The sequence below is a fragment of the Callionymus lyra genome, chromosome 16 (assembly GCF_982586985.1).
Source record: "Callionymus lyra chromosome 16, fCalLyr1.hap1.1, whole genome shotgun sequence".
In the NCBI taxonomy this organism is placed as follows: Eukaryota; Metazoa; Chordata; class Actinopteri; order Syngnathiformes; family Callionymidae; genus Callionymus; species Callionymus lyra.
In genome coordinates, this window is record NC_141833.1 from 5,225,150 (window position 1) to 5,347,045 (window position 121,896).

A 121,896-nucleotide genomic window follows, 5' to 3' on the forward strand; every position below is an offset into this window, starting at 1 on the left:
ACGACCGCGGAGGAACACCCGACCGGCACGGTGTCCCAGGAGCCATTGGTGCAGAGCAACACAACACAGAGTCTGATTGGCCGAGATCCGGGACCCTGTGCTGTACTGCCCACCTACGATGAGTGCCAGCACCTGCCCACGTACGAGGAGACGATGAGAGGACACGGACCCCCAGGGTCATCTAGGACAATACTTCCACGGGACCAGGACGCCTCATAGATGGAGCAGAAGCAACGCAACCGCATGGAAATCAAACTTTCACTTATATTTTGTAGTTGATATTGAAGAAAATAAATGGAAAGAAAGCTTATGTTGTTGCCAGTATTTTTCTGACGTTCAACCTATTGCAAACAATTAAGTGTCATGTGTTAAACTTGGCACACCCAAAGCATAGACAAATAAGCTGAGATCATGAGGGGGGAAAAAAAGCTTTATAGATTTTTTTTGAATCGGACAAAAAGCCATAGACAGATGACAAATCTTTAAGTGTAACACAGGACGTACAGGAAACAAGCCACTTAAACAGGATTTTCATTTAAATATTTTTCCAATAATTGTCATTTTATTGTTTTACTGTTGTCGCTCTGATAAAGTGAACAGTATCTTTGATATTTTCCCTCATCGGCCTGGGGTCTGATGGCATTCTGACCATGTCAACAATATGTTCGAAGGCCTCCTCCACCCCGGATCCGACGGAAGCTGAACACGGCAGGACGATCCACTGCCGACCCGAACACATCTTCTTCATGTCGAATATCTCCTTGATTTCCGTCGCCGGCAGAGCCTTGCCGACGTCCTGTTTGTTGGCAATAAGAATGAGCGGGCAACCACGCAGCTTGTCACTCTTTAGTGTCTTCTCCAGTTCTTTTCGAGCTTTCTCAAAATGCCGACGATCAGAACTGTCCAAAACAAACACCAAGGCAGCGGTGTCCGCGTAATAATCCTCCCAGTGAGCACGCATCGTCTCTTGGCCGCCAACGTCCCACAAGGTGATGGTGATGGGCTTCCCTTTCTTCTTCCCCTCAACCATTTCCACGTTAAAGCCAATAGTTGGAACAGTCCCAACGGATTGTTTGCGCTTTAGTTTGTAGAGGAAGCTTGTTTTTCCAGCATTATCCAGGCCCAGGACCAGCACTCGGACTTCTGGCTGTCGAGATCCTCCGAGACCCATGGTGATGTGAAGAGAGCTGAACAGGTTTGTTTGCTAGATGCGTTTCCTCGGTGTCTAATGGATCACTTATTTAATGTCGCAGCACACTGATAAGGAAACGTATGAAACAAAGCAACCCTTGATAAGACTGTTTTTGACCAGAGAATATGAGCCTCGATTCTTCACGTGATCTGGTGGATTTTGAATATCTAAGACTTGAAAAGGATTAAATGATTCTCATCCCTTTTTGGTGAACAAAAGTCACGTTTTTCTAATTTCTGGATGACTAGAAACATTTACAGTCCTCATAATTCTCATATACTAGAGTGATAAAATCTCCTTATCGCTTGTTTTGCTGTGGTCTCCTCCCAGTGATTACTTAAAGACAGTAAACCTGGTATAAAGTCGGAAGAGTTTATCAGGTATGTGAAATCTAAAAAATAACAGTACAGGGACAACCAAATAAACCATAAAAGTCAAAAACATTCATTTTTACGTTTTTGCTTATTATGCCCCAGTTATTTAATGTAAATGTCAAACTATCATTTAATTATTATATTTCCTTTCATTGATTTGTCATGGAAACTTAAACCCTGTACTTAGACTGAACATGTTTTACAAGTCAATGTTTAATTTAAGTTCATTGTGTGACACTTCTAACCACTCATTGAAATAAAAACGTAATTTATTATTAAAGGACTTTAACCTTGAGGTTTGCTTTGTTTACATTTCAGTAAGAAAATGTTCCACAAATATTTTTCTCGTTTGGCTAAACAGCAACCAGTTTAAAGGGTTGACATTTAATCCAGATTCTTCAACGTAAACAAACAATTAAAGTGGCTATTAAATATTAAAAAAAACAAAAAAAACAACAACCTGGCAGTAGAATTGACTTAAAGAGTGACTGAATCGTTCACCAGCTGCTGACCAATCAAATGCTTCTAAAACACAACAACGCTTTCGTCAGAATCTTTCCTATTGGTCAGCTCTTCTTAGTCCCGCCCCAACTCACCACCTGACCGCTGCATTCAAGTGCAGTGAGAAACGAGACTGATGGACAATACATTCAAAAAAAAGTTTCCGGAAAGACATAGAAAAGTAACGCAAATAATACGATGTAAAAATTTTTTTTTAATAACAAAATGACGGATAGTTTTAAAGTCCCTCCATGGCACATTTATCATTTCTCAAAAATGGGTACTTCCAGGAAAAGACGTTATTTCATCCCAGGTAATGTTGCTAACACAGCTATCTGAGCTAGTGAATTAAGCTAGCAGATATTTAGCATATAAATATCTAGCTACTTTAATAAAAGTACTATTGCTAGCTTCTGGTTAATGTTATTCATTCAGCTAAACCTGCATGAAAATGTGTCTGTCTAGTAGCAACTGTGAAATAAAGTTGAATATATGAATGACTAGTTGGTCTAAAGTGGTGATATAAATGTTTTGTTTAATGTTACTTTGATGATTTGTAATCATTAGTTTTAATCACTAATAAATACAACAATAAATAGTATTTGTGTGTGTTCCCATGATTGACAGAAAAAAAAGAATTGAAAGAGTTGAAAATGAATATTTTGTTTTATTCCATGTTTATTTGTACCTCATGTATCAAAATTAGATTGCATTATAAAGTCATCTTCTTGGTTAACAGCTAAGTGACACAAGTTTTAGCAAATAAATAAATAAATAAAAATCATGAATAAGTTACTAGAGGTCAAATTTATACGAGGAATTATACATAGTCATGGAAGAACAACAGTGATTGTTTTCTCCTCTACATGCTCAATAAATAAGACATTATAGAGTGAAGAAATCCCAAAACACTTTAAGACATTGATAACACTTTTAAAAGTGCAAATATAAATATTTGTGGATGATTCCCCTGCAAACACTTCCATCAGACTCATTCTTCCACAGTCTCTGTTTAACATTCGTCACCTTTTCTTTACCAAAACATTAAATGCGTCTCTCACATCTGCCATAATTCCACAAAATTAGGGGTTACATTTTTCACATAGTTAAAAAAAAAGAAGTATCAATTACAGTCAGTTAATTATAATACAAACACATGGCAACATCTAGAGCCAAAATTAGAATGACCAGTGACTTGGAAACAAGTCCTTGTTTCCCAAAGAAATCTGTCTCTGGTGTATGATTCTTCTCTTTCCTTCTCTGTCCAGGGTAGCAACCATCGGTCTGGCCGACTCTTCCTCATGGGCAAGACAACAAGAATCCACTTGTTGCAGAGGATTCTGCTGGTAAAAACCCCAAACCTGATATAAGGAAGAAGCTTGAGGACAAGGGTGAGTCGCATCAAATGATACTTGTGACTTCATCCCACTGAAGTCCTTCATTCCAATCTCCAAAAAATGTCGTTCATGGGGATCAGGATCTTGTCCATTGCTCTCTCGGCTTCATCCAAACGCCACCAGTTGGGTTGTCCATCACATACACAAGTCCACTGCTGTCCCTGCGACTCTGCAGCCAAGAATGAGGCATTGTCCTCTCCAGCTTTCGGTCGGATGAGTGATAGCTGGACATCTGATTGCTCATTTTCCTCTGGATGTGAACAGAAGGTGCCGGAGTCCCACACGGCGAGTCCCATTTCTGAAACAAGTCTTCTGTCCCACAGCTCTGGAACAGGACCCGAGCTTCTGCAGAGGATTTGGATGCTTGTTGTCCCATAGCTTGTCTTCAGTGTGTGAGAGTTAATGCTTGCTTAACTTCTCCGCTGCGTGAGTAAAGTGTGCACCACTGCGAGCTTCACTCACTTATGAAGCACATGAAATGGTTCCTGTAAATCAGTAACGTGACGCGCTGGAGCCGTGCGGGATTTTAGAATCTGAGGACCGGCAGTCGTCTGGCCTAAATAAAGCACGCCCACCTGGTGCTGACTGTCACTAAACTCGGCATTGCAGAAGCTCCGGAGCTGTCAACACTTCGACCCAATGCTGTGGGCAGTTTGAAATTCACCCCCCCTTCTGGTTATTTATGGTGTTGTAGACAGAGGCATTCCAGAAGCAGCCACAGCGACGGCCTTTGATGACGGTGATGTTCGTTTGAGTATTTACCACAAACATGTCTGCTGTGATGACTCAATGCCAGGATTACTGAAGCTGGGAAAAATCCAGGAAGGGAGCCAGGACATTCTGTCTACTGGTCCTTAAAAGACGCCAAACTTAATCACGCTCACAAATAAGTATTTGGATCTTTTTAAGTAGCTCAAGTCTCAAATGTCTCTCCCAATTGTTCCACGGTGTTGCAATTACTATGGAATTAGTTGTCTATTTTGAAGTGGTGACGATTGCAACTTCCTTTAAGCTAGAGTTTCAAACTATCTAATTGATGTTTAACTATGTAGACACCGTTTGTGTGCAGCCTTTAGCATGAAAAACATCTATCAAAGTGTCCATGCAAAAGACAAAAATCATAATGCAATGTCTAAATTGAACGGATGAAATAATTTATCCTGGCAACAACAACACGTGATGGATTTATTTCAGAACCTTGGCCAGTCATCTTCTTGGTCAGAATCCAACTCGGCATGTGACCGATGGTATCTAATTACCCGCAAGAGGAGGTCAAAGAATCTGGCATCAAAGTTTAATTCAATATGGAAAACATAATAGTAGATCTATTCAACTGGATGACTTCAGACTTAGCCAATGTGATTGGCATGTCACAGAAGTCCAGGACCAAATCAGGAAGCGATTTGGACTTGTCATTGTCAGGATGCCAGTTGTAGGATCTGTTCCGGTCCAAGTGTGTGACGTCTGTGGTCTTGAGACTCATATCTTTGTCATTTTATAATTAGATTCAGACAAATGTGAGACTGTTTCCGTCTCACTATGAAGGTTTTTGAGATAAATAAATGCAGTTTAATGCGTTTTCCTGTTGTGAAACTAAAAGTAACGCATAAATATGGACTGACACATTTGAATATTTGTAAGATGTAAGCTTTTTTATTTTTTTTATTTGTCATATTATTGCATTATACTTGGTCAAATTGGACTAATTTATCTGATATTAAAAGGTTTTTCAATATTTATTATGTAACAGTTTTAAACTTTTCACCCACAAAAGATGCATCCGTTTGTATTTATTTATATAATGTATTTATTCTTCTCATACATTATATATGCTTTAATAATAATAACAACCACAAAAGTAGACATGTTTTATTCTGTTTTAGAATTCTAGCACTTTGAGATTTGTTAAACAAATGTTGAGTGAAATACAAATAAAATATATTATTATTTTATCTAAATAAATAAAACAACCTTTATCAACAAGTATGACTGTTTACTGCTGTATTTACTGCTAGTACAGTATTTAAATGTTCTATTCTATGTCTTCTTCAAAATTGGGTTGCATTAGAAAAATGTCTTTAAAATTAAACTAATACTAATAATTAAATATTAATTATAAATTCATGTTGTTACAATGTATAGTATGTTTTCAATGACAAATAGAAGGTTGATATTTAATATTTGATTTGATTTTCTTGATGTCCTCAATATTTTAGGATGGACTCATAGCAGTTGTTAATAAAACATAAATGTTAACACAAAAGACACAATGAAATCCAGATGAAATATAGTTTATTGAAATTATTACCTATAGTTTGTGAACAGAAACATTTTACAGTAGTTCTTTTGAGCAACAATAGCGTTCTGCCCCTTTATTTAAAGAGACAGGGTTGTTTTTTTCCATAACTTCTCAATAACAGAAGGACAAAATATATGATTATACAGGCGGCCACAGCCCCCAAAAACATAATAATAAATAAGGCATTCGGTTAAGTTATGACACCGAGTTGTAACAAGTTGTATCAATTAAAAACAAGAATCGTGATTGAGAGGCTGCAGCTGTGGTCAATGATGTTTGGACCTGTTGTATTGCTACAGGAGCAGATCACGTTACGCTGCAGCAGCAGCATCGCAGTAGTCGGTAATCAGGATCACATAGAAAATACTTGAATGTGCTTCCTGGGTCAAAGGTCAGTTAATATACTGTAATGTTGATGGATGTGTATCAGCTAAAGCTCATGCCTACATACAGCCTACTCGCAAGAAACTTCTTGTAACTGCTAAAAGTGCTGAAAAAGTGTGAACCCGAGATTGGTTCTGAATAAATGAAAGTATCTTCAACTTTGTGAGCAACTATTGTGTTTTTAAAATGCAGTGGTTATGCTACAACTGAAGGTTTCATTGTAGTGCATTTGGAAATATTAAACCACAAAAAAGTCATCCTGATATGCTGTTTTTTCATTGCACAGTCATCGTTAGTTAGGCACTAGTTAGTAGCCGCCACAGGCTTCCAGAGGAGTGCATGTACGGTCGGTCGTCAGTCACAGTTGAAGAGCTGGTTCAGAGGTGAAGTCTGTATTATCAACGTAAGTCAAGTTTGATATGACAAAAAAACATTTCATTGCAACATGCCACTGCACCTGTTCAACCTCCATCGCCTGACCTGCTAGTTTTTCAATTTGTTTGCATCTATGAGTGTTAGGGAATCCCGGCCATAGACGCCAAAGGAAATGCACAGAAGGAGGATAAACTCCTGTTTTAAATCTGGTGTGTTTTTCTTTGTTTTTTTAATTTCCTGATTAGTAGACTTCCAATTTTAGGTGTTTGTTGCCCAATTGTTGACTTTCTTTTTGGATTTTTAGAAGCAATCATAAAGCCACATTTACCAATAGCATAGGCTGACCAATTATGGGAATTATTTGTTATCAAATTTAACATTTTTAACCAATCAGAAGATTAAATTGTGTGGGTTTAATAGGCACAAAGTTATTAAATTACAATCTTGTTCCACAATTGGCAAGAGCACATTTTTTAAAAAAGTCCCTCCAACAACAAAGAATCATCCTGACATTTGCGTTCCTAAATAAAAAAAGACAACTGAAAATGGATAAGTAAATGGGAAAGAAGGGCCATGTATAGGTTCCAAAAATCCTAATTCCTTTGGAGTAGTGATGGTCTGATGAAGCTTTATGAAGCACTGTCATTATTTTCAGAGTCCACTAGATGGCGGTCTCTACACTATTTACCTTTGGACAACCAATCAGGCTCATCATGTTTCATCCTAACTTAAGAAGCATCTTACCATTAGGACGGTACTATTATCACCTTTGAAGGCTTTTTAAGTAGTTTTTGAAGAAAAATTGTGTTTTTTGATATGTCTGAAAATAAATGAAAGGTATATTCATGTTGTTACAATGTATAGTATGTTTTCTGACAAATACATATTCGACAACCGATTAAATGATTAATAAATACATGAGGATTGACTGGGACATTCCTGAACCCGTAGCTCCATTAAGAAATAATTCATTAGAGCATTGACTTTGTCACAATCGTCCTCCGCCTACTCGGCTGCCTTGCTATTACCTCCCGCTCCACTTTTGAACTTCACCACCATGACAGTGATGTTGTCCGGGCAACCGCGGTAGAAGGACTGGAGTACGATGCTCTTGGCGCCGAAGTGAGGTTCGTCCAGGCGCTCGCGGACGAACCGGACCGCCTCCTCGTTGCTGAAGGCGTCCCAGAGGCCGTCTGACGCCAGGATCATGAACTCGGGCTGCAGTTTGTCCAGGTCAAAGGTCGTGATATCGGGGTCAGGAATGACGACGTTGAGGTTTTTTAAGGGGTAGTCGCCGAGCGATCGAGACATGGCAAGGATCCCCTGAACTCTCCAAGAACCGTTGAAACTGATGAATCCTCCTGCAAGGGGTGACCATTATTAGAGCTGAAAAAATGTTTATGACGCAAACAGTTGTTTAAATTAAGTTCTTCTTTATCCAGATTTCCCATCAGTGGACGCTATAGAATCAATTTCCTCCACCTTAAGCTATTATGTATCTTCCAGAATCACTCCCAAGTCTATATTTACTTATTTTTCTCTTCTAGTTTGATCTTTGTCCAAAAATGTTATTCATTTATGTCTCACCTCCATTAGTTTGTCTCCAAAACTCTCCATGTTAAATTTGTAGTTACTTCAATTGTAAACCTTGATATAACTCTTCTGACATTATTAATTTAGTGTGAGAGCCATTATTTCTACACCATTAACCCTCTTCTGTCACAGATCAGCCCTCTCCTTGTCGTCTCCGCCCTTTCTACTCTGCCTTCATTCTCTCCTTCACCTTCCTAGAACTATAAATTACTCTAAATAATTAACGTTAAATACTTATTTAATTATCTTTTTTTCTGTGCAACTTCTGTAACATTCCCACAAAGCCCATAATTAGAATTTTACCCCAACTGTTTCTGCATATAGTTTTAATGGATGTAATTGAAGTGATTTCTTAAATGTACAGTTATAAATATTAAAAAGAAGAAAATATCCAAGTAAGAATAATAAAATAATAAATAAAGAATATATTTTTGAAACTTTAAATGTATTTGAAATGTATTTGAGTACCTGCCCTCTTGATCCTCTTGCGCTCCTTCAGTTGATATGGTTTATGGTCATGTGACAGTGCAACCGCGTTCCCATCTTTGTCACACAACACGCCACGAGAGTCGCCAACATTGGCCACAGTGAGCTCCCTGTCCGACAGAAGCGCCACTAGACACGTTGTTCCTGTATCAAACAAAAAAAGTGAAAGTGTAGGTTGATTTTTATACAGATATTTTGTTTAGATGAAATGGAATTTCACATGAGATCAACAAAACTATTTTCCAGCGAGTGACATTAACTCATTCACAGCTGGAAACCTCTTTGTCTCTGACCTGCTTCATCGTGGTTAGCGGAGAGTTTGTCCAGCATCTCTCGGTCGACGTTTAAGATTTTCTGTTCGAGGATGCTGGCGTACGAAAGAGTGCTTTCTTTCTTGTCCTTTTCAAACGCCTGCAGCTGCTGCCTTAGAGACTCTGGCAGATGAGCCTTCACGTAGTCAGCTGCGGCCTGAGGAGGGCGAGGACACGGAATAAAAATAGTTTTTACGTCAGTCCAGCATCACATAATTGGTCATGAGAAAAAACTTCGTTATGCATGATTTCAATAAATAAATGTAATATTATAATAAGATATCTAATTAAAAGTAAAAACTTCCGCAATTAAAAAAAACATGTTTAAAAATATTAATATAATTTAACCAAAAAATGCCACATAGAATAAAGAAATGTATGTTTTAAGCTGCTCAAAACTTAATGAATATTTACATACCAATTTTAACTTAAATGGAAATTTATATTAAAAAAGATATGAATACATCATTTTTTTATTTAATCTATATATCAATATATACTTCATGAAAAGTTGGAAAATGTTTAAAGAAAAAATAAACAACATATTTATGTTATAATTAGAGTAAACCTAGAAAAAAAAAGAATAGTATTTTTCCTTATTTACAAACATACATGACAATAAGGAAAAATTAACAACATCATGACTAGCAACTAATTGTAAATAGCTAAGTAGTGTATTAGCAAGACAATGTCAAGTGTATTTTTCTCAATATGAGTAGTATCAGGCAAATTTCAGTGAAATTCAATTGTCAGTTCGGTTGTCAGTTCAGAAATTGCATGAAATAAATGGTGAAACACACAAGTTACCAGAATCACAATTACTTATAATAATCATGATAAACAATGTTAATATAGATTAGTATTTCAACAAATTATCAATTGTTAAAAGCTATGGCAAATACTTGTTTTGAAATGTGTTGTAGTGGTAGTATTTTGTGATGTTTGCGTATGACATCCAAGTTTTACCATTCAAGAAGCGTATTAGAATAAAATGTGTTATTAACGTACAGTTTCTGTAATGTTTGCATTGATTATGGCTGTAATGCAATACACAACCCGACTTCAAATGAATTATTAAACAGATCTTTATCTTCCTCTACGTCCAGGCCAGTGTTTCCATTATGCTTATACTGCTGAATCAAAATGAGACGGTTCTACATCATCTCTGTCACACTTTTGTCCAGTACCAATGTAAAAACATTTAGTCATTTGAATATAAAATTTAATTTGTTGCTTTAAATTGGCAATCAAGTGTATACATAGATAAATGAGGACCATGTTTGTAGGATATAGATAATTCATAGTCTTGCGATGGACATATGTAAACAATAGTAGGGAGTTAAGGGTCAACAGTAGTCACGTGACAGATGGCAAATGTCTGAGAGCATCCATGAGAGACAGCTGACCTTTAACATGAGGGGAGCAGCTTAAAGAAACACAACCCCTCTACACATATGTGCTTTGTGTCGAGTCCTTGATTGACAGGAGTGGAGGAGGTAGAAAGACAAAGGAGAGCAATGATGGGAGGGTGATGGCTCCTGAATGATGGAGCCTCAATCTGGTCCTACTTGTATTCCACATCTTGTTCAGACATGTCATGTGAAGAGACTAAAACCTTGAACCAGGTCTGCTGCTATTTTTAGTTTTGAGGTGAGACCTACCTCTCCACCGTGACCGTCAAAAATCCCAAATATCGACGGGTGGCTCTTGTTGGCGATGTCGGTCAGAACCTCGTATCGATCCTCCATGTGGTCTCGCCTCCCCTGGATGGAATAGACGGCGACGTTGTTGTTCTTGAACTCCCAGGTCTTGGAGAACTCCGCGTCCAGCACGCTCAGGCCCCCCAGCCGGTCGTTCTGCATCATCTCCGCCACTTTCCCCTTCACCATCTTCACCGCGTCCCGGCTGGACTTGACGATGGTCTTCACCTCGTCGGTGTGGAAGAAGTAGCTCCACAGCGCCAGGCTGATGCACAGCAGGAACAACGTCTCCGGTCTCAGGAGAAAGTAGCGCATGATCCGACCCAGAAGAGACAGGAGCGTCATTGTGTCTCCTATCATCACACGCCACAGGACTGCAGTCTTGACTCCCGAAGTCCCTCGCACGAACCAGTCACTCCATCTGAGCCGCTACGAAAAAACACACTGCGGACAAAACGGGTCTGGATCAAGAGGCCCGGGTGAGTGGACCTGCTCGCATGGGGCGCACCGGAACCAGGAGGAGCGCACGCGGACACGCACCAAGACGCTGATGCCTTTCCTTCTATATCTCCGTCCCTCGTAACAGGACCCCTTGTCTGATCCCTCTCAGTCCATTGTAAGACAAGTGGGGGAAACACCCACCGAGGAGGGAGACGACCCGAGCACGATTGTCAAATATTTCTTCATGGGGGTTCGTCTTCCTTTTTTACAGCCGGTCTGACCCCGTTTTTGCTGCGATGCGTCTACATCTACAAATGCAATAAATCAGCGAAACATGTTTCAATCACACGCTCCTCTCCATCTAGAAATGTTTGCGTCAAACAGGAAACTGGGCGTGTTTCCCAGCGTAAAGCAGCCGTTCATAAAATGCGGGCGTATAGTTCCGTGTTACGCCGCCTTTATTGTGAAACTCCCAACGGAAATGGCGCTGGGTAATCACGACTAGCGTGACGAGTGAAGTTGTCAGGCCCGAAGCGCACATGCGCAAATCTAAGCGACAGCAATGACGTTATTCAACAAGGATTTGGAACATTATGTAAATTCATATTCAAATACAATAATTAATTAATTTTATGTGACGTTTAGTAAATTATTTTTGTCGCAAAAGGCTGGAGCATATACCATAATAAAATGTATCTAATGTAATAATTACTAAAATCTATTTCTTTTATTATAGCAGAAGGTAAATCTCACTTTGGTTATCTAGGACTCTTAAGACTACTTAATAAAAAACACTAAAGACAACAGCAAATCTGTTTGATAACAATGTGCATTGTGCATGTACTATGGGTGTAAGAAAAACTATGTACACTTAAATATTGCATTTTGTTTTTCCACAATATTCAATTGATATTCATTAGCACTTAATCTATAATTATTTGGCTTTCAAATAACATTTTATGAGACAGATTTATGGTTTATATTTTAATAAAGTGTGTATACAATAAAAACAATTCGATTTTTTTATTTGCAATTAACTGGGTTTCAAAACGTCAAGACTCGTGCAGCCTGTAAACTCTGTACCGCCAGATTTAAGTACTGGGGCAATACTACAAATATATCCTTGTTCCTACAGTAGCGAAATACATTGAAATGTATCATATCGTCCTGCCTGTATCATGATGCATACCCCAAGATTCTTGACGAAACATAACATGTAGGTCAATAAAATCAAGAACACAATCTTCACCAAGAAAAAATAAACCTTTTAGTTTGCCCTTTAACATTTATTTGACTTACTGTATATACTAACATTGGTATTATGCCTCTAATTATTATTTAAGTTTTTATTTTGTGAATAGTATTCATTTGTTTAAAATCCTAATGATTTAATGCAACTATAGATAGCCTAATAGTAATAAGAGAATATTTTAATTCAAAAGATCTTCTATGAAGACCCTGGTATCTAAAATAAAAAAGGACAAACAGAACTGTTTACCATGAGGCTCCACACATCAGAATTGATCATCTGCCAGAAGGGAATAGTTCAATCAGACGGTGATTAAGATTCACAAGCTGACCTCAAGGTTGTCGAGAGTTGAGGGGCAGCATCATGTATTGACTCCATAAATAATGTGGCTCAGTGTGTCATTCTCGATTCATTACATTATTTCCAATGAAAATGTTAAGTTTAGGGATATGTTTAGACAAAATAAGCAATGAACACAGCAGATTTTGTAATGGAATAGTAGCCCGACGCTAGTTGAAAAGCTATGTGAAGCTCAGTTCATTGGTGTCTGGTTTCTATGTAGCATTTGTTAGCTGTTTTGGGGGGTTTCTAATGTCCAGGTCTCTACTTTGAGGTACTGCCAAATGGCGTGGCCACCACAGGGTCTTGTCCTTTGTGACTCCCATAGATGTTATTCACTACCTTTTCTCGCGATGATGATGTGTACACGCGTGTCTTCTGTCGGTGTCGAAGCCTTATTTTATTTCCTTGTTCGCGCTGAATGTACGTATTTATATCAACAACACCCTCGCGGTGTGAGGACTCCTGGGTAATGGAATCATATCCCATATCACACAGAATAAAGTCTGGCCTTGTGTACAACCTGATTTCTTTTCAATCCCTTAGGAGACACTGAATCTGTTCGTGCAGCCCACCTACCTTTTTCATCCCCAAGAGTTCATGTCTTAGTTCTGCTGCTGATGTAGGAGTTTGGCTGATATAAGGAGGCTGAACAGCCACTGTGGTCTTCAGCGAGCGGCGATGGAGTGACGAGTCAACAGTTCTCGGATCATAAGGTAAGACAGAAGTCATAGTAAGTAGTAATTAAGTGTTTAAAACTGTGTAATTCACTTTAGCGTGAAGCCTCAGCATGGTGTTTCCTCGACTGGTCCTCTCGGCGGCTGCCCTTCTGGTCCTAATGGTCGCACTGGCCTCTGGTGCCCGAGCAACTCGTTGGCCTAAGCCTCAAGGAAGCAAGAAGCCTCCAAGATTAGGCGGAGGTCTGACCACCACCACCACAACACCGACTCCTCCGAGTGGCCCGCACACCGATGAGACGAGCGAGACCATGATGGACCCCTACTCTATGTCCCCCACAGACACCACCACCTTCGCCGTCGACACTTTCCCGACCGAGTTCCACACCGACACAGTAGCACTCCCCGGGAATTTCTCACTAGACTTTAATGAATGTTTCTATAACGTTTGCGAGTGCTGTCCCCCAGAGAAGGGCCCTGTGGGGCCGATGGGAGAGATGGGGCCACCGGGGCCTCCTGGAGAGAGTGGGACATCAGGTAAGCTGGAAACACCATAAAAAATATTTTTCATTTTGAATTTCGGAACGATGTACCTTTGACATTTTTGAATTATGAACTATTAACTGAACTAGTTCATTTTAATTTGTAATATGAACTATGAACTGGTTCACATAGAATGTAAACTTTCCCACCACTGCTTGTATATGCTCTTAAACAATACTAGTAAATCATCGACTGCACTAAAAAGTCCTTATTAAAATGAACACAAATATACAAAACTGTCACTCACTATTTTGTATGAAACATAAAACGTTCCCTTTGTCTTGAAGTGTTAAGTCGGGAACTTTTTGGCAAAATATATCTTCTTCACCCACCATTTGTTTGGGATAAATATGCATTAAATAAATGTACATTTAGCTTTTAACAAAAAGAACCGTTAATAAAAAAGCGCGATAACACTGCCATCTACTGGTCAAAATAAACACCCAACGCCTATATTACTTTTTTTGAAGGTAACTGACAGACATGTTTATCCAAAATAAAAGTAACGTGTTCAATTTTTTATCAGCAATTAACAATAACAAACACATATACATTCATTATAATTAGATTCTTTTTGTTTAGTCAGGCATGCATTTTCCAAGTTAAGCTAATGTTTTTTGGTCAAGGTTTGCCAGGAGAAAAGGGAGAACCGGGGCCACCAGGACCATCAGGGCCAGAGGGTCTTCCAGGAGCAAATGGACTCAATGGAGACCTAGGTACAGCAGGCCTTAACAGGGGGATCATTTTTGACTGCCTCTCCATATCTCTTTCCTTCTGCCTTTTTCCTACACTGCAACCCCCCTTTTTCCCAAACTACATAAAGGATGTCATCTTGTACACTCTATTTTTCAAAAACGCTGCAGGTGAGAAGGGTGACCAAGGACCTGTGGGGCTTCCCGGTGCTCCTGGAATACCGGGAAAACCAGGAGAGAAAGGTCAGTAGTGGAGATTTCTTTCATCATAAGCTACTTATTTTTGACATTTTAGCCAAAGATTAGATTTGCGTAAGTTATATATTTCTTAATTAATTCCAGAGGCAATTTAAAATGATCAACACAATTCACTCTAGTATCAGAATCAGAAAACATTTTTTGCTATTATGGTTAACACAGCACTGAAATTTGTTGTGGTAGCATTACCGAATATAAAAATGAAATAATACGAATTAAATTAAAATGGAGTAATCAAATAAAACACAAATAATTAAAATAAAAAAGAGTATATGTATTGATATAAAATATATAAACGTGTTAAAACATATACTGTATATATATATAATTTGTATTTTCCATTTATTGAGATTTAAAAAACCCCGTAGAAATCTATCTCAGAATTATTATGGAATAATAATAATTATTTTGTATCCATACTTGATATGGTGTCATCTTTTAATATATGAAAACATTCAAAATAATATTTAATACTGCAGGTGAAACGGGTTCTAAAGGGGAAATGGGTGAGCGTGGACTAACTGGACTGAAAGGAGACCCGGGAGAAGGAGGAGAGCCCGGTCTAAATGGGACCAATGGCAGCCCCGGACAAAATGGCACCATCGGCCCACCAGGGGTCGCTGGTACAAAGGGTCAAGCAGGCGAACAGGGACCTCCTGGGGACTGTTTATCGGGGGAGAAGGGACAAAAGGGAGAGGCGGGTGTGACAGGGCCTCCTGGAGAGAGAGGTGAAATGGGTCCTCAAGGATTAAATGGAACTGATGGAGTGAAAGGCAACCCCGGACCCCTGGGGGGGAAGGGAGAAAATGGCAACAGGGGCCCTCCTGGACCTCAGGGACTGAGAGGCATGCCAGGCGCCAGAGGTGAAAGGGGCGCTAAAGGTGGTCGAGGGCCTCGAGGTCCAAAAGGTGCTCCTGGTGAGAGCCCAGAGCCCACTCGTGCTGCCTTCAGTGTGGGATTGTTCCCCAGCAGGTCCTTCCCTCCACCAGGTCTACCTGTTAAGTTCGACAAGGTCTTCTACAATGGCGAGGGTCACTGGGACCCATCGACCAACAAGTTCAACATCACCTACCCGGGCCTCTACCTGTTCACCTACCACATCACCGTGCGTAACCGACCCTTGCGAGCCGCCCTGGTGGTCAACGGCGCGAGGAGGTTACGGACCAGGGACTCCCTGTACGGCCAGGACATTGATCAGGCCTCCAACCTGGTCCTCCTGCAGCTGAAAGAGGGCGACCAGATCTGGCTGGAGACCCTGAGAGACTGGAACGGTGTTTACTCCAGCACTGAAGACGACAGCACCTTCACAGGCTTCCTGCTCTACCCCGACACGAAGAACAACCCCAGCATGGAGAACCTGTGACCACACAGATCCTGAATGAGCTCCGAAGACCTGCACTCACTTTCTGATCTTGAGATTTCACCTGTTGCTTCCAGGCCTTTAAAAACTCAACGCTGTAGTTCCTCCACTGCTTCTATAGCCTGATCAGTTCCTCACACTATATTAAAGATTCTACATTGCATTCAAAACGACTCACTTTTATTTATGGAAGAAGTAATCGCTTGTATTGTATTTTATTTCTGCTCGTGTAAAGAGAGACGTCAATGAAAAACCGTCACTTACATCAGTCAACCACTAGATGGCCATATCCGCATTGTGTGGTATGAAAACATTATTAGCTACGTTTAACATCTTTGTGAAACACTAAATCATACACGTTCCTGAATTACTAAAAAAAAGGAAAGTAAGTATTAATTAAATTTCTTTGTATTAAATAGTCATGTTTTAAATGATATAATAAATTAATTTAATGTTTTAATTGCATTAAAGGAACGACTTCAATATGAGTCTATACATAAAATAAGATTTCGGATTTTATTTTTTATCTGATATTTCTAATTTAATTGATTCAATTTGATGGACATGTGTTGAAGAAAAAAGACACAGCAAAACCAAGATCCCTTTCCAAATAGATTTTTTTGTTTATGCTAATGTGTGTGTTATGCAACATTGATCGGACAGGTTCTTTTTTGCTACCGATATTCTCCTGTTTTGTCAAGAGATTTTGTTCACAGATAATAGAAAATCACATTTGGATAAAAATGTTGTCATTTTTGAAGATGACTGTATGGAAATAAAAAAAAAAGATAAAATAAACATTTTATATCACAAATTACAAAATATATTAAAACATGTGTTTTGTTTTTCCCAGTTTGAAACAACTAGTTTACAGCAATGTGTGTGTGTATTTGTGTGTATTTATTATTAGTAAAACACAACTGCATTTGAATCTGATAATATCTAAGATTCTATCCATTATTTGTCTTTCTATTTATTTACCTATGTATTTGCTGTTTTAATTATACTCCTCTATTGTGTTTTTTTGTTTTAACTATCCCTTATATCTGATTATATGTTTGTATTGTTTCTGTTTGTACAGAACTGCGTGGGCTCTGATACTTCAGACTGGAAAGCAGAGGTGTGTTTGTACTGCACAGGAGGCAGTTTGAGATGTGGAAGGAAAATAATAAATAACCAAAAACAAGAGGTATGTAACGGAACAGAATTAATCATATAAACATGTCTGTCAACATTTTTTTAGTTGTTGCTTTTTTTGAGCCATATATAGCATTTATGAATTATTTGTTCTTCCTTACCGACATTGCCAAATATTCAAAAGTACATTATAGTATCCATTGATAATGAGACATTTTCCCACTCCAAACACTCTGTTTTTAACCTGATTGAATCCTGCTGTGACTCATGAACTTCTCACTCACTGAACTCCGCTCCAGATTGTTGTGCAAACACGCTAACGTCCAATGGTTCATCCCCGATTCCCGCCTTGTTCGACTCTTCTGCAATTGAAACCAGTCTGCATCCGTGCATATTCTGATTATTTGTAACTTTTCCTTTACTCTACTGCGTCTCCTTAACCGTCTGTCCTCTTCTACCTTCAATTGTTTCTCATCACCTATGGATTCCCGAATATTTTATTTCAATATTTTCTCTATACATCACCTTCAATGGTGACTTTTTCTTGCTCGCTACTTGATGGTGAAATTGAATGAATGAAAATGGAAGAATAATGGTTGTATTTCCTCACTTTGAAGCCATGAGTTTGGTTCCTGCTTTTTCTTCTGTATTTTTTTTTATTTGAGGACTTAATGATTCAGAGATTTAACCCCTTTATGTTTTAAAGTTTTATGAATAATAATACATGTTTCAACGCAATTTAATTTTCTGTAATGACTGGTTTAATTTTGAACAGTGAGCACAGTAGAACTCTCTCGCTGTTATCTAAACATTTTTCTTCACTATCTTATGTTGTCTGGACGACCCGCCCAGAGAGTCTGTGAGTGTCATGTGACCACAAATGTACATGCAATTGGGAACATAGGTTCCACGACATTGCAGTTACACTATTTAGACACTGGGGGAGCGAGAAACAGTATTTCAATCTTGGGGATTACTGCTTTAATTATAAAAATCAATCATTTTAAACATCTTTTTAAAAGAATACATTTTTTAATTATGCCATTTACACACTGTATAAAATTATACCACTAGTTAACATGTATGATTTGGCCTTTTTTGATCTGTTAAGTCTAATTTTTCCACCATGTAACACGTGATAAAAATGGCACGTAATAATAATATTGTTAATATACATAACCTATATATACTGACATTTTAATTTTGAAAATCAAACTTGGTAGTGTAGCTCATCGATAAGAGTGCTAGCTAGCTGCAGTAATTGTGGGATTAAATTTACCGTAACACTTTAAATAAGTATCCCAACACTATAAATCACAAATTTAATTTTAAAAGATAACATAATAAATAGTGCAATGTGCAGTAAAAAGTATGTCACAAATAAATGTAGCTTGTCTAAGGAAGATAAATAATGATTCTCGGCTAAGATGGGAAAATGTTTTTGCAGGTTATTTTACACAATGTGAAGGTCTTAAAAATATTATTGTTTTTATGTATTGGTTTAATAAAGGGTTGACAAATTTTGAAATGTCAGTGTTGTCTAAGTAGCTTCACAAGAGGGATTCTGATATTATCAATGAAAACACTGTCAATCAATCTCAGAAACAAATAGACTAATTCAATAATCCCAGGAATTCAGCAATTGAAATAGTTTGAGAAAGCAAAAATAAAATTGCTAAATGACAGGATGAGAAGTAATTTATATTCAGCACTTTAAAAAAAAAAAGAAGAAGAATGAAGGGAAACTAATCCCTGGATATGTACAAAAAGTGCTTAGAGGGTGCGTGGTGGAGATGAAAGCAACAAAATGAACTGTTGAAGGAATGTGCCGGCCTGCTTTTTATGTGACATGAAACAGGAAACCGCTTCGCTTATTCTACAACTCCTACTCAGAATACTTTCCATCGTATATACCTCTTAGATTCGTTCTAATTTGCCTAAAAGAAAGCATCTATTTTGACACGATTTATTAAAAAGTAATCTTCCTGATTTAGAGTTCTGTCCTGCTAACCTTAAGTATTAAGCTGCTGGTGTGTGCACGTGTTGCAATGCTGCTCTGCTGGCTTGTTCACAGGCCTATCTGTGGGTTTTACGCCGTGTTGATGTGTGTACGTGTGTGTGTGTGTGTGTGTGCATTTATGTATTTTTCTACCACTCAGTGTGAAAATATAAATAACTACCTTGGCAGTGTGTGCAGTGTAATCTGCTCCCAGCAGGCTGGATTCCCACTGAGAGAAAGACAGTATATTGTTCCTGCAGCACGGCTGATAACAACTCATTAGCATACTGAATCATTTGGCTGCGAGAGCCACTCTGCCACCCATCTGCAGTGAGCTGATAAACACACACACACACACACCAGCTCACACGCTGCTCTCTGCATAACACACACACACACACATGAGCCCAAGCCTCTTGTTCTCTCACACCCAGTCCCTCTTTTTTTTTGTGTGTCTTTCTGGAGAGCGAGGCAGGTATATGTTTGGCAGCCGGAGAGCGTCAGGAGAGGTCTACCCGCATCTGCTCGTCTCCACCGCTCTTTTGGAACCAATAGTTTTAAAGTAATCCGGCCAAGTCTGTTGTTCAAACTTTAAAAACAAACCTTTTTTTTTCCAACTGGCCGTAGGTTAATAAACAGAAGTTTTTCGCTCGCACAGGCACGATCAGAAAGACTTTGGTATATGCAGACACAACAGAGTGAGGCTTTAGAGAGCACTTTCACAATGGCAGGATATCCTGCAGGTCACGCAGCTATGTTGACCTCTGCAGGAAGTTGTCACTTGTAGGAGGAAGTGAGGATTCCAGGCATTCAGGAGGGAGGATTCATCTGGGGTTTTTTTTTTTTTTCACTCCTCACTTGACGGTTGAAATTCCATTGTTAGCCTCTTCAGTCTCTTATTGTGTCGCAGGTATGAAGTGCTTTATGAAGTGTGACAAATCTTTTTTTTAAATTTAGCACAAAGATATTTAAAGTACAGTATTTTAAACCTATTTCTTAAAATAATATTATTGTTGTAAAGAATCTTGTCTAGGTGCATCAGAATAAAGAGATTTCTCATTAAAAAAAAAAAGACTTGACCCTTGAGTTGTCTCTGGGTCAAGGTGAACGACCTCCATCATTGCATATAAATCTAATAATAATACACATGTTTTCTTCTCTAGAAGAAGCGCTATAGAACTCAGAAGTATTTCTAGAACCCAAGGAGGTCGTTCACCTTTACCCAGAGCCGAACAAGGTATACCACAAACTCATTTGTCTTCGGGCCACCGGGTCATCGTGACCCTGAGATAACACAAAGTTCAGAGCAGGAGTGTCAAACTCAATGATTATGAAGGAGCCAACATCTTTTAGTAAACAAGGTCGTGCGCCAAAGTATTTATCAAACTGTCTACAACCAGAAGCATGATTGTGAGATTGTCTTTTCCGTCTTGGTGGCTCAATCCATCTTAATCGTCAAATTCCTTTCAGTCAGTTTCACTCTCATTGGAGGGTCTCTGTACAGTTGTTGACACGAGTAATTTATGTTCCTTATCTTGTCCTATACACTGACATCTTTATAGGTCACCGTACAAACATGAATCTACTTTGATTCGGGCCAAACAACCAGCGGGCCACATGAAATGATATGTTTGGCCGGATTTCAGTTTGTAGTTTAGATGATAAATGGATGCATTTCTATATTTAAATAAATGTTGGCAGTTTTTAATGGGAAGATGAGACACCATTAACTCAAATCAAAAATAAAATTAGATTTTGTTTATTTCATTTCATCATTAATGTACACATAATTCAACCTTCAATCTAGTTTTAATCGACACAATTTGTACATTTTGTTTGTTGTATGAAGTGTTTGTAAGCAAAAATACACATGTTCAACTGCGCTTAATGGTAAAAATGTGAATAAAAATGTAATTAATATTTAACAAAACTAAGCTGTGAATCCTCAAATAATATAAGAAATGTATGACTAATACATAATAATAATAAAAAAGGGGATTTGAAATGCTTTATATATCTGATTTTAGAGATTGACATTTACTTAAAAGCTTTTTGTTCTATTTCAGCAAAAAACATCATGCACTGCGACCTTGAGGGGGTCGACTTGAAGTGAAGGTGAAGATCTTGCTCGTGAGGATGTGACGGCTTGAAATGTAACCATTAAGAGGTAAGGAACATATTTAAGTGATGGTGTCTAAGTAGTTTTGCCTGAGGTGAACACATTGCATGATGAACAAGAAGGAAAATATATGATGCCTTTCACAGTAATACATGATGGTCTGACCTTTAAGGGTGCAATGTGTTCTTGTAAGTATTTAGTGAAGAGCTGGTTTCCACCATTTAACCTCATTCACAATCCACTGTTAAAGAGCAGCTTCTTCTCTCTTTGTCTCGTCTTTGGATGTCATGTGGAGCAGCTTTAAATTAAATTATTTGATTCCACTTCTAGAAAACAAAGGAACAAGATGCAAATGTTTTTTCCTCAAGTGGTTACAAAAGTTTGACAAAAGTAAATCCATACATTCAGTCATTTTATTATTCATTTAAAGGAGACGAGGGGAATGTTTCACCTTTGACAGTAAAGTCATAAAAAACAATTGCATCCCAAGTTTGCTTCAGAGAACATTGCTCTGTGCAGACTCGAACCAGGCCTCGTATTTATCTGTGCAACTGCTTCATTTCTCCATATTTATAAGAGTTGTGATTGACAAGTATATATTTTGTCTGTGAGTGTGTGTGAACATGTTCTTGAGCCAATACTTTCAGAGGCACCTATCCCAGGACATGTCTTGTTTATTTAATGGTTAACAGTAAATCTTAATAAAATAAAAAGCAAATAACATTGTTTTATATTGGGTTTTTAATTTTTTTTGGGGGGAAAAGGATTAAGACCTCAAAGGGCAACTAGTTAAAAAACCCAACTCTACTGACTCACTCACATGTTTTAAACATTGAATTCTTCATCTTCAAGATGCAGTAAGTCCCTCATCATGACCATGTTTTGAAATTATTAGTTTATAAAGTCCCCCTCCCCCGTCTGAAATCTCAGCGAATGATCCATTATGATGTAATAATGGGTTCACTCCTCCTCCAGTCAGCTGTTATCATGCCCCGCTTTGTTTATACAACGAGTCTCTTGGAGGTGGAGACTTCCGTGAATTGATGCCACGTGGGGATGAATGATGATTGACCAATCACAGCAGTTTTGATGTGGTTATATATAAACAAGATTTAATTTCCAGAAAAACGAAGTGTTTTTAGTTGGCGGGGCTTAATAACATTCACGTGAATATTTCAAAAGAGAGTTTTGTACAAACAGACACATACTGATGAGTACAATTAAGGTCCAAGATCAATTAAAAAGACACAACACACAAGTATTAAATTGTGTTTCAGTGCCATGTGTCAGTTAATGAAGGACTGCTACTCTGATGTTTTGACCTAACACACATTTTATTTTAGAATAAACTAGAAGTAAAGCTAGTGTTTTAATAGGAGCATCCCATTGATAAAATATATATGTGTTTGTTGATTCAATGTCATTTGAATTCATCCACATACATCTCCTTTCTATGCCTTTTCTCACCCAAGACTGAATGCCATAACAACCTGCTGCTATTAAATCCCTAACTAATGATGGGACAACGAAGGCTTTTTTGTTAAGAGCAATTTCTAAATTTCTAAAATATGTTAATTACAACGGTCCAAAACAAGCAGGGCCTCACGAAGAAGGCCTCGAAGGCCAAAGCAGTTATTTCTGACAGCCTCTAATGTGGTAGTTATCATGTCTTTGCTAACAATTCACAAGATATTTTCAATATTGACTATAGCACTATTGCTTAACAATAGAACTCATAGATTAATAAGGGATTTTTCAATACAAAAGAAAGAACAGAAATAAACTTTTATTTATTTTTTCTTCCAGTCATGGCCTTGTTTTGTACTATTGATGTAGCTTAAGTTTAAAAATGTCTTTGTGTTTTTATTTTTTAATTTTACAAAATATTTTTAGAAGCAAAAACAAATCAGCTTTGATGAGATATGATTCTTGTTTATATATATTCAGTGATTGAATGAGTTCACATACAAGGCTGTTCATATGCGTTGTTTATTCATGTTTTTCATTATAAAAATCATCAATTTAACATTGGATATATTTATAGATACCGCTATCATACAACAAATAATCCATTACCAAACGTACAATGTCCCTTTAAAATACCGTAGTTACCAAAGGTACCAATATCGGCTACTACATCCTGCTGAAAACGGCAGAACAACCATCAAACAGTGATTAAATACTGAACTGTCCGCGTCAGAAAACTGCTGGTGTCGTTATGATAATAACACTGTGCGTGATTTGTGTGCCGCTGAGTGTGTACGCATAAAATGTGGCATGGAGGGATTTATTCGTGTACCTTGCTAATCTACAACTGCAGTACAGTCATTTAAAGAAAAACACTAAAACAGACATTCATATTAAAAGGACCACATGAGTCAATGTCATCGCGTCACCGACTCATAATTTGTACACTTTATGAATTGCTGTACGTTCTTTTTTTTGTACCAATTATTAGATTCATCTTCTGGCTGATGCTGTTTTTTTTTTGGCGTCATTCTCATATCACCAGCAGCAGCAGATGGTACCACATTCGATGTACTGTGTTACACCTCTTCTTATCCTCTGAGTTTCTTCTGTCGTTTCAAAACCCAAAACAAGCACTACTGTACATCTTAAACCACATTTACTTGAACATGTGTGAAAGCATTTTAGAGCTAAATGTAGCGTTACCAAAGTCTATGGCATTCACTTGAAGGAAAATATAACCAGTCTGCGTCTTATTTTAAATGTATTTATTAAATACGATAAGTATCCTAATCATGAGGAAACCTAACCAAGTTAAATTTGGCTGTCAAATTTTGCTTTTCGCGTTGGCATTCTCAGATTTCTCCTGTCATTTTAGATGTTAAATTACAAATTAGCTTTTAAGATGCATATTTGCAATGCAATATTTTACATTAAATTACTTATTTACGCTTGGATTGGATCCATTGGATTTAGCAAAAAACTATATAATTTGAAGTTTTTAAATCGATCTAAATTTTTTCTCAAGTGAATGCAACACACCTCTGTTAGTAAGAGTATTTACAAAACACAACAGTATATGGCCTCAGATACATTGGTCTCGCCTCTAGCTGAGGCAAGTTAAGCTTTAAGCCATTTTAGAAATATAAACGGTCCAATTATTTTGGGGGGCAGAAATCTCCAATCTGCTGTGTCGACTCATTTTCCTGGTTTCGTTACTTGTGTATCTACTTTAGGTCTTTGGGTTTGTCAAAAAATAAGTGATCCTCAGGTTGATCAATTACATGCAGAATTTACAAGTCCTTTTAAATGCATCTCCAATTGATCAAACTTGAAAGTGTCGTCTCACTTTTGTGAGGGACTGGAAGTGATCCATGAGGGCGAACAGGATCCTGAGCGTGTTATCCATCGAAGTCCCTCTCATAGTTCTGTCATCTATGGTCTCGCTGGTTTTTCGGGCGACATCATCGGCAGCTGCCGCCATCTAACGGCCGTCCGTTCCGTCTCAGATCCCGAGTGGCTAAATGAGTCCCTCTTGAGGCTGGTAAGGTCCTTGGAGCTGGAGGTGAATCCTGATCCTCCACGAAGCTTTCCGGACTGCCCTCGGCATCTCCGTCAGGCAGGCTCCCACAGCTGGAGCTGGGCGACATCGTCTCCAGAAGATCGTCCCGGGCCAAGCCGACCACCGTGTCCTGATTCGGCGCCCCCTGAGGGCCGTCGTCATGGGCCCCGACCAGCAAACTGGTGTCCCCGTCTGTGGTGGCTCCAACGTTCCTCCCGCCGTCCTGGTCCTCCAGGAGATTGGAGAGGAAGCTGATGTACTTCATGGCGAGCCGCAGGATCTCGTTCTTGCTCAGCTTCTTGTCGGGAGGGTGAGTGGGGATGAGCTTGCGAAGCTCGGCAAAGGCTCCGTTTACATTCTGCTGTCGCCAACGTTCGCGGCTGTTGGTGAAGATTCGCCGGACGATCTTTGGCTGACCGGCTGAGGATCGTGGGAGGAAACAAAGGAAAAACATCAGAGCAGTCAAAGGAGTAGAGAAGAGACAGAATCAAGCAGTTCTGATTGGACATAGATGATGGTGGTGGTGGTTTGGTTAAGTTAAAAACCAAAAAATGAGCATTTGCAGGTGTCTTCCTTTAACCCTTGTTTTATCTTGTTTTATCTCTGGGTCAAAGTGACCCATTGGCCGAGAACAAATGTGCTTGTGGTGTTTCCTCTGGGTCAAGGTGAACGACCTGCCTGGCTTCCAGAAATACATATGCAGTAGGCATGTTCCGTTCTTTTAGATAAACCGTTTTTACCATTCCGATCATATTAGTTATAATCCTTCAACTTTGTCTCGAAACTTCTACCACCTTTTACCACTTCTAGACTTCCTTGGCACCCAGGCCCAGTTATGTGTCTGTTCTACCGTCCTTGAATTCTCTTCTTTGTCTCTGTAAAACTACATTTATAAAAAAATATGTATCGCGACATCCTTCGTGATACATTGACTTGGTCAGGTAATCCGTGTCACTTTCCCTGGTACTATAAAACTCAGAGGAGGCGCCCCGCAAAGAATCTAAATGTCCAGACTTCTTTATATATACGTTACTCCACTTTTTTCACATCCGTTCCAAAGACACAACTGTCTCCTACCATTACAAAAGCTACAACAAAGAAACAGAAAGTTCCACGGAAAGTCCGGGGAACCATGTCCAACTGCAGACGACTGGGAACTACCCTTTAGGCAAAACACTTTTGTCCAATGGAGCCATCAAAATTAACTAACTAAAGAGTTAAGCAGAGTTTCTTTAACTCCTGTTTTTCCTTCTCCTTTGTCTTTATGCTCCTTTTGCCTCTATGTGCGTTACAAATGTCTTCGTTATGAGACTCAGAACTGACCGTCTTCTCTATCATCCAGGGTCAGGGTCTCATTGGTCGGCTCCTATCTGCATATTTTGACCTTCTTTTTATTTCCTCATCTAATCTGTCGAATCTGAATATAGTAATTTTGTGTATACAGTTCTGATATAAACTGCACCAGGTTGGACGTCATTATAACTTCCTAAGAATCACATTTATTCTAAGGGGATATCTAAGGGGATATACAGTAGGTACAGTATACAACTTATTAAAAAAAAAATGACGATTCACCAAAATACATATTGATCAGTAGCTAAACAAAGTGATCTGACTTCACTTTCTCATCCATTCTAAACACAGGCAAAATGTGTAGAAGCTCTTACTATAAGGACATTTGCCAAACTACACGTTGAAGTACGATTTGTATAATTGATCAACCTCCAACTCTCGTAAACACATATTGTGTTCAGAGAGGTTTTATTGTGCCCAGAAGGATTTAAGCACATCTGGTCTACAAATTTTTGGCAGTTTTGAGGGGAATTGACGTTTGCTTTTAGAGGCTAAAGCTTGTTACTAATACGAAAACCCAATTTGCACAGCTACATTTGTCTAAAGCACCTTATTAGAACTGGCATGGCCTCAAATCTACACTAAATACATTCATGTTTAAAACAAAAAATCATGTTAATACACCATTCATTCTTTTTTGAATGTAATTCAGTAATTTTACTAGTTCTTTTTTACCTCATTTAGATTATAGTAGAAACATTTTAAATGCTCCAGTGCAAGTATTTCATCCCTCCATCCTCACCACTGGTATATCCCAGGCTTTCGTCGCCCTTGGAACACACCCAGTCTATCTTAATCCCTCAGCCCACTCTGCAGTAAAACCCTGGCATGGAGATGGAGGCAGCAGCTCCCCCCATCCTCCACCTCTGTGCATGGCAGTGAGTGGGCAGGGATGGAGATGGATGGTTATTTTAAAGACATGCAGTGATGCATCCTAAGACACATTGGGTTTCGGTCGGTTTTTCTGTTTTCTAGAAAGACATCTTCTGCCGATATTTACTGTAGCAAGGGAATGGAGGGGTGATGGAAATGAGGAGGGGCGTTTAGGGGTCAAAATAACAGTGGAAGGACACAGCAGAAGTGCCTCTTACCATACTTATAAAGATCTAAAATGCGCCTACCCTCATCGAGTTCAACCTCATAAGGCGCCGGGCGGCGCTTTACCCTGTTGCTGGGGTACATGCTGTACTGCTCTGGTTCCCCTCCGAGACTACAGACATACACAACACAGACAGAAAAAGAGAATAGGATCAGGGACTTAACAGGAGTTTACTTGTTGATGATGTTGTTGACGATGGCAGATAAACACATTAAAGAGGCAGAAACATTCAAACAAAAAATATTAATATTATATTATATTCATAAGTGTAACACATTGTAATATGAAAACAATACACACTAAACAAAAATAATAATTGCAAGATTATAACTCATGGCCATACACAGCAGGAAGTAGAAGTACACCCGCTTACACAAACACACTCTCAAATACACAAACTGACTTGGAATATCAAATCACATATTTACTGCAAAGAAATATATTTTGGAAAACTAACTAAAAAATACATTATTATTATTACATTGTAATAAAACGAATATATAACGCACAATCATGGATGAACACTCGTTATAAAGAATACTTAATAAAACACAAATCAACAAATATAAACAGATATATAAATCCACTTTTACGCACAGGTATGTGAGTTACGCATACACAAAAAAATGCCCACAAGTACACACATGTTAAAATACATTGATAATATTAAAAATAAATTCGTGCACACATGCGTTGAATATAAAATCACCGACAACAACTGTGCATTTTTGTGCAACTTTACCTGTTGATGGCGGCGAGAGGCTGCGCCAGGTTGTAGAGCATCGCCCGGGCCGGGACAGGAAACGCGTTTGGGCTCAGTTGGACCATTCGAGCGTCGTCTCGATGTGTGTGCGGCAGCGGCAGCGGTGGAGGTCTGCGAAGTTCAGTGATCGGCACCAAATGGCTGCCGGTCCTCAGCTCCTGCACCGCCTTTATAGCGTCCCTCCTGGAGAGCTCGATCACCGGCACTTCCCTCTTCACGTCCAGGCTGTTGTGAGAGGCGGTCTCCTTGGCAACGCTGTTGATGATGATGCTGATGCTGCTGGGCCCGTTACTCGAGTTCTGCAGAGGAACGTCATCCGTCTCCTCCGCCACCTTGTTGACGCCCCCTCCCCTCTTCTCCTCCCCCTCGTCGTCCTCCTCGCATCCGTTTTGTCTGGAGACGATGGAGGAGTCCACCTCCCGCTTTCTTACGCCGGACTTCAGATCTGGACTCTCGGGACAAAAATCCTGCTGCTTCTTTTCCATCATTTTCGCTCCCTGCACCTCTCACACGATCCCTCTGCGCCCTGACAACAGTCGACACAATTCTATGTCGGTATCAGTCAATACAAATATTTTTCCGATCATGGTTATCTTATCATTTTATTTATTTAAAAATACAGTTGATGAAATTTTACGGGAGTCATTTTCAATTAAAAAACAATACTAATTTATTGATTTTATTTACCACACTATTATTTAAATAAACACCTAGCTAATGACAATTTAATTGATAATAGACCCGCATTTTAAACATCATTCTTCAAAAATCACAATGTATTTCGGTCATTTGCTGGTGTATTTTTTTAGGGATTTAAACCACTTTAATAGGTAAAATTCGTTTGTTATAAATAATAATTTAGCGGCAAATTGTTCAGCGGCATTAAAGCCTGTGTGTGGACGCAGGGATACCATGTAATAATTATTTGATAAAACGCGATGATTTATTAGAATAAGAAGAGTCTGACATTCCATTGTGCTAAAGCGAAAGCTGCGCTTCAAACGGATTCGATCTCTTTATTTTAGCTAAAAAAACGATCGAATAATCTTGAAAAAATGACGCTGTGTGTTGTCAAAATGATCATTCGAAATCTATACTAGAACGAAATCATATTTTTTAAATAACGGATTTAACCGTCGGGCCTAGACTGCGCTACTTTCACAGCCGTCGGGGCGCACCATGAGAAAAAACCGCTGGAAAAATATAAAATCTTCTAAATGCGATAAATAAGTGAGTCTGTGGACGTTGTAAAAGATTGTTACGATGACGAAAATAGGCTTTTTTGTCTGACAAATATAGAATATTAAGCACTTACCGTTGTTGGTCGTGTTGTTGATGTTACTGAGTAAGTGGAGCCATTTTGTGAGTGGGTCATCCATGTCTGAGTTTTTTTTTTTTTTTTTTTTGCGCTTCCAGTTGTGGAAGTGTGTGTGTGTGCGTGCATGTGTGTGTGTGTGTGTGTTGTTCCTCGCTGCATCCCTCAGTATGGGGAGCGGAACACAGGCCGCAATGTGTCCGAGTGAGATAAGCTCACGGCAGCGGCCTCTTCATTCCCGATAAGCTGCTAAACCCATTATTTATGAAATGATTCATTATTATTTGGCTGTCGTTGGCTATATAGATTTGTGGAGGGCAAAGCACTAACAAAAAAAAAGAAAAAAAAAGCAAACAGCCTGAGTGTAAGGTATTATAAATGTGAGGTATATTAGGTATTATTTTTTAATAACAAAAAACAAAAGTCCAGGAAGATATTTTGACCTAGAAAAAAATATATATATTGATCAGGTTTCCAAAGATATCAATGACTCTAACAATGTGTTCAACTATGATAAGAATTGTAGATGGATGGCTGGTGAGTGTGTGTGTGTGTGAATGTGTGCTGGGGGACCATGACGGCGGTTCCCCGGGGGTCCACTGGGAGTCCTGGCAGAGAGATAAAAGCTTCTGGTCGCATCAGATAAACGGGCATCAACGGTGACACACTATCAGGGCCGACTAAACACTTGCAGGTACATCCTAATAACGGATCATCCCTCTCCTTTTCTCTCCTTCATTGTACCCCCTTTTCTCTTAAGCGTAATTGTTTTAAAATGAATAGCCGAATTAAAGATACGTTAAGATAAAGATCGATAGATTGATAGATACAAAACAATAACATATATGTGTGATATTTGTAGCCTATGAACGAAGTAAGCGGAGAATGCTATAAATAGATATGAATTATATATATATGTTTTATTTAACTGTGTGTTTGTAAAGTTTTTAAATATATACGAATAGCTATTTATGACTGTAATCAATAGCGCACCCTTCTAATAAACCAACTCTCTCTAGTCTGTTGAATGAATAATTTTTTCATAAATGTTAATTTAAGAAGCTCAAATGTTTTAATCTAAATACTTCATGATTTCGAACGAATTTAAAGATCAAACCAACGTCATAGATCCATATGACCGGAAAATCATCATGCAATTTTAAAATATCATATATTGATCATTAAAAAACAGTATAATAAAATGTTTATGTTGATTCTTATTTAACGTTGAATATCCTCAATGAATTGCAAATTTGAATCGAAAAGAAAATGAGGTGTATTACAGCAATAATAAGCAACAGTATGTAACTTTCCCCCCTTTCATTTCTGTTATGTTTGGTTACATTTTGAATAGTATAGTAAAATTGTCTCGCTATTATTTAAACAATCCTCTTTACTACAACTTTAAGAATCTGAGTGTCATGTGACCACCAAGTGGGTCAGGGACAGTGTTTTCGTATAAGATACTTAAAAAAAAATTATCAGGAAGATAAAACCATTAACTGAAACAACATGAACCTGCATGTGTTATGTCGCAACAGAAGCACTATGAGATTGCAGTTGCACTTTTGTGACACTGGGGGGAGCCAGAAATAATGTATTGTTCAATACAATTTGCATTTTAATATAATTTGATGAATAATTAAATACAAAGAGCAAGTTTCAGCCATTTAAAGTACAATATATATAATACTGTAAAACTTCACATGCAGATGGCACTATAGCAACAGAGTCACAAAGTCACTTAATCATTTATAGTCTTCGTTTTTATTTACTTGAAAATCTTTCTAAAACCTGTCTTTCAGAAGTGCTGTCCCTGGTGGTCATGACAGTTCAATATTGTTTGAGTCTCTTCAAAACACTTCTGGAAAACAAAATGTCAAAGGTAGGTGTCCAACACTTTGCACCTGTTTTAAATAATCAGTATCAGAATCAGAAACTTTTATTGCAAATTTTGTAAACACAAGATATGATTTTTTTTGGTGGCATTACAAAGTAAAAGAATGAAATACGTCCTGGAAAAACAGAACCAGTCACCTAAGCTGCCAATCTGCTGTGCCCTAATAATTGTGCTTGCGTCATAATTTCACATACACTCAAACCTAATACAATAAGATGTAAAAAGTGTACAAAGGAATTCAATGCCTCTGTTTTATAGCCATAAAAAAAACTAAATAGGTAAAAAAAAAAAGATGCATGTGTTGTTATGTTGTTTGTTTAGTGAAGTCAGGGGAAAATATTTTTTTTGTGACTGTAAATGTGTATATTTTTGATCTCTTTATTTATTTTTCATTTAAGTAAAAAAGCTTTCATAAAGCACCCCTTTAACACAATTTAACTGTTTGAGGGAGTTTATGGAAGGAGTGTATTTGAAGTATTAATAGTTTGTAAGTAAAAAAGTAAATATATTTATATTGTATTAATTACCCATCCATATACTAGTTGATGACCTGATATACTGTTATACTGCTGATATACTGCCCCCTACTGTTCTGATTCACGTTGTCGCTTAACTGCTCGAATTAAAGACAAATTTCCATGTTTAGATTTTTTTTAAACAATCTTTATTACATTTCATCCATTTTACATCATGTAATGTGACATATTTTGACACACAAATTGCATAACAATTATTGTACGAATAGTAAAATATAATGTGTGAATAAATACACTTTTTGAGCCTTATATATTATTTAATATATATCATTCAGAAAATTATTTTTGTCTATTGCTAACCACTTTTTAGTAAATATATAGTATGGTGTTGCAAAGAGTCCAACATTTGAAGTAGCTTATAGAGGCATGTGTGTGTGTGTGTGTTAGAGGAAGTTTTTGATACGATGATGGGGTTATTATCGTTCTCTCGGGGTCTCATCGCTGGTTCCGTCGAGCTGGAATAATCCGCAGAGTGGCGATGCTTTCCCGTGTCATGAGCCAGGTCACCTGTTCAAGACTCAGTCCCGCTACCGCTTCCCCGTTCACCTGAAGGATCTCATCCCCGTTGCCAAGGAGACCCACATAGGGGCTCTCGCCGCTACCGTCGCCAACCTTCTCCACGTACACACCTGAGGAAGACACGTGCAGAAGAGACGGTGAGAAAATAAGAACATATTCATTCATCGTGTGTGTTCACAGATGCTCACCTGTGTCTGGTCGACCTTTGCCTCTAGAAATGACGAATCCAAACGGACCATTGGGTGGCCTGATGAGCTCCAGCAGCAGAGAGCCATCTGGAAAGGCCTGAGTGACCCGACCCACTGGGAGAACCACCCTGGTGGTGAGTATTTCTTCGACACTCAGGGCTCTGTGGAGCTCCAGCTGGGGACTATCCAGGCTGAAATTTCAAAGACGTCATAATAAGGACAAAAAGTGTATAGCTCATGGTTTTGTTTTCACGAACCCTGGTGCCAGTCCATACGGTATCTGTACTTCGCCCAGGATTGTGGTTCTCTCTGTTCTCCTCTCCAAACTCTGCACCGACGAGGCTTTGCGAAGTTGAGCCAGTGGCAGCACCTAGTGGCAGATTCATGACATAGAAAAAACAATAAACAAATGAATTTTCCAGCACATTTCCCTGCCTACACCATTGGAATATTAATTTCTCCAATATTAATTCCATGTAGAAATCAACCCTTTGTTAGCTAATGATGAGTAATTATGTTTATTATCCTCCTTGTTTAGATAGAAGGTGCAAAAACATTTTAATTATACTATCATATACATCATTCAGAATAAACTAAATTATTAAAAATACTAAAGGGAAACTATTAACAACATTTCCTCTGCACCAGGAACTCAAAGATACTTTTTACCCACTTATCACAGACATACGATGCAAATTAAAATAATCACCATCTTGCATCCGTCAAAGTACCTTTTACAAATAGGTCCCTGGACATTTAAACATTTAAACATACATTCTACATATACAATGGATACTCACTGTGTTGAGGGTCTGCAGTGAGGGCGTTCTCTGTATTCTGATGGCGGGATGTGGTCTTCGCGTCGGGCTCGGGGAGGCCGACCCAGCTCTCGGGGGAGCGGGCAGGCTGAGCTGCTCCATGCTGCTGGACCGACCTCCTTTAACCAGCCGCCCAACACTGTTTAGACCAATGGAGGAGAAGAAGCGACGCAGGAAAGGCTTCGAACGACCATCCAGCTTTCTGGTAGACAAGGGTTTAAAAAAATATTCAATTGAATCTACTTTCTTTTATTTATTTCAATAACAAGGGGTGGAGTTTATATACATTTGGTGTTCATTTAAAGTTATTTACAGACCAAACACCAAACAAACCTTTTAAAAAATAACAAATTATATATAACATATTTGTAAACAGGCGTGAGAAAAGACCATTTGTGAAGGGAAAGACAGTTTTAATATTTATTATTATAGAGAGGTGGTATTATTATTTGATCATTTGGAAAAAAAATAAAGGAATTAAATATACAAAAAATAAATTTCAATACATGACAAGTAGAGGGACAATGTTAAAATAAAACGTAAAATACAAATAATTATTTTCTAAGGGGGTGTAAAATGATATCATTAGTTGCAATTAATAAATATACCTGAATAATCATAATAATAACAAATAAACCTTAAATGTACAGCTTTATTTTTCACTTTTTCTATCTTAAGTCTGGTAATAAGTAAGTAAGTAAGTCATTAATAGTTATTTGTAAAGAGCTTTTCTAGACCAGGGTCACAAAGCGCTTGAACAATCAAAAACAATACACATTTAAAAATACCTCCAAATTTAAAAACTCTAAAAGGCCAAGACAAGATATGACAAACACACATCACAATCAAATAGTACTTGCCTTTGCATGTGTTACATACAGCACTTTATGTAGACCTAATGTTTTGATATTATTTTCTTATCATTTAGACAAAACAACACATCAATATTTAGCAGTGCTGGCGGAAACTTAAGGTCACAGGCAACACCTGGGACTGAAATACAAAATAATGTTAATTAAATACATGGATAAATTAATTCTCAGAGTATCAAGTCGTCTGGTTTCAGTCTGTGTTTCAATCTCCTCACTGCTGAAGTTTTCAAAGGTAACCCGGATTAGGATGTGCCACGGATTCATTCTTGTCTCGACAGTGATAAGATTATGACGGCTCACCTCGATCCGTCGTAGCTCTCCTCCCATAATGCCTCAGCCTTGAGGTGCTCCGCGCGCAGAAGCTCAGCTCTGAGGTCATCAGTCCGAGACAGTGCCACGCCACGTAGGGCGGCGCGACCCTCGGAACCAGAGCCAGGATCTCCGCCCACTGATGATGAAAGTGCAAAAGAAATCTATTACTAATGAAACGTATTTCCATCTGATCCTGGTGGACCCCTCACCTGCTCCATCTGGAGTTGCATCCCAGACTTCAGTAGTGGGCACATCTGTGGTGAGCCGGGCCGGTGAGTACCGGAGAGTGGAGGGTCGAACACAGGAGAGCTGGTTGCTGGCAGCAGGGGCTCCTTGGGATGACCCCTCAGGGGAGTCTAGAAGAGCCGAGTGCTGACCACTTTCAGCCCCCTGGCCTGTGGACTTCTGGAATGGCGGCGTGGATTGAATCGTGGCTGTGCGGTTTCTAGAACTGGACTTGAGAGCAGACTTGATGGGCAAAGAAGGTGGAGATTCTCTTTGTCTGGCTGATGCTCCCGGCAGCCGTGGCTCCAGGGTGACGGGACTGTCGGGGGCAAAAGAAACGGCTCTGCTGGTGCTGCCCCGGTTCCTGGGATTGGAGTTTCGCCTCTGAGCCCACGACGGCCCATACGGCCCGTTCCCGGACTCCAGACGACTCTCTCCTTTCCTGCTCCTCCTCCTGAGTTTCCCAAAACCCGAGGACTTCCATCCGGTGCTGCTTTCTTTGCCTTCTCCCAAGATGTACGCGCCAGCGAAAGTGACAGTGAGAGGAGCTTTTGGTCTTGTGCTCACTTCCGGTTTGTTTGGAGGCACCCAGCGAGGAACTGGTTTCCCCCGTGAGTCTTCCTGGTTGCTGGACGTCTGCGGATCGATATTCTGAGGGTCCGGCCCCATCGGGAGTGTGTGAGGTTCTCTCACCACTGAGCCGCACGACTCACATTTTTTCACAACGACTATTATTTCCTTAATAACGGTTGTGACCTGAGAACTCGCATCCTCCAGTTTCTGGGACGCTGGCACCGAGGCGCTCCTGTTAGTCCGACTCCTCTCCGAGCCGCTGCTGCTGGAATCCGTGTTACTGTCCTTTTGCTTGGACTTGGGGTAGCCCGGTCTGCCCCGCTGTCTCATTCGGTCCAAGTACCGAGACTCTGCCTCCTTCTCCGACTCGTCCTCGAAGCGTACTCGTGTCGGAGAACAACCGTATCGCCTGGATCGACTGGCAGGGTCACTGGGAGATGTGTCTCTTTGGTCCGGGACAAGGAGTGGACCTGCTGTAGTCTGAGCTGTGAGGTCCTCTTTGACCTGAGGGACTTTCTGCACAGTTGATACGTCGTAGGACTCATCCGGTTGTTTTGTACTGAAAGAAGTTAAAAAAAGAAATAAGAAAATATTAAACCATATCCTGTTAAGCCTCAAAATAGTTCGGAAATTTACTTCAAAAGGCATAAGTGTAGCACGAAAGTTCACCTGAAATCTTTTAAGAAAATGTCAACTATGTACCCTTTTTTTTTTTAAGATTACATAGATTTTCATTTTCTTTTTTTAAAAATACTTTCCTTTTTTCTAGAAAAATAACAAAGAAATTTATATTGTATTTTAGGTTTTATTCAGCAGAATCAGATTTATGAAATCAAGAAGTAACTTAAATACTGTCGGACAAAGTAAAGTAGGCCACGACGAAACAAATAATGGCACGAATACAAGAAATTCAAGAAGAAATGAGAAAGAAAAAAGGTTACAAAACAAGTTAGACATGGCTTTGGGACAACAGAAAACCTCAGGCAGAGCTATAATTCACAAACTGGGAACACTGGTGATCCTTTCCTGGGGTCGTTGGCCAATCATATGAACCTAAGAATGGCTTCCAGAAAACTTTTGGCCTCACTGGCTTCAGTTAAGGCCGTTTCGATGAGCTTGAGCACTCTTGGGTTAACAGGACTACTAGGAAGTTCATGATCTAAAACTCACCAACATGAGTGAACAGTCGGACAAAATCCGTATTAGGTTGAGTAGACACATTTCTTTAACATCTAGCCCACGAGTCCCTTTCCAGTAATCAGTTAAACATGGAGGAAGGTGAGGCCCAGACTTACAGTGGGGATCTGTGGTCAGATTGTGAGCGTCTGGTCGGCCGATCATCACCAACATGGTTTGACCGAGCCTTTAGTCGCGCTCGCTCCAGAAGACGCTTGGCTTGTTCGTGTCTCGGGCTGAGAGGAAGCTCGTCTGCGGTCAAAAGCAGTGACCTGTGAAAATGAATGAATAAACATTAGAAAGGGATGTAACAATGGTCTATTATCCAACTATTTGGTAAAGTTTAATGTTATTTGTGTATTCATAATTTCTTTATTTGCGTCACAGCTTGTTAGAACAGAAAAAGTGATGTGGTCTAGTACTTTTTACAAACCGAAAACTTTCCTGGTCGTAATAAAGTGACCATTTTCTGATGATGATCCGTGTACATTTGCGAAACACTGTGTCCTAATGATTCCTCAAGGATTGGCTCCACAAGAGTGAATGAAGCTGCATCTTCCTAAGCTGTCTTATGTAATAACATGGATATAGTGGGCGTGGCACTTGGGGTGAGCAACGCCGGCACACGCCATCATCCCTCTATGCTTCTGCCCCGTGGCTAAGCTGCTCCACATTGTGCTTCATCATCTGTACTTGGCTTTATCCCTTTTGCCCAGTGATAAAGATAGCATGATATACCAGCCATGTGGATTATCCTTGTACCCTACCCTCGTGTTAGTCATTCCTTTTGTATGTCAACAGCAGAGTATAGTCATTCAATAGATTAGTGTGTGTCGGTCACCAGTGCCTTGTCTGTACACCAGTGCTTTGTATAGTTTTTGTTCTTTTTCTTGTTTTCCCAGTGATACCTAACCAGCTAGTAGCATTACCCTAAATTATGTAACTTAGCTTGGGTTTATAACTGTCTGCCCATCTGCCTTCTGTCCTTCCTAGAGATGTATATAGACATTTTTAATGGGTCTTTTAAATGGTAACTGTAGACGCTGATGAACATTAAAGGATGCAAGGCACATATTTGAAATGTATTTGTGCTAATGTGGACATTTTCCCATCGTAAAGAATAGAGATAATTGCTCTATTTTTGACATTACACAAACCTGTGTAAAGATCTGGTGATATGTATCACGATACAACCATACAATATATTGTGACATTGTAGAAACAAAGATATATTCGTAGTATTGCCCGTAGTACACTGGCGTTGTATAATTTAAAGACTGACTCGTTACGAAGTTGTAACTGATTTAATTTGTTTTGAAACCAAAATATGTCCAAACATCAGCTTTAAAAGCTGCTAGAGTCGACTGCATCCCCTCGTCCTCAGTCATCGCCAGGATCACACAGAATTTAATTGTTCCATTAGCTACAGAGGACTAATGACTGTTGCCATCCGGAAGTTTAATTGAAAAACAAAAATGAACAAGCGATGTAAATATTTGCATGTTATTTGTCAAATTGAATTATATTATTTAACACCAATTTATTTGAATATATACCATAGAATAACCATTTTTAAAAGTATTAATGTCCCTTAAATTGCTGACATCTGCTATTAATTGCTGTGCTTTCAACTATAACTACCTCTGATATTGACCCTCTGACCGCATTCAATTCCATCTTTTTGGAAGTGATGTTTTCAATCTTTAAAAGTACTGTTGTGCCGGATCATTTGTTGGCTTCACCCCATTGTGTCTCAGCAAATTCTCTATGCTACAATAGACCACGCCAACATTGTCTTAAGCACTCGCAATCTTGGTCAATCACCTGCAATCGGTGGATGCACTGGTTTCCATTTTTTTTAAAGTATATTCTCCAATAAGTAAAGCTATTGTTTAAAGTATTGCTAACGCCTAGCAATTGTATCATTATTAAGCATGTTCCAAAAGTGTATGTAGAATACAATATGGTTATTAAAGAAGACACAAAAAGCACTGAGAATTACATGGATTTTGTGTTTCATTATAATTTACTATACTCAACCAGGCACATAACACTGCTTGGTGCCATGTTCATAATGTTTCTTCTACTTCTACTATCTCCCCAAACCTGTTGTGCCAACCAGAAACCCCTCAAGCTAATATACAAATACAGTCTAGACAGCAGGAGGCTAGGGGAACGCAATGTTACAATAAATTGGTTTAAAAAAAGCAATCATTATTATTAAAATGTAAGCCTCTTGCAACTATCATGTTACAAAGTAAGGTAAGGCAAGATTAGACCTTATAATTTGACATATAGTGTATTTTGAAAGTAGGAAGAATCTCAGACTATGGTTAGTATTGGTTGAGTTTATGGAAAAAAGATTACTATAACTTGGTGGAAACTGGGTCCGTAAGGTTTTTGGTTTTCCCAGGCTAGTGTCATTACACAGCCTAAAAACAGTTGTAAAGAATTCAGATTTTTATGGCTTTGAATATGAATGTACAATCCAGCTAGGCCAATCATGAGTTCATTAAAAACTTTTCCATTTTATATTTTATTATGTTCTTCATTTTGACTCAATTCAAACAAACGTTTAAAACCAGTATTCATATAAAAAAGTACATTTCTTCATATTTTCATCTACCTTGACACTCAAATTGAAAAATAAAAGAAGTGACACTCGTTGGACGTGCACAAGCAGATTAGGAGTAGATCGTACGAGAGGATATAAATAGCGTGAAGGTGTTATATGTCATCACGGCCAGCAAGGAAAGGAAGATGTATTACGTTACTCACCTCAAATAAGGTTCAAGTTCCAGAAGAATCGCTGGGTCTGGGTTGTCAAAAATGCCTCGGGGACCTGACATAAAACATCAGTAAAAAAAAAAATACATTATTGAATGTAATAGCATTAGATATTATGTTTGATCTATCTTGTTTGGACAGCTGTGAGCTTTTTTATGCCAGATCGGGAATTATTAAATCATGGATTAACGTCAGTAGGAGTTGGTAAACAAGTTGGAAACATTTGAGTGGGAAGACTCATGGGATCCAGATTGATCTGTAAGCTGTCAAGGTCGAGCCGCCACACTTGTGAAAAAAGGATAATATTTGCTAAAACAGGCTGTCACCGTACTTACTCACAGAGACATGCATTAGAACTCACAGGGAGGTATGAAAACAGGGACACTTCCCCCACAGCCTTAACTAATAATAGCAACATCAGCGTGCACATCTGCACATCTGACATCTGTTCAGCATGGGGCTTCAGCCAGGTTACGGCTGCACTTTTATATAATAACAGACAAAGACATACTCGCGCGTCAAGCGTCCTGCAGAAATAATCTACCAAAGCTGCTCTGTAAAAAAAAAAGGGGGAAATATAATTTTCAATACTTTATCAACCAACTGTCGTGATAAAAAGAGTTGCCACGCTAGAAATGGGTTCCTGTCATTAAACTTTAACTTTTTGATTTATTGTTAATATTGATGAAAAGAAACACCAGCAGGCATAGTTGCACAGCAGAGTTTGGTGACACAGTTAGAGGCCCGACAACTGCCTGTTGACACGTAAAATGTTTTAATAATTAACCAAATTCTTCGGCTCAAAATGGCTCATCGTGTTGCATTCAAATGAGAGAATAAAAAGATGACACAAATTATTAAACAACATATTTATAGATGCACTGTGAAAATACTTTATTCTTTGAATACAATTAGAAAATGGTTTTAAGCCAATTAACAGTTATTAAAAGTAGTCATTTAGTCACCTATCCCCTGTACATTCAGCAAAAGGCAGTGAAATATACAGGCCTGTGTCAATGGTCATGGTTACTACAGGCTATTACAATAAGCAGCAGGTCTCAGGGTGTAATTCATAATGTTACATATTCATGTTTGATATTTAAATGTAAAATACCTTTGAACCCCGATAATCATTTACTATTTCTAAACTTTATATTTATTTTAAATGAGTTCTAGTGTCAGGCGAATGATGTCACATGGAGACCAGAAGACCGAGGTCTTACCTTCACCTTCTTCTTGCTTCTCTGCGTAACTCTCCATATCATGTCTGACACTCTGCTCCCTCAACTCCCTGCAGATCTGCTGCCTTTCTCGCAACTTTGTGTACATCCTCTGCTTCACCGTCAGCTTCTCCTCAGCCGAGTCCACATCGCTGGCGAGCTCCTCGCTCTTGCCCGGTCTGATCATGTCGGACTCTTTCTTCTTGTCCAGGTAGCCTTCCAGACTGTCCGAGTGCTTGATACGCGAGGAAGATTCGCAGTCGTCCGACAACCCTCCATCTGCCCCTGCGGTTTCTGTGTCAGCTGTTCCTGTCTTCGTTTGAGGCTCACACTGTTCTTCTATCTGGGTGAGGTCTTTTGTGGGCATGCTCTGAAGGCTGACCCCGTTAAGGAGCAACGTCTCGGGACGAGCGACCCTCCAAAATCCCTTTGGAGGGGCCCAGTGTCTGGCAGTTGTGGTGGACACCGAGGTTGTTGTTGTGGAGGAAGACGAAGTAGTAGATGAAGGAGCTGCAGGAGGATTAGGTTGCTCATCCTTACTACTACTGGAGGTATCAGACTGAAGCCTGTCCCGGCTTGTCTTCTGATTAACCTCAGCCGCCTCTGCTTGCGTCTCCTCTTTTATTTCTGCCTCTTTTATTTCATTATCCATCGTTTCTTGTAGCTCCTGCTCCACGTTGGCTTCAGCTGGAGGACTGTGGATCTCCAGTTTGACTTCCACCTCCACTTCATCTTCCTCGTCGCTGCTGTACAAGTTCTTCACTGCGTGTGTTCTCCAGGAGGAACCGGGAAGACTTTTCCCTATAGGTCTCTGTCTCTGTGGGGTCAGGTCCGGGGAGACCTGCGTCACCGGACTGCTGACCAGGACCTCCACCTCCAAACGGTCTCTGTCCTTCTCTCTGTCCCTCGCTCTCATCCGTCTCTGCGTGAACGACTTCACCTTGTTTTTCAACGAGTGCCCGGAGGAGCTCTGTGGCGGAGGAAGTGCGGCACCCATTGGAGTTGTTGGCAAAACAGGCTGAGAAATGAGACTCCAGTTTATAGGAAGCCCGGTTGGTTTTAAGGAACAGGATTCTGCTTTGATGTGAACCACGTTCGTCTCTTCCTCCATTAGCAAGTCATGCACTATGGTCTCCAGCCAGATCCTTTAAAAAAAATAAAAAATAAAGTTCAAGCACATCCAGGAGTGACGACAGCGTTCCTATCAGCCACTTTTATCTAATCTGCTGCTGAGGAGATATGTAATGTGAATCCAGTCACGTTGCCTTATCCACTGATTACTTTGCAGCGCTGGATAATCCTTTAGGATGAGAATAAGCAACTGCTGCCTGCAACTGAGACCAACCAAATAATGTCACGTTGTTGTCAAATCAACACCTCATTGAACAGTCAACAGATTGAACCCTTCTAATGTGGAGGTCTGAAAAAAGCAACAGCCCGTTTATTATTCTTGCTTTTTAAGCGCAGTCTACACATAAAAACAAACCTTTAGAGCATGTATTGCAACTGATGTAGTCGGTGACTACGCGGATCCTCTGACAATTTAATTTATTTCGATTTATTTAGTGTATTATTTTGTGTAAAGTTACCTCAGTAGCCGTCGGAATCGCTTTGACTTCAGTTAAAATCCACATCCTGGTCAAACCTGCGCAAACAAGAGCGGTGCGCATCTCCATCGCGATACATGCAGCAACTTTCTCCGCACGACAACAAACACGACGAATGTTTTCTCAACGTGTTCCCGCCGCGGTCCTGATGCTGCGATGATGATGATGATGATGATGATGAGTTCATTCAGCTCCCGGTCCGGGCAGGCAGGCGTGCCTCAATCATGATTGGTCCGTTAATCCATCCCGAAATCAGTGGGATTAGACAAAAAATGTAATATTAAAAAAAAGAGGTCTGCTTTAAATTGCGTCCTTGCTTCTTTCATCCGGGGGGCTTCTGTTGCATAAGTAGCCAAAAGTGCGAACACATAACGGCAGACTGATGCCTAAAAATAATACATTTTTAATCAGGAAAAATCGATCCTGCGTCATCGATTGTTATTGCTGGGGATAGTTCACACTGGATGCCATTTGCAACAGTCAAATATAAACAATTTTTTTTCGCTACAAATGGCGATCGTGAAGCGAACAATCCCCAGATGTGAATCATCCCCAGCCTTCTATTTTCAAACAGTCACGCGGAGGTGGGGGTCACGTCACATGACTGATAAATAGAAAAATAATGAATAAACATCCTGTCTCTCAGATGACTTGTGGATTATTTTTTGGCTCATTCCGTTTGTTGAAGCATCGCAATGCGATCGAAACAAGAAGCATCGTCATGCCAACGCAGACGTGCTGGCGAATTGTTTATGATGTGTACCTGCGATTGTTTGCCAGCAGGGGGCGCATGACACACACACACAAACACAAATAACACACACACTTTGCCCAGCTAGCTGCAACCGGCTAGCTGTGGAGTTGACACCTCCCCAAAACCTCGGCAGCGGCTAAGCTGCACAGTCGACATGGCAAGAAAATATCGCAACGTTTTCCTCAAGGGAGAAGAAAACCTTCCACGTCGTTTGGAATGAGTACGTGACGGAGATTCTACGATTGAATGTGTCGTTTTAACTAGCAGTTGAAAGTGCGTTTTATTACCGTAATTACGCAGCGGTATACAAACGGTAGCATGCTAACGAGCTAACTGTGGCTACGTGATAGGTTTGTTCACGGCGAAGCTATTTGCGTCCAGTCTTGTCAGAATTCCGAACACGTTATTTCGCCTTAATCTTTACAAAATATTGTAACTTAGTTAGATCCTTAAAACTAAGTATATAATTCGGTTGAAGTTTCGGACAGTGGCGTTACATAATCTCGGTACTCCGAGTCCAATTGCTTCACTTTCCCATAATAACACTCCCAATATGGCAGCAGCATTCGAGGTTAGCCAGGGTAAATAATGAAGTTTGGCCTCGTGTTGACACTCAGATCCGAAATGTTATAAATCCGACGGCGATGTGTCGTGCAAATCTTTAGGAACTCTCGTTAAACTAACCAGCTAGCAAACTAGCCACCCATAACCTAGCCTGCTAAGCGATGCTAATGCTACTTAGCTAGCTAACGCATCGTCAAATTTCCACGGATAGGCAACAAAACAATTCTAGTTCAGTGAAGACGTGTTTACTATTAATCTGAATGATGGTTTAGGGCATTGTTTATGTCAAATGAACATTTCTAGAACTTGTGAAAGTACGTTTAATAGGATAGCTCCCTAGCCTCTTCAGGACCCTTTGTCCACAGTCACAGTGGAAACAGTTTAGTAAGTAGGCCACAGAGCAGCTGTTTTGATGTTTTCTCGCTCAGATGTTTTCGTATAGAAGTTAATATCGCTTTTTTGCAGCGTTATATGTTCAAATTAACTATTAAAATAACAATCTGCTTCGTGCATTTTTAAATTCTTAAACGGTAGAATTGCCAACCGTCTAAATCAATATATTATGAATTGCTGAATTGTGTGATTTTAATTTTCTTTATTTTCTGTTTTACAGTATTCATCACGAGATGTGATGCAAAATCCACAATGTGTGAAGACCTTTGAGAACGATTAAGTTCGGAAGAAAACAAATCTTGATTCCAGTGGAATCTTCCCCTTATAATATTTTTCCTTATTTCTACCTAATATTTTTTTACAACAAATACACTCACCTTCTTCAAACTGAAACATGCCAGTTCAAGCGCCACAATGGACGGAGTTCCTGTTGTGCCCGATCTGCACACAGACATTCGAGGAAACTGTGCGTCGACCCATCAGTTTGGGCTGTGGACATACAGTCTGCAAGATGTGCCTGAACAAGTTGCACCGCAAGGCCTGTCCCTTTGACCAGACAGCCATCAGCACAGACATCGAGCAGTTACCTGTCAACACTGCTCTGCTGCAGCTCGTGGGAGGCCAGGTGAGACACCCGTTTCTGTGCCTTCCATTGATCATGTCTTCAAAAATGTTGTAAAAATTCTGTTTGGTAATTAGGCCATCTATTCCAAAATTGCAATTAAAAAAGGCTATAAGATAGTCATAAAATAATCAATCATTTATGTAAAGAACTGGTAAGAGTCAATATTTAAAAAATGCTATTATTGACTAATTTTGGCATTATTAAGTAATCGTTTTTTGTAGACATACTAATAAGTAAGTCCCTCTGTTATTAATGTTTGAGCAGTTGCAAAATGTGTAGTTGCATTTGAGTAACTGATTAACTTGGAGCTTGCATGATCATTTGACTGAAACAAAAGGTGGGATAAGGTTAGTTGTAGTTAGTACTTATAGTGTAACCTATTTCAACACAGAACCGGTTCTGTACTTTATTTGTTCTTGGTTAGTGCCTGTTAATCTTCTTTCACACAAAGTAAAAGTTAATTTATACGAACCATTAATATGGTAATTTAATTTAGCAGTACAACATTTGAATTACAATTTTAAAAATGAAATGTCCAAAATGTCTTTAATATTTTGTATATGAAAGCCTCGTGGCATGATGACGAATATTACAAATGCGAGATGAATGTATTTGTGAGCTTCATTCTATACGTCTTATATACTGTACATTATCTTTTCTTTCCCCTTTTTAATTTAATTGAAATGCCTTATTTAAGCCGAAAAATGTGCCTCTAAATTTAGAAGTGACCAAATCTATTGATAGGTAAGTAAATAAGTAATATTTGTAGTGCGTTCTTTTAGACCATGGTCACAAAGCTCTTAAACAATCAAAACAATACCCTATAAAATGTATACTTAAAAGGTCAAGATAACACAGAGAACTACAAAGCCAGTATAATGATGTTGATGGAAATTCCTTCATTTGTATAAGGGAGGTAGTGTAACAAGATAGATGCTGAGACAATTGGGGCATGGCTGGATTTTATTATATGGACAAGGACAGGGGGGGGGTTGTGCTTAGAAACAACTTTGAGTGAACACTTCACTTCACTAAATAGAAGCTACCTTTGTTTTAAATTCCAAAGGTTCTTCTGACTGTGCTGTGTATAGATTTTGAAATGGGTCTTCAATTGTATATTTTATGGTCTTTTAATGTCCTTAACCAGAATTATTGAACCCTGCAGAGAGCATTTACAGTGACACAGTAACAGTAAATGAGGAGTTTTGCTGAAGAGAAGTACACATGATGTCAAACTGAAGATCCGTTGTTTTTATGCTGCAATACTGTTTCTCTTACTGTACAAATGAAAGAGGCTGTAGTCTGTGGCTTGAAGCTATTATTTTTGGTATTTGACACGCTATTCATTTAGTTATTCTGAAGGGTTTAAATAATGATGCTTTTTTTCTTATCAAATACATTGTCTAGTGCTTTTGTGAAATAATCATGTTTTGATTTTGTATTTTAACCGATTACATTTTAATTTGATATTTTTTAAAACGTTCAATTCAATTAACATATTTCAGTTCAACATTTTTTGCCTATATTTGTGTGTTCAGTTGAGTGTTTTGATGAAATGCATGTCTTTTTAAGATGTAAAATTATTTTTTAAATGTACAATTTCTATATTGATCTTACCAGAATAGTCGTAAGCAATAAAGCTGTATTATTTTTCCCCCATGTATCAGGTTCCTAAATCGCAGCCTGTTGCCTTGATTACCAGTCCAGAGGACTCGCAGCATTACGATGAGGCAAGGCAATGTGTGGAGGAACTGGCCCTCTATCTCAAACCCCTCAGTAACACCAGAGGTACTTGATAAATTGATGGATAAATCAAAGCACAAAAATGTCTTGTCTAAAACAATGAATGCACCTACTAATGTCATTTTTGCTCATTTTGTCCTCAGGAGTGGGTCTGAGCAGCACTGCTCAAAGTATACTAAGCAGGCCAATGCAGAGGAAACTGGTAACTCTGGTCCACTGCCAGCTGGTCGAGGAAGAAGGTCGTGTAAGAGCCATGAGAGCTGCACGCTCTTTAGGGGAAAGGACTGTCACAGAACTCATCTTGCAGCACCAAAATCCCCAGCAGCTGTCGTCCAATCTATGGGCTGCTGTCCGTGCAAGAGGTTGCCAGTTTCTTGGCCCAGGTACACCAAAACTTTTAGTATGCCATAAACCGACCTATGGTGAGTTATAATTCTTTTTTTTCCTGCTAATCATCTTTTTCCTTTTTCACTTTTAGCAATGCAAGAAGAGGCTCTTAAATTGGTCCTTCTGGCTCTTGAGGATGGCTCGGCTCTGTCCAGAAAAGTGTTGGTCCTCTTTGTTGTCCAGAGGCTGGAGCCTCGCTTCCCCCAGGCTTCTAAAACGAGTATTGGTCATGTGGTGCAACTCCTCTACCGGGCCTCCTGTTTCAAGGTAGTTCTAGTTGATAACCAGATTAAGACATTTTTATATACCTACATTTAAAAACATGGGTGTATTGATTGCTTTCAAGTGATTTAAATGAAAGAAAGACAACAAAAATGTGTTGGTTCTAACATGTTTTTTGTGTCGAACTAGGTGACCAAGCGCGATGAAGACTCATCACTCATGCAGCTCAAAGAGGAGTTTCGCACTTATGAAGCTCTACGGCGTGAGCACGATTCACAGATTGTTCAGATTGCCATGGAGGGGGGGCTGCGAATTGCTCCTGATCAGTGGTCGTCTCTGTTATATGGAGATCAATCGCATAAGTCTCATATGCAGTCCATCATTGATAAGGTATGTTGTTGTATAATCACATTATTTTTCTCTTTTGCTTCTATGTTTATTTAATTATCTATAAATATATTTGATTACTAGCTGATTCATCCTCAAGTGCATGAAAACCACCTGTAAATCTCTATTACACTTGTGGGCATTCCATTTGAGTTGCTTAATCGCCAATTTATGCCACATAGACTTTTTTTTTAACTTAATTTTGTTACACATTCATAGTTGTTTCTATAGGGTAGCAGATTCAACTCATTCATCTCATTCTCCCCATTAGCTGCAGACTCCAGCATCCTTTGCACAGAGTGTTCAAGAGCTCACAATAGCTCTGCAGCGAACTGGAGATCCAGCTAACCTCAACCGACTGAGGCCTCACCTGGAGCTTCTAGCCAATATTGATCCAAGTCCTGGTAATTAACATTTTATTATAGTGTCATTGTTCTTTTTCAAATGTAGGGTGTGATATTTTTTTTAACTTTAAAATTCTGTAACGATTGCTGATGAGTAGTTGTTTTTTTGTATTGTATTTTTTTTTTTTATCTAATCGTGATTTGAAGCTTGAAAACCTTCAAACCTATTTGTATCTTTTCACCATAAAGCAAAAATTTTACTCGAGCTCTGTATTTTCCAGATGCTCCTCCTCCTACATGGGAGCAGTTGGAGAAGGGGCTGGTGGCAGTGAAAACAGTGGTTCAAGGTTTGGTTGATTTCATCCAGAATCACAGCAAAAAGGGAGCTGACCCACAACAGGTCAGTGTGTATAGTTGGCACTGTTATACATATAAAAAAACTCAATCATCATTATTCCACCTATTAGCCACGCCAGCACACTGCATCATTTTATTTCAACATAGACTTGCACAATTGCATTGTTAATTAATCTTTTGTCCGAAACCATTGTCTGTCTGTAGCCGCCGCAGCACAGCAAGTACAAGACCTACATGTGTCGGGACATGAAGTTGAAGGGGGGCTGTCCTCGGGGAGCCAGCTGTACCTTTGCTCATTCTCAGGAAGAACTTGAGAAGTAAGTTTCTGTTGTATGGAAAAAGTAAAAATAACAGTATCTTTGCCCCACAGCAAATATTAATGTTCTATTATCCTTCAGATACCGCAAGATGAACAAGCGTTTGGCAGCTCGCCTGCCCGGCTCTGGAGGTCTCATGCCAGACGATGGCCTCCCACTTGATGTGTCAGTGACTCGCAAGACTTCCCCGCTCACAAACGGAAGTGGTTCATCTTTGCCTCAGCTCATCCCCCGTGGCACAGACACGTATGAACTGTTGCGTAAACCAGTGAAAATGGATGGAGGTAGTCCTAATGCCCCAGGATCACCACCAGACCAGTGAGTATAGAAAGCCTAAACTGGAATGCTTGTAATTACATTTTCTGCAGGATGAACTAACTTATTGGTGTTTTTTTCTCAAGCTTTAGTGAATTTCTGTTTAACCACCTAATACAAGGTGTTAGGATCAATAACAAGCTGTACATGCTTTCCTTAACATCTGAAAGAAAAGTATTTGTGTTTAATACAATTATTATGTTTTTTTCATTTTTAGTTTGGATTCTATACCCAAGCCTGGCATGCCTCTGCCACCCCATGCCATGGCACATCCAAGAATGCCTGCAGACCATCTCCCTGGGATGAAGCAGATTTCTGTGGTGGCCAGGGGGTCACCAGTGTATCCCCAACAGCAGATGTCTGAGATGTTCTACTCTGATAGTCGGCCACCCCCTTCTGCCTCTCAGTACGAAGCCTCACAGTACCCACCAGGTAAGGTTCAGTGATAGCGCTGTTTGGCATGAGACGTTTCTTTTTTTGATTATGTTTATTATTGTATTACAGGATACCCCTACCAACAAACGCAACAGTACATTTCTCGGGACTACATACGCAACCAACCTCCGCCTAGTGAGTCAGCCCCCCCTTACCATGATCCGTACCCGGGCTATGGTCCACCAGAGCGCCCATACCAGGCAGCTCACTCGGGACCGCCCTTTTCTTACCCTCACCCACCGCATTATGAGAGGGGCCGCCATGGCACCTACGCTGGCCCCCCACCTCCTCCCCAGCCTTACACATCACAGCGGGAAGGTATTGTGAGGATGAGTCCTGCCCCGCTCGATGTTCCACCCCCATCGGCAGGTCCCACTGGCTCGCTGTACCACCCAGAGCCAGGGGCTCGGGAACGGTATCCCCCTGATGGATACTACCAAACAAGTGCCCAGCCTCAATCAATGAGGGCTTACCCTCGAGTGAGTCTTTTTTTTTTTAATCTTTGAGAAGTAATTTTATTAACCCTTTGCTATTTTTAGGGGCCATCATATGGAGGATCTCAGCCCAGCTTGGCTTATTTGCACCAGCGACGCCAGGAACTCTTATCTCAACTTGAAGAAAGGAAAGTCATCTCCCCGCCACCTTTTGCAGCCTCCCCGACTCTTCCCCATACTTTCCCGAGTGACTACCCCCCTGAGGTCAGCATAATGTAGCAAGACAAGACATATTCTCATTATAGTTTCAGCCACTTGAGTTTGTATGGAGACTAAGTGTGTTCTCTGTCTACAGTATGGTGATGAAAGTTCCAAATCACTTGGGAAATGCAGAGAGACTGATTATACTGGACAATACTCTCCTTGGTCCTGCGAAACCATTGGTTCATACATCGGCAGCAAGGATGCCAAACCCAAAGATGTGATGGGCCCTGGAGCCATGGAGATGATGGTAAGTTCCGACCGCTGTTGGCAAGAATGTTCTCTTGGCTACATGATCAATCTTGCAATATACTCCCTTCTGTTTTCTCACCAGAACATGGAGGCAAAGGTCTTGAGAGATCCATCATTAGACGCACCTAGGCGTGGGGCTGATGTGAAAGATGATGACCCCATTATCCCTTTTGGACCCCAACCAACAGTCTCCCGCTTTGGGGCCATTTCCCGCACCTCAAAGACAGGCTATCAGACCACTGGTCCAGTGCAGGCAATGGCATCTACTCCCCAGAGTACAAATTCTAAACACATGGCTATGCCAGGTAATTTGATCGCAGTGACACCAGGTTTGGAATAAAAATAGTTTTATGGAAAAAGTTAAATGTTCATTTCCTCCACCAGAATATACATATGGAAGCCATGTAGGATGGGGCGGATCCTCATACTCCTCCCACCAGACTGCCACCTCCTCTCAGGGACACTTTACTGAGCGGTGAGTTTGTCATTGTCAGTTTTACTTTCACATGTGACGTATATTGAGCGGTCTCTGTTTGTGTGTAGTCAATCACTGGCGGCTCCAGATAGAGAACAGTTGAAGATTGAGCTGCAGCAGGTAAACCAGCAGATTAACCAACAGACTCAGATGCACAGCATGGAGGTATGGAATGAAGACAGTTGCTTCTTTTATTCTTAATGCATTTGTTTTTTTTGCTGAAATGGTCTCATCTACCCTTCTGTCATATAGGCTGCAGGCAACTCCTTAATGCTGCAGAGAGAAGCCAGTGCAATGGCAAACCAAACTGTGCAGACCAGCCAGGCTGCTGCAGCGTCATCCCAGCAGCATCAACAGCCTAAATGGCCAGCAGGTGGTGCAAACGCATCAGTCTCCAGTGAGCAGTTGAGCCTGGAGCTCCACCAGGTAGAGCGAGAGATTGGCAAAAGAACCAGAGAGATGGCTATGGTGAGATGATTTGATGATGACTGGTTTTCATTTCTAAAAAGCTTTTAGCGCATTGTTAATGAATTGACAGAACGTGCTTAACGTGTCACTAATGGAATAATATACAATGTCTTTCTTGGCAAAAAACAACATGTTTACAGTGCTGAACACATAAACTAACATGCTGTACATGCTACCTACCTACCTATTGAGCCATGTAAAGGGCAACTAATGTGAAAACCCAACTTTCTTGACTCACTCACATGTTGAGGGACTTACTGCATCTTGGAGAAGAAGACTTCATCATGTTTTTAAAAATCTCCCCCACATGGATTCTAGGCAAACGAGAGGTTGCGATAGCGGAGTCCCAATATGATGTAATAATGCTTCACTTTGTTTATACAATAAGTCCCCTGGAGGTGGAGACTTCGGGGATTGTTGACTGGCAGTGACAAACCTTGATGCTTGACCAATAACAGCAGAGTGGGTGTGGTTATGTTAAACAAGATTGCATCTCCAGAAAACCAAGTTTTCCATGGGTGGGGCTTTAGCACATTTTCTAATTTAAATATTTAAATAAAAGAGAGTTTTGTACAAACAGATACTGTACATACTAATGAGTACAATAGAGGTCCAACATCAATTAAAGAAACACTTAAGTCATCACATTAGTTGCCCTTAAGCATTATTGTAAATGTTTTCTAAGATGGTCTTGATATCACTAGGAGAACCAGGTGTCCCACGATGTTCAACAGTACAAGATGAAAGCACCTGAGAACGGACAACCAGAGCACAAGCTCGAGGACATCTCCTTGGTTCTAAGGTGAGCATGATTTTAACAGGCGAGTTTTTAGCCACATGGCTTTTTTTTTGACTTCCTTCTTTTTTTCCCCCAAAATTCAGTGAGGTGTCAAACGGTTCCAACAGTTTACAGGACAGTACAGTGGGAGGAGCCATGCTGTCACTGGCCAACAAGGCGTCTGCTTTAAGCATGTGTTCAGACCCAGTCTCCGCTGGCTCCGAGTTGCAGAAGAACGGCATCGTCCACTCCTGTTCTTAGGAAGTACACAGTAACAAAAAAAGTTGGATATGCTCGCGTGAACAGCATGCACAGACACACATTCACCCATTCTATTTAGAAGATGATGAGCAGTATCTGCCGTGATATGAATTTTCTTTCTTTTTGTTCTGTGAATGAGCTTTTAAAATGACTTCATTGCCTGGAAACCAGGGCATAAGATAACAAAGTGTTTCTTTTTTTTATTTTTAACTGGGATTATAGTTTAAGATCATTATTCATAAGTCCATATATAAATATAATGGTGGTGATGTCGGCAAAAAAAACGCTCTTTGAATACTCTCCCCCCATAGTGCTTTTTTGTTTAGTTTTAGTACAGCAAGCTAAAGTTGCATGCACTTTCGTAATATTTTTGTTTAAAAAAAAAATTATAAATTCTTTGGTACGTGTCCCCAAAATCGTAAAAAAAAATGGTGTCTGGATCTCGATGACCTGCGGAGGGAAAGCCATAAAATGATCCATCAGTGATCACTGAAGAAGTAGCTGCAAATAAAAATGACGTTTTGGACGTCACATTTGCACAACATGCGCTTCCATATCTGCCTTGAGAAGTATGATTTTTATCATAAATTTTTATAATCATGTATTTTTCATACTCAAAAAAAGCAGCCTAATGATTATAGAATTGAAGCATTCTGTTTTAAGGATCGCAACAAGTCTTTTTGATAAGGGAATCTTTTATTTGCTTCTTCTTACCATGGTGTGTACTCAATGAATTCTAACTTATTGACACATTAAACTTTATTTCAGGGGGGGTGAGTGCACATTATCATGTGATGATTGGGTTGTTCCCTCCGCATAGCTTCTCTTCCGGGCCCCATAAAAAGCCTCCCCATTGGGATTATCTTGTCATTTGTTCACCTAACTTCTATGAAGTTGCCTCCCCTTGTGTCTTTTCGTTGAGTTATTTTCTTCCATGCTTTATCTATGTTACGGTTTTGGGGTTGACGTAAACCAAATCTTTATTTTTCATAGTTGTACTCGAGTCGTAAGACGACCTTGTGGTTTAGAAATACATCTTTTACGTTGATATTTTTGACTCCAGGTCAGTGTTTTGACACCCGTGATAACCAGAGGAATATTTATATAAAGTTTTCTTTCACACGTGAGCAAACATCCCAGTTTTAAGTTCTACTGTTTTTGTGACGAGGATCACATAAACTCAAATCTGCCATTTTGGTCCTTCGATGGATTTAATTACTAATTTGTTTTTCAAATAATAGTTGCCCTTTTTGCTTCGATCAACTTAAGTGATCGTCAAAAGAAATTATTTAAGCTTTAACTTCTTCGAGCTTTACGCATTTCTGCCGCCATCACCACCATTGTAACTGAATATTGTCCCGTAATGGCGCCCCCTGCCTTTAAACATTTGCCATTGTCGGCAGCTGTGCAGACAGCAACTAAACGGTTAAAAAAGGCTCGAGGTTCCATTGTATTGCCTTCATTTTTCAAGGGAGGTGGGCCTGGATTGAAGGCTGACGAATCCCCGAGGGCTTTAGAGACGGACACAGATATTATTTTGTGTCTGGAACACGAACTGGCTTCTGACCATGAATTATGGTGAATGTTTGCCCGCCACCATGATTCGAAGCCTCAAGCCTCGCTACGTTTATCCTTTTCGGTACATGACTCACTTATTCATATGAGTATGTATTCATACATTAATATACTAAAGCACTATTAATGTGCCACCTCTTATTCTACTCGCTCAGCATTTATATTAAATGATCTCTACTTGGAATCAGCAATTTTTTTTTTTTTTTTATGTTCTGATGTTTTTCTGTCCACTGGTTGCCAACACAGACTTTATCCTTTCCCAGACGAAGGACTTCTGTGCGCATTGATGTGAGTTCACCTAATCTTTTGTGTTCAAACAAAGATGTTCTTTATAGACTATTCTTCCGAAGAAGACAAAATTATGTAACTTTGGAACATTTACGGAGACTTAATGGAGTTTTGTGTGTGCTAGATTGTATTGTAGAAATGTGCGCTGACTTGTTTTTTTTATTATTATTATTATATTTTGATGCCCCCAAATTGTGCTGTAATGGGTGATGATGTTTAAGTATTAGAAAAGTGTTGGGGTCCTCTCTTATTCTTCCTTTCACCACGATCAGGAAGCTCGTGCTCAAACTTGGCCTTACGAACTCGTCACCTGCTTTCAGAGTCGGTGATTTCCCCCAAAACACACGATCCAGAGTCCAGATTGACTTAAGATGTTATGAAAGAGACAAAAGTGCTTTTTTTTTTTTCCACCCCCCCGATTTTTTTTTTGACTGTTTGTGTGTTAATAATCCACAACAGTTTATGACTAGTCTTTAATACATCACCTCGCCCAATATCTAGTCAGCAGCTGACTGTCGGAGCACCATACTTTTGTCAATGACGAGTCTAACAAGAAAATAATTTTCCGACTTTGTCTCGACAACGAAGGAAGACGCTGTTAAATGGTGTCGGTGTGTTGTTTGTTTATCCTTCTATATATGAAGTGCAAAGCAACAAATGCTGATCTGCCGGAATCTTTAGGGCCTGATGAGGCTCAAACGTTCCGGCACCTCAATGGCATAACTAAGGGTGTCCATTTAAATCTTCTGTGTGGTTTCTTTTTAACACTTTTTTTTTTTGTTTCTGAGTGGAACTGTTGCCTGCCCCGTGTTTATGAAACGATGAACCCTCTGCTCACACGCTTGACCACTGAACTCTGTTACTGCTGTTAAGGCTCACATTTTATTCCCGGACTTTCTGGGGACATTCGCAGAAGGCTTTTTATATTATAACTCCCTTGTACAAAAAAAAAACGACTCTTAAATTAAGGTACAGGTTTAATTTCAGCAAGAAAAAAAGGTTTTATATGTATATTATACTCCATTAAGGAATGTCTAGAATTATCTTCCTCCAATGTGGATGTAGCCATTATTACGCCATTTTATGACTTTGTAAGAGAATTCACTGTGTGAAAATTGGTTTGCATTTTTGTATAATACAATCTTTTTTTTTTCCTTTTCTTTTTTTTTGTTTGATACAAGATGAAAGTCAAACTGGAAGTTTGAGGATGGAAAATTATGAACCTGTGTAATTGATAAACAAAACCGTAACTTATGTACAACAGTGATTCCAAGCTGAGGGGGAGGGGGGGAGATTAAATGATATTGCTAACTCTGAGCGTGTCGTTTTCATTCAAAGATGTTCTGCCATTCACAAGCTGTTCTCTGACCTTCTGGACACATTTTAAACATATTTCAAAATAAACTTAAACGAATTTTAAACATGGTACAAATGTGAGAACCCAATCTTTTCCTTGTCGTTCTTGTGTACCTTGACGCACACAAACGTTCACCTCTCGTGTGGTTAGTTTTGGCATTTTATCCATGATGTATTTTTAAAAATCTATATATATTTGAAGTTGGAGTCTGGTTTGGCCTAAACGCATAAAAAGGTATACATCAAATTGAGGGTGAAAAATATATACAGTATATTTATATACTTGATTTTTTTTTTCACCAAGTTTTACTACCTGACATTTTGTACCTTTTCTTTTTTTAAATGGTATTGAAATATGTTTCCAACTGCTTATATATATATATATATATATATATATATATTGGTTGGATAAGGTTAACAAGTTGTGTTTACATTATTATTTTCAATGAATGAAAATCTTAGAAAAAGGTTCAATGAGAGGTTTGTACTAGTCAATCGAACAAACCATACATTTCAAACTGTCTGGGATACAATTAATATTATGTCGTATTTCAACTGTTTTTATATGTCGATATATTAACATTTACATAAATGAACACTGATTTTGAGTGAAACATTGAGTGGGCCATACAAAATGTCTTTGCCGGCTGATATTGGCCCCCAGGCCCCGATTGTCACTAATGAGAGACGTAAGAGAAAATGAAAATGAGCAATATTGACGCCTGCTGGTGGAAACTAAAAGTTTGCAACAATTACAACAAAGTACTTTGGCTTGAAAGAGGGTCACCTTATTATGTTACTTTTATATTCCAAAAATACCTTCTCTTACAGAAAACACAATACTTTTTATTCAACTTGCAAAATTTGGGAAACAACAGTTTTGACGCAGTAACGTAAGAGTCAAGAGAAGACGGGACACGAAATGTGGAAAATGTAATTCCCTACTATTCTGTAATGTCGCAGAGACATATTTTTTATTAACAGATCGTTGTTTTTATTATTATCGACCACTTTTGAAATCCATACGTTTAACATGAAGTCACAATTTCCCACATTCGTATGTGTATTTGAAAGCACCGTCGCCACCATTGCGCATGCGTGGTTCGGCGTTGTGGTAGCAGTGAGTTGTCGCCAAAGCAGCGTTTTCTTACTTCTACCAAAACTATAAACTTCCAAGAATTTAAATAGTGAAAGTGTTTCTCTGTCCAGTCTTAATGTCCACTTCACTGTCGGCTCTTCTTACACGAACAGTATCCTTTGGTCAAAGACAACAAACATGGCGCTGAAGTAAAGAGAACGTATTCGCTGTATGTTGACAACATGAGGTGAGTACAGTATATTTTAAAAATGAGTAAAAATGTTACGGTTTGTGTTTATAAACGTGTACAATTTATGTTTTTTTTGTATTGTTTTATAGCATTTATTATGTTTTTCAACGTCACTTTACGCCAAAATGACTGCTAAGTACCTCAGTATTATTTTAAAGGTTTTTTTCATGCTCTTTATAGGAATTTGGGTCAAAATAGAACTTTCCTTTTACTCACGTTTGTCTCAAAGAATCCCTTTCAGTTCACTTCCACGTCCACCCTGTCTACACTCTCCTCTTCACCACATATATATGAGCTCTATCCCCCACCCTGAAGAAATCATCCTAAATATTAAAAAAAACACAACTTGTGCTCTTGCCATCGCCTCTCAGGTTATTTATTTCTAGAAGCCACTTTGGTTGGAGTCATTTGGAGGCTGAAAGTCCGGACATTTGCAGCCCCTAAAGTAGATTTCATGAGCCCCCTTGTCTCTGTTATAAACTCTATTAATTAACAAGATCATTTAAAAACGACTTTTCTTTTTAATTGTAAAAATTAAACTTATAAAATGTCGTATAAACTTCTTAAGATATGGTTAGTTAAGTCAAATAAAAATGCATAGGTACAGGGTTCCCGTGGATCCGTAGGAAGTCCTCAAAAGGTACTAACTACCTTGTGTTATCTCGGGGGTCAAAGTGACCCAAAGGCCTGAAAACAAATGTGTTTGTGGAATCCCTTATGTTGTCTCTGGGTCAAGGTGAACAACCTCCCTGGATTCCAGTAATACATGGAGATTGTCACGTCTTACAAGTTCCTGGGTGTTCACCTCAACAACCGCCTGGACTGGGTGGATAACACTGCTGTTCTTTATAAAAAAGGGCGGAGTAGACTCTACCTACTCCGGAGGTTGAGGTCGTTTGGTGTCCGGGGGCCACTCCTGAAGTCATTCTATGACTCAGTAGTGGCCTCTGCCATCTTCAACGGTGTGGTCTGCTGGGGGAGCAGCATGACAGCAAAGGATAGGGCTAAACTGGACAGCCTTATTAAGAAGGCCGGTTACGTCCTAGGGCGCCCCCTGGATCCTGTGGAGGAAGTGTCTGGGAGGAGGATACAGAGCAAGCTGGCCTCCATGAGGAAGAACTTATCTCACCCTCTCCAGCACACACGGAGGGCATTGAGGAGCTCCATCAGTGATAGGATGCTTCATCCCAGGTGTGTGAGGGAGGGGTACCGCAGGTCCTTCCTCCCTGCTGCCATCAGACTCCACAACAAGAACACAGCCAGATAATATTTAACAGCACCTTTTCTTCTTGTTATTTTTGTAAATATGTTAGTGTATATATATAATATAGGGCAGATTTTTATTCTATTCTATAGATTTTTTTCATTTTATTTTTATTTCTTGGTGTTTTTATTTTTTGTATATTGCTGTTTAAACCAAATTTCCCCTCGCGGGACAAATAAAGGATTCTGATTCTGACTCGGAGATAACTCGAGGGTTAAATTCATGAATCTAAAAATAAGGACTTAATTGTTATTAAAATGTCTTTAATCAGGTTTTCAAAAGTCTAAAAAATGGGAGTAAAAACATTTGAGAGTCGGCTGTAGATGAGAATCTTTTTAATGTTACTGTACCGATTTTTTTTTCTTCATATTTTTAATTTTGAATCATATAGGTTTTGTAGTGCAAATATTCAGGATATATATATTTTTTAATTAAACTTCCGGCCGCTAGAGAACAGCAGTCATTACGTCCTCTGCAGCTTAAGGAACAATAAAATCCTGTAAGGACACGGGGATGACTGAGGATGAGAGGATACTACACAGGCGGCTCCAGATGCTTATAAAGCAATCACATGATGTACTAATCGTCAGTGTCCCCTAAAATCGTTAGGAATTTACGCATGTGTTTTCGAACAGCCCTACAAGGGATGCTGCATTTTGAGCAAGATTTATTTTCAAGATTTCACAATGGGAGTCAAGGAAAAGTTTGTTTAGTTGTTGTCGTTTAAAAATAAACAAAAATGGTCCCTGAACCTATGTAATTAAAGTTGTATTTACATTACTTTTTGAAACTTTTGTTGATTGTCGAGTTGGTCTTAAATTGAATTTCATATTGTATTAAAAATACTGTGTAGTAGTGTAAGTAAGCTGTAATAATACTGTTGCTGTTTACATTCAGCCTCCACATGTTTTCTCTTTATTAGGCCTCGATGCTGCTGGACAGGGCTCCGGAGATCCCACCTGCTGTGGCCCATCGTGCTGCTGCTCCTGGTGGGCGCGGCTCTAGCAGCACTGCTGCCGTCCGATGAGGACAAAAACACCGCGGGAGTCCTGGGAATGCTGCGACGGGCGGTGGATTCAAACCAACGCCCGGCCGAAGGTCGCCACGTAGACACCGACGAGGATGAGCAGAAGTTCACCATCGTCATCCAAACGTTTAATCGCACAGACGTTCTGCTTAAACTCCTGAATCATTATCAAGCCGTTCCTCATCTTCAGCGCATCGTCATCGTCTGGAACAACGTCAGGGAGCAAACACCTGTGAAGCTCTGGGACTCTCTGGGACCTCACCCGGTCCCTGTTGTGTTCAAGATGCAGGACAGCAACCAGATGCGCAACAGACTTCAACCCTTCCCCGAGATCGACACGGATGGTCGGTCTGAACTTGACAACGGAAGAATGAATCATCTGATTAAAATGTTGCTTCTATTTTCAGCTGTTCTGATGTTGGACGACGACACGCTGGTCAGCGTTCCCGACATCACCTTTGCTTTCTCTGTCTGGAAGGTAATAAAGTTGTGTCTGCGGCTCACACCTCGCTCTGTAAACAACTGATTGTCTGGAGTAATAATGACATTTTCTGTCTTTTCCTGTCCAATTTTCAGCAATTCCCAGACCAAATTGTTGGTTTTGTCCCTCGTAAACATGTGACAACAGCAGCAGGAGTTTATAGTTATGGCAGCTTTGAGCTTCAGGACCCTGAGCGAGGAGGCGGAGACAAGTGAGAGCGACTCTTTAACTCATTTATTACTATTTTGGAACAAATTATTGCTACTCATACTAACCCTTCCATGCTACCTATTTTTCTCTTGTAAGTTTCTCATATTATTTTTCTTAATAAAGTTTTTTTTAAACATGTGTTTCAAAGGAAACATGTAAATTACTACATACTCATTGTAATGTCCCAATTTTTCATTTCCTTTAACATTTTTCTGTCAAACTTTATGAAGTGTTTTGCCCTAAAAATGTCTTATAAACTATTTTGTAGCTTCGTGAAGCATTGTTATTATTTTCAGAGTCCACTAGATGGCGTTCTCTGAGCATTGTTCAACATTTAATTATCAAATATTCGAAATAAATATTTAATTTTTACGTTACATTTAATTGTAAAATATCAAAGTTATGCTGAATATATTTCACATTTTGTTGCCACTAACATATCTGAGTCTGATTCATTTCAATTTAGATGCATTTTTGTTCATTTTTCCATTTATATTGAGTGAACTTAAACCCAATTGAAAATAACAAAATAGACAACCAGATACCTATGTTTACTAGTGATTGTCTGATGAAGCTTCATAAAGCAGTGTCATGTTGTTTAGAAGTCAGTAGGTGGCGCCATCTGTTTAAGAATGATGTGATGTTTCATTAAAACAGTTGTTCAAAACAAAGAAAAATAGTGCAGAGAGCGCCATCTAGTGGACTCTGAAAATAATGACACGGCTTCATGAAGCTTCATCAGACCATCACTTATGTTTACCATCTTCTATTTAGTTAACAATTGTTACTGCCCATAATGATGACATTGTTTAAGGACCCTCGAACTTAATATGCTGGTTACACAATTGAATTCATCGTCACACACTCAGACCCGTTTTTAAATGCAAGTTTCTTTCAGATTGTATTGATATCATATTTAACATGTAAATTGTATATGCTCCAGCAGATATATCAAATTTTCTGGGAATATGATTTATTATTGCTGTTTTTTGTTGATTAAAATGAAAGTTCAAGTGTAATAAAATGCATGAATCTCTTAATTTAGGTTTTCGGTAACACCCCTAGATGGCACTGTGTTAACCGCATCTCTTCTCCGTGCAGATATTCCATGGTGTTAATCGGCGCCGCTTTCTTTCACCGTCGCTACCTCCAACTCTTCCAAGATCAACCTCAGCCGGTGCACGACCTGGTGGACGCCACCCAGAACTGCGACGACATCGCCATGAACTTCGCCGTGGCGCTGCACCTGATGAAGCCCCCCGGTGGTCCGCGCAGGCCGTCGGGCGTCTTCGTCAAACCCGTGGATCTCCGGAACCTGGAGAAGGAGGCGAGCAGCGGGTACCAGGGTATGTGGCACCGGCCCGAACATCTTCTCCAGAGGTCGTACTGTCTGAACAGACTGGCACAGATCCACGGCGCCATGCCGCTCTACTACTCCAACATCATGGTGTCCCAGTTTGGATTCCCCAGCTACGCCAACCACAAGAGCAGAGTCTGAGGAGGAGGAACTTCAATGAGGGTCTCCAGCAGAATGAAGACAGTCTGGTGAGTGACTCTTGTCGGTCAAAAGTCTCTTTAACAAACAGGAAGTTGCTTCTTAAAATAAAAGACTAATCCCCTTCAAAACAACAACCTCAAAGTTATTTATATTCATGATTAATATTATTAAATTCATTAGCAATAGAATTACTCATTGAAGCCTAATTTCCTGTAATACATTGTGTTTTATTCATGTTGCCACCGTGCAGGTGGACCACAGACCACCTGTGGAGCAGTGGCTCTACCAATAGCTAAATAAGGGGCCATTGATTTCCTGATTTTTTTTTATTGATTTTGTTTAATAAAATTAAAAAATAAATATTTTATAAAGTCGAAACTAAAATGGCTCCTTTTAGTCAATGACAAAAAGGTAGTTTTTCATAGAAGCTGATAAAATAATAACATTGATAGATAAATAGACATATGAAGTTAATATTTACTTCATTCTTGAGTCAAAATGTAATGTGTTTAAACCAGATTTGAAAAATAATCATAATAAATGGCGATTTATCTTAATTAATCTACAGTAAATAATTGTAATGGTTTTTACACAATTAATTTTGTAAAATTGTTTTTAAACCTTTCTTCATTAAAATACATTGTGCCTTATCAGGTATTTATAACTTGCAATGAATCCATGTTTTCAATGAGACTTGTAATTAAAATATTTTAATCAAATCCTGAACAGAGTCGACACAACATCAACAGGACCATGGAATTCTTCATCTTGTCGGGATTAAATCTACAGCAAAAACAAGGTTGTTTACTTTAGCCTGCGCTGCCTGTGTTGTCATTTCTTCGCTGTCCTTAAATACTACTTTTTTTTTATTAAACTGGAATTCAACAAAGCCTTTTCTTATTTTACTTTTTACTTTATTGGACACAAAACACTATTCATTCACTTCTGGACAAGCTTTTTCCATTACAGAAGATAAAACTTTAATGTACTTGTAATTAATGACATTTTCCATTTAGTGTTAATGACTTTTCTTCATAATTTTCAGTGTCAAAATATTTAGGTCTAGACCTGTCATCTCGTGAATTAAATTGATGTAAGACTCTCGCATGCATCAGCGTTCAGAATACATTTAATGAAATATATAATATTTTTACAAAGACAGAACATTTTTCAAACGTCCTTGTGCCTTGTAAATGATTCGAAACTAAGAGAAAATTAAACATTTAAAAGTGCCACAGGGAAATGATAGGAAAAACTATTGTTTTAGAAAACAATATTAATCTCAATATGGTACTGTTAAAGCTGTTACACTTCTTTTTCATTTCAATCAATTCAAGTTGGCAGAGAATCTTAATAAAGCTGCGGCATAATGTGCTGCATGATCGTAGAACCAGCAACAAGGTAATACCCCTGCTGTCTCCCTGGCAAACACTGCTAAAATGACAATTTCAATTTCAGTTGTGAAAGCTTGCCAAACGGGGACAATGATCCAAACTCCAGAAACTTAATTCAAGATTTACAGCATAAAGAAAACATAAAAAACCAAGAGCTTGGTTTGTGAGGGATAGAAATCCCACTTGGCAGTTTGTTGTAATCATTAATTATTTATCATTAAAGTAAACCTATGTGTTTGTGTGTGTGTGTGTATATGTATATATTATATATATATATATATATATATATATATATATATATATATATAATGATTAAATTATGGTTTTATTGATTCCTGTTTTAAAATGACCATAACGGTGCTGTTATTTATTCAAAATAAAAACTGTTTATTGAAACCTGTTATTCCCTATGAATGCTGTGGAATAGTTTGTTTTTAAAGAATGTTCATAATATTAACTTCTTCAGATCATCTTAAGAAATGGTCAAAATCTGTTTTAATCACAAATTTCCATTGATGGTCACTTTATGTTGACTTCCTTCATGCTCAGTGCTTGTCAAGTGTGTTTCTGTTGCATTCACTCACCTCTGGTTTAATGGAGATTAACTGAAGAAAACTGAAGATGTTTACTGTTGTTTTAAAATGATAAATAAGATACAAAAGCATTTAGAGTCTGACCTCTTTTACTTTGTCTCTGAACCCCTTATGATGTCTTTGTTCTTGATCTTGTCCTTTCTAGTCTCTTCAAATAAAATCTTCAATACACTTCTATGTCTGACTCTTCTTTTTTTTCTCTATGCCATGCATCATGAAACATCCAACTTGAAGACTCTGTAATGAACAAGTATATTAATATACTGATGGTCTGATGAAGCTTCATGAAGCAGTGTCATTATTTTCAGAGTCCACTAGATGGTGGTCTCTGCACTATTTTCCTTTGTTTTGAACAACTGTTCTAATGAAACATCACATCATTTTTAAACTGATGGCGCCACCTACTGACCTCTAAACAACATGACACTGCTTCATGAAGCTTCATCAACCCATCAATATAAAAAATGTTTGGGACCCCTGGTGGTTTAGATCCATGTCTGGAGGGCCACTCAATCTCTTTCTGTGGCCTGTATTATTGTCACACATTTGGTTTGCAAATGAATCCCAACTCAAGCATTCATTCATTTCAATAAATGTCTAAGATAACGTGGTCTGCAGCAGTTGCAATACTCAGCATGATAACATTAGAGCAAGATAAATGCAGCTGAAAAACAACACATTATCCTAAAAGAGAAATAGAGTTTGTGTCATCATACTGTACCTGTAGATGCAGGAGTCCATCGAGGCTGCAGACCAGAGCCTCACAGATGACGTCAGGTTCTGCTATTGACTCCTGGACAAGTTCCACTAACGTCCCTGAGCTCGCCAGTGACTCTCAGAAAATATGTGAAATAGTTCAACGCTACAGAGAGAGACGCTGCACTGCAGTGATCCGAGACTTTACCTGCATTTGACTCCACCATATTTAACAAAGTGATGCTGCTGGTGGAACTGAAGGAGAGTTACAGGTAATTCATCTTGAGCTGACAGGCCTACAGGGGCTCCTAACACAACAAAAAAAAAATCATATGACTAAACAAAAAAATAAAGGGAGCGATACGATGTACAAATAAAGGAGAGCAATGTGCCTTTGCCACTGTATGGACCCAAGGACATGTTAGATGATATGCTGTGGGTGCAGGTCTGGGGCAGGGGAGGACATGGAGGTGTGGCAGAGGAGGAGAGGAGGGGTGGAGAGAGAAAAGAGGGGGATCATTGCACAAAATGAATCAAGAAAAAGAGTTAAACGGGAGGGAGTTATACTAAAAGTTGCTGCTGCAGCATCGAAAAACATCCAAATTCCCTGTAGTGCAGAAAAACATAGAGGACTTTAGGTTCTGTTCTGATCAATTTCCTCCCGACCTCACCCCCCCTCCCATGCTCGGGTGTCCTCTTTCAGGTCCTCTTATTGATTCTCTGCAAACCGACGCCAGCTAGCATCGGCCCCGCATCGGCATCAGAGACACATCACGTGACAGGAAGTGTGATATTCAAGGAACGTCCGACCGTGTAGGACACTCATTAAAGGTTCAGCTTCTGCGTCTTCGTTCAATCGGAGACTTCAAGTCATTGACGGACGCATGATGTCAAACATCACTCCGACGCTTCGGTTTCAAACCCCAAGTCTGGGAACATCGGAGTCTTTTTATACCGACGACTGAAACTCTAGCTGTGGTCATCGCGTCCCGTCGAGCTGCTGACTCGACGCTTCTTCTCACGGATCAATGGACCTGATACCGACAATTTCCTCGACAGTTTGATGAAACTTGTATTTTTTAGAGCAATATTGAGTCAAAAATGTGTTTTCTAATGCTAATGTCATCAAGTACATCTTGGAGTTTAGTAAGTCCTTGATAATACTTCCAGGGAGTACTCTGTGCTGAGCTCAGCACTTCAGCAACACTCTTAAATCCTTAAGTCCATACATGGAACGCATCATGTTTTGTTGAAATAAAGGATGACAAGACTTCACAAAAGCCAGTTCAGTGGCGTGTTCGCTCGAGCGACACTATGCTAACGTTAAGTGTCAAACCATCAGCGCTATTACAGCCTCTCTATGAGTGAATAACGTCCTTGACTTGGTCATTATCGCCTTATCGCGGTCGATGATTTCCTCCCGCAGGTTAAACGAGAGGTTTCATGTGCCCTGTGATGGACGCGCCATCTTTCTAGATCGTCTGGTTCTACCTCTTGCCGGGACACGGGTCAGTCCATTTGATACGCTCATAACCGTGGCCAGTCCGACTAATCGATGACAGAAATGACCGATCTCCTTGTTCTGTCATGAAAAAAAAAACACATTTCCATGTAGCTTTTTCCATATCATACAGTTCTCCTGTGATACGATTTTCCTCAACTTGACTTTCTAAATTATACATTTATTTTTGACTTGGGGAGTTACAGAATTAATAATCGAATCCTCAAAACATGCAGTGTTATGGGGTAGTAAATTAACTTAAAAATGGCAAATGTTTTCCACTAGCTAAGCTAGAAGGTAAAACATTTTGTTGAAATTTCCTTAACTTGACATTCTATTTGGGAAACTTTTATCTTTATAATCGTGTGTTTCCTGCTAAAAGCCATAACATGTAACAGTAACGGTTACAGGGTGGTACATTTTTCACATTCAAATGACTGCAACTGTTGGCTAAACTAGCAAGTAAACCATCTAGTTGACTTCTGACACTTTAAATTTATGTCAAAATTTTCGTTTTTACTTTGCTTTACCGGTGATAAGGTGAAGCTTAACTGACCTGATCTAACTACTGTATCAATAATATCAACATGCCTAAAATAGTTTTGGTGACATAAGCTGATGGCTGTGTCATCACTTGAAAAAGTGCATCCCTAATCTACTTGCCTTGATATTAATGAAAGAAACAGTGTCTTGAAAATAGCAAGAACAGGTGTTACGGGGTAGTAAATTTCACTTCAGAACGACTGCGGCTACAGCTGTAACCGCTAGCTTAGCTAGCATGTGTCCGTATCTTTCTTTCTATCACTTTACATTAACATTGAAAACCTTTTTTTCATTATGCATTATAGGTTGATCATCTTAACTGATTTCTCTTAATACCATGCTTGTTTTAGACCTTGGCTCCTTCAAAGTTTTGAGTAATATCTAGATGGTAGAATCTGTCCGTCCATCCATCCATCCATCCATCCATCCATCTATCTATCTAGATTCACTTCAAACATAGATATACTGTTTCTGTAATTTTTTTTTACTTAACATAACATTTGGAAGATTTTTTTCACTGTGCCTTACAATGAAACTTAACAGATATCTTACCACCAAATATATCATATCATCGTGCTAGATTGAGGCCCTGTCACCCCAAATTATTTGAGTGCCCGCGATTCAAAAAGGGATCTCAGAAATAGCCAGATCATGTAAACGTTACAGGATGATAAGTTGACACTTAAGTTTAATATTAACTTGCTTGTTTGAGACCTTGGCTCCTGCAAGGTTTTGAGTAATGTATATAATCAAAGAAACAGCCTCTTAGTAATAGCCAGAACATGTAAACGTTACGGTGTGGGACTAGCATTAATTCGGATTTCAATGGGAATAAATATTAATTTTTTAGCCAGTGGTGGTAGTGTTTAGCCCGACGGGAGGACACATTTCCCATGAGCACTCGCTAAACGTCGCAAAAGTTGCCATGTCCCGGTTTGCAGCAGTTGGACGAATTTTCTGTTTCCAGACTTCCATTGTCTGAATGAAGGATGGATGTCGATGAGGTAATGAATCAGATTGTTGATAATGAAATATAATATGACGCCTTGTAAATAACATAACTTTAACTTTGTATTTGTACCGTAATTCAAACCTTCCCCCCAACACAACCAGCACGATGTGTAGCATGTTCACACCATCCCCAAGAGCTTTTAGAGTGAAAATAAAAATCACACAAAACACCTCAAGTCACGGTATGTGAGTCGTTCAACTTAAGTTAAGTTATTTTAGTACAAAAATATTAAGGTGCTGCTTTAAAAACAGGAAAACATTGGTTAGAAAACAGTAATTTGCAATAGAATTGTTGAGGTTTATTCTACACCAGCATTTCTCTGAAGCATAATTCAATTTACACACTTCAAATAACACTTACTATCATTCGAAATTGAATTTGAACAGATTTGATCGAGCCCATGAAATGATTTTGACACAAAAGGCTTCCGTAGAATGACCCATAGCAAATCCCCATGTAAAAGTTAGTTGATAACCGCAGACGTGTTGTGGTTAAAGTTCACGCACACGCGCGTACACACACACTCCCCTCCCTCTTCCCTTTTTTTTTTTTTTACCTGAGCACCTTCTCCTTCATCCTCGTGCACTGGATCACTTTCACACCAACAACACCGCGTGTGTATCTGCTCGGTCCAGATCAGCTGACCCGCTCAGGAACCGGACGAACCCGCCGGACCCCAACACCGCAGGAGGAGATGAGTGACAAAAACGCCGGTGAGCAACTTGTCTCTTTTTTTTATTATCATCGAACCATAACTTAGTTTGCTGTGACTGTGTGTGTGTGTGTGTGTGTGTGTGTGTGTGTGTGTGTGTGTGTGTGTGTGTGTGTGTGCGGGCGAGTCTCTCCCTCACGTTCATGCTTCTGCTGCAGCGAGAGTTGCTCATTTCTTACCCGCATTTGGTGCTCGGTGGGCCGGCCTCGTTTCACTGCTCACCCCGCTGGACTTCCACACATTTTCTGGAAAGATCCGCAGAGAAAAAAAAGAAGTAAAAAAAAAAAGCGTGTGTAGAGTAGCGTGTATCTGAGCTGTCAGCTGTTTAAAGCAAAAAAAACTGCTGCTTCCACTTTTTACACTATGGATTTGTTATTTATTTATTTATAATGCTTGAGACTACATGGAGATTAATGAGAGATGGAGGTGAAAACACATTTTAATCCCTACATATTTTTAGAAGAAGGGCAGAGTGCCCTCTGATAAGCTGACTAACTTTTAGTCTATTTAAAAAAAAAAAAACCCAACACAGGTAGAATCATGTCAAATATTTGAAAACTAATGCATACAAACCTAACATAAATTTACACGTGTTTCTATTTGTGTGTTTCGTGTTGAATAGTGAATAAGTTATGAAAAAAGGATTAAAACGCTGAATAAAGAAACAACACAAATACAACTTGTCAACAAAACAGCGTCAATAAATATTTAAACACGGCTGCTGCCAGACTCAAATGGGCAAGAGTTGAATTTATTATTTAAAGATTTATAATGATGTTGCTGGAACTCGCCCCCTCCCCAAAAAACTAGATTTTCTTTAATATATTTGCTTTTGTTTTGCAAATTTTAAGGATTAAAGATTTTTAAATCCAAGCTTTTTATTCATTAAAGTGAGTGATTTGTGATTTAAATCTTCCTCAAGACCAAATCTTCCCCAATAAAAATGTGGGGAAAAAGGCAATTCCATTTTCGATGAGGAATGACAAACATTATTCCAAACAGTGTTACTTTCACACCCGTAGATTACAACTAGAAGAAACAATCTGCAGACGTCTGAAATTAAACGATGATATTGCGACTTCAGTCCTTATTTGTTATATTTGTTGTAGTAAATATTCTTTTGAAACAGTTATAAAAACCCCTTATTATTCCTTTCTTGTTCTGTAATTATTAATTTAAAACAAATCCAATCAATCAACATTTATCCAAAATTAACATTTCCCAGGTTATGGAATTAATATTATTTCACAAATACATTTTTTATAAAATCTCCCTTTTTATTTCATTCTAACCAAAATAAAAGCACAAAAGAAACCTTTTTTAGTGTCTCTACAATCCCTGATTTTATCATTAGTTTCCTATATAGTTGTGTTAAATTAAAAACAATGTAATAGTTTAATAGATAATTAAAAAAGATACGTTTCATGTAATAGGAAAATAAAAACTTGCGTTGAGTTAGTTGAAACGTGTTCTAGTTGAAGCCGGAGTAATGTCATCGACAATGTCAGGAATGTTCCGGTTTATCTGACTTATATTGGAGAAGAAAAGGACAAAGAGAGATGACGATAATTCAGAAGAACACCAGGAAGATGTTTTTTTTCGTTGACTCTCTGGGGTCAGTTGAAGGAGTTTTTAAACCGTCAACCAAGTTTCTGTATTCTGAGGAAATCCATCGAAGTCACATAGCAATATTTTTGATGACTATCTGCCACTGTCAGGCTTATAATGTGTTTTTGTGTCGCTGTATTGATCCTCCTAGTCTGTGGCAACATCGCCTTGTTGTGGTTTGATGCTCAGACTCAACCTTCAACCTCAAGTTTGCACACTTGGCCGTTTTTTTTTTTTCACTGGAGGTGTTTGGCAGCTTTCCGTGATGCAGCTGTTAACAGATTCGCTGGCTGTGCAAATCCACTTTGTGCCAGGCAGGATGTGAGAATACGTCCAGGTACAGAGGAAGAGAGAAGGAATCATTCACTTTAGAGTAATTCATCTCATTGATTGATTTTTTTTCAATTAATTCCCATCTATTTTTTTTCAGTTGCATTAATGACATCTTCATAAGGTAATTTATTGTTTTGAACAGATCCACTTCTAGCCGTTTACACTCTGCTGTATTTGAGTGTTTCCTGCAACCTTAAATTTCACCAACAGGGCTGAATATTTCTGTGTTATTTTGTTTAAATCATTATAGAATAAAATAAAACTTAAATTCCATGTTATTTGCTGCAAGTAAAACATTAAAAAACAAGTATTAAAATAATTAACAGACCAATCAATGTCCACTTCAGGGCGTGACTAAACCTTTTTTTTTTCACCACGGCAACTCAAGCACAAGAAGAACACGCATAAAAAATAAAACTTGTTAACAAAAAATTAAAGTTGGAGATGAGAACATATGATCAATGTGATTTAAAAAGATATGACTAATTAATCGCCTATTTTGACACCCCTGGATGGATGGATGGATGGATGGACTTTATTAAACCCTCTGGAGATCTCCTTCGGAAAATTGTGTTTCCAGTTCGGTACAACCAGTTTCATAAAACAAGAACAAAGTGCAAACAAAAGAACAAAGTGCAACTATAAAGAACGTAGATCAAAATAAAGAACATTGATCAAAATAAATATGTGTTTAAAATAATATTGTGAGTAAACCAAAATACCCTCTAGTGATTTGATATCTCTGCAACACTATTCTGCCAACCTAAGCATTTGTGTTAAGCTTTTTTATTGTTTGTTGATGGTAAAGTTCTGAGCTAAAATATGTTTATCTAATTTATTTAACCACGTATAATATAATTGTATCACTGCTGGTGTTTTCACCAATGCGCGTGTAAGAAAAGAATGTCAGGACTAGAGATGTATACGTATTCCGACCTTGAGGATAATAACTCATTGAAGTTTGTTTTTGTTGGACTAAGAAAATGAATGGTTTGTGAAACTGTGACGAAGATGTAACAGCGAACTAACAGCTCAGTGCCTCAGACAGGATTCAGACCGACATCTCACTAGTATACAAGTAAATAAGTTAAAGTATTTAAACCAATGTTTAAGTTTTGCCAGAAGTACCTGCTTCACATTACGTATCAGTTAATGATGTGACAAAGAGTTTCAATGCTACTGCCACCTGCTGCCCATTTGCGCTCACTGCGATTGACAATATTTCAAATGCTGAAAAATGAATTCATATTTTATAAATAATATACATTTAGGTTTTGCATATTTGGGGTAAACGAGTGGCTTGACCGAGTCCTAAGCTTTCTGAGTGCGTTTCTAGACAAAAAGTCTGATCGTTTTCGTGCTATTAACAACTTTTTGTTGCACCTTCCTCTAAGAATGTGGTGCCAGCCCTCACCCCTTCTCCCTCTTTCTCCCCCCTTCTCCCCCTCTGCTGCTGCCCTCTCTGACCTTTCCTCATTTGCATGGCCGCTGATGTAGAGGCGTTTTGCTGAGCCCAAACCTTCTTCTGTGCGAGGAGGTATTATTCACAGGACGAGGGCTCAAGGTGGAAGTGACACGATGAGTGTGCGACAAACAACAATGTTTAACATTCATCTCTGAACTCAGGTTACTTTTATTATAACTTTCACCGTTTTTATGGTTCTGCTATTGATTCACTTTGGATGGGATGAGTTCCATAAATAGTGTTTTTGGCGCCATCTTTAGAGGAAAGTCTTGTAGTTATTTTGGTACTTTTTTAATTAACTATATTGACTTTTTAGATTAATTAATTCTAAATAATCAATTTTTCTTCCATGTTTTGCTTCACATCTATTCTCACTAGAACCTTTTAAATTATACATTTAACTTTTAACTTTTGTATTTCGTTTTTTCTTGTGCTTCTTGTCTTTATATACTGCACTTTGAATCCACATTCTATCTAATTTATTTAAACATCTTCCTCTCGACTACTGTTTAGAATTAAAAGCCCCTTCAGTGTCTATTTTTAAAACTCTCTTTTTATGAGAATCTGTAGTTTTTTTGTTTTATCGTAGTGTTTTTAACAGTTCGTTTGGTGTGATATATTTTATATTCCAATACAGCACTTTGCGTCAACTGCTGCTATAAATAAAGTTGACAGAGTTGAGAGAATGACTTTACCCCTCTTTTATTTTGAAAAACTGTTTTTTTTACTGTCTTATTTAATTCTCTTGACCCAAATCCTCCTTTTTTTTTAAACCTTTCTATACCTTTTCACTTAACTTAATTGTCTAAACCAATTATCAATGATAATTACTGTCTGAAAGGAGTTTTATTTTCAGTATGTGACTCTTGACTATTCATAGTCCTCATTCCATAGAAATAATACTAAAGCAAAAACTCACACATTGGCACAAAGTCACTAAAAGCTCAGTATAAAATATAAATGGATGAAAGTACTAACCAGTCCAGAGTTCTTTGCTGATTCAGCGTTTATGGTGAGACGTTTTTTTTCATGCACTTAATTGTAGTTTTTTTTTGCAGGTCATGCTTTTGTAGTTTTACTTTTTCCTCAACCGTGAATATCATCCTTCATGTAACCGGTACCACCCCTCCTCCTCCCTCCTCTAATGACGTCACATCTATCCCCTAATTCTTATTCAGATATTTTTCTCTCCTCTCCATCATCCTTCATCCCTCTCTTTTTTTTTTTTTACTTTCTCTTCTCATGAATGACAAACATTATTCAAACAGTGTTACTTTCACACCCGTAGACTACAACTAGAAGAAACAATCTGCGGACGTCTGAATTTAAACAATGATATTGCGACTTCAGTCCTTATTTGTTATATTTATTGTAGTAATTTCTCTTTTGAAACAGTTATAAAAACCTCTTTAATTATTATTTTCTTGTTCCTTAATTATAACTGAAAACAAATCCAATCAATCAACATAAACCTTTCACCGGTTATGGTATTAATCTTATTTCACAAATACATTTTTTATAAAATCTCCCTTTTTATTTAATTCTAACCAAAATAATGGCACAAAAGAAAGCTTTTTTAATGTCCCCCTCCTCTCATGACGTCACATCTATCCCCTCATTCTTATTCTGATATTTCTCTCTCCTCTCCATCATCCTTTATCCCTCTCTTTTTTTTTCTTTTTACTTTCTCTTCTCCCGAACGGTCTTCCCCACTTTTTTTTCCTGCGCTCTCCTGTTGAACTTTCAACTCTGGCGATCACGTGACTCTCGACTCTCCTCTTTTCCCTTAAAAAAGAAATAAAAAAAAGAAAGAAAGAGTGGCAGCTCTGCATTATGTCACCACCGTACGACTCTTTTTTCTCTCTCTCCTCTCTTCTTTCTCTCTCTCCTGCAGTTTAACTTTGGCCTGCTCTACCTCTCTCTCTCTCTCTCTCTCTCTCTCTCTCATCCTTTTTTTTTCTCCTGCCATTCCATCCGTCGCTGGTGATCCTCATCCAGGGGGGCGCAGGAGGAGAGGATGAGGGGAGGATGAGGAGAGTGAGGAAGAGGAGGAGGGGGAACAGTTAGGAGCTTCATTGTAACGTCCTTGCGTCGCCTGCCGGAAGAGGAACGACCGTCGGAGAGAGAGAGAGAGAGAGGGAGAGATAGAGGGGGGTCTCTCTTCTCAAGATGCCCGGTGCTTCTAGCGTGATTTGTCCCGCAGCCTGTGCCCTTCCGGCGGTGCGCGGCTCCGTGCTCGCGACGCTGCCCGCTGCGGTGTTGCGATAGCGCGGCGGATGTTGGGAACCGAGGGAAGAGGCTCCATCATCCCAAATCAATGAGGATTCTGAGGCCATTCCTTCAGAAAGGAGCGCATATGCTGCAGTGTTTCTGTGGACAACGATCGAAGTCGACCACTATCACCAACGGTGAGGCGCGAGCACGCAGCTCGCATTTATGCATGCTGGGATTCAACAAGGGTTTGATGGGGTGATGGTTAAAGGATGGGGGGGGGGGGGGTCTTCTGTGTCTGCAGTGGTCCTGAGTGTGCAGCTTTAGAGAGGCATCTGTGTTTGTGCTGCATCTGAACCGGGCCAAAAAAAAAAAAAAAAAAAAAGAGAGAAAGAGGAGAATGCAGGGATCAAGTGGCCAAAGTCCCCCCCAAAACAAAAGCAGCATCAGCACCAGGGATGCAGCCAGAACTCCTGCCCAGAACCTGACAAACTTTTCCTGCACATCTTCTTTAAAAAAAAAATCCTGATTTACTGCCACATTCCCCAGAGGGGCCGCTTCCAGGAAGATTAAGTCAAGTCATGAGAGAGAAGTTAAGACTGTGGATAAATTATATAAGAAAAAAAGTGCATAGTTCTCTGGGAAGTACTTAAAGAAGGCACGTTTCTATGAGTCTTGTTCATGAGTGAGGGAAAAGTTTTGATTGTATTTGAAAGTAGAGCTAAGCCAGAACTCTCAATGGCCAACTTGTTTATTAACAGAAGTTGTTAAAGTTTGCTGAATCAAAAGTACAAGTCTCGGGCCAAACTTGATCAAACACTTGGATCCCATAGGAGCAACAGTTGCAGTGCATTGTGGGACTTGTAGGAATAGTCAGGATATGTTAGTTTTTGATACTAATGTTATCTAATCGGCCATGTTGAGTCTTCTTATGGTACTTTGAGTTTGTGCTAAAGTTAAATTGATCCACCTGTTTTTCTTACAAATATACCTATATTTTGTAAAATGAAGTAAAAATAATAATTAAAACAAATATTATTATAAACAACTATTTTCTATAATGAAAATGTGGCTACAAAGAGACTCAAGTTGAAATTGTTTACAATAAATACAAGAACAAAATACAATCAATGAAGGTTGGAATTAGCCGTTAGCTTATAGCAAAACTTAACTAAACATTAAATAATGAAAAGTCCCTAAAAGTATATTTGATTAAAACAATGCAGTGTAATGTTTTAGGTAATGCTAAGTTATATTATTATAAAGACATTTATAATATACATAAAGGACACAACCTTGTAAAATTAACATGTAAATAACTGTCTTAAAATACACAAACATTAATAGTATATGCATTTAAAATACAAAATAAGAAAGTAATGATACAGCAGTTAACACAAGAAATACTGTAATGTACTTAACTTTTGGGTATGGAAAATGTTGTATCAACAATAAAACAAAGCCCTCAATCAAAAAAGTTATTTCGATTATTTTAAAAGTAGGTTAATAGATTTATAATTGAATCGGTGTTAGAGAAAATAAAATGAAAAATCCAGGTGCTGATCCTCCTCCCTATCCATCTACTTCAGTGTAACAGGAAACCAAACATGAAGAAAGTTTTAAAAACTCACTAACAAATATGTTAAGTGAAGCATGTGCACATGGGGGTGACTCTATTTTCTGTTGTGTAGTTGTAGTTTGTGTAGCAGCCACTTTCAGCACCGCACCGGAGCCTCAATGACACACAGACACACAAACCCGTGCTCCCACTCAACAGTTCCTGGCATGTGGCCTAAGAATCCTGCCATGTCCTCTAGAAAGAATGTTTACTGCAGTGCTGCCGTACTTCAGCGCAGCTACACATGCATCCACACAATCGTCACACACACACACACCTAAACCAGAGTTAAGTTATGACACTCTCAGGGCACAGCTGTAGCTCCTCTCAGATTCAGGGCAGACAATTAGAAAGTCCATTAAGCACAGTTGATTCCTGGGAGGCGGTTGGACCAAAAGCAGCTCACACACTGGGATCTGTTAGACTTGAAGCTGCTCTCGCTTCTCCTGCTGCTCGTACCCGAGCGTGGAAGTCGCTGACGGTGACGTGAGGCGTGGATTCACCACGAGCCGTATCATTATGACCAGTGACGGGACAATGAGACGGATCTGTGAGGGTGGTTTGTGGGTGTTTGGAGAGCAAGTGGACATTTTGTCCTTGTACTTGACGTGTTAGACGCCGGGAACATGCATGAGGAGTGGAGTGATGTGAAGAGAGGCCAAATGGGATGAATAATCAGGCAGAAACAAAACTGTTGAAGGCTGAGAGTAATACTCAACATTTTCATTGAAACGTATCTCTCTTGTAAATGTGGTCAACAAGACATAGAACAAACAAATATATGATCAAAGAAAGATGTTGAACATCAAAATAAGTAAATGAATCAAAGTATATTTATATTTTTCTGCAGGAATAAATAAAAGGAATATCATGTTAGAAAAAGAAAGAAAGAAAAGTGCACAAATTAAAAGGTATCAGGGAAAATGAAAGCAAAGTATTATTGACTTTACAAAACAAATGTTTTATTTCAATTAAAGTAAAGCAAAAGTATGATTTTAGGAAGAAAATACCATAAGAAGATGAGTAAATTTAGAGGGACAAACGAGAAAATAAAATAGCTAATGATCTTATATATATATATATATATATATATATACACGTATAAAACATAATAACTGAGTATGGCAGTCATTTGTCACAGCTGTACCCTATGTTCAATATCCTTCATGATCTCCAATATCCTGAATCAAATAAAAGATTTTAAAGTAGGAAATGTATAAGGGAAAAATATTGCTTAAATATCATAAAGTGAAAACATAAATTATTTTTTTTTAAAAGAGAAGAAAATCGGTGGAAAAAATGAAATCATCGCTTTTAAAATATGTTTATATCTGCTATTTGGTCAATGAAGGATGAATAAATAACGTTTTATTTTAATTTAATAAAATAACTATGTGATTAGAAATGCAAGATAAAAAAAAGCTAGATAAGATATCACAAAAAAATAATCATAACTGTTTATTTCTCATTATATTCATGTTTTTAGTCATTAATTAAGAATTAAAAAGAAAAACATGATCAAGAGTATTTGTGGTTCCAGTGTGGTGTGTGTGTCTTGTCGGTCACATATCATGTGGCGACACCTTCCATCAGATGGAAAGTAAATCGACAAGAAATAAAAAAGTTTTTTATAATTAGCATTAAAGGAAAGGTGGAAGCAACATATCTACGGTCAACATTCAAACAAGTTTTGGCTGATTTGAACCTCATGAAAGAGTCTGAAAAACAGTAAAACGAAAGATCTTCTGTTATAGAGCAGCGTCATCTTGACTCCACTTCTCTGGGAGCTGTTTCTACACAGACACACAAAATCAAACACGTAGTGAGTGTGAGTGTCGACGTCTGCGCTCGCACCAAATGTCAGCTGTGACTTTCTCACTGACTTTGTAGGAGATTTGTTTGGAAATCACATGAAGTGTTTTCTGTTAGTGTAACATCAATGACCTACAGGGATTATTTTAGTTTTCTAGAAAAGATCACAGCACAGATACAAGGAATCTTGAAATAAAGTAAAAATAAAAAATACATACATATACTAGTGATGATATATTTTTTGTATTTCTGTTCTTTAACCTAAATTAAAATACAATATATTAAACAATTTGATAGATATAAATAAACAGTATATGCTAGTAATGGTCTGATGAAGCTTCATGAAACAGTGTCATGTTGTTTAGAGTCCAGTAGGTGGCGCCATCAGTTTAATAATGATGTGATGTTTCATTAGAACAGTTGTTCAAAACAAAGGACAATAGTGCAGAGACCGCCATCTCGTGGACTCGGAACAGAAAAAACCAAAATAAATAATTCCTGTTAAAAAGCCAGCAAATGTTTGGACTTGAATTACATTAAGGAAAAATAAATATATGGTCTATTAAAGTGAAATCAATATTTAAAACTACAAAAAAGAATAAAAGGGGAAAAATGGAGCATATTTTAAGAATAAGCTTAAGTACAGTTTTGATTTGATTTTATATTATTTAATTTTGGATAACTTTTTTTCTTAAAATGCCCCACATTGAAATCTTAAAATAATTATGAAAAAAACTATATTTAGTATTGATAAATCATAATAAATTCCAAAATAATAAACTTTAAAGTTACAATATGTTTGAAAACATTACAAAGGAAATAAGTAAAAGCATAATTAAGAAAGGTGTTTGAATCTACTCTGTGGTCAATGGGAATCTGAGCTTTGAGAAAAAATGATTTAAAATATATTGTGACACAAGGAAAGTTGTATTAACAGTTGAATTAAGTAATGGCTTGTAAAATAAATACTGGATCAGCTTTTGTTAGCGGTCAGAAGCTATTTTTTTAAATTTATTATTATTGTAGTTATGGTAGTAATATTTCTCTTAAAACCACCATAGAGAATAAGCAGCAGTAGTTTATAACTTAAATAGAAATAAAAATGACCATGTTGTTAGTAAAAAATAAATAAAACGTATAAATAAACAAACATTTATTATATAATATAGATATACTGTCATTAAGATAAATACTTTCAATCATTAGCAATCATTGTACATAGAAAAGTAATACATTTATTTATATTTTTTATTTATTTAATTCAAAAAAACATTGAAGTTATGAAAGTAATTATTTGCAACTATTGTACTTTTTGTATTAATTTTCAAAAATGTTTATTTTTAGGGCCTCAAATGTCTTAAAAACACAAACTATGTTTTACAATATTCAATTTTAACTTAACATTCTCATCTTCTCCTGAATCTTTAGCTTTAAAACTGCACTTAAAGGATTATTATCATCGTTCAGACTGAAGAGTCAGCTGTATTTTCTTGCAACCAGAGGTCATAGAAATGATCAATAAAGTTGTAAAATAATACATTTCAATTAACTCGGACACAGGAGAAAAGTGCTGACCATGTTTTTTATTCTATAAAGTGCATCATTCACAGAGATGTGGTCTAAACAAGCTTGTGGTCAGAAGTACCGGGAACACTGCCAGGAACACTTTCCCAGGATCCTTCATCCGTCGTGTGGTTGTCGTCCTCGATGTTCACACCTGCTGGACTGAGTCAGTCCACCTGGTGTCTCAGAGTTCATGCTAATGCTAACACTGTCAACAATGCCTTCGTTCAGTCTTGACATCTTAGGAAATGGCAGCTGCTGGAATTTTTTTTTTTTCTTAAATCTACTGTTTATGTAAGTAAGTAAGTAAGTAAGTAATATTTATTTATATAGCGCTTTTCAAGACTAGGGTCACAAAGCGCTTTAACAATCAAAACAATACTCAAAAAAGTATATACATTAAAGATCAAGATAATACTGAGAACAACACATCTGTCAATCACTTTTAATATAATCTGGAATAAAAAATGATGGATTTATTTTCCGTGAAGATGAAGAACAGATGAGCCTGGTGACGTTTATATAGGGATTATTCTCGTTTGTCCTTCTTTTTTAAAAAGTTTCTATTGATTTTGAACTACTTCTTTCATGTTGAAAGAAGTGTAGTTTGTGTGCGTCGTCTTGTGCTGATTTAAATATGGTTCTTATATTTTTCTAGCACCTACATCTTAATTCTATGCAGCACATTTGATCTGATCTTACAAACATTGCATTTATTAGCATGTGAACCGAACAGAAACTACATACAAACACATTTAGAGATCTTCAAGTAAAAAAGTGTTGAACGATAATTGTCTGAGATTTAAAAACAGTATTTTTGTGTAAACGTAAGCCCCAAATACATGCATATGTTTCTGTAATCGAGGTAAAAAAAACACTTTAAGAGCTTATAAATAATCCGTATAATCATTTTTTCCCCTTAACAAGAGGGAACAGATGATGCACTGAGAAAGGCGGTACATTTTGCAAAACTAGGTGGCGCTAATGCACCAATATCTATATGTTTAAAAGCAAATTAAAACCTGTAGAAGAAGAAAATGATAGTTTGAACAATTCATTTGTGCATCTTGTATTTACTAATAAAACTGATTTTAAGTTGAGGTTGATTAATATGGCTTTTTAAGAATAAAATGGTTGCTTCACGTAAGTTTGGAATCAATAAATTAATGGTGAGACGTTGGAGACGACACCGTAAAGAATTGACTCAATGCCGAAAAAAAAGTAAATAGTTTGAACTAGACAATGACTGTTCTGGCCTTTTATTTTTTAAAGTCCCATTATAATAGAGTAGTCTTAAGAACGTGTTCCAGGCACATTCCCGTATGTTTTTAAATTAAGAATATTTAATTAATTTTTAACTATACTATACTCTTCACTTAGAGAATAAGTTGGAATTTGTTAGTAACACAACACACAAACATTTATCAATTCACACTTTGCCTATAATAATAATAAAGAAATTGAGGCAATGTAGTCTTTAATGCACCTTTACTTATTAAAGTTCCTGCAGACCCCCTGATATACTGTAGATTGAAGGGCGATAATTTGGATCCTTGGCATTGTGTTTGTGATGTACTCTAGTGAAAGTGAAATAATATTTTTAATTGTAAATATTATGGACTTAAAAGGGATTTTTTTCCTTTTAAAAAAGCTTATATTTAAGCAAATATTTGCATTTTTATGACAATGATTCTGTCTGCGAGAACATTATTGATGAAGCATTTATATTTAGTTGAGGCAAAAGGTTTAGATTAGATAAGTTAGTGATCATGACGATATTTTTTTTTGTTACTTGAAGGATGCTGGTCAGTGTTTTGAATGTTTCAAAAGAGTCGAGCACGAGCTCATAGCTGGCCGTGGTGGCGCTGTCCAACAGGCGGTGCTGAAATGTCTCATGCTGGTCCTGGAAGGTGTCAGGACACAGTGCAGTTTGTCGAGCTGTGAAACAATGCGTCAGACTGTGCGTGCAGACCCAGTACTGTCAATAATCTGCAGATTTTGATAAAAAATAAAAAATGTATCAAACATATAAAAAGCAAGTGAATCGGTCAATGAGCTGTGATTTCCTTAAAATCCAGATTTTGCTTTGGTTTCTGTGGAGGCAGCGATGAGACAGTCTGGGCTCACAGTACTGTGTGCCGTGAGGTCTCTCAAGGATACGCAATGATGTAACAAGTTCACCCAAAATGAGACGATGATGTCACCGCACACTAGTAATTCTCTCTTCATCCGGCAGAGGGCAGCAAACGCACACACAAGTCTAATGTAGCGCCTTTGGGGAAAAAAAAAAACTGACCGCAAATCCTCGCACTCAGCATGTTCCATACGTCACTGTGATTGACAGCTCTGCTCAGAAAGACTAAAGCTAATTAATTATTTATAAATTAATTGAATGAAGTTCTTCTTGTCTTGTAAGGATGAGCGGATATTCATTAGGGATACTTTATCTTGGGCTGACAGTGATGTATCTCTCTGTAGTACACTGCAATCCCCGCTCCAGTTCTGAGAAGGCTCATTCTTTTGAACCATTTTTTTTTCTTCACAGAAGCATATATCATACCCCCCTCCCCCCACCACACACACTCACACACACCACCCCTGCATTGATTGGAATGATAAATGAGTTTGTTATCGACACTTTTCTTCTGCTGCCGTGACAAACTTGGATTAATCACAGTTCAGGAAGAATGTCTTTAAAGCAGAAACTCCTTTTAATGTGGTTGTTGAGCAGAAACACTCTGCACAAAAACACTGATAAATTCTCAGCCTTACATTTGTAACCGTGCACAACGAGCCGGGCGAACGATGGCGACGTGGATGGAGTCCACGTGTGCCTCCCTTCTCCGTGGTTGAAAGTGTCTGTAAATGTTTTATGCTCGACTGTCATGGGGAGGGTCGTACAGAGACTCACGTTTCCGTCCTCCCACTGGAGTGTTGGTTGTATGTTGGAGCTCACATGCGGCTACACATGCACACGAGAATGATCTTTTATTTACTCGTGTTCAAGTGGTGTGTAATCCTCTCGCTAATCCCAAATTACAAGACAAGGCGGAAACAATGGCTTGACCCAAATGTTAATTTAAGACTTGAATGATGTCTCATTTTAGCTTTAACTGTGCTGCAAAACTTGACTTGGTAGTTTTTTTTGCAGTTATTACTAATGGATAATGTTTATGATGCTATAGTCAGATATTTTCAATTTGATGTTGTGAGGTTTATTTTGGTAATGTGTTAGTTTGGTATCAAAATTTCTTACACAAAAAGGCACTCAGAGTGTGCACACCTCCACTAAACGGCTCATTTCAACCCGGAATATAGTTTAATTTACTCAACGTTGTTCTATCAAAAATATTTATTTATATAGAGAAATAAAACATTGATAGCAATGAGCTCAACTCGTCCCACTAGCAACATTTGAAAATATCATTTCAATCTGTTCGCTGTTTGCTCAGAAAAGTTTTATTTTTTTATCAGGCTTGTATTAATTAGTTTTAATAGGATTTAATGTAACAGAAAATCGTAAATACATTATTAGTTGAACACATGTGAAAAACACATTTTCATTTTAAATTTGTAGAATAAAATATATTTTAAAACCAACTTCTGACAATGTAGTCACACCTTGTAAATTTTAAATCTTTAAATGAATGAACAAAATGCATGTTTAACTTTTAACTTGTTCATCTATATATATATATATATATATTTAGGCTTTATGTAAAGTCACATGTTATATAAGATAATATAACACTACATTAGTCCCTTATGTATATTATATATTTACATTTTTGTATCAGGGTGTATTTTTTGCAAAGAAAAAAAAGTCTTTAATCACGACATGTTTAAGCTTCTAGTAACTGATACCTGTAAGTAAGTGTTGTGAGTATAAACATGTCTGTTGTCCTCACTTCACATCCATGACCTGTCACCTTAAACCTGTTGCATGATGGACTAAAACAAAAAATCTTGTTCTGTCTCCAAACTCTGTCTCTGCATATTCATCTCTGAAGACTATGAGCTCACCTCTTTAAGATGTACCCCCACCTCTCTCTCCTCCTTCCATCCTTTTCTTTTCTCTCTGCCCGCGGGACACGAGCTCCCTGCACAACACAGGATGAAGTGTCCAGTAATATTTCATATTTAATGCTGATGCGCGTGTTCAGAGGATCGTTTACTTCGCTCATAGGAACCTCACGCACGTATGGTTGCGTTAAAAGAGTTGAGGGGGAGAAAAAAAAGAGAGCGAGAAGGGGCGAGTGCGAGGGTGAGGGAGGGAGGCTGGTGGGAGGGGGGTACGTTCACTTTTCTGTCTCGGCGATGTAACACATCCACGGCTTCCACTCGGGACAAATAACGCCACAGTAATGCAACTATTTGTTGCTGCCGTGACTTGAGTCGCTGCCCACGCGCGTCCACGCGCAGCGCCGCAGCGTCCGCGGGAGATCCACGCGTGTCTTCCGGAGAGGAACCTCGTCTGTGGTGGACAGGATTTTTTTTTTTAAAAGTTGGTTTCTTCCAGCCAGGTATGTTTTTGAGGGAGATTGAACGAGGCGGATGAGGATCCGCGGTCTCGCGGTTCACCTGGAGTACCTAATCCATGACACACATCTGCGCCAACTTGGCGACACTGTTGCGTGTTTTTTCTCTCCGAGACCCGGGCATGAAGAGCGACCACTGGACCGGGATCATCATCATGCTCCTCTGATCAGGATGACATTTGGGTGAAATAAGTGGTTGGACCGGGACGAACACTTTAATCTTTTCTTTTTTTTTTGCGCAAAAACCCCCCCCCCCAAACACCCGCTGCGCCAGGATCCGAACACAGTCGATCCAAGACCTTCGGTGGTTTCTCGGGGGGGGAGATGGCTGCGATCGCCAGCTCCCTGATCCGCCAAAAACGCCAGGCAAGGGAGTCAAACAGCGACCGGGTCTCGACTTCGAAACGTCGCCCGAGTCCCAGTAAAGACCCCCGGTCTCTGTGCGAGCGGCATTTCTTGGGGGTCTTCAGCAAAGTCCGCTTCTGCAGTGGCAAGAAAAGACCGGTTAGAAGGAGACCAGGTCAGTGCTGGATTTCTCCCCCTCCTCCTCCTCCCTTCCTCCCCTCCCTCCCTCTCCTCTTGATGTGTGAGCGAGTGTGCGTGGAAGCGACCCCCCCCCCCCCCCCCCCCCCCCCCCCCCACACCCCGCCCCTCTTTGGAGCAGCATTTTACTGCAGTCATGGGCTCAAATCCGAACCAGAGGAGGAAGAATTTCTCCGCGGTGCTAAATAATCCACCTGTTCGTTTAGGTCCTCTTGTTGTCGTTACAACCCCTCCTCACCCCCCTGCCCTCCCCACCTCCCCCCTTAGTTTATCCTGAGAAATACAGAATTCCATCACAATAATCTATAGTTAACCCATCAAATCATTCCTATCTAACGGCTTCTTTCCCAGACTTAAACTTGAATCTGTTGCCTAATCCAATATTAATGTAGATTGGGGGGGTTCAGAGGTGGGGGTTGGGGGGGTGGGGGGATAAGTGGCACCGCAGTGCACCAAGGCTCTTTTGAGATTAAATGTTTTAATGGTAAATGTTTATTGCTGAGCAGGAGCTTGACTGCGGCGGAGGCGTCGGAGATTAATAACTAGTGCGGCTCTATTGATGGACGCACAACTCCGGGGTCTCCAGGACAGGCGAGATAGTTTAGATATGGGGTCGCTCTGACAGACGGACAGATGAGCAAGACAGTGAGACAAACGGGTTGAACCAAAACAGAGTTCTTACCTTTAACTAGAGTAATATTTAGACCCCCCCCCCCAAACCGACCCCCTACCAAAAAAGTACAACTTCTTGATGCCATCAGCTTCTAGATGTACTTCAAGATCACCGCGAGGGTGATCGCATCAGTGTTTGGGACAAAAGATGCGCTTTAAAAATATCTGAAAACGTCAGATATTTCAGACAAAACATCCCATCATTTGTCAGCTGCTTCCTGCCTCTGTTTGCTGCTAAGTTAGCTTTGCTAAAACCGTTATAAATCTTACAAGAGTCTTTTGTATATTGTAACGATTTAAACTTTCAGCCAAGACGAACCGACTCCTAAAAAGATCCAGATATCGACAGTTTAACACCAAGAATTTATTTAAAACTGTTCCGATCCTCGAATGAAGAGAACCATTCCAGGCGTATAAAAAATGTGTAAATGACTCTTGCTCCAAATGTGGTGTCCTACTTTTGTGAAAGACAAGTCATGGTCTAACAACCCAAAATACCTCCGACTATTATCCGACAGTTGAGGGACGTTATTAGGACTGACCCAATTTTTCTAAGATGATGAAGTCAGTTGTTGCCGTTTTAAACTACTAAACAGCTTATAATGTAATGACTTATTACTGGCTCGGTAAATATATTTATTTTTTAATTCAAATTAAAAAAACATGTTAGATAATTGTCTTGCAATCATCGAGTGACTTACACCGCTACAGATAAAATCCATTATCCAAAAATCATCCTCTGTATTCAAACCGCAAACCACTGAAGTAAAGACTGGAATTTTCAATGTTACTTTAAATCTTCCTTGACGTGATATTCACGAGTTTCTTAAACATTAGCACACACAGACTTGGGCCCCTATGAGTTTAAATGATGTAATAACCGAAAGGTTTAAGCGTTTTGGGGTGGAATGAAAAAAAATGCAATAAAATAAACAATAGTCTGTGTAGTATGATAAGGAATTTTGTTTAAATTGTTTTTAAATTAATGTTACAACTGTTTTATGTGGCATTCCAAGACGACATTGTTCCTTGTTACAGTCATATGTAATTCATAAACTTCAATACATTTTTATTCCCTTATAATACATTTTAATTAATATTTGAAACAATTTTAAGAACTTGTACAAAAGACACGGGTTCCAAAGACTGACCCTAAAAGCTAAATGTAATACAGACTAGGCGAGGATAAAACTATTTAACAATTTATTCAGCACTAGAAGGGATTTTAGTTCCGCCAAAACAAACACGTTTCTTTTAAGCTTCGGGACGTATCTGTGTATCTAAAGCCGCTTCACTGGAGACTTGATGAATTCTGCCTGTTAAAAGCTTGTTGTTTTTCCTTCTATCTCACCCATCCTCCCCCCTTCGTAAAGACGCTCCCTCGAAACCTCCACAGGTGTCCCGTAAGGGCTGCAGGCTAGGTCAGTAGCTCAGCCTCCATTCGTGTGTGCTGTGTTTTTTTTCCTCGTCTTCACCTCCATCCTCGCGACCATATCGACTCCCCCCCCCCCTCGGCCAGGGAGGGGTGGTTGGGTGGTGGAAGGAGCGGGGAGGGACCGGGGGGGCCCGGGGGGCTTCAACTCTTATCAGCCGACGACCCTCTCCCTCGCTGATTTCTTCTTGCATTTGTGGCTTTCGTAGTTTTTTAAGCTTACGTTCCTTCCCATGTTTTTGATTTTGGTGGGAGACCCGGTTCTCCCGGCAGTCGTCCGTCGCGCCTCAGTCTTGTCGTCTCTTGCCTCTTCCCTTTGTCATCGCCTCATTATCTTTTGTCCGTCAGGCCGGGCCTTTATCCGTGCTCGTCTGTATATATCTATATATATATATGTCACGTGTTAATGTCCCAGTCTTGTCGAGGTCTCTCTCCTGTCCTGTACGTGAATCTGACGTCCTCGCCTTCGTGCCACTCTCTGAGAGCAGGTGATCATTCGCCATTCCATGGTCATGGTCATCATTCGTCAACGTGTACTGAATGTTTTTGTCCGTCTGTTTTGGTATGAAGTACATTTATCGTCGTTGTAATACCTTATAAACCATCATGACACACACACGGCAGCGACGTGAAAATGGATGTTTTTCATCACACATGCACAACATCCACACACACACACACACACACACACATGCTAAATGATTGGAACTGATGAGCCGTGAGCGATGGCTCCACATTGAGGCTGTAATTTATGGACGAGTGGCTATCACATGTTATTTACTGATGTGTACCCTCCCATGTGCTCGCACACACACACACGCACACTGGCATGCACACTTTCACCGTACGCCTCCCGTGATGGATGACAAAGTACCAGTCCAACAAATTGATGGGCCCACCCCTGGAGAAGCTGGAGGATTGATGGTCAAGCTGATTTACAGTTCAGCAGGAGTGAAGCCACTGGGTTAAGGGTCACTACACTCTAGATATTTTCTCCTTCACTCGAGAGTCTGAAGTGTGAGTGGAGCATCTGCTTCTGTAAGTATTGCAGTCATCGGCTGTAAAGCGCTGACTTCTTTCTGAAGTTGCTACTCGCGTACCTCTCGTTTCCCAGGAATTTAAAACATTCATCTCCATGCTGATTATTCAGGACTAACCTCTGAAATAACAGCTTTATTGTTTGGCTTCATAAAACGACCAGATGAAAGGTATAATTAAAAAGAATAAAAGTCCATCCGCTCACACAAGCCAGATTTACTACTAAGACGACATCTAGAGTGAGTTGCTTACAACTACTGTAGATATTTATAGGAGGGTTTTTATAAGTGGTTCCTAAAGTCGTCCTTAGGGTGTGTTGCAATAACAGGAATATATATATACTGTATATACTCTGTTGGAAAACTTGTCCAAGGGTACCATGGTAGGTAAATTGTACTTGTATTTATTTTAAATGGGTTATTTTCTAATGTTTAATGTTGCACATTTTACCAAAATAATTTCCTTACCAGTGGAAACCCTCCACAAATAATGTCGTAAATACATAATTCTGATTCGAATAGATCATTGGAATATAGACATAATACCAGTGACCTCTAGCTGTAATTAAACCACAATTTGTAAGGAATCCAAAGTCGCCATCTTCTTCTAGTTCATTAATTCAATTGTGATTGGCTGATGAAAACGTTTAGCTCAAAGCTGATACACACTCACTTGTCAGTCAAGTCCAGGCCTCTTGTTAAGATAACTGAGGAGACTGGTTAACTGGGAAAAAATTGTCAAAAGGTAAATGTCAGAACATATGTACTCCTAGGGTTGTCACAATACCAAAATTCTAGTGGTCGATACCAATACCATTAAATTTTGCTTCCTTTAATTTCCAAATGTCAGAGACATCGTTTTCAGGTTAATAACTACTCCACGTTCATGCGCATTAAATCTAATGTATTTCCAAATGTGACTATGACTGACAGGTTTATCCATGAAATGAGTTTTCTCTCGAAATAGTAGGGAAGGTTCTTCTTCAGCGTTTCACAGTGCGCACACGTGTATACTGCTCTTGTCAGTTCCGCCAAGAACTCGTGTATACGTTACTTAAAGGGCAATTAATGTGTTGATTTAAGTGTCTCTTAAATTCATCTTGGACCTCTATTGTACTCACCAGTATTTATGTTTGAACAAAACTATCCTTAATCAATATAGTTACATTACAAAATGTGCTTAAGCCCCGCCCACTGAAAACGCTTGTTTTTTGTCAAGCTCAAGTCTTGTGACCCATAACCACGGGAACTCTGCTGTGATTGGTCAAACATCGAGGCTTGTCAGCGTAGCGCCATCAACCCAGGAAGTTCTTCGCTGCTGCAGGAGGAGTGAAGCCCATTATTATGTAATAATGTGTTCCGTTCTGTGAGACTTCACGCAGGGGAGAACTTTATAAAGTAATAACTTCAAAACATGGTCATGATGATGGACTTACTGCATCTTGGAGAGGAAGACTCTAACATTTGAAATGTGAGTCAGGAGAGATGAGTTTTCATATTAGTTGCCCTTCAATCTGGTTTCGTATTATTTTGCGTATTGGTACCGAAATATAGGTTCTTGTGACAACTCTATATAGTCCCATACAGTGTTTGCCTATAGTGATGTAAGTGTTGAAGAGCCATTATTTTATTTAAAAAAAAAAAAAAAAAAAAAAAAAAAATTATAACGACAGATAATAAAACACGATTCTTAAGATTACAACTCTTTTGTTAAATGCAAAATGTTTTTCTTGATATCTTTTTTGGGGAAACTGATAATGAAATAACCTATAGACACATTTAAAAGCCCAAAACGAACTCCAAAAATAATATAAATTCATTTCTCAATGTAAAAGGAGTATCTTACAATATGATATATTAAAATTATTAAAAAAGCAAATTAATTAAATAGGGAACACTTTTTTTTTTACGTCAACTCTTCTTGATATTTTTTGTGTTTTGAGGTGCATTCAATATTGGGGCCGCCACCCAGCTTTATTTTTGGGTGTCACATCAACTACCTTCAATATCTCTTCAAATTGAGTCCCTGGCTTGTGCTGTTGTTTATAATGGTGTCCTTCCCTGTCAATACTGGACTCATCTATATGAGAGTTATGAACGCAATATACTTTATACACATTCAAAAGTTTCTCAATGTCATGTTGCCTTTTTTAAAGGTTTGAGCAAGTGTAGCCAGGAAAATGCTCTCGGTCAAATGACCCAAACTTTATGAATCTTTAAATCTGACTCATCTGAGAGATGTTCCACCTCCCAACGTGAAGCTCTAACTGATGGCGCTATCTGCACCGACTCATCATCATTCTCACCTGCTCAAGTGCTGAACGCTTCTCACAGCTTCCTGGCCACGAGCCAGATGTCACAGCCACGGCGCTGGAGGTTGGTTCAGGGTTATGGCAGCGAAATGAACACTGAACTTTATTTACCCAACGATCCTGGAATCAGTCACTGTGCGCACACAAAACGTACATTCTGGTTCAAAGGTTCCACGGATGACACACCAACTATGAAAGGTGTAGCGAACATGGCTTCTTCTTATTTTACTTATATTTCTTTTTGTTCCTTTAGGAAATAGACACTTTGTGTTGGTATTGTGAGTCAATAATTTTAATTTATTCTGCATGTTTGATGTTTTTCCCTCTGAATCTTTCAGTTATTGTGCGGAAGGTATTTCCGATATTTCTCTGCTTGTATTCCTTTAATCTAATTGTCAAATTTATTGAAGTGTGTACTGGTGAGCTCCTAGGCTGGTGTGCTTGTGTAGCATGTGTAGTACAACAAGTAATGGTCAATATTCTGAGGCATAAATATTTCTGTTTTGATTTTGTTACAAAGGGCATTTTGATATTTATATATATATATAATATGCATTGTCGCAGGTAAACCAAATCATCTATATAACCCAAGAAACTTCTTTATTCTAGGATTATCACAATAGAAAATTGGTGTCCAATTATTTTCTTCCAACCATGATGAAGAATAACGCCGTAATATGGTCAGCCATGTAACTAAAAGTATGCAAAGAATATTGATTGTAACTGCAAAAGATTTGTCTCCCATGTAAACTTGATTAAACCAAAGTGTTCATTCATATGAACTAGGGTTATCAATTTAGCCAAAGAAGTTTCTTCGATGTGAACTTAACTTATCCTCTTAACTTACCCTAACCAATCTAGGGTTTATAAGAGAGATATGATATAGATAATGTTACGGTAAGATGGTCAACAGTATAACCATAGAAACTGAAATTACCATCATAGCAAAACAAAAAACAACAACCTTGAAAACTCAGATTTCCATTGTAGCCAGAGTATTGTCACCAAGATGAACAAGGATTATCATTATAACTAGAGAATTATTGTCTATGTAAATGCAGATGGCAATTTAGTCAGAGTTTTGTCAGACTTGTCAACTGAATGAATTGGCATAGCTAGAGAATTGTTCGCCGTGTTATTGGGAATAACATTTCACCAAGAGTAGTGTCATCATGTCAATATTGCCTTATATGCAAAATGGGATAATCAATGTGATCACTAACCAAAGGGATCATTATGACGTATGTTTTCTCTTGTTTAAATATCTTTGCCAGTTTAATACCTTAATTCTACTACATTGTTTTAGTCCTATTTTGTCATATATCAATTTGGTACATTATCCATGACAGGCAACGTGTCCACAAACACACTCAGAATGGCACACCGCTGTCTCAACAGTTTAAGGCGCTCACTGGTACAGATTATAATAAAGTTGCCAACTAGATTGAGAGTAATCTCAGGCAAGCATTGACTTTACTCATCTCCTGTTTTTTATATCTGCTAAATGTGATTTCTCATGTGTTTACGGTACATTCTAACATGTCTTGTTGTTGGGTTGGGGCTTTGGTTTGGTCGGTGGGCTTTTGTGTGTGTGTGTGTGTGTGTGTGTGTGTGTGCGGGCGCGTGTGTGTTCCAGAGCCGCAGCTGAAAGGCATCGTGACACGACTGTTCAGCCAGCAGGGCTTCTACCTGCAGATGCAGCCGGATGGAACCATTGACGGCAGCAAGGACGAGAACAGTGACAACAGTGAGTGCTGCATCCTGGCGGCTTCCGCTCCCAGTATAATACATTACATGACACTTGTAATGAGTCACTCGCTTATGTAATGTTTTAAAGAGGGTCCTTCATCATTTTAATGTAGAACCAGCGTCAAATCCTGCACAAAATCCTTTCATTATGGTAAACAAGGGCGGCTAAAAAAAAACATGTTTTTGCAATCATTGTTTGTCAGGACAATACTTGAAAGTTTCGACCAGTGCTCGAGGTAAGAGCTTGAAGTGTTTAAACGTTTGAAAAGCATTGATCATTATGTCGTTCAGTCTCTACTGTCACTGGTGGACTTGGCCAAGACCGCCTCGGCTGAGTACAAGTACCAAATCCAGAGAGAAATGAGATGAGACTAGACGAGGCAAGACAAGACTTTTCCAGATAGAGACCAAGACAGACCAAAACAAGCGCCTTTCAGATGGAGTTTAAAGATGAGACCAAAACAAGACAAGACCTGTCTGTAAAAAGACTTAGAAGGAGAAACTAGACTTTTCCAGATAGAGACCGAGATCAAGACAAGCACTTTTCACACATTGAATTGGAGGGAGGAAAACATGGGGTACTAGGCTCTACTAGAGACCAGAACTGAGACCTAAACAAGACGAGACCTGTCTTTAAAGAGACATAGACGGAGACCAAAACAAGAACAGTTTAGATAGAGGCCAGACTGAGACCAAGACAAGACAAGATCTTTCCAGAAAAAGACCTAGACAAGAAATTGGCTTTTCTAAAGGAGACCAAGACTTGGAGGAAGATTAGGCAAGATAAGACCTTTCCAGGTAAAGATCAGTACAGAAAAGACAAGACCTTTCCAAGAGACAGAGACCACATATACTCAATAACTTGCTGCAGTTGAAGAGCTTGAGGATCATATTGGAGTAGATGTTCTTCATCTCGTTCTGTCATTCTTTCAGTTTATTTGTGTGCAGTGGCCTATAAATAGGCCTGTCGTGTCATGTGTATTATTTAAGTTGCAGAAATAATGTCCTATTTGCTTTGCACTTGTCTCAGTATATGTCGATTGTAGATTATTGTAGAGCAATTTAATTTCCCAAGGGGCCCCACTTTAAATGTGAGAAGGTTGTGAGGGGCCATCAAGGTAAAAGAAAAGAAAAAGATAGTTCATTTACAAGGACGAAAAAAAGGATAAAGGACAATATGCCATTACATTACATTTGTCATTTTAAGGTTATAAAAGAAAACAACTGCACAAAACACACAGATGATATATAAAAACATTTTCTATCGAAAATTATATTCATATAATATATACATTTATTTTGAGGGACAGAAGATAATAATGAACAGGAAAAATGAAACGAACGCAGCAATAAATAACTAAAACAAGTCAAAAAGTTAATAGAGTAACAGGGGAGAATGTGGACCCACACTGCACTTGTTAAAATGTGTCAGGAGAAATATCCGGCATTATCACTGAAGCAACAATTCTTTTAACCTGGAATGAACTGGTCCAGTTGAACCATTACATTGTTGGACTAATCAAGCAAATGAAACTTTGATGGTGATCGTTTCTTTCCTGGGAAAAACCCTGAAATAATGGCTCAATCCCGTAAGTGTGTTTTGCCTCAAGTCACTTGAATGCCGTAATTCACCGTCCGATCGAACGTCGATACAGCGTACAATAGTCCCCAAGGTATCGTCGTCTTAAAGCTGCGGCGGTCCAGGAGAATAAATGAAAGAGAATGTGAAGTGAACGTAAAATCTCAAGCATATAGAAATTAAAAACCTGGAGATTTTATAATAGTTTCAGAGGAAGCAGAAGATCGAGAGAGAGATTTACATCAGTGTAATGACTCCACTCGCAGGCTGGAGTGAAGCCAGACAGGAAACCGATTCTGACCTTTTCTTCTTCTTAAGGATCTTGCCGACAGTTTTGAAAGCAACTGAAGCCAAAACTCAAGAAGATCTGCAGCGAAGAGTGAAAAATGTTTCACACTTTATCAGAGCATTTTATATCTAACAAAAAAGACAATTTAAACAAGATCATTACAGGAAAAACAAATAGTAAGTTTAAAATGTAATAACTAAATTTCATCTGATTTTCTCTTTAGATTCTAACCTAGTTATTCTTTGTTACTTAATATTACTTTATCCTCAGCCCCAAATCACCTCAACAAAGGATCGTTTTTTATTTATCTTTTTATTCTGGAGGTTATATTTCCTAACAAAACCTATGTAAAGCAAATATGCAAAACAATTCACTAAATTGATTGTCTTTGTTTGAAATAAAATGAATTATAAAATAGAAGAAAATAAGATTTTCACAAATAAACATGATAAAATGTATGTATACATTGAACTATATTAGCATTTGAAATAGAATTGCAATGAGACTAATAGTTCATCGCAAAATGTAATTAAATATCATTAAAGTTACTTCTAGCAGACAGAAACAAGCTACATCTTAAGACGTTTCTATTTGTTCAGGCTTTTCCTTGATTTTCTGGAACTCCTGTGTTGTTCTCAGTATTATCTTGATCTTTAAAGTATGTACTTTTTTGAGTATTGTTTTGATTGTTTAAGCGCTTTGTGACCCTGGTCTCGAAAAGCGCTATATAAATAAATATTACTTACTTACTTACTTACTTAAACACACATTCATGCAAAATGGGAAAAATGAAAAAAACTGTTTTAGTTTCCAATGACATGCCTTTAGTCAGCAGCCAGCTGTGGCCCACATATTCCACATGTGCACCTGTCTAGTCTCCCCCAAGATTGCAGGTGGATTCAGGTGTGGGTTTTGTCCACTGTCAGGGTTTCCTGACCTCATGGTAATCCTCTTGTTCAGCATTCTTTCCAGCCCGCAGAAGGAGGAACTCTGTGAATAATTCAGCCCGAGGAAACTAAAAATATCACCTTCTCTGTTTGTACCAGATGAATTATTCCCTCTCAGAGATGCTCGGAGCTCAGACGGTCCGAGGGAAGACGGAGAGTCTGAGAGAGGGTTGAGGGAGAAAAAACACCGGTCTCTACTAAAAAACCCGACCGTTTGTATTCATGTCAGGCTCTGGGCTATTGATCGGACAGCTGGATTATTTGAATAATAGATTGACCTTGCCCTTGAGCCTTGCCAACACTCTGACCCTGAAGAAGTGGCAGAAGAAACTGCGATTTAAACTCCGGATAGGTTTCTGCGAAACTTGTGGGGGTCATCAGCACCTGACCTTTGTTCATCTCCAAAGCATTTTTTAATGATTGGCTATAATTATGCATTACATGAGCAGGAAGTGCTGATAAAGATTGTGCACCATGAACGTGTGGCGTGCATACAGATGCTAGGTTTCTCAAGAGGAAGATAGTTTTCAAGAGCCTTTTTTTTATTATTTTATAAACTGGCTGACCTCTAACTAGCTTTACTTTTGGCAACACACATTAATAATTTATTTTAACAGTATCAAACTTCATGAAAAGTATTCATAAGGGATTTCTTGGCAATTAACTTGTGATGTGTTCAGGTTGATCTCAACTCTCCTCGCAAGTAGCAACAACAGTCTTACGCCCTCTACAGCTTCCTGGAGGAAGTAGGCCGGAGAAAAGGAAATAACTTTCCATGATCTAATTCACTAATGCCAAACCTGTGCCTCCAAGACATTTAATGTGGCCCCCGTCTGATTGTTATACACAACATCAAAGTACTGTGACTTATAAATATGTCAGTGATTAACATAAAATAGGGAACAGAGATTATGAATATCAACAATTGTACACTAAGAAGCATCTTAAGAAGGTTTGTAAAAAAAATACATTAAGATTGTTCGTACAAAAAGAAAGTTATGGGCTTAACCACCCAAATATGGGTGTGTTTTTGTCTCTAAGGGGGCCATACACATCTTACGTCGCTCTTTAATATGGTGGAAGAGGGCTATCCCAGCTACTTGGGGAGAAGGGCAGGGGAAATCCTACCTAGTTCTTTGGACGTTCGGCATAAAGTAGACTTGTGGTTAGGACTGCCTAGGCCTAGACCAAGACGAATCAATTTTAGACCAAGACTTTTCTGTGTAGAATTTAGGTGGGTTTACTCCGGACACTCTGGTTTCCTCCCAAAGTCCAAAACATACAGAGGTTGATTGAGAGTTTAGTTGTGAGTGTTTTTCTAAGTGGTTGTTAGTCTCTGTGTATCCTGGGATAAGGGACCTATTCACACACTCGTCCTAAACAATGAATATAAAAATGACTTTGAGTCTTTGAAAAGGCCTTGGAATTAGAATTAACATTATAAACAAAGACAACACAATATTATTATCACATCTAGAAAAAAGGTGAATAACAATATATTTTAGTCAAAGTGGGGTCTTGTAATGTAAGTAAGTAAGTAAGTAATATTTATTTATATAGCGCTTTTCCAGACCAGGGTCACAAAGCGCTTAAACAATCAAAACAATACTCAAAAAAGTATATATTTTAAAGATCAAGATAATACTGAGAACAACACAGGAGTTCCAGAAAATCAAGGAAAAGCCTGAACAAATAGAAACGTCTTAAGATGTTTCTTAAAGGAGTCAGTAGACTCCATCAAGCACAAAGAGAGAGGAAGATCGTTCCAAAGCTTAGTAGCAACAGCCTGGAAGGATTTCTCTCCTCTGGTCCTGAAACGTGTGCGTGGAAGTAGATTCTGATCCACAGACCTCAGAGCCCGAGCTGGGGTGTAAGGCTGGATCAGATCAGTGATGTAAGGAGGAGCCTGACCATGAATAGATCTGAAAGTAAGAACCAGAATTTTAAAGTTGATCCTGAAAGAAACTGGAAGCCAGTACAAACCTGGATGAATATTCGAGCTCTGCTGTGATCTCCTTTGATCACCGAGGCTCAACAACTTCTTTCTACATTTCAAAAGAACACTTGTCATGGTCGGACAAACAACACGCTTTCTAATTCCTCTCTAACCGCCAACGTTAGATGAAACAAGACGTAATTAATCCACTTTCATGTCCGTTTAAGCAGTTGTTCATTTGCCTGTCATCACTTCATCAACCCGCGGTAATTGCCGGGACGCGTCCAGACTTCAGAAAATGATATTGCTGGTTCGACACACCTAAACTATCAGACGCTCACACTCCATTTGTCTTCCCGCGCTCCCTGTGATGGATGGGATGAGAAAGAGTCGTTTACTGCAGAGAAGACCCACAGCTTGAGTTAATAGAGCAGCCAAAAGTAGGACCATTACTGCGGCTCAGGTCCACGCCGAAACAAGTTTCCATGTTTCTGTGGAATTCTACCCTTTTCTGTCCTTCACCGAAGTGTGCAGGTTTCTTACTGCTGCACCGCCCTTAACCTACCTGCAGGGGGTTTGACTGCCTTCTGTAAGAATCCATCAGTCTGGCCTTAAAATGACAGAAGAATCCTAAAAACCATCTCATTGTGCGGTAAGGAAGATAAACGGCCTTCAGAATAGTCATCAGGTTCAATTATATCAGTGTCTGTTATTATGGGATACATCCAGTGTCTGAGCTGAGAATAGAAAAAGGAGGAGCAGTAGGATGGAAGCGGAACATCAGTTTAAATCTGTTGTGTAATATTTTTGGCAAATGAGCGCAGCAACGGAGAATGAAACAACCGCATCATTTTTTTTGTTCGTCCTACTTATTGAGGAAGACATTTGTATGATGATGATAATAATGAAGCACCCGCATAGCATTTTCTTTTACATTAACCATAAGTTAGTGTTTAATAAATAATGAGATATTTTTTAATAGTTTAATATAATACTTATGCAAAAACAATTATTAGTATAATTACTATTGTTTGTTCTATTGCTAAGACACATTTTAAAGATTCACTTTAAATTTAAACTAAAGAAAACAGCATGACGCAAATAAAATAAAAGGTTCCCTTTAGTTGCTCAAATTCAAATGACTTTACTTGTATATTTTGGAACATAGAAGAAAATAAAGTTGATGATCTTCCTTTGTAACTTTGTCTGGAGAGTTTGTGATTGTCCAGGTGACGATCAAACACAACAAGAACCCTTTTTTTCATTTTGTAAACACGGGCCTAATTTTTTTTTGGCAGTGGGCATTTAACGGCATTGAAGTTACACAAAGGAACAATATTTAAATGTTACGTATTGTGGCTTTAATAAGCCTGAAAAATCAAACAGGACCTAGAGAGGAGGAACTTTAACATACAATTTCATGTTCTTTTATTGCTATAGCTAAGGGGCACACGGTGGCACATTGGGTAGCCAGTAGTCTCACAGCAAGAAGGTTGTGGGTTCTCTTCCCAGTCAGGAAAGAGGTAACTTGTGACCCTTCTGTGTGTATGTTCTTTAAATGTTCTCCCTGTATTGCACTGGTTAATCTGAGAACTTGGGGAAATTGTCCGTAGGCATGAGTGTGTGTGAATGGTTGTGTGCCCTGCAACAGACTGGCCTCCTATTCAGGGTGTTCCCTGTCTCTTGCCCAAAGCTATATAAGGGAATAAGTGGTAGAACATTGATGGAAGCTTATGCTAACTCTTAGGCAGCCACTCCCAAGTTTTGCAATGCAAGCTAACCACATTGGGATGGCACAACTTAGTGATTAACCCCCCAAAAACTAAAATAATGTCATCAACCGACTGCAAGTGTTTCTACATTTATGCGGCTCTAAATTTAAAAAGTCATTCCTAGTCTTACTTATGGTAGCAGACCTAAGGGAGTGGACATGGCAAAGGTTTTCTTTTATACACACAGGGAACCAGTCACCTCCAGGGTGCTTCTCTTGTGAGCTGTTCCAGGATTAATTGTGTCTCTGGGTTATCTCCCAGATGAGAGTGAAGTCTGGACCTCTTTGCTAAGACTGCTGCCCCCTTTGAGCTCAGCTAATAGTCTTCATCATGTGATGGGAATTGTAAAACATTAAACCCAAATAAACAAACATTGTGTTCTTTGATGAAATTGACGTGGTTGTTTAATTCTTCGATCGTATGGGTCTCAAGGGTAAGTTCTTGGCGCAGTCGGTCAGAGAGAAGACTTGAACCAGTTGACGGGGGGAAAGCAGGATGTCAATATTTATTGAGGGAAAAAATGAGAAGAGACAGGCGGTGTGTTGTCGAGTCTATTCTCATCCCGTGTAATCTGATCCGTCCTATCGCAGCCTCTTGACAACCATAAAGAAGGTCCCCGGGAATCGACGTGCGTGAAAGTCGCAATCTTGTCCCCGGATCCGGTCCAATGAAAACCCCAACAATTAGCATTCCGAGCTAGTAACGCGGATGGAAATGAGCCTATTAAACACATGGCCTGTAGCCGGATCCAAACTGACCCATAAAGGGCATTTTGCTGGTTTCAGATCCCGTCTATCTGTGTCATATTAAGATGCAGTTATAAAAAATATTGTTCCCTCTGATTTGCTGTGACTCCGCAGTGCTGATGGGCGCTCGGCGATAACTGCATCAAATATGATGGCGACCGTGTGGCTCCAGGGTTTTTGTGCCAACCATGTCAAATCTGATCTGGACACGCCAGCCCCCTGATAAGCAGATCCAACTGTGAAAGCTGTGCTGTAGTTTGCTTGGATGATTGGCTCATTCAGAGAAGATAAAGTCACAATTTGATTCTTTGAGAGCAAAATCCAGATCCAAGTTTTTACATCATTTTAGGCAATTATATCCAATTATGAGAGTGTGCAAGGCAAGCATGTGTGGATGGTTCAACATGAACAGTGTCTAAACTTATTAAAAATCTACATATATTTAAATATATTGATATCTGTGGTCCATTATATCCTTAAATTCAATGCATCTTCAAGTCAAGTCACTTGAGCAGAGAAGCAGAATGAGTGCACGAATGCTCCTACCCAGGTGCAAAACAAATAGACTCAGGGACTCATTCATCCCTCGGGCTATTAAATTGTACAATTCTGAGTTCGGGGGCAGGAGTGGAGTGAGAGTATCTGGATGTTCTGTTCCATGTTAGTCTTTGTATCTTTGTCTTTGTTGTTTTTCTTTCCTTGACCTATGTTCTTTGTCTTTGTCTTTAGACTTAGATTGTGTCATCTTGTTCTTCCTCTTTATGTTCTTCTTATTTTATTTTTTATGTATTATTTTTTATTGTTTATGAAAAATTGCTGGCTATTGGTAAAAAACAATTTCCCAAAGGAGACCTCCTGAGGGATCAATAAAGTTTTACCTTACCTTACCTTACTTAACAGACCTGGGTAAAGTGCCTCTCGGGGGCCATAGGTGGCAAGTAACAGGGCAGAGGTAAATAACACGTCCTGTGAATTTCCTATTTTTAATTACTATTTCTAAGAATAACTTTATTATACAGGTGCATTTTTTATGTCATATTGACCTGTTCTGTTCATACAAATTTTAGTGAAATACATATTACAATATATGTAATCATATCATTTCAGCTTACTTTTAAAAAGTTTCTCACACTTCCTACTTTCTATGCTGTTACTTTTTTATCACATTATATTTCTTCGGAGAAGTTTGCCTTGAGGCATATTTTCTTTGTTCCGTCTTTGTTTTTTGGCTTGAAAGGCACCTCAGTATATTATGTGGCACCTTAGGAAAATAAATTGCCCACCTGAGAAGACTAAAATGCACTATCCTTTGTTCATACTAAAGTGAAAAAGCTCAAAAAGAAAAACTACGTTCAGTGTTGTGTATCTGAACAAAAGCAGATCATCTGGATTCAGTATTATTATTCTACAGCATTCACCAACTAAATCTAAACTCCCACTTTTTCTCTCACCGTCTCCACCTGAGCATCTTCGACTCTGACTCTTCTAACTCCGCTATATACATGATGACAGGTCTCACTACTGTCCTATAAAATTTCGCTGGCTACCCTGGCTGCATCCTCTTCTTCACCAACCCTGATCTATGTCCATTACTCTGGGTTTTGCCACCTCTAATATTTTAACTATTTTCTTTCATTCCCAGTCTGATCATAAGAGCCTGTGCTCTAGGGGGACGTAGCTAGATCATAAAATGGTCGGTCATATGGCGATTCCTGGAAGGGGAGATGAGACTTTATCCTGCAAAATGAATGAAACCTCACCATCTGCTGGAATCACAACAGCCTGAAGCCATGTTTACAGTGACATCAGACACCAAACACGCCAAAACAACTCAGTACAACTAACAAGAGGAAATGAAGCTATGAAGGAGTTTGTTTTATCAATTCACTCTGTAATTTTTTAAGTTCATCTTAAACAAAAAAAAGTCTTAGATTTAAGTTGTCCTTCAGAGATCTAAGATGGCCGCCGTCTCCTCTGTATCAACCTTTTCAGTCTCCGCTAACTTTGTTGATGTCTTTTATTCGCCGTCTACCATTTATAAGCAGACCGTGTACCCTTCAATTACGGGCCAATTGAAAGGCAAAGAACAGAGGCTGTCGACTCTGATGGAATCTAGTGGAAAAACCCAATTTTCTCATTGTGTCTCTGATGTTTTCTGTCTCTTTATATCTGTTCGCTTGTGTCTCCCGCAGCCCTGTTTAATCTTATTCCCGTGGGTTTGAGAGTGGTGGCCATCCAGGGGGTCAAGAGTGGCTTCTACATCGCCATGAACGGGGAGGGCATGCTCTACAGATCGGTAAGACACCACCTTTACTTTTTCTTTTTGTTTTTATCACACGCTGAAGACTCCATTTCACCCCCCGGCTCTACTGGTGGGATTGTCAAACGTGGCTTTTTGTTGCCGAGCAGCAGCTATCCTTGTTAAATCAGCCATGTTCTACATCTCGGGTTCAGCCGAAACCTTTTTTTTATTCATACCAAGGCTTTTCTGGTGAGTGGAGGGATTACATAACCAGAAAAAAAATGGAATATACTTAAATCCTGCTTGAGTAAACACACAAAGATCTTGATATCTGAAGGAATTCATTTGAACCTTCAACAAGATTATACATTTCATGCTGTCATCCTGGATTCACGTCGAGGAAAACCCTCCGCCGCGATAACAGAATTAGTTTGGATTAGAAAATTCAGGGCACAGTGGGGGTGTAAACATGGCAAATATTACGCGGCAGGTTGTCTTCTGCGGCGTAAGATGTGAGGAGCATATAGGCGAGAGTGGGTGGCAGATGCCTGAGCGGGGGCGGGACGAGTCACGGATGTCAGTTGGCAAAAAACAACATAAAGTTGTTGCTGCTGCTGCAGTGAGGATGAAGATGTGCTACCGGAGCACGTTTTGTGGAAATGAGTTGCAGGGAGCGAGCGTGAGGGAAATTGGGTGGGGACACAGATAGAGGCAGCCGGAGATCCCTAGTTGGTTTGCTTATATAACCTCCAGTAGAGGATGCGGGGAGGAAGCTGCAAAGGATGGGGCCACTGCGTTACCTACAAACCTCTAAAGACACACGCTGACAGCAGACTTCTTCCCAGACAGTCGTGATGAATGACTCGCGGGAGCAGGGATTCACAAACTGCTCGTCTTTATCAAAATATACACAATGTCTCTGTCACATGTGACTTACTGCTCACCATTGTGTCTGCAACGTTTTAGGAAGGATCCTCCGAGGGTTGTGTGGAAGGAGGAGGTTTATTACGCTGCAACAGATTCTCTTCTTTTTTTATATTTCTGTCCATGTTGGTAAAAGCATGTGTTGGCTGGGCTTCTTATGGAGGTAAAGTTACATTTCTTTCATAAACAACAGCAGGATACGGAATGAATAAGAGCTCTTTGTTTATTTTAGCCAATTATGCAAAATGTTTAACTGCATTTTAAATGTCTTTTTTGTATTTTCGTTATTGGTTATTGGGCAAATATAATAACACACTTATCCACTGTTAATTAAATTCAGTCAATTATCATGTCAATGTTTACATCAAAACAGAAAAATAAAAAAAAATGTTATATTCTTTCTGTAGCACATCTCCCGGACTTTTCTTATGTTTGCATTAATGATCACAATTATGGTTGCAAAATGCAGGTTTTGGCTGTTGAGCCAGTTTTTGTGTTTTGCATTATTTAAAAAATGGAAAGGAGGGGAATAACAGTAGCAAAGAAAAAAAAAAGTCAATTATGAACTGTCTTAAGGAGCGACATGCCAAGATTGAATAATGAAAAATATTAATTAAAGCAGCATTATGAAATAAATAAATAAAGATTGGAAGTCCAAAAGTCACAAACACTCTGTTCCCCCCATTGAATGCTCATTAAATTAATCTTTATCATGACTTAACTGAACTTTTTGAGATTGAAGGGAGAGAAAAGCAAAACATTTTTTATAATGTTCTATGTTTTATAAACAAAAGTCAACCCTTGGGCCAGGACGGGAGACACTTTGCTTTTCACGACAATTGAATACACTGTTGGAATCACACTTAAGCCAAAAACAAACAGTTCGATATTCCGTGATGCTGCTCTCGTATGGCAACCACAATTATGTTGGTAATGTTGATTTGTAACCAGGGATGTTTTCCAGTTCTCTTTACCACAATATCACTGGTTCTGTCATAAACCAGATTGACAAGAAATGCATATTTTTTTATCACTGTGTCGCTTTCCCTGATTCATATGTATAGTATAGAATAGAATCATTCAACATAAACTCATTGTCTGTTACAAATTACAATTGACAAAATAATAAATGAACACTGACAAAACATACCTCAGACAGAGTCTGACAATGTTGAAACATTATTATTAAATTATTTAACATTTTAGAAATAAAAAAAGTTGTATTCAGCTTTTTGGACGCTCTTCATTTATTCTTTAAATGGCAACTAATGTGTTAATTTAAGGGTGTCTTAAATAGATCTTGGACCTCTATAATACTCATAAGTATGTTTGTAAAAACTCTCTTTTCATTTAAATATTCACATTACAAAATGTACTTAGGAAATCACTTTGTTTTTCTGTAGCTAAAATCTTGTTTATCATTACCACATCCACTCTGTTGGATTGGTCATCAAATCGATGTTTGTCACCGCGGGCCTTCAATCCGGGAAGTCTCCACCTCCAAGGAGCTTGTTGTACAAACAAAGCAGTCCGTGATTACAGCTTTCAGGAGAAGCAGCTTAACGTCATAATGTGCTTCACTCTCGGAACCTCTCGGCACCATTTTAAAAATACTAGTTGTGTCACTTACTATATGTAACACTTTAAATAAAAAAATGCAGAAAACAGTGACAGATTGTGTTTCAAAACTACACACAAAGGCAAACATGCATTATTATCCACATGTTCAGTTCAGAATCAGTTGAGAATTTTCATTAACTTGTGACTCATCCTGGTTGATTCATTCACGGTTGAAGACTGGACTGGCAAACAACCCACCCGGCTTTGATCGTAATACAACGGTTGATCTACTTCTAATTAACATCAAATACTGCAGGGACTTGAATCATCTTCAGATGATGTTGCTACCTGACCTCCACACACATCGCAACCTTCATGAAATGCTCATCTGCGTCTCAGTAAGTGATATTTAACGCAGGTGATGCAGTACCACCGTGTCAAACGGCAGCTTTCAACCCGACAAACACCGAACTCCATCCATCCTCCTAATCACCTTTTTTTTTATGGGAGGTGAATATATCTTGACCTTCCCCACCAAAGGCAAACCTAATGTTTTTCAGATGGCGAGACGTTTTTATGGCGTCTTTTGATTCGTGTGTTCTAATTAAACGGACATGAATTGGCCGCGCTGTGCTGCCATATGGACGAGGTTCAGTTGTTTGAGACGAGCTGTATTAGCATGCATCAGTGCGCCGCACGCTGATGGTGGGCCGGATCACAGCGAGGCACGGAGCTGTAAAAAAGGCAGATGAATGAATGCGTTTTCATCTTCATCCACGTCAGTGATATTTAGAGTCACCTGCACAGGGACTATAAAGGGAGACTAATTGTTTTCTGAATTTCTGCTTTAATCACAGCAACACAAAATAGATGTTTACACTCACTTCTCATTTTATTTGGATTATGAGTTGAATATTTATTCAACTTTTATTGTGGTTTTAATAAGGCAGCAGTTCTGCATCCTGCTGACTCAGGAGGTCGGTCCTGGTGTTGTTATATATGCGTAGAATTAGAAGGGATAAAAGGGCTGCATCAAATTGCCACCCACCGCAAAACAGCATGTTGTTATTGCTCAGAAGTGAATATGGTATACCGAGTCAAGAACTTAGAAGCTGATTTAATAATATAACAGGAATAAATCTCTGTACAATTTTATGATCGAACGAAAGACTTGAAAAATGTAAACTTACCTCTCACATACATATGACACATTCAATAGGTCAGGTTTGCTAAGGTGCATTCAAGAGCATAGGAATTATTCTAACAAAATGCAGGACACTATATATCTGTAATCGGTATTCACTTCAATAAACAAACTTTTACAAAGAAAACACATTGTATTTATAACACTTGTTTTTATTATTCATTATGTTACCTTTGATAAATGTATATTAATGCACTGTCCCTTTTATTATATAATCCCCTCTAAACTTTCTCTTTCTATCTTTCAGCAGTTTCACAACATACTTTGTTTAATCAGCCCAGGCCATCATGGTCTGTACACAAGTCAGGAACGTGGACAAAGAAGTTTTTTTTTATATTTTTGTGTATCATTGTCAGTCTCAATCCTTTGTCCAATTTTGTAATTCAATTTTTATTTAAAGCCTTTAAAGCTATAGCGATTTGATTGATAGATTTTAGTGACCTAAGTACACAGTCATAGCCATAAAGGGAACGGTACCAATGTGTAGCATACACATATATTCCATTGTGGCTTTGTAAAAAAAAAAAGTCATTTTGGTGCATCCCTGTATTTTCTGTCATACTTGGCTTATCATAATTTTGTGTTCATTTAAGGGTTGTCCCAATACTGCAACTGCAAACTCCATATTGATGCTGAGGAAGAAGCTTTCGCCTTTTTCGTAAACAAATGTTGTGGTGCTTGGCCTGGAGACACTTCAATTTTCACGACAATGGTATACACTGAGTCACACTGGATCGAGGAACAATTATTAAAGACTCAAACTTCTGTTTGTCATTGTACAGCATTTAGAAATGCAAGAAAATGCTGGTCTACACAAACGGCAAGGAAAAGAGGCAGAATATAAACTGATAAGTTTAAATTGTCATTATAAATCAAAGGTGAAGTCAGTGTAGAATAGAAGCAAAGTGCACAAAGAGTAGGGAGTTGGATTGTCATGGGGGGGAGTGTTTATGGGAGACGAAGTGAAATGGCCCCACCAACATTCAGGTATCTGAGTCTGGAGGTGCGTGCTTTCATTTTTTCTGAACCACTTTCCTGATGGCAGTGGTTGAAACAGTCCTTATCCTAGCTGGGATTATTATGTTCAATATTCTCTAGTGCTGCTATAATATAGAGAGTATTGGGTTTAGAGTTGTTGTGATGCTATTCAAAAGGAAAGGAAAATGTTAATTATATTATTAACCATTATTCATTAACTCCAAAATCGAAAATGTTTAATGTTATTTTCTATTTTAAAAGAAACGTTTCATGTCCTTTGAAAATCAACATAGGTGAATAATCTTTATGGGTATCAATTTAATTTCGTGCATACGATAAACCAGTGGTCCTCAAGAGCTGGATATTGATCAAATGTTCAAGATATTGGTACATATACATGCGTATACGTAAATAAACATTTTTAGTTCAAAAGAACTCTTGCTAACAAGTAACAAATCAATCTAATGTTCACTGCCTTGGTTTATTATTTGTTTTTCTGGAGAATAATCCACACATTATCAAGTTGTAATGTGTTGGTAGTGGAATTTTGTACTGAAAGACAAAACATGTTTGGATACTTGGAACTACAAACGTATTTTGTTTAAGTCTGATTCCCAGCCGAGCTTGTAAAGAAAATGTCTGATAAAATGACCCTAGCATTGATTATGAGAATTGGAAAGATGTTTTGCTTTCAAAGTCGGAAAATGTAATGCTCGAATTTAAAGGTCAAGACACTTGTCTAGGTCATGTGAATTGTTTTTCAAAAAATACTATGGATGTCACCTTTAGTTGTGACTGTCCGATCCTTTTTACAAACACGTGTCACTTACGATACAAAAAAAAGCCTCATTCCTGTCTGTGGTGCATAAAGTGTTGTTGCTGAAATAGCACTCCTTTTATTCTGTTGAGACTATTTCACAAGACGTAGATTTCACTCCCCTGTGCTCCGTTCATGGCAGAATACAATTTATACTGGCTGTAATTTGGACGAACATCTCTTCTTGGCTGGAAATCTTAAGAAATCAATGTCGGCCCTGACCAGGTTTGAACGGCTTCCACAAGCCTGCGAGGCACAATCTCTGCGAAAACGAATTAATTTAACAGGGGTCTCTCATCGGGATGTCCTTGAGGAACCATTTGAAGCCAAATGTCGGTTTAAAGGCAACAAAACTAATTCAAGATGTGTCTCTCAAGTCCATCACAGTTATCAGAGCACTTCATTACCGGCTGCACGGCAGACGAGCTCCGGTCTGTTCTACAGGCTTCAGCAGCACATATCGCGTAATTATAATTTGGTGGAGGGAAAGTGGTGAAAACATCAACCTCATTTAGATCTGAGCGCTATCAGATAAACAAGAAACTCTTTCATTGTGCTATTTGGAATGTGCAATCAAAGTTTTGAGACCCATTTCTTCCAAAATCAAATTGTGTGTGTGTGTGTGTGTGTGTATGTGTGTGTGTGTGTATACAAGCCTTGAGTGCAGAGTTGTGTTCGCCTCCTCCTGGGAAGTAATTACTGAAGGATCTGCTTCTTATCTCATCTGTTCTCACTAATTCTGTTGTCTTATTTGTCAAAAAAATGTGTTCAAATGTCTTGCAGTTAATTATGGCAGATAACAAGTCTTTATGCTGAGCTTGTGATTCTTTAAGAATGTTCTCAAAGTTGAAGAACGATTAATCGAAGTTGCTTAAAAAGTTTTCTACAACATATCTGGATTCGGTTGTTTTATTTTCGTGTTGATTAATGTGTTTTTAACACGTTTCTCTGGGCTTAAGGTAGACGACGGAATAAGACGGCAATAGCGAGTAAAAAAAACTGGATTATTTATTTTCTCCTGTTGATTTCCTTATCTGGGTTGGAGGTGGTCTGGTGCATATCCCAGCTGCATAGGGCGAGAGACGGGGGGGCACCAAGAACAGGTTACCACTGTTCATTAAAACACTTACACCTAATGAAAATTTAGAATTTTAAGGGGGAAATCTGCTGTTTTTTTAGTGTTGGGTGTAACAGTAGTGATGGTCTGATGAAGCTTCATGAAGCAGTGTCATGTTGTTCAGATGTCAGTAGGTGGCGCAATTGGTTTAAACATGATGTTATGTTTCATTAGAATAGTTGTTCAAAAAAAAGGAAAATAGTGCAGAGACAGCTATTTAGTGGACTATGAAAATAATGACACTGCTTCATGAAGCTTCATCATTCTTTCAAGATGACTGACGTATTTTAAAACCACATATTATTAGTTCTGTTTACAGGATGAAAATGTCTTTCTAGTTTAAACAGTGGATTATTCTGCAGCATCACAGCAGGAGGACACTTGTTTGATTCCAGTTTGAGGCAAGTTATTTGACAAACTCGACTGGGGGCTAAATGTGGCCTGCCAAGTCACTTTCGTTGGCCAATGGTTGGCTCAAAATTAAGATAAATGTTCATATTTGAATGGATAAACTTTTACATTGGTGCACGGTGGGGCAGTTGTTAGTGCGATCGCCTCACATCGAGAAGGTTGCCGGTTTGCTTCCAGGGCAGGTGGAGTTTGTATGTTCTACCTGTGTTGCGTCAGTTTACTCAGGGCACTCCGGTTTCCTCCCACAGTTAAACATTTTTTTGTGTGACCTGCAACAGACTGGCCTCCTGTCCAGGGTGTCCCCTGCCTCTCACCCTATGAAACTGGGATAGGCTCTAGCCCCCACGCAACTCTCGTATGGGATAAAGCGGTAGAAAATAAATGAATGAATGAACATGCTAGTGTTTAAATTAAGAAACATTTATAAAACTTGAACTAAAGGGCTTTCATGGAAAGTAACTGGATGTGTTTTTTCTTAAGCCTTGTGTAATCTCAGTGTCAAGGTGACACAAAGGCCCAAAGACGACCTCCTTGGCTTCCACGAATACATATGCAGTGGTGGAGGTCGTTCACATTGACCCAGAGACAACACAAGGGATACCTCTGCCAGTTATCTACACTGCAGTATATATAAATTCTGTTGGGCACAAAAGTGCGACCGTCTTCGAGATTTTTGACTCTTCTTGAGATTGTCCTTGGATAGATTTCCTCCCATATTCTGAAATAGGATCCATAATTCTTGAATATGTTTTAAATAAGACTTACGAGAGGGCCCTTTTCAAATATTCCTCAAAGAGGTGAAAAAGTCTTATAGAACACCAGATTTGGATCAGGGGTTGTGGGGTCAATTCCATCAAAATGTTTTCCATTGATCTGTTCTGCCTTCATGAGGTGAGATTTGTAGAAAAATGTCATCATATACACATTTCTTTCATTTTGTTTGTTTAATTATTTCTTGGAAAATTAACTATAGCATCTCTCTGTTTGGCGTCCTAATGTCTGTCACATCTATAATACCGGCCTCATATTCGTGGCGAATCAAAAACATTTCCTTTTATCGTCCCATCCTTCTACACGTCTATCGTCAAGTCACATCTTTCGCATTTATACTATACATTTTTGGGAAAAAAAACGGAATGAAATGACAGATGCGGAGACGTAAGGATGTTAAGGATGATTCGAAATCCAAGGCGGGTGAAGAAGAGAGTGCAGCAGGGTGCAATAGTTTGCAATGACAGACAGGTGGCAGTGGAGCAACAGTAGGGATATAAGTGAAGGTTTAAAGAGCAATGGTGTGACCTGCCACATTAAATGTTAAACAATATTACACTTTTAGTTCATTAAGTCCTTGTCTGAGTAAAAACTAATTAAACTTTTAAATACAACTATTGATTACATAAGACACAACGTCCTCTGTTCTACAAATGTATGGTTAAAATATACTAAACCTCATGTGAGCTGGATGCTTAACAAGAGATTCAGTATTTACTTAAATGGGCCAAGTGCTGAACCCTGGGGTACACCTTAATACAAGTTTATCGATTTAAGAATGTACAATGGGGTCTTACTCCTAAAAGGCTACATATGGAAATAGATTTTTTTTATGTACCAATAAAACTGCATTGTATTTTTAGACGTTGATATGGTCCAATTAAAAATAGGCCTCAGGTCGTAGTTGGCCCACAACCAAAGTTTGGACACCCCTGGTGTATCATAAGTGGGTTTTATAGTGTGTTACTATTAAACTTGTTTTTTTATTAGCTATGAACCAGCATCAAGTTTAAAGTTGGTATGTTTATTTATGTACTTTCTTTATATAATCAAACATGTTTACATATACACTTATGTACTTTTGGAAGCTGGAAAAATGTTGCTATAGAGATGCTATGGAGATTGGTTACGCAACTGGTACAAATAATTTCAATTATCGTAATTTTTACTATAAGGCAGATTTTCCACTGATGCCATTTGTTTTCCACCTGAGGACAATTACACAACAGCAGATTGATAGCAGAAGATAGTTTGACTGGAAGCTGTTCGAACAATGAACCCGTCTCAAAGCTAATACAATGTTCTGGTTGATCTCTTTATCCCTGATGGCCATGATGCTGTAGAGGAGGAATTTTGAGCAGGATTTTAGGCTGAAGCTGATTGGCTTGGGCTGTAGCTTCGGGGCGAGCAGGATGATAACGCTTGTGTGGAGTGTTTAGCGCATAAGCGTGTGGAGGCAGAGCATCTACAACGAAGAGTTTCCTTCTATTATTTATAACTCTCCTCAATATGACCTAGTTTGCAGCGCGGCAGCAACGACGTTCACTTTCTACTCAATCCGTCTGCTCTAATCCGCCGATCTCCTGAGAAGACGGTGAGAAGGTTAATGGATTAGTTTGAGGGACAAATCACCTTCCTAAATACTGCATGCTTCCTGAAGTTTGAGGCGCCGATTCCAGCATGTCGATCTCAGCAGTTTCATCACCGCCATATTTATGATGCTCGTTGTGTAATGAGATGTGTGAATTTAGGGCATAATAGGGCGACGCATTCAATACACCTGCTCCACCAGATCCAGTTTTCAGAAATTCTTAACCACACAAATGGTTTTAAGCTAGGAACTAAACCAACAAAGACAAGTGAAACCAGAAAAGTGTTTATAGCGTAGAAGAGATAGATTTGCGAAGTAGAAATGAAAGAAAAAGACTTGAGAACTTCGTATGACAAGACTATGTTGTCTCGAATCTGAAGTTTAACAGCGTATTCTTTCCATTGACTTGGACTTGATTGAAGTTCTGGTGACCAGAGAACCTCTAACTTGAAGGCTATAACTAGTTTGTCACTCTAGAAAGTGAGGATTTGTTACCAGGTCCGGGTTTAAGGGTTGACTTGTGAGTGGAAGGTCTAATAACGGTTTGAAATTTGGTTGCTAATCCAGACTAATGGACGAGCTTGGGTCTTCACACATCCTTTAAAGCTCAGGCGTTTCGACTTGAGACTTTTGACTTGAGGTTTTTGACTTAAATTCTAGCATTAATTCAAACTGTCTTGTGATTTAAGTTAATCTTAAAGAGTTTACAATTTTATCCACTTAACATTTGTTTTATTTTGCCGTTCGTACTTCTTTATTTTTGTCGTTAAACATGTCTCCAATACAATAAAAGGTTGAGAACCCCTGTCTTAGATAGAGAATTGTGACTAAAAAGTAAGGACTAAAGACTTACCTGTGACTTGAAGGAGAGGTGAGAAGCTATTGACTCTCTTAGCACTTGAAGTGTGTAGATATATTTAATATAAAACACTTGAAGAAACACAAAAGCATCTAAATCACATCATCACTCATTGTTTGTTATCGCTCTACTTCGACGATCAATTATAAAATCAGAGACGTGTTAGAAGTGTTAAGGGCCGGACAACATTTGTCTTCATGGCGGACGCAGCATTGGTTTTTATTAGTCTTTTAACTCTGGCTATTAATCAGAAATGTTTGGAAGGAGGTGAAAAAGGACGAAACAAACCTCGCCGGCTATTCTTCCGGCAGAGACCAGAAAGAGGGGGAGGACAAGGAGGTGAAGAATGAGAGGAAGTTTTACTGTCTAGACAAGTCTCTTCCATCCTCGACCTGAATCAAAAGCAGATTGCGGGGACTTCCACGGCAGTGCAGGGATTCTCAGATTCAAAGTTTAAATCTCTGGGCGTCTCAGGCCCAGATTCAGCGGAGTTTCTTTCTTTCCTGTCGACGGCCAGATAAAGCAAAGCCCCCCGACTTCTCATCATCAGGATTCAATATGTGTTCAACCCAGTTCTGGTGGCTCCTCGATGTCACATGTATCGCGCCTCAATCTTCTGTTTTATGATTCATCTTTCATTTGTCTCACCCGCTGCCTCACCTTCTCCACTTCAGTGTCATCTTCACTCTCAAGTGCACATCATGGAGCTTCTGATTGCAATTGAGGTTGATGAGGATCTAAATATATCCTGCACCAACAAAGTTCTCGTGTCAAGTATTCAATGTGATGAACTCACACATGCCTGTCCAGAAACATGCCTGTCCATTTATGTATCTCTATCCATTCATCCATCCATTCATCCATATACATTATCTATCTCTGTCCATCCATCCATTCATTTATTTATCTCTGTCTATCCATTCATCCATCCATCCATATACAGTATCTATCTCTGGCAGTCCATTCATCCATATACAATCTTTATCGCTGTCAATTCATCCATTCATTTATCTATCTCTGTCCATCCATTCATCCATCCATCCTTTCATTTATTTATCTCTGTTCATCCATTCATCCATCCATCCATATACAGTATCTATCTCTGTCCGTTCACTCATCCATATACAATCTTTATCGCTGTCCATTCATCCATTCATTTATCCATCTCTGTCCATCCATTCATCCATCCATCCTTTCATTTATTCATCTCTGTCAATCCATTCATCCTTCCATCCATATACAGTATCTATCTCTGTCCGTCCATATTCAGTATGTATAGCTGTTCATTCATTCATTCATCCATACATCCATCCATCCATTCATGTGTCTATCTCTGTCTATCCATTCATCCATCCATTCATGTATATATCTCTGTCCATCCCTTCATCCATACATCTATCCATAGTAAGTATGTATAGCTGTCCATCCATATCATATATCCATCCATACATCAATCCATCCATTCATGTGTCTATCTCTTTCTATCCATTCATCCATCCATCCATTCATTTATTTATCTCTGTTCATCCATTCATCCATCCATCCATATACAGTATCTATCTCTGTCCGTCCACTCATCCATATACAATCTTTATCGCTGTCCATTTATCCATCTCTGTCCATCCATCCATCCATCCATCCATCCTTTCATTTATTTATCTCTGTCAATCCATTCATCCTTCCATCCATATACAGTATCTATCTCTGTCCGTCCATTCATCCATCCATTCATGTATATATCTCTGTCCATCCATACATCTATCCATAGTAAGTATGTATAGCTGTCCATCCATATCATATATCCATCCATCCATTCATGCATCTATCTCTGTCCATCCTTTTAATCCATACATCTATCCATATTCAGTATGTATAGCTGTCCATTCATTCATCCATACATCAATCCATCCATTCATGTGTCTATCTCTTTCTATCCATTCATCCATCCATCCATTCATGTATCTATCTCTGTCCATCCATTCGTCCATACGACCATCCATATTCAGTATGTATAGCTCTTCATCCATATCATATATCCATCCATCCATTCATGTATCTATCTCTGTCGACCCATTCATCTGCCAATCCATATAAAGTAACTATATCTGTCCATTCATCTATTTGTCCATTCATCTATCCATCCATGCATTTATCTCTTTCCATACATCTGTCTGTCCATACATTTGTGTGTCTATCTCTGTCCATCCATTCATCCATCCATCCATCCATCCATATAAATAATCTATCTCCGTCCATCCATCCATCCATTCATGCGTCCATCCATCCATATAAAGTATCTATCTCTGTCCGTTCATTCATCCATCAATCCATCCATATACAATATCTATCACTGTCCAAATATATAGGTTAACTATTTGTCCATCCATTCTTTCACTTATCTATCTCTGTCCATCCATCAACCCATCCATTGATTTTTCTCTGCCCATACATTCATCCATGCATTGATCCATCCATCTATATCTGTCCATTCATTCATCCATACATCTATCTCTGTGCATGTATCCATCCATCTATCCATCTCCATTCATCCATCAATCCAACAAACTTGAGCTGACTTTTGTAATTGGAATGTCTATCATTTTGGGTGTTTCATTTTTCGCGATACTAAGAAAGACAAGTTTTACTTTTTCTTTCCAAAAGGACACAATTTATTTTGTCGGTTCAGTGAATATACAGAGCAGTTTCCACTCGAGCCGTTAGACATAATCTTATTAGAATAAATTGTGAGTAACATCCTTTCAATTGAAGGATACAGACTTAAAAAAGGCAAAACTTTTAATGACTGCTCCCTCTTGTGAAGTTAACATCAGAGAATTTAGCAAGGGGTGTCGGGAATTAACAGCAGGCCAAAGAGAAATACATGGTTTTTCCAGCTTAACTACCAGGAGTCATCAAATATAGATTTTTCTCTCCTGCCCACCAATTCTGCATAAATAAATGTGTGGTTTTGTCCTGCTGCGACACTTGAGGTGAGTTAGTTGCGAGACAATTACCTTGTATAAAGCTTGTTGTTCCAAAGTAACACAAGATATTTTATTGGTTGTTTCACCTTTCCGACTTCCATTTTTTCAGGGTTCCCACGGAAGACATTAATAAGTTCATGATTCTCAAAATAAGGCCCTAATTGGCATTAGATTGTCTTAAATCCATTTTCAAGTATTAGAAATGTATTAGTTTCAAAAGTCAACATATTACTTTTATTTATTTATTTTATTAATTGATGGGAAGGTGTACATTAATTTGAACTATCGGTGAAACCAACATTTTTCTTCAATAAATTCAAGTCTTAAAAAGTAGAAACCTTCTTTTAGAAATGAGTAGAACAACTGAAAGAAGCTGTGATCTTAAAAGAAGACTTTTTTAACAGATCATTTCAAAATGTTTTCAATATGACGACACCATCATTGGCACTTTGGATGGACTGTTGTTTATTTATGTTCCGCTGCCTACTCGGATTGCTAATGGCTGCTGTCCGTCGTGCCCAGTTTCGCTAATAAGCCGCCCACCGCCCCCTCGTATCACCTCGGAATGTAAAGAGCGTCCTTGTGTTAAGCACTGGCGACGGCAAGTACTTTTTCAATTTCCTTTGTTTTCTGGCATCTCAAGTTGATTACTTATTCTTGGCAGAGGGATGACGGAGCTTCTGGCGCTCCCTTAATGGATGAGAACATGTGTTGTGTGCTCGCTTTTTACTTGTTGTTGTGCAGCCTTTCATGCATATCGTTGAAGCACATTAGTCATGGCAGGAATCTCGCACTATATTCTAGAGGAGGTGTGTTTCAAAGTCACTTAGACATATGATACTCTTCAATCCGCGAGCAGCCTTTTCATGGAATATAATATGGCGGTGTTCTTGAGGTTTGAAGGGGAAGCGTCAGTGTGTCAGCAAAGCAAAGTGGCTGATGGTGAAGTGCACTTTGTGTATGGTGTGTGTGTGTGTGTGTGTGTGTGTTCTTGACCTGAATGGGGCACGCAGCAGATGCAGAGACACAGCCTGGAAGTGTGTAATGCATCCCAGTCTGCCTTCCCAAACACACATGTCCGCGGACACATGTGCATCCAGGACGGCAGGATGTGACCTCCGGAGCTCCAGCCGAGTGTAAGATGTCTGCGGCGTGACAGTGTGTCAGCGGGATCGGATACATTCGCCCCAACAGCTCTCTAAAGAGGTCGTCCGTCTTCTGGTTAAACAGTCGGGTGCTTTCTCGGGTGCGGACTGTGTGACCTTCCATTCCACTTCACTTCCTCTTATCCATTTCCCCGTGAAGGAGGTCGTACTGAGATGTTGTGAGAAACACACAGGCTTAAACTCCAGTCAAATGATTATAACCCGGACAGTGTTAATATTTAAACTGTGATGCTAACACAAACTTCTGTACGTCTGTCTGAAAAAACAGTTTGAAATATTGAAATGTTTTTTTCAAAACACCTAGAATTTATCTAGTTAAATTATTTAAAATATTTAATTTTGGTGGCTTTTTATCTAAATTAATAAGGCTTAGAAGCAATTGTCAGTTACTTTAGTGGCTTTTTACCATAACTGATTAAGGTAAATTTGTAAGGTGCAAACAATGTAGTTTTATTGTATCTTGTGTTTTTATAATCTTGTAAAAAGAGCCTCTTGGAGCAGGTATGCAGTGTGTCAGTGCTTAGTTATTCACTTGACTGGACGTCTAATTGAACGGCCATTTGTAACTAGGGATTTGTATAACTCACTTTTGGGTCTGATACTTGTGTGAATGTAAGTAAGTAAGTAAGTCATTTTTATTTGTATAGCGCTTTTCCAGACCAGGGTCACAAAGCGCTTAAACAATCAAATTAATATTCAATAAAGTATATATTTTAAAGGGCAAGTGAAATTGATAACACAACAGGAGTTCCAGAAAATCAAGGAATGTGTCAACATTTATTTTTTTGGTTCTTAATGAAAACATTTTTGCAAAAATTAGGTACAAACACAGTTAGTTTTGAATGCGTTTCGATTGAGTGTTGCGTTCTCGGGCTAAAATTATTTACGTGTGAAATTGTTCATTCACTAGGGGCTTGCTGGCAACTTCAAGCCCTAAAAACAAATGAGTATACCGGTTCCATTATAACACAGAATATCAATACCTGTTTCTCATTATTAACGCTTGGTCACAGTTGGTCATAGTGTCAATATCTATTGCCAAATACTGCATAGAAAATTCAGACCTTTTGGTAAGAAAACTAAAATGCAGTTTTACTATTGGTATCATTGTGTCAAGATTTTAAAATAGAAATGATCTCAAAAACTCAATTTAATTTGTGACTGAAAGAGCAAAGTTATGACCACAAGCGCAGAACTTTTGTCTTGTCAAGACGACTCCTGGATGTTGCTGAGGTTTTGTGGACAACTGTGGGGAACCACGATTGGATGGAAGTTTTTTCTCATTAGTAGTGACTCAATTATATCTGCATTGTCAGCCAAATTACCACCAATGTCAAAGGTGTGATTCACACAAGCTGTCTGCAGACAAATCCTCGGCATGCTGCATGAGTAATCCAGGCAGATAACTAGACATTAGAAAACTTCTGCATGAATTTGAGCTGTGTCTGTTGTTCTGATTGAGGATAGAGGAATCCATTTTTAAACTATTCTCGAACTGTAGGAATGAAAAGCAAAAAATGGGGTAGAAAAAATAATTTTGTTGGCAAAGAAATGTTTTAGAAGCAGGAGAGTTATCTGCGAACAGAAAATATGCACACGGTCTGGTTATCTGAATTCGTTCAAGAAATAACTGTCCTTAAAGCAGTTTTTACTCTCTATTTATTTTCAATCTGGCACACACACAAAGCCAGGAAGTCACCTATAGCGGGGAGCAGATCCGGGCGGCCTGACAAGGAGGCGACGATGCGAGGGCAAAGCTATCTAAAGGAGATCTCAATGAGTCTCATATCTAATGTTGATGCTGCAGTTTCAACAGTTTATATCAAATAAATGACCCAAATAGCTTCGACAGGATACATGTTCAGAGTGATGGTGGCTCTGTTCTGCGTCGTCATAATCGCGCCGTTATCTGGTTATTATCTGGTCCCTTTCATTTCCCCTCATTCCGCTCTGCCTCTCCATCGCGTCTTTGACTTTCTCCTTGACTTTCCGCCTCGATAATGAAGCTGGAAAAGATAAAAATTGCCCCTCATTCATCATTATTCTCAGACTGCATTTGTATGTGTGCTGATCTATTCTGTTCTCTGACATTGAGAAAAAGTTCTGGAGTAACAGAAAATATATTTTGGATTTTTAAATGTGCTTATTCTTGTCTGTTTTATCTTTATTTACCACGATTGAAATGTAGAAATGTTTATGAAGCAAACAAAAATCTCTTTTTATATATATATTCTTAATGTATTTCATATTAATTCGAAATAAAACTTGATTACATTTTGAATTATATTCATTAAAAATAAAAATGTATTTTCTAATTCTTAAAAATATTATACAATACAATTATATTTTTTGTATTGCTTGGAATAATAACACTTAATATTCTTACTTAATTTAATCTGTTCTCCCTTATTTTTCCTTTGTCACAGGAGATGTTCACGCCAGAATGCAAGTTCAAGGAGTCCGTTTTTGAAAACTACTACGTGATCTACTCATCCACTGTGTACCGACAGCAGGAATCGGGCCGGGCCTGGTTTCTGGGTCTCACCAAGGAGGGACAAGTTATGAAAGGCAACCGAGTCAAGAAAACTAAACCCTCGTCACACTTTGTACCCAGGCCCATCGAAGGTACGACAGATTTAGTTTAGGGATTTCTTGGTTTCCTGATCTTGAACAAAATGTGTCCATTTTAATTATATGCTTCTAATGAACCTTTTTCACAATGATTTACACCTAATTTCAAAATAAGATCATTTATACTCAACAATATTTATTTCCACTATTGTTTTATTGTCACAAAGAAGCCAAAAAGATCAAATATGTATGTGGAGAGTTAGATGGCGTTACAACTTTAGTGAGGTGCATCCTATGGGCTTACAATAGTGCCACAATTATTGGCTGGAAAAATAATATTGGAATTGAAAACAAAAGAAAATGGTTGAAAAAAATCAATATTGACGTGGGAAATTTAGCAACCCAAAGACAAGGCAAATAAAATAAATAAATACATTTCTTTGAGTTTATATTTTTATTAATTTTCCATTTTTGGTTTATTAACTTTACTATGCAATAAGTTGCATCCAATTTTTCCGTTTTTTTCAACCAATATTTAAATGTATTAATAAAAATTACATACAAAAAAAGAAGAAAATCCAAACTTAAGCTGCAACTAATCCCAAACATGTCTCATAGGCATACACCTCCTTTGCGATCTGTTTAAACAAAAGGTTGGCTATCACTCGGATCTGAACTCCAGCATCAATTTGTGGCGCTTTAGCCGATAAGAACACAGCACTGTTGGCCATATCTTGATGCTTCATGACCCAAAATGTCAGGAAAAAAGGAGAAGGGGAGCATAGTTTTCTTGTAATCTTAGCCTTGACTTTACTTCTAAGTAGTAAAATGTGTATTTATATAGTTTGTAAATTTAAAAAATAGAGTCTCAAGGACACTAACTGAAAGAAAATTACCTTTTCATTTCGTTAAGAGTCGCTGGAGAAATTCTTTGACAGGTTCGATGAAATGTCAAGCTCTTAATGTCTGCATCAATTATGTCTTTCGTAAACCCTTGTCCACGACCACTTACAACCTTCTGTCTCCTCCTCTAGTTTGTATGTACAGGGAGCCGTCACTGCATGAGATCGAGGACAAGCATCGCTCCAGGAAGAGCTCAGGGACTCCCACCATGAATGGAGGGAAAGCTGTCAATCAAGACTCTACATAGCAGCAGCTAAAGTGGCTTCCACCCGGGGGAGGAGGGGGATGTGGTCCTCACCTGACTTGAATTGGGGGGGAAGAAGAAACGTCCCATGCGCCCCCTCAAATATGCACCGTGACTTCCTCTGAAGAGGGGGTCGCACCAGGAGCTACTGCTGTACAGCCTTGACTATGAACACAAACTGAACTCTTGCCTGTGAAACCTTTTAGAAGAATTAATATAAGACAGAGAATGTGTGTGTTTATAGAGAGATATAATAGTATCTCTATATATATACACATTTTCAATCGACTTGACCAACATTTTATGCAAAAAAGAAAAAAAGCTGTGATAAAGAAAAGGTGGTCTCTCGTCACAAAATATATATCATTTTCCAATTTATGCTGTGAAAAACGAGCTTTAAGACAGATTTAGATACACGCATTTTAAAAATGCACTCCCACTCATTTTATTGATGTCAACTCAAACACATCTTTTTTCCCCTGATCTCAGCCCAGCTATCGTTGTTTTTATGGAGGAGAGGAAGTGTTGTCGGTTGTTTTTTCCTCCCACGTGTCGATGTGTTGTCGCACTTCCTGCCTCGGTTTTTGAGGGCTTTGACCGAATGTATTTGATGGTGATGGAATGTCATATACTCAGGTGTGTATCACCCGCTCTCGCCCTCCACGGGTGACATAAGCAATACAGGAGAGATCAGTCGAGTACGTCTGTAATAATTGTAAAAAAACAAATCGACCTCACAAATCCCAGCTGGGTCTGTGAGAAACAGCGGGAATCGGAACGTTGATCAAGAGCGTAAAAGTATGTCGAGAATAGGAGACGGAGAAGTCATTGTTAATGCCAGGTTATGGTGTCAATTGTTAGCGTTTTACCGAGTAACTTGAACGACCAACATGGATGTCTCCTTCAAAAGCTTCACGAAACAAGACACATTTGGAAGTCCTGCACGAACACGTCCTCACCGCCCCGCTGACTCCCCTGTACACCGGGTTCGAAGTGGAGTCTCTAGAATAAATCATCATGTCAGACACGTAGGTTTCAAGGTGACCATGAGCTGAAGATCAATGAGCAATTGCTCCTTCTTTTTTTTTCCTATTGTTTTTTTGGCCCGTATTTGTTTAATTTAGTCCACTTTTAATGATTCATCGTAATTGATAAATGTATTTCAACATTACACTAAATAAATCGGACTCTGTAAGAATCTCAAATAACACCCTAACCTCACCGTCCGACAGTGATCCTGGTTTTAAACCACTAGTTGTTTTATGTTAGTTAGCTTTTATCTATCGATCCAACTTACAGTGGAATAGCAAGTCAACGCTAGACGACATTCTTATCAGTAGTCGTTGTCGCTCCCCGGTGAGCTAACCGCTAACTTCTTTTCTTAGAACCGCACTGTTATAGCTTTCAACCCTTGAGTGTTAACCTTCTTTATCATAAGCAGACTTCCTACACTGACCTAAAACCAAATGATGAATTGCTTTTAACGCACAGCTGGACGACATGTACAACATAACTCGCTCTGCTTCTCTTATAGAGCAATGCTAAAGGCTAACTGAGCTAACTAAATTTGCTTGCTCAGCACATTGTGAGAGACATGATTAATAAATATCAATTTAACTGAATACATAATATGGCGTGTCTCGAGGCCTCTAAAGATGTGTTTACACCAAACGCGACTTTAAAAAATGTAGTCGATCTGCAGGGGTCTAAGGTTAATCGAGACTCAAAATGGTGGATCTTTATCTTGAGTTGATCCATCTATTATGAGGCCTAATGAGTTTCATTTAACTTCGCTTCGTGACTTTCAAATTGGACATCATATTCGATTCTAACAATCCAAACCATGAATCAATTCCAATTATTTGATTATAATGATCTACTTAATAAATCAGATTTTAAAGAAGAACTTCCATGTTGGTCGTCAGCTACATAAACAGTCCAAAAACATTCCTTTAAAGATCATTTCAGTGATCAAAAGACATTATCTACTACATAAAATATTTACACACTGTTATATGGTGTAAGCGATGGTGACTAAATAAAGTAACATTAGCAGCTAGCACCATAATTAAATTGAAGAAAACTAGAATTTCTGAACAGTGAGCAGCGATCAGGCGGACTGTTTAATAAAAAGCCCAGTTAAGCTCGACTGGCCGTCGCGCCGTCATGACTAGTTTCTGGCTGTTTGTTTTCTTTGACACAGTAATTCTCTCGGGCGGCTTCGCGACCCATGAAATGAGCCATTTGCTATATTGTGCCGGAAAAAGGCGTTCATAAATCAACGCTCCAACAGGCGTGTGGAAACCACCGCTGTGTTGCCCATCGCTATAATTAGTCTAACTCAGGAAGTCCCACGATTGTTCCGTCAAAGTGTCGCACCAAAATCTGGTTTATCGCACCAGGTGCGTCTCAGAAGGTCAGCATGGAATCAATAAAGTTTTCTTCTCAACGAGGATGCACAACGTACGTAATCCGAGGGGTCCAGAAAGTCGAAGAGAATGGTTTCAGGGCATTACCGTGAGAGCAGGATGAGTGTGGAACGTTGAAAGATTTGTTTGGAAACGCTGTCTGGTGGTACATTTAAGAGCACATTTACAGAAAAAAACAATTCCTCTTCGGTCCATATTCTACTGCTCAGAGTAGATGAGTTCGACTCGACAGCTTCATACTTGACACCGGAAGTAAACAGGCAAGACCAGCAAATATAAATATATTTTTTAAGATCTTTATATTGGTGCAAGTGAGATACATGTGGGCTTAAAGCAATGCATGAAATTGATTGTACTGTATGTCAACATTTGATGGTGTGACGACAGGATTCGGGTGAAAAAACCGGTGAGAACGACTGCACTTTGAAGTTTCCGAGGAGCCGATGAAGAATGAGATCCAAGGCTTTTTTCGTTGTATGTGATATTAAGTATATTCTTTTAATGTTTGCAGATGATTTCACTGCATCGAAACACACCCATATATGCATTATGAATTGTGAGATTAATAAAAAAAAAGATATGCATTGATTATAAAACTCAGAATGAAGTTAGTGATTGTTTAAGAATAAAGATTATGTTATCAGAATCTTTTATTGATCATGACTGAAGGCTCTGTGTCGTTTTTCCTTCATTATATCATTACATTTATGGCAGTGAGCAAAATACAACCCCTTGAGGTATTTTATTCAGCCCCAAGAGCTTATTAATGATCTATTAATGGTAAATTTAAGGAGGCCAAAAAATATATATATTTTGATATGACTTGGTGTTATCGTTCACCCAAAAATTTTACTAATTTTCTACTCACCCTCATGCCGACTAAAGGCGGGGATTGTTTTCGGAGTAATCTGTTGTTTGTTGTAGGCAACAATGTATGTACCTTTGATTGTAGGGACTGACACCTAATTGTGTTTGTGTCCAAAAAGACACAATTAAAAACATCCAATTACCTCCATACTGCTCGCCTGTAAACTCCATATTGTTGCGACTCCTGGACAAGAGGAATTGTACGAAAAAAAGTCTGTACTTTAAGCTTGTTTGTAGCTGATGCTTATAGGCTAACATGTTACACAGACAAGAAACACTCTATACTACTGTCAATACTGGAAGTACTCGCAATATCTAAGTGTTTCCTGTCTGTGTAACATGTTAGCCTTCAAGCTTCTGCTACAAACAAATGTAAAATACAGACTAGTTAAATTTTTTCAGAACAATTCCCCTTATTGAGGCTTCAATAAAAGATGGTATTTACAGACGGGCAACATGGGGGTATTTTGATGTTTTTAAGTGTGTATTTTTGGAGGAAGATGGAGACGAAGACAACTAAGCTCCAGACACTACATTAGTGTTACTCTTAAATTAATTCCTACCATTTAGTCGACATGAGGGTGAGTAGAAAATGAGTGAACTTTGAATTATGGACAAACTATCGCTT

General features: G+C 38.8%; 8 protein-coding genes across 12 annotated transcripts; 4 read left to right on the forward strand and 4 right to left on the reverse strand.

The window, feature by feature from the left end:
- Positions 1–434: 434 nt before the first annotated feature.
- LOC148063344 (ADP-ribosylation factor-like protein 14) lies at positions 435–1,178 on the reverse strand. The gene has a single exon (XM_087811879.1). The coding sequence runs from the start codon at positions 1,169–1,171 to the stop codon at positions 563–565; it is 609 nt and encodes a 202-aa protein (XP_087668005.1). The 5' UTR covers positions 1,172–1,178; the 3' UTR covers positions 435–562.
- A 4,691-nt stretch (positions 1,179–5,869) lies between these two features.
- Positions 5,870–11,396, reverse strand: ppm1la (protein phosphatase, Mg2+/Mn2+ dependent, 1La). The gene is made up of 4 exons (XM_087811530.1): positions 10,574–11,396; positions 8,895–9,069; positions 8,584–8,745; positions 5,870–7,883 (listed from the first exon to the last, which is right to left on the reverse strand). The coding sequence occupies exons 1-4, from the start codon at positions 10,970–10,972 to the stop codon at positions 7,528–7,530; spliced, it is 1,092 nt and encodes a 363-aa protein (XP_087667656.1). The 5' UTR covers positions 10,973–11,396; the 3' UTR covers positions 5,870–7,527.
- Positions 11,397–13,282: 1,886 nt separating this feature from the next.
- Positions 13,283–16,229, forward strand: otol1a (otolin 1a). 2 transcript variants are annotated; one of them, XM_087811871.1, is made up of 5 exons: positions 13,283–13,357; positions 13,418–13,855; positions 14,488–14,577; positions 14,725–14,796; positions 15,291–16,229. In XM_087811871.1, the coding sequence occupies exons 2-5, from the start codon at positions 13,432–13,434 to the stop codon at positions 16,172–16,174; spliced, it is 1,470 nt and encodes a 489-aa protein (XP_087667997.1). In that variant the 5' UTR covers positions 13,283–13,357; positions 13,418–13,431; the 3' UTR covers positions 16,175–16,229. The 2 variants fall into 2 exon arrangements, with proteins under 2 accessions (XP_087667997.1, XP_087667996.1); XM_087811870.1 differs by having other exon boundaries at positions 14,488–14,796.
- Positions 16,230–23,697: 7,468 nt separating this feature from the next.
- On the reverse strand, positions 23,698–29,632 carry tal1 (T-cell acute lymphocytic leukemia 1). The gene is made up of 4 exons (XM_087811872.1): positions 29,486–29,632; positions 28,150–28,696; positions 27,430–27,518; positions 23,698–25,375 (listed from the first exon to the last, which is right to left on the reverse strand). Exons 2-4 carry the CDS (start codon positions 28,656–28,658, stop codon positions 24,858–24,860), a joined length of 1,116 nt encoding a protein of 371 aa, XP_087667998.1. The 5' UTR covers positions 28,659–28,696; positions 29,486–29,632; the 3' UTR covers positions 23,698–24,857.
- Positions 29,633–32,271: 2,639 nt separating this feature from the next.
- Positions 32,272–42,695, reverse strand: LOC148063348 (uncharacterized). Its single transcript, XM_087811861.1, has 10 exons — positions 42,201–42,695; positions 40,615–41,756; positions 39,383–39,446; positions 36,724–36,876; positions 34,840–35,987; positions 34,619–34,766; positions 33,429–33,648; positions 32,886–32,998; positions 32,629–32,819; positions 32,272–32,550 (listed from the first exon to the last, which is right to left on the reverse strand). The coding sequence occupies exons 2-10, from the start codon at positions 41,720–41,722 to the stop codon at positions 32,357–32,359; spliced, it is 3,339 nt and encodes a 1,112-aa protein (XP_087667987.1). The 5' UTR covers positions 41,723–41,756; positions 42,201–42,695; the 3' UTR covers positions 32,272–32,356.
- A 370-nt stretch (positions 42,696–43,065) lies between these two features.
- On the forward strand, positions 43,066–55,170 carry rc3h1b (ring finger and CCCH-type domains 1b). Its single transcript, XM_087811860.1, has 20 exons — positions 43,066–43,192; positions 44,150–44,554; positions 46,222–46,342; positions 46,441–46,680; positions 46,776–46,951; positions 47,096–47,296; positions 47,565–47,697; positions 47,919–48,037; positions 48,199–48,311; positions 48,393–48,629; positions 48,844–49,058; positions 49,131–49,540; positions 49,601–49,759; positions 49,851–50,006; positions 50,091–50,313; positions 50,393–50,483; positions 50,552–50,648; positions 50,736–50,951; positions 51,656–51,753; positions 51,834–55,170. Exons 2-20 carry the CDS (start codon positions 44,324–44,326, stop codon positions 51,988–51,990), a joined length of 3,393 nt encoding a protein of 1,130 aa, XP_087667986.1. The 5' UTR covers positions 43,066–43,192; positions 44,150–44,323; the 3' UTR covers positions 51,991–55,170.
- A 1,151-nt stretch (positions 55,171–56,321) lies between these two features.
- On the forward strand, positions 56,322–63,181 carry extl2 (exostosin-like glycosyltransferase 2). The gene is made up of 6 exons (XM_087811873.1): positions 56,322–56,534; positions 58,724–59,172; positions 59,236–59,306; positions 59,405–59,520; positions 60,621–61,064; positions 61,747–63,181. The coding sequence occupies exons 1-5, from the start codon at positions 56,530–56,532 to the stop codon at positions 61,015–61,017; spliced, it is 1,038 nt and encodes a 345-aa protein (XP_087667999.1). The 5' UTR covers positions 56,322–56,529; the 3' UTR covers positions 61,018–61,064; positions 61,747–63,181.
- Positions 63,182–67,355: 4,174 nt separating this feature from the next.
- fgf12a (fibroblast growth factor 12a) lies at positions 67,356–121,064 on the forward strand. 4 transcript variants are annotated; one of them, XM_087811874.1, is made up of 6 exons: positions 82,415–83,136; positions 85,205–85,252; positions 90,249–90,359; positions 99,823–99,926; positions 116,681–116,879; positions 117,860–121,064. In XM_087811874.1, exons 1-6 carry the CDS (start codon positions 82,941–82,943, stop codon positions 117,973–117,975), a joined length of 774 nt encoding a protein of 257 aa, XP_087668000.1. In that variant the 5' UTR covers positions 82,415–82,940; the 3' UTR covers positions 117,976–121,064. The 4 variants fall into 4 exon arrangements, with proteins under 4 accessions (XP_087668003.1, XP_087668002.1, XP_087668000.1 ...); XM_087811877.1 differs by lacking the exons at positions 82,415–83,136; positions 85,205–85,252 and adding an exon at positions 67,356–67,469; XM_087811876.1 differs by lacking the exons at positions 82,415–83,136; positions 85,205–85,252 and adding an exon at positions 72,953–73,282.
- Positions 121,065–121,896: the final 832 nt, after the last annotated feature.

Excerpts from the sequence above, each read along its gene's own strand:
- LOC148063344 (XM_087811879.1), bottom strand. The coding sequence starts at position 1,171 with ATGGGTCTCGGAGGATCTCGACAGCCAGAAGTCCGAGTGCTGGTCCTG.
- ppm1la (XM_087811530.1), bottom strand. The coding sequence starts at position 10,972 with ATGATAGGAGACACAATGACGCTCCTGTCTCTTCTGGGTCGGATCATG. Across the intron at positions 9,070-10,573 it reads TTGACGGTCACGGTGGAGAG|GCCGCAGCTGACTACGTGAA; the intron begins GTAGGTCTCACC and ends CGCCCTCCTCAG. Across the intron at positions 8,746-8,894 it reads CGCTAACCACGATGAAGCAG|GAACAACGTGTCTAGTGGCG; the intron begins GTCAGAGACAAA and ends TGTTTGATACAG.
- otol1a (XM_087811870.1), top strand. The coding sequence starts at position 13,432 with ATGGTGTTTCCTCGACTGGTCCTCTCGGCGGCTGCCCTTCTGGTCCTA. Across the intron at positions 13,856-14,487 it reads TGGAGAGAGTGGGACATCAG|GTTTGCCAGGAGAAAAGGGA; the intron begins GTAAGCTGGAAA and ends TTTTTGGTCAAG. Across the intron at positions 14,797-15,290 it reads GGGAAAACCAGGAGAGAAAG|GTGAAACGGGTTCTAAAGGG; the intron begins GTCAGTAGTGGA and ends TTAATACTGCAG.
- tal1 (XM_087811872.1), bottom strand. The coding sequence starts at position 28,658 with ATGATGGAAAAGAAGCAGCAGGATTTTTGTCCCGAGAGTCCAGATCTG. Across the intron at positions 27,519-28,149 it reads CCTCTCGCCGCCATCAACAG|TCTCGGAGGGGAACCAGAGC; the intron begins GTAAAGTTGCAC and ends GTATGTCTGTAG. Across the intron at positions 25,376-27,429 it reads TGAGGTTGAACTCGATGAGG|CCGGTCAGCCAAAGATCGTC; the intron begins GTAGGCGCATTT and ends CACGATCCTCAG.
- LOC148063348 (XM_087811861.1), bottom strand. The coding sequence starts at position 41,722 with ATGGAGGAAGAGACGAACGTGGTTCACATCAAAGCAGAATCCTGTTCC. Across the intron at positions 39,447-40,614 it reads GAAGCAAGAAGAAGGTGAAG|GTCCCCGAGGCATTTTTGAC; the intron begins GTAAGACCTCGG and ends GTTTTATGTCAG. Across the intron at positions 36,877-39,382 it reads GAACTTGAACCTTATTTGAG|GTCACTGCTTTTGACCGCAG; the intron begins GTGAGTAACGTA and ends TCATTTTCACAG.
- rc3h1b (XM_087811860.1), top strand. The coding sequence starts at position 44,324 with ATGCCAGTTCAAGCGCCACAATGGACGGAGTTCCTGTTGTGCCCGATC. Across the intron at positions 50,314-50,392 it reads TAAACACATGGCTATGCCAG|AATATACATATGGAAGCCAT; the intron begins GTAATTTGATCG and ends TTCCTCCACCAG. Across the intron at positions 51,754-51,833 it reads GACATCTCCTTGGTTCTAAG|TGAGGTGTCAAACGGTTCCA; the intron begins GTGAGCATGATT and ends CCCAAAATTCAG.
- extl2 (XM_087811873.1), top strand. Across the intron at positions 59,173-59,235 it reads CCCCGAGATCGACACGGATG|CTGTTCTGATGTTGGACGAC; the intron begins GTCGGTCTGAAC and ends TTCTATTTTCAG. Across the intron at positions 59,521-60,620 it reads GAGCGAGGAGGCGGAGACAA|ATATTCCATGGTGTTAATCG; the intron begins GTGAGAGCGACT and ends TTCTCCGTGCAG.
- fgf12a (XM_087811874.1), top strand. The coding sequence starts at position 82,941 with ATGGCTGCGATCGCCAGCTCCCTGATCCGCCAAAAACGCCAGGCAAGG. Across the intron at positions 90,360-99,822 it reads GGACGAGAACAGTGACAACA|CCCTGTTTAATCTTATTCCC; the intron begins GTGAGTGCTGCA and ends TGTCTCCCGCAG. Across the intron at positions 99,927-116,680 it reads AGGGCATGCTCTACAGATCG|GAGATGTTCACGCCAGAATG; the intron begins GTAAGACACCAC and ends CCTTTGTCACAG.